The sequence below is a fragment of the Gossypium hirsutum genome, chromosome A05 (assembly GCF_007990345.1).
Source record: "Gossypium hirsutum isolate 1008001.06 chromosome A05, Gossypium_hirsutum_v2.1, whole genome shotgun sequence".
Lineage (NCBI taxonomy): Eukaryota > Viridiplantae > Streptophyta > Magnoliopsida > Malvales > Malvaceae > Gossypium > Gossypium hirsutum.
Window position 1 is genome coordinate 28,959,796 of NC_053428.1, and position 101,984 is coordinate 29,061,779.

The 101,984-nt window shown below is 32.3% G+C and overlaps 7 protein-coding genes and 4 long non-coding RNA genes across 20 annotated transcripts; 7 read left to right on the plus strand and 4 right to left on the minus strand.

Annotated features, from left to right (window-relative positions):
* Positions 1–27,662: 27,662 nt before the first annotated feature.
* LOC107957563 (uncharacterized) lies at positions 27,663–36,281 on the minus strand. 2 transcript variants are annotated; one of them, XR_001700495.2, is made up of 4 exons: positions 36,133–36,281; positions 35,154–35,251; positions 30,743–30,809; positions 27,663–27,955 (listed from the first exon to the last, which is right to left on the minus strand). It is a non-coding gene; the product is annotated as an uncharacterized lncRNA (long non-coding RNA). The 2 variants fall into 2 exon arrangements; XR_001700494.2 differs by lacking the exon at positions 27,663–27,955 and having other exon boundaries at positions 30,577–30,809.
* Positions 33,921–35,184, plus strand: LOC107957564 (uncharacterized). The gene is made up of 2 exons (XR_001700496.2): positions 33,921–34,145; positions 35,036–35,184. It is a non-coding gene; the product is annotated as an uncharacterized lncRNA (long non-coding RNA).
* Positions 36,282–37,560: 1,279 nt separating the features above from the next.
* LOC107957562 (uncharacterized) lies at positions 37,561–38,555 on the plus strand. The gene is made up of 2 exons (XM_016893101.2): positions 37,561–37,671; positions 37,772–38,555. Exon 2 carries the CDS (start codon positions 37,832–37,834, stop codon positions 38,294–38,296), a length of 465 nt encoding a protein of 154 aa, XP_016748590.1. The 5' UTR covers positions 37,561–37,671; positions 37,772–37,831; the 3' UTR covers positions 38,297–38,555.
* Positions 38,556–47,930: 9,375 nt separating this feature from the next.
* Positions 47,931–54,181, plus strand: LOC107957561 (uncharacterized). The gene is made up of 17 exons (XM_016893099.2): positions 47,931–48,482; positions 49,108–49,467; positions 49,604–49,744; positions 49,845–49,977; positions 50,103–50,216; positions 50,306–50,379; positions 50,455–50,529; positions 50,622–50,714; positions 50,812–50,872; positions 51,032–51,364; positions 51,608–51,734; positions 51,841–51,940; positions 52,245–52,314; positions 52,397–52,549; positions 52,683–52,778; positions 53,137–53,459; positions 53,573–54,181. Exons 1-17 carry the CDS (start codon positions 48,429–48,431, stop codon positions 53,828–53,830), a joined length of 2,565 nt encoding a protein of 854 aa, XP_016748588.1. The 5' UTR covers positions 47,931–48,428; the 3' UTR covers positions 53,831–54,181.
* Positions 54,182–55,110: 929 nt separating this feature from the next.
* Positions 55,111–56,088, minus strand: LOC121229020 (uncharacterized). Its single transcript, XR_005926442.1, has 2 exons — positions 55,540–56,088; positions 55,111–55,428 (listed from the first exon to the last, which is right to left on the minus strand). It is a non-coding gene; the product is annotated as an uncharacterized lncRNA (long non-coding RNA).
* A 653-nt stretch (positions 56,089–56,741) lies between these two features.
* On the minus strand, positions 56,742–57,934 carry LOC107957560 (pathogenesis-related thaumatin-like protein 3.5). Its single transcript, XM_016893098.2, has 2 exons — positions 57,774–57,934; positions 56,742–57,624 (listed from the first exon to the last, which is right to left on the minus strand). Exons 1-2 carry the CDS (start codon positions 57,820–57,822, stop codon positions 56,936–56,938), a joined length of 738 nt encoding a protein of 245 aa, XP_016748587.1. The 5' UTR covers positions 57,823–57,934; the 3' UTR covers positions 56,742–56,935.
* Positions 57,935–65,976: 8,042 nt separating this feature from the next.
* LOC121229021 (uncharacterized) lies at positions 65,977–66,864 on the plus strand. Of its 3 annotated transcripts, none has more exons than XR_005926445.1 (3): positions 65,977–66,119; positions 66,339–66,533; positions 66,613–66,864. It is a non-coding gene; the product is annotated as an uncharacterized lncRNA (long non-coding RNA). The 3 variants fall into 3 exon arrangements; XR_005926446.1 differs by having other exon boundaries at positions 66,339–66,525; XR_005926444.1 differs by having other exon boundaries at positions 66,339–66,864.
* A 5,492-nt stretch (positions 66,865–72,356) lies between these two features.
* On the plus strand, positions 72,357–73,907 carry LOC107957558 (probable galacturonosyltransferase-like 1). Its single transcript, XM_016893097.2, has one exon. The coding sequence runs from the start codon at positions 72,444–72,446 to the stop codon at positions 73,521–73,523; it is 1,080 nt and encodes a 359-aa protein (XP_016748586.1). The 5' UTR covers positions 72,357–72,443; the 3' UTR covers positions 73,524–73,907.
* A 2,270-nt stretch (positions 73,908–76,177) lies between these two features.
* Positions 76,178–79,745, plus strand: LOC107957557 (F-box/FBD/LRR-repeat protein At1g13570). Of its 2 annotated transcripts, none has more exons than XM_016893095.2 (5): positions 76,178–76,301; positions 76,645–76,761; positions 77,706–78,551; positions 78,831–78,986; positions 79,167–79,745. In XM_016893095.2, the coding sequence occupies exons 2-5, from the start codon at positions 76,747–76,749 to the stop codon at positions 79,446–79,448; spliced, it is 1,299 nt and encodes a 432-aa protein (XP_016748584.1). In that variant the 5' UTR covers positions 76,178–76,301; positions 76,645–76,746; the 3' UTR covers positions 79,449–79,745. The 2 variants fall into 2 exon arrangements, with proteins under 2 accessions (XP_016748584.1, XP_016748585.1); XM_016893096.2 differs by having other exon boundaries at positions 76,201–76,301; positions 77,709–78,551.
* A 2,212-nt stretch (positions 79,746–81,957) lies between these two features.
* LOC107957555 (exocyst complex component SEC3A) lies at positions 81,958–94,185 on the plus strand. Of its 6 annotated transcripts, none has more exons than XM_016893089.2 (26): positions 81,977–82,268; positions 82,697–82,767; positions 83,481–83,561; positions 83,753–83,820; positions 84,011–84,113; positions 84,412–84,563; positions 85,376–85,493; positions 85,992–86,096; positions 86,424–86,525; positions 86,616–86,753; positions 87,000–87,128; positions 87,220–87,300; positions 87,385–87,459; positions 87,567–87,740; positions 87,802–87,964; positions 88,097–88,146; positions 88,315–88,485; positions 88,571–88,650; positions 89,905–89,986; positions 90,196–90,293; positions 90,388–90,496; positions 90,589–90,657; positions 90,940–91,005; positions 91,086–91,175; positions 91,395–91,508; positions 93,790–94,185. In XM_016893089.2, the coding sequence occupies exons 1-25, from the start codon at positions 82,094–82,096 to the stop codon at positions 91,503–91,505; spliced, it is 2,661 nt and encodes an 886-aa protein (XP_016748578.1). In that variant the 5' UTR covers positions 81,977–82,093; the 3' UTR covers positions 91,506–91,508; positions 93,790–94,185. The 6 variants fall into 6 exon arrangements, with proteins under 6 accessions (XP_016748577.1, XP_016748578.1, XP_016748579.1 ...); XM_016893090.2 differs by lacking the exon at positions 93,790–94,185 and adding an exon at positions 91,624–91,697; XM_016893088.2 differs by lacking the exon at positions 93,790–94,185 and having other exon boundaries at positions 81,958–82,268; positions 91,395–91,697.
* A 1,933-nt stretch (positions 94,186–96,118) lies between these two features.
* Positions 96,119–98,996, minus strand: LOC107957556 (protein WHAT'S THIS FACTOR 9, mitochondrial). The gene is made up of 2 exons (XM_016893094.2): positions 98,567–98,996; positions 96,119–97,600 (listed from the first exon to the last, which is right to left on the minus strand). The coding sequence occupies exons 1-2, from the start codon at positions 98,842–98,844 to the stop codon at positions 96,598–96,600; spliced, it is 1,281 nt and encodes a 426-aa protein (XP_016748583.1). The 5' UTR covers positions 98,845–98,996; the 3' UTR covers positions 96,119–96,597.
* Positions 98,997–101,984: the final 2,988 nt, after the last annotated feature.

Genomic DNA, 101,984 nt, shown 5'->3' on the forward strand with positions numbered 1-101,984 from the left:
TGCTTTATTTACAATTTAGTCATTCCATAAAAAATTCACCATTTTCACCTAGAAATCAAAAGAATTTCCATAGCTACCAAGAGAGTAAAAAGTTAAGTAGACTAAGGGGAGTTAGAATATCAAGTTAGATTCAAGAAATAGAAGCTGGAAGAGAGAGAAAAATTAAGTTAAAGATTGAAATCAATAGGACAAGGTAAGAACTTTAAGACTTCAATATATTTTAAGTAAAGTTTCTCATGTAAGATAATATCAAAAGCATGAAAATGATGTTAAGGTAGAGTTTTCTTATATAAGGTTCTATGTTCTTGATATATTAGTGAAGGGAAATTAGAAAAAATGATGGGAAATATTGTAGAGAATGGAAATAAGGGGGTTATAAACTTAGTAATCAATATGTTGCACTAAAATAGTTTTGGACAACAGCAGTAGTTAAACTTTGAAAAATCACAAAAAATTTTGGAAATAGAATTAGAGGTTGAATAAAATATTAAATTAAATTTTATTGAGTCTAGTTTGTCATAGAAGAAACGGTGTAAGCAATGGAATTGTAAATTGTGAGATATAATAAATTTTATGAGACAAGGTCAAAATATTTTTTGGGTTCCTCTGTTTTGACTTTGTAAAATCATAAAAAAATTGGAGAAAAATAATTAGGGTCTTAAATTTATATTTTTTTAAATCCTTAATGAGTCTATGTTCAAGAGAAACAAACAGAAACATCATCCAAATTCTGTACTAAAATATAATTAATTTTTAGTAAGGAAAGGTCGAAGCTATTAAACAGCAGAATAGGGGTAAGTTTGAAGATTTTACTGTACTTATTGGCTAAATTATAAATTTTGAAAAGTTTTATGGTAGAAATATATTTGAGTCTAGTTTCAGAAACATCAAGCGGTTCTTAATTTAGAATTCTGTAGCTCAAGATATAAATAATTTAGTTACTATGACTCAAGTGGACAACTTGATATGAACATATGAGAAAATAGTGGAATTATATATACATTAAGGATGTGGAATGGAGAGGAGGAGGAGGAAAATATATATGAATATTTAGTTAGCATGGGTTACATTAAAGTGGCTAATTTGCATGTTTTAGGCTCAGGGACTAAATTGAATAAAAGTAAAACTTTAGGGGCAATTTTGTAAAAATATCAAAAATGACCAAATTGAGTGAAATTAATTATTTTATTGTCTAAATTAATAAATTGAATGAAATTATTAATTTAGATTAAGATTGGTTGAAAAATTGAGGAAAATAGAAAATTACCAAAATGCCCCTAAATCTTGGTATTTTTGCAATTTAGCCCGATAAGTTCGTATAACCTAATTATGTGATATAAGGAAATACGAGTTGATGGTACATGAAATATTGATATAATGAATTAACTGATTTATGTTTATGAAGAAACGATAAGAGAATAATATTTATCATGACATGTAAATATGTGATTATCTTTGATACGTTGATACAAGGAAAATAAGTATGTTTAGGGGGCAATATGTTTGATTTTGATTGGTCCCAAATATGAATGCTAAATGAAATAAAATTTCTGTTAAATAAATTTGTAACTCTGGTAATGCTCCGTAACTCTATTCTGGTGACGAATTCGGGTTAGGGGCATTACAGCTTAATTGTTAAGGCTTATTAAATGAAAGGTCCTTAAGTTGATATTAGACTATTGATAGTGTAATTTGACATAAACTGGCATGTATTTGATGTTTATTAATGTTTTAAACCAATGTCAAATTAGTAAATTAGTAATTAATATATGTTTTAATAAAATAAAACATAAAATCATCTTATTGTTGATCTTTTACAACCAAAAATCAGCAAAAGAAATAGGGTTTTTAGCTTTCAACCATCCAGCCATTGTTCATCTTGATTAAGGTATGAAATTTGTTCGGTTTTTGATGATTTCTACGTTTTTGTGATTGTTGCTTTGAGTACTAGCTAACCCATGTTCTAATTTTTGAATTTTTTGGTGATTTTGTAAAATGCCATTGATTGATTTTTTGATTGTTTGATGGTGAAATATGAATAATTTTCGAGAAATTTTAATGTTTTGTAAAGTGATTTTTGACAAAAATGTCAAATTGGGATTAAATTGTGAAAAGTGTAAACTGAGAGGGTCAAAGTGTGAAATAAATGAAAATATGGACTACTAGGGACCTACAGAGAATTCAGCTAAGCATGGGTAATATTAAATTTTGTATAATTTGTGTTTTTGTGAAATATGGGCTAAATTGAATAAATGTATAACTTTAGGGGCTAAAGTGCAAAAATGCCTAAATATGTGTTTTTGGACTAAATTGAATGTGTTGATGAATAAAAGAGTTAATTTTGAATGTATATAGATCAAGAACGAAAGAAATTGGATTTAGATTGGGGGAAAACGAAAGTTATTGAATAGTCGATCCAGTTATGCAAATAAACGTCTGTACATTGAATTATATATGTTTTATTATGATTGAATTGCAATGAATATTGAACGAGCAATTACAAGCGAGAATTGACAGAGTTACGATATCCGAAAGTCTCGTAAGAACTTTAGGAATAGTATAGGATAAAGATGTTATCGAGATGTGATTACACGTAAGACCATGTTTGGGATATTGGCATTGTATTGTGATTACGTGTAAGACCATGTCTGGGACATTGGCGTCGTTAATCGATTTCGTATAAGACCCTGTTTGGGCCAGTGGCATCGATATGTAATAACATGTAAGACCATATCTGGGATATGGCATTGTACGAGCTTATGTGGTTTCCAAGTATCCTTAATGATTCCGAATGGTTCAACAAGCAAAGTCAAGTTGAGAAAGAATAGTGAATGAGCTAAGTGACTCAGGTATGTACAAGATTCATACGAGTATTGAGTGTAACATCCTGATTTTGGGCCTAATCGGAACAATGGTTTCGGGATCACAAATCTGATGAGGAAAATTTCATTTTTATTATATTTTTATGGTCTATGATTTCACAAAATAATTTTGTGAAAATTTCGTTCGAAAATTTCGACGTTTGGGCACTCAATTTGGTCAAAAGGACTAAATTGTAAAAAGTGCAAAAGTTGAGTTCTACATATTAGTAGTATCTAATTGTTATGAGTTTTTAAATTAAAGGTCCTTAAATGGTAATTAGACCATTTTAAAGTTTGTGGACAAAAATGGACATGGTATGATAGGTTTTTAAAAGTTTTTCATTAAGGGCATTTTAGTAAGTTGGTAATTAAACGAATTAAAAATGCCAAAATAAGCCAAATTTGCCCATCTTCTTCCTCATGGCCGAATGTGTCATGAAAAACACCATGGCTAGGATTTTCAAGCTTTCCAAGCTCATTTGTAAGTGACCTCGAGCCCCGTTTTTAATGTTCTTTACATTTTTGAAGTCTCGGTAACATGTTCTAGCTATTTCTACCATTTATTTAAGCTAGGGTTTGTGTTTTAAAATTTACCCATGAATGATATGCATGTACTTTGATGTTTAATAGTAGAATATGAAGCTTGAAATTGTGTTAAACAACTTTTGTTAAGCGATTTTACGTGAAAACGAGTAAAATGACATAATCGGTAAAAATACCTAATATTCATAAGTACATGTTAGAGTGAGAATTTGATGTTGCCATAGAAGGGAAAAATGATCATCATGTCATAAAACATAAGAAAATAGGATGAAGTTTAATTTTCGAGCCTTGGGGCAAAAGTGTAAATATGCAAAATTTAGGAGTCAAAATGCAAATTTGTAAAAATATGATTTTTGAACCCGTATGAATAATGTGACTAATTAGTAGGCTAAATGTGATATTATAGATCAAAGAAATCGAAATTCGAGCTTAAATCGGGAAAATACAAGGTTATGGACTAAAATGGTAAATTACCGTTTCTGGATCGATGTAAGTTCGTGTGTTAATAGTAATGCAATACCATGCATGAATTGTAATTCTCTATTGATATGACATAAATTGTATGATTTAATATGTTTAAGAGAAGTTGATGGGTGGTGTGTATGATATGAAAAAATGTAATGCTTGTTGTGTCATGTGAAATTGAATGGCAAATTATTGTTACATGAATTGAGTGTTAAATTACTATTACCTGGGTTGTATGAATTGCTACACGGTTGTACTTGACCAGATTTCGACAAGTAAGTTTGGATAACTTAAAGTAAACTTCTAACATGCCTAATTGTATGATTTATGAGTGCATGATAAGTGCATTTATTGATGGCATGAAATTACATGAAATGCATCTTTGAAAATTATTTGTCGAAAAATGTCTCGGTTGAGGTTAAAAAGGGAATTCGATTGATAAACCATGATTTACAAGCGAATTGAGATCCTGCATGTGTTGCAGAAAGGATTTAGCCCGGACGGGTAATCCGTTGATCTCAATTATGAAAAGGATCTAGCCCGGACGGGTGTTCCTTTGGATGATCGAACCTCCTGAAGAATATATGTGCATTGGATATAGCCTGGACGAGTAATCTGATTAGGGTCTGAATTTAGCCTGGACTGGCAATTCAAATTCGAACTCAGTAAGGGTGTTTGTCGCAATAAGGGATTTAGCTTGGACTGGTAATCCCGACATCACCTTATGAGTTTACGATATGGGGGATTTAGCCTGGACTGGTAATCCCGCCGTAAGATGTGAGGTTCGCAGGAGTGCATACATGAAATGATCATTCTTATGAATTGACAGTAAATGGATAATCCATCGGAATTTCCTAGAAACTCAATGGGATTAATATGATGTATATCAATGAAATGATAAATGATGAGCTCTTCTAAGACAAATTTACATGGTGCATTGTCATGTGACTAATTTGATGATTGAGTGCATGTGATAGGGAATTATCCTATACTTGGAATGTATGACTAAGTGTGCCCATGAGAAATAATAACTTTTATATTGAGCTCCATTGTGAAAAAAAAATGAGTAAGGGATCCATGAAATGGTAAGTTCATGATAGTTGGAAATGATCTTATGATAGTGATCATTATATTGTACCAAAACAGATTTGGATAGCAGCATTGGTTCGAATTTGAAAATCCACTAAAAATAGTGAAAATTAAGTTAGAAGCTTAATAAAATATGAGATTAAAGCTTAATGAGTCTAGTTTCACATAAAGGAAACTATGAAAGCAAAAGAATTTTGTATCATGAAATATTTGAATTTTTATGAGATAGAGTCGGAGTGATTCCAGACTCCCTTGTCTCAACTTTGGAAAATCACTAGAAATTGTAAAAAAATAATTATGAGTTAAAATTTATATGACTGAAATCCTTAATTAGTCTAATTTCAGGAGAAAGACACGAAACATTATCCGAGTCTCGTACTATGAGATAAATAAATTTTAGTGAAGAAAGGTCGAAGCTGTCAAACAGCAAAATAGGGGAGACTTTGAATAATAAACTATACTTATTAGGTAGACCGAAAATTCTGAAAATTTTATGATAAGAATAGATATGAGTCTAGTTTTTGGGAAAATTAATGGATCTTAATTTGGAGTTCCGTAGCTCCGTATATAAATAATTTAATGACTGTGACTCGGGAAAATAACTTAGCTGGAATTTGAATAAATAAATAAATAATGAAAATAGCATGTTATCGCATTGCTTATTATTTTCATGCGAGCTTACTAAGCGTAAAGCTTACTTCCTCCTTTCCATTTCTTTTAGTTTTGTCAAGTCAGCTCGGGGTTGGAGATCGTCGGAGGCAGCATCATACTATCGAGCCATTATCCGTGGAGTATTGATATGTGTATGTTAAATGTTTTCAAATGAGTGGCATGTATAGGGACTTAGTTTTTCTATGATGACTATTATTGTGATAAGCCAAAGGTATTTGTTGTTTATAGCCATGAGATATGGATTATAAGGATTTTGGCTTGTAAGCCTATGTATCTATGATATGTGTTAATGTCTTGTGATGTGGTTATGTGATTGTGCTTGTTCACTATGTATGAGAAGTATATGCCATATGTACATGATGAATGCCAATGAAATCGTGTATGTGTGTGTATGTAAAGATGACAAAAAGGCTTGGAAATTAGCCTAAGTCTTGACCACACTAGTAGAGACATGACCGTGTGTCTCAGCCGTGTGGAGGACATGGCCTCTGGCCACGGGTGTGTGCCTTGGCCGTGTGCCCTTAAACGGTTGCTGACATCATAAATAGAGAGTTACACGGGCTGAGGACACGGGCGTGTCCCAAGCCACACGGACGTGTGCGACCATACGGCCCAACCCACACGGGCGTGTGACTCTTCAAAGCTAGAAAATTGTTAAATTGCCCAAAGACTTTCGAAAGTTCACGATTTAGTCGCTAACCACCCCGATGTATGTTATAGGCTTCGAAGGCCTATATATGGGACAATATGCATGTGTTTGAAAAGTTTTAATTTTGGGTGAAATTTGGTAGCCCAGTTTTGTATGTTTGTGAATGTTTAAGTCTGGTAACGCCTCAACCCTGTCCCGAAGTTGGATATGGGTGAGGGGTGTTACATTGAGATGTGAAGTAAATGACAAATTTAATTATGATATTGAATATGTGTTCAATGTGAAAAGTTTGTGAACTTGTGTGTGATTAGTTAAGTTTAGCATATTTGAATTGATATGCAAAGATTCATATGATAGCTTATTTGTATATGGCTTACTAAGCTTTTAAAGCTTACTTCGTGTGTTCTTTCCATGTTTATAAATTATCGAAGCTAGCTCAGACTCGAGAATCATCGGGAAACGTCATCACACTATCGGTCATCTTGTTGGTACTTTTGAAGCTTTGTATATATGGTATATGGCATGTATAGACTAGTGTCTTCTTGGTATGTTTTGAATTGTGATTATAGCCATGAGATTTGGCTTGTAAATGTTGGAATATGGTCATTTAAGTTGGCTTGAATTATATGTTTAATAAATGATATATGTGATGTATATAATGCTCTAAGTGTTGGCTTGTTTGGAATGGTTGTATGGATGCTCTTTTGGATAGTTATATGTTGTGGTATTATTGCTTGTAATTTGGTATATTTTAGCATGATTTGAGGATGATGAATTGATATGTTTGAGAAGCATGATCTAGTTGATGGAAAGGTATTAAAAATGCATTTAGAAGTTATTTAAGTTTGATGATTTTGGTACAATGATTTGGTATGTTTTGAATATGAAATTGAGTAATTGAAATGGTTGTGGATAGTTGGCATGATTTGTGTAGGAAATTGCATGTTTTGAATGCTTATATATGTGATGAAATGGTACCAAATTTGGTTACTTTGTGTGCTTGAGAGCAGGGTGGCAAATTGGCTTTACAAATGGCCTATTTTTGTCCACATGGGTAGAGACACGGATGTGTGTCTCAGCCGTGTGCGACACACAGTTATGTTATACGGCCGTGTGTCCCCTGGGGTACCCTTTCGAATTAAGTCAGTATTCCCTACAGTTTTGAAACGACCTAGACACACGGGCATGTCTATTGGCCTTATGTGATACACGGGTTGGCATATGGGCGCATGGCCAAGTTAGTAACCTCTCTAATTTTTCCACGGCCATAACACACAGGCGTGTCCTTGGCCGTGAGGTGTAAGTCAGTTTGTATGCCCTGTTTTCATATGACCTGTGACACGGGCATGTTTGGTAGCCGTGTGAGGCACACGGCCTGTTCACAGGGCATGTGACCCTTAAATGTTTGAAAATTTTCTATGTTTCCCAAAGTTTGCAAATGTTATCGGTTTAGTTTCGAACCTCTTATAAGTATGTTATAGGGTCTTGTAAAGCCTTATAAGGGACAATGTGAATGATTTGACCGAGTTTTATATATGAATGCATAAATGAATACGTTATGCATGTGAATGATGTATATTGATTGGTAATGCCTCGTAATCCTATTTCGGCGACGAATACGGGTTAGGGGTGCTACAAGTAAGTTTAGTTTCCGATTATACGAACTTACTAAGTATGTAATGCTTACTCTGTTTTATTTTTCCCCTATTTTATAGTGCTCAGAAGCTCGCGAAGGTTGGAAGATCATTGGAGCATCGTCACACTATTAACTAGTTATTTTGGGTATACATAATAAAATCATTTTGGTATAATGGCATCTTTGGATAACTTGACCATTAATGGCTTGATAATGATACTTGTAATCTAGCCATTGGAATGGCTAGTAATGGTTGTTTTGATATACTTGTAATGTCATGTTATGGTAGTTAAATATATGTTAAGTAGTTGATCAAATTATGTCTAACATATGGATTGAATCAAGGTAAGATTGTGAACATGTATGCATGTATTGGTATGCCATGAAGAATTATGGAAATTGCTTAACTTGAATGTTTAGAAATGGTTGGAATGTGTTTGGTATGTTTTAGTGCAGGAAAATGGTAAATTTGGGTGACAAATGAAGCTAGGAAATGACATTATTTTGTCCACACGGGCGTGTGTCTAGACCGTGTGTGACATACGACCTTATAACATAGTCGCGTAGTTAGGCCATGTGTCCCCTGCACCTTAATTTTGAGAAATAGAATGCTTAAAATTGAGCACGCGGGCAGAGACACGGGTGTGTCCCCTGCACCTTAATTTTGAGAAATAGAATGCTCAAAATTGAGCACACAGGCAGAGACACGGGTGTGTGTCTCAACCGTGTGTGCTACACGGCCTAGAACACGAGCCTGTGTCTTGGTCGTGTGAAAACTGCACCTAATTTTGAATTGAATTAATTAACCACACAGCCTAGCACACGGTGTGTGGCATGGCCGTGTGCATAAGTTAGAGAGTTACACGGGGTCGAGTATGGCCTTCAACACGAGCGTGTCCTAGGGTCACACGGGCGTGTCCCTTGGACCACACGGACGTGTTAGCTTTGCACCTTGAAAAAATTTTAAAATCTTGCAAAAAATTCTTAGAGCTTCCGATTAAGTCCCGACTCGATTCTAATACTCGTATTGGGCATCGAGGGACCAATCAAGGGACGTTTTGAATGATCTCAGTTAATGAATAATAATTTACATAAATTATTTAAAAATTATTCTAAAAGTTTTAGTAATGCTCCGAAACCCTGTTCCAACGACGGATACGGGTTAGGGGTGTTACATGACTTACGTATGACATAACTTTACTTACAATAGGGAAATTCATAGCCTAATAAAAGGTAAATGGTATCCTATCATTGGCATTGCATAGTTGATGAAAAAGAAATATGGTCACGGGTCATTTGTCTACGACGAATTATTTTATTACTATGTGTTAATAACAAACTTTTTCATTGAGGAATATGCAATGGCTACCATGAGATAGAATATGATTATATTTGATTAACGAATTTAACCCAAAGAGATGAAAGATATGTAACAGTCTGTTTTTCAGTGGTACTAAAAATGGTAGTTTTAGGACCCCATTTTTTGATGATAATATTATTATTTAATATTTAGAGTCAATTACAGTGTTATATTGATTTTGATCTGTTAAAATTGTTGTTTTGAAAGTTGGTTAAAGTAGGAGTGGTTCGACTCTAAAGTTAGTGGTGTTGGAAAATGAAGTCTTGGGACCTCGTTTTCGTAAATCAAACCCGTAAATATTTAATAAAAATGTTTACGTAGTTATTATATAGGTGAATTAAGTTTTGGATAGGTAATTTTGACAAATTAATGACAAATTAAGGTACAATGACTAAATTGTAAAAGTGGTAAAAATTAATTGGTGTAAATTTTTAGTTAATTGAGGGTTCAATTGAGTAATTGGACCTATTGCCTTGATGCCAAACGGCTCTAGATGATAGTTGGCATCCGTTAAATTGGTTAAACGTGATTTAAGTTAAACAAGTATGATTAATTTAACCTAAATTAGATTCATTAATAATAATTATAATATCAAAGCTAAAACATAAGGGAGAAACCATTTGTGATACTTCAAGCTTTCAACCTTTGATTGATCCAAAATTGAATCACATTAGAACAAAATTGGGAAAATAAGAAAATTTGTTGATTAATTTTTAGAGAGTTGTTTGGTTGTTGTTTTGATCAGGTAAGTTCACTTAATATAATTGTATTTAAATTGTTTTACATCTAATTTGTGAATTTGTATTTGTTTGATAGTAGTTTGAATTGTTCATAATGTGATACAACGAGTGAATTATGGACTAAATCATAGAGAAATGATAAACTGATGGATAAAATTTAATATGTTGAATTGAAGTCTCAAATAAAATTGAATTGATAGTTGGTTATAACTTATCGAATCGCATTGGTATGAAATTAATCGATTGTTTACGGTAAGGACTAAATCGAATTGATTGAGATTACTATATATTGATGTAAATACAAAATTAATTTTGTATTGAGAATAATTATGTTGATATATTTATATGTACTAATGATTGGCCATTGAACGGATATTATTGAATTGAGAAATTAGATTATAATGAAAATTGATAATGATTACCCTATTAACTATTCGGGTAGAGTCGGATATAGTTTACATACCATAGGATAGGAAGAGTTTAGGGTTAATGTCGGGGAGTGTTGGGCACACCCATTTGTCGATTGTATCGACCAATGTTGGGCACATCTATTTGTCGGTTATACCGACCAGTGTAGGGTGCAACTTACTATTTCATATTTATCTGATAGGCACTGGGTGTCAAACTAGTGTGATTGGTTGAATTCATGTATTCATTCAAGTTCGAGTCAAGTTAATAGGGATATGAATATGATATTTGATCAATGATACATATAGAATTGGATTGATAATGTGATTTGGTTATATAAAGATGATTGTGTTATATAAATAACTTGGATGTAAAGAGCATCCAAATTGAATTTATGGGTCAAAGGGCAGTTATGAATTTATGATAAATCAAGCGTTATAATTTGGATAATGAGAGGTTGATATGATTGTTACTACGAAATGAATAGAACTATGATATCAATGATACCAAAATACTGATACGGTGTATTCTTTAGATTAATTAATGAGAGCAAGAACTTATTGATTTAGGTGATACCGAAAAATTAAATTATATATTCATTGCAATGTTAAGGAACAAGATAATTAAATTTATTTACTCATAAATTCTAATACCATAAAATTATCATATTTTAATAGAATTAGGATTGGGTTAAAAATAATTTAATTAAGAAAATTAATTAAATTTATTTTGATTAATTGAAAAATCATATTTTGAGAACAAAACATTAGTTTTTTGGTTGGATATTAAAGACTAGATAATGCATATAATTGTACTAAACACATGAAAAACCCGATTAACTCAATGTTTTCTGTTAAAATATTATTATTTTGTTTTTTCTTGCTCAACTAGACCTCTTGTGAATTTACCCTATAACTAAGAACACATAGATTAAGTCAAAGATGAACATCATTGGGTGTGGTTACTTTGTTGGAAAATAGTAAGATTTATTTTTCTCAAATGAATTCTATTTTCACGAGAACTCGAGTTAGGTTTATTGCCCAAAAAGGAATTAACTTTTTGTACTGGACAGTTAAAAGCTTTCATTGTGTAATCGGTTAATAAATTAGAGCTCACTTCCTAAGCAAACTAAGGGTTTGAGAATAGCGGAAAAGATCCTGCTGGTTGAAAATTGAGAATTGAACAAAATCGTTAAGCCAAAAACATATTGTAATGGCCTAAATTCAAGGTTATCGGAATAGTGGTTTCGTAACCACAAATCCGATTTAAAGAGAAATTTATTTCAATATTTTTGCATGAAAATTGGTATGATAGGAAAATCGTATGAAAATATTGATAGAAATTTTTTTTTACCGATTTAGTGGTTAGTTAGAAAAAGAAATTATTGAAAAAATTGGGTAAAAAAAGGGTATCGGGACCTCTATCTCGTAAAACCGAGTCGAAAATAATTTTATAAATATTTATGAAATGTTAGTAATGTGGTATTAAAATTTCGTTAGGAAATTTTAATGTTTGGGTAGTCAATTAAATGAAAAGGACTAAATTGTAATAGGTGTAAAAGTTACTAGAATGATTAAATAGCTTAAGAGTCTAATGAGAAAGGATTTAAAAGGAATTAGACCCAAAATTTATTTGGGCTGGACGGAAAGGGCATGAAATCAGAAGGAAAATTGATAAATTAAGGGAAAAATTAGAATATTGCAAAATTAACTAAATAAAACTAGGACTAAATAGGAAATATCTAGATTTTTCTTCATTTCTCTTCAATTCCAGCAGCTAAAAACGCCATAGGAGGGTTCTCTAAGCTGGTATTTCATAATTTTTGCACCAAGTGAGTTAATCCTTGCCTTTTTCTTGTAATTTTTGTGTTTCTAAGACTTTTACAACTAGGTCCTACTATTAAATTCATTAGTTTATGATTTCATGGATGAAATTGAAAGTCACCATGGTTGAGTGTTGTAATTTTATGATGAAATAGAATGAAATTAAAGCTTTAATTTGTTTATTAGATGATTTTATCAGGTAATTTCAATAGAAATTGATTTTTAGGACCTAATTATGAAAATGCTTGGAATTAAAGTCTATTGCTGAAATTATGATTCCTAAAGGTTGTAAACTAGTTTAAGGTGATAGAATAAAATGTTAATTGAGAAAAATCAGCTTAATTGAGAGCCTAATTGAGTAGGGACGAAATTATCAGTTATTAAAAGCTTAGGGGAAAAATGGTAATAAACAGCTTGTACAAAAACAGTTTGGACAGCAGCAGTAGACTAACTTTGAAAAATCACCATAAATTGTAAAAATCGAATTAGAAGATGAAAAAAATATAGAATTAAAGCTTATTGAGTCTAGTTTCTCATAGAAGAAATAGTGTAAGCAATGGATTTGTAAATTTTGAGATATAATGAATTTTGTGAGACAATGTCAGAATGAATTCGGGTTCCCCTGTTCTGACTTTGAAAAATCATAAAAAAATTGAAGACAAATAATTATGGGCTTTAATTTATATGTTTAGAATTATGAATGAGTCTATTTTTAATAAAAACAAACAAGAACATCATTTGAATCTTGTATGAAGAGATAATTAATTTTTAGTGAAGAAGGGTCAGAACTGTCAGACAGCAGAACAGGGGTGACTTTAAAGAATAAACTGTACTTATTGGCTAAACCAAAAATTCTTAAAATTTTATGGTAAGAATGTATTTGAGTCTAGTTTCATTGAAAATTAACGGATCTTAATTTGGAGTTCTGTAGCTCGAGTTATAAATAATTTAGTGACTATGACTCAAATAGACAGCTTTGAATAAACTATAAATAATAATAGTTGAATTATAGAGAATGCTGCATATGAACATGAAATGTATTAAATTGATAATTAAATTTATTTATTTAGATCCAGAAGATTCAAATACGAAGCTAGATGGAGGAAAGGAAAAAGTTCGGGATTAGTAGATTTTTTTTGTTTACAAACAAGTATCAATGTAAGTTTGTGTAACTTGAATTATATTCTTAAATGCTTGAGATTGTATGTTTTTTATATGAATATGATTTGAATGTTCATTATATGGAACTTTATGAAACATTGATATATTTGATAAAATGGGAAGAAATCCCAGTTGAATGAAAGGAAAATTCGATGGATCTCTGAAAAGGAATTGACGGTAAAAAGGATCTAGCCCGAACGGGTGATCCTATCCTGATATAGCCCTCCCGAAGAATATGTGTAAAATGGATTTAGCCCAGACGGATAATCCAAATTAGGGTCTGAATTTAGCTTGGACTGGTAATTCAGATCCAAGCTCATTAGAGTAATTGTCGTTGCAGGGGATTTAGCCTGGACTGGTAATCCCGACAATACTCTATGAGTTTATATTGCAGGGGATTTAGCCTGGACTAGTAATCCCGCTGCAAGGTTGAGGTTCGCGGGAGTGTGCTCTCTGAAATGGAAATGTGCGCACATGAATATGAATTGACGGACCCGGAATTATACACTAAAAGTGTACCTCTGAAAATCCATCGAAATTCCGATAAATTCAACTGGATAAATATGAAAAAAAATATAAGGAAATGGAAATCATGGTATTAATGAGCTCATCAATCATGGTATATATTATTGGTACATGGAAATTATTGTACTAACTTGAATGTTGAGTTTGTGCATATTAAGGTAATAATGCATTGAATGGATATATGAATGTTTATTGTATTGTATTGAAAATATTAGGTAAGTATAATTCTTGTTACATGAGCTTACTAAGCACAAAGTGCTTACCCCGTTTCCTTTTTCCCTGTTTTGTAGTGTAAAGAGCTCGGAGGTCGGATTTGGTCGGAGACACATCACACTATCAACCTCAGGATTTCGGTATATAAAGAAACTTTATTTTGGAAATCAATGGCATGTATAAGCTAATAAAGTAAATGTTAACGTGAAATGAATATAAAGTTAGCCATTAGTATGGTTAACAAACCTGGTTTTAGGTATGTGATGATGTTATCTTATAAATATGCATGAATTTATCTTGAAAATATGTTGAATTGGTTTGGTTGAAGTGGATTGGTCTCGATTTAATATTGCAGGGAAGGTTAGATATTTATAAAGGGACCATATTGAATATAAAAAAAATCGTAAACTCCGGTAATACCTCGTACCCTATTCCGGTAATGAATATGGGTATGGGGTATTACACATATGCACTAATTTTTGTAAAGCTTAATTGTTATAAATATCACAAGGAGCTCGGGTTTAAGAAAAAAGAAATTAAATTTCCACTATGCAAACAAACCATTTTCTAAACCAATTTTCCAACATGTAAGATTCAAACTTGTTTAACATTTCATGCCAAGATTGATCAAGGATTCAACCATAGTCATGGCTTCGGTAAGATCTTGGACACCTTTTCATTGCAACTCTCGCTTGGCTTAAGGTTTAAATTCATTCATGAAAGAAAAAAAAATCTTTTCACCCAAGTTAGAAATTTGGAGTAGTAGTTCACCAAATACATACTTTCAAATAGTGCCTTGTCTCGTAAGTTAGCAGAGCTTGGCGTGAGCATTGTCTTTGGCATATCCCGAGTAAAATCATTGTTTGAATTATGTTCTAAACTCCTCCTAAGTCCTAATAACCATGTCACAGCGTTTCTCATCTGTTTACCTATGACGCCACCATAAAAGAGCAATGTTTGTAAAATAAATAGAGACAATATTTACCTTAGTAACAAAATCCACCATGCTAACAACATGAAAGCATTGCCCTACTCCTTATAGAAAATTGTTCACATCCCTCGCAACCCAAGAACCCTTGAACTCTTTCACCTTAGGGATATCAATCTTGTGCTTGGGTGTTACAACTAGCACATCATTTATCCATGTCTACTTTGTACAAAGCAAGCTCCTCCTAAGCTTGTCCATCTATTTTTTCTAAGCCTTCACTATGGCTTCAAAAGCATTATTCCTCTGGGTCAACATAGCCACTGTGGTGTTAAGAGGCTTCAACCATCTAGAAGTTTTTCTTCACATCCTCCATGGATTCTTTGAGTTTTGTGAAAAATAAAATAAAATAAAATAAAGAACACACAAATTTTACGTGAAAAACCTTTCGGGAAAAACCACGGGCAGAGGAGAAGAAAATTTACTATGTCAAAAATTTGAATCAATACAAGAGAAATAGACTATGTCTATTTATAGGCTTGTAAAGCCATATTCTAGTAGGATTGAAACACCTTATCCTAATCAATATAAAATAGATGGAGTTTAATAAGGTTTAAAAAACCTTATTCTAAAATAAAATAAAAGAAGTCTAGTTTTATATAGATTTTACTTTTATTTTATTTTCCATCGTATTTTATTTAAATAAGAATTCGGGTCACTTAATTCTAACAATATCCACCTGGACACAAATTCTCAATGAACAAGTTCTTCATCGTGAACTTTTAATGAACAAGTTCTCCACCTCTTCCATAAAACCCTTAAGGGTTTAACTTTAACAATAAACACCAACCAAGTCTAAGCAATGCTCAAACTTGGTTATAGGAAGTGACTTAGTCATCATATCTGCATGATTTTCATGAGTACTAATTTTGCTCACAACAATATCACCACGAGCAATAATATCACGAACAAAATGATACCGAACATCAATATGTTTTGTTCTCTCATGAAACATTTGATCTTTTGTAAAGAAGATGGCACTCTGAATGTCACAAAATACTGTACTGATTTGAAGGTCTTCATTGAGTTTACTAAATAGTCCCTTCAACCAAATAGCTTCTTTACAAGCCTCAGTAATCGCCATGTACTCAGCTTCAGTGGTAGACAAAGCGACTATAGTTTGCAAAGTGGCTTTCCAACTAATTGCACAACCTCCGATTGTAAAGACGTAACCTGTGAGAGATCTTCTTCTATCAAGGTCTCCAGCAAAATCAACATCAACATACCCTATGACTCCATCTTTAGTTCTTCCAAACTGTAAGCAAACATCAGTAGTGTCTCGTAAGTATCTTAAAATCCACTGAACTACTTTCCAATGTTCTTTACTGGGATTTGCCATGTATCTGCTAACTGCACTGACTACATATGATAAATCTGGACGTGAAAAAACCATAGCATACATGAGAGATCCCACTCCATTAGAGTATGGAACATGTGACATGTACTCAATCTCATCATCTGATTGTGGAGATAAGGCCGGTGAAAGTTTGAAATGGGCTGCTAAAGGAGTACTAACAGGCTTAGCACTCTGCATATTGAACCTGGAAAGAACTTTCTCAATGTACCCTTTCTGACTTAGGTACAATTTACTTGCTTTTCTATCTCTGAGAATCTCCATACCAAGTATCTTCTTTGTTGGTCCTAAATCTTTCATCTTAAATTCTTCACTTAGTTAGGCTTTGACCTTTCTTATCTCTCCTTTATCTTTTGATGCTATCAACATGTCATCAACATAAAGAAGTAGATACACAAAAGAACCATCACTATTTTTCTTAAAGTAAACACAATTGTCTAAACTACTTCTTTTGAAATCATGAGAAGTCGTAAAGGAATTAAACCTCTTGTACCACTGTCTTGGTGACTGTTTCAAACCGTAAAGGGACTTTCTCAGCAAGCAAACATAATCCTCTTTTTCTGAGACTATATAACCCTCTGGTTGTTGCATGTAAATATCCTCCTCAAGTTCTCCATGCAGAAATGCAGTTTTTACATCTAACTACTCAAGCTCCAAATCATGCATGGCCACAATACTAAGCAAAGCTCGAATCGAATTATGCTTAACAACTGGAGAGAACACATCTGTGAAGTCCACTCTTGGAATTTGACTGTAACCTTTTGCAACAAGCCTTGCTTTATATCTGGGTTCTTCAACTCCTAGAGTCCCTTCTTTCTTTTTAAACACCCATTTACAACAAACAGCCTTTTTACCTTTAAGAAGTTTCACAAGGTCCCATATTTTGTTTTTGTTGAGTGATTCCATCTCTTCTTGCATAGCAAACATCCATTTTTCTGAGCCTTCACAACTAACCGCCTTAGAATAATTAGATGGCTCTTGATTCGCATCTATATCTTCAGCCACATTTAAAGCATAAGCAACTAGATCAGCCTCGGCATACTTCTTTGGAGGTTTAAATTCTCTTCTAGTTCTGTTTTTGGCGATAGAGTATTGTGGTGAAGAAGCAACTCTATTCTCAATTTTTGTTCTGGCTTGAGGAGTTGACTCTGTATTAATCTGATGCTCCACCTGCTTTTGATTTTCTTTATTGGAAGAGTCTTTAAGAGATAAGTTAGGTAGCATAGCAGTTTCATCAAAAACAACATCTCTGCTAATCATAACTTTTCTATTTTCAGGACACCATAACTTATACCCTTTTACACCAGCTTTATAACCAAGAAAAATGTATTTAATGGATCTCGGTTCCAATTTTCCATTATCAACATGAGCATGCGCAAGACACCTAAAAATTTTTAAATCAGAATAATTAGCAGGATTACCAGACCATACCTCTTGTGAAGTCTTTTTCTCAATGGCAACGGATGGAGATCGGTTTATCAAAAAACATGCAGTAAAGGCTGCTTCTGCCCAAAATAACTTCGGTAATTTGGCATTTGAAAACATACATCGAACCTTCTCCATGATCGTTCTGTTCATTCGTTCTGCAACGCCGTTTTGCTATGGAGTATGACGAACTGTCAAGTGTCTCATGATCCCTTCTAACTTGCACAATCTATTAAACTCATCAGAACAGAACTCTAAGTCATTGTCTGTACGGAGGTATTTTATCTGTTTTCCCGTATGTTTTTCAATCATAATTTTCCAAGACTTAAATGCGGAAAACATATCGCTTTTCTGCTTTAGGAAGAACACCCAAACTTTTCTAGAAAAATTATCAATAAAGGTTAGCATATAATTAGCTCCACCTCTTGAAGGCACTCTGAATGACCCCCACAGATCAGAATGGATATACTACAACGTTCCCTTTGTGTTATGGATTCCTCTAGTGAATCAAACTCTCTTTTGCTTTCCAAAAATACAATGCTCACAGAAATTAAGTTTGTAAATTCCTTACCCATCAAGAAATCCTCTTTTGCTCAATTTTGCCATGCCATTCTCACTCATATGCCCTAAGCGCATATGCCAAAGTTTAGTAATATCATCATCTGACAAGGAAGAGGAAGCGACAGCTGCATCACCAGTAACAGTAGAACCCTGCAAAATATATAACTTGGCAATCTTTCTCTGCCCTTTCATCACAACAAGGGTCCCTTTGGAAATCTTTAAAGCCCCACTTTCAGCTGTGTATCTGTACCCTTTTGAATCAATAGTACTCAACGAAATTAAATTTCTTTTCAATTCTGGAACATGCCGTACGTCACTAAGTGTTCTGACAACTCCATCAAACATCTTAACTTTAATTATTCCAACACCTGCGATTTTACACGAAGCATTATTTCCCATCAAAACTACACATTCAGACACTGTTTCGTAAGTTGTAAACCAAACCCGATTGGGACTCATGTGGAAGGTGCAGCCTGAATCAAGTATCCACCCATCGCTTACTTTAGAATCATTGACAGAAGCGACTAGAAGTTCACCATCGCTGTAGTCTTCTACAACATCAGCTTCACCGAAATTTTCTGGTTGTTTTCCCTTTTGATTCGCAGCCTCCCTTTTAATCTTATTTTGTAGCTTATAGCACTCAGATTTAATATGCCCTTTCTTCTTCCAGAAGTTACAAGTTTTACCTCTGTTTGAAGACTTCAATCTACCCTTAGATTTACCACGAGGATTCCGTTCCTGTGTCCTACCACGATCATCATCAGCATTCCGATCTTGTCTCCCACGAACAATGAGACCCTCTCATTGAGAGTCGGGTTTAACTACAAGATGCTTCATCTTATCATACGAGGTTAAAAAATTATAAACCTCATCAACTATGAGAGACTCGTGGCTATATAAAATCGTGTCTCTAAAGGTTGAATAAGACGGGGGCAACGAACAAAGTAGAATCAACCCTAGATCTTCCTTATCATACTGAACCTCTATGGCCTCTAAGTTTGAGAGAATTTCTTTAAACACTATTAAGTGTTCGTGTATAGACACACCTTCCTTCAAACGATGAGCATAAAGACGCTGCTTCATATGCAACTTGCTTGTTAGAGTTTTCGACATACATATTTGTTCTAGCCTCTTCCGTAATACAACGGCAGTATTCTCTTTCATCATATCCTGTAAAATTTCGTTGGACAAATACAGATGTAATTGTGTTAACGTCTTTCGATCCTTACGCTTCTTCTCTTTATCTGTTAATGTCGAAGGCATCTTATCTATCCCTAGCAGTGCATCCTCCAGATCCATCTGCGCAAGAACTGCTTGCATCTTAATTTGCCACAATGCAAATCTGGTGTTGCGATCCAACAGCGGAATTTCATACTTCAAAGACGCCATTACTGTGATTGAGATGAACAACCCGGAAGCTCAGATACCAATTTGTGAAAAATAAAATAAAATAAAAAACACACAAATTTTACGTGGAAACCCTTTCGAGAAAAACCACGGGCAGAGGAGAAGAAAATCCACTATGTCGAAAATTTGAATCAATACAAGAGAAATAGACTATGTCTATTTATAGGCTTGTAAAGCCATATTCTAGTAAGATTGAAACACTTTATCCTAATCAATATAAAATAGATGGAGTTTAATAAGGTTTAAAAAAGCTTATTCTAAAATAAAATAAAAGAAGTCTAGTTCTATATGGATTTTACTTTTATTTTATTTTCCATCGTATTTTATTTAAATAAAAATTTGGGTCACTTAATTCTAACAAGTTTCAAAAACTCCGCCATCCATTATTAATTACATATTCCTTGAACTACTTTCTTAGCCCTCCCACAAGTCTTTAATTAGTGAGACATTTTGACCATCTACTTGAGTCACCATCTAGACTCAACGTCTTAACTGAATCTTGCTCTGACACTAATTGTCATGGGCCTAAATTTTAACAGATCAAACTGTGTGTCTTTAAATGCTGTCTACATTTGATTACTCAAATACAATTGAAGTGGAAATTACCTATTAGATTATATTAATGATTAATGTTTAAACTTATGGATAAAATAGTCCTAAAAAATTAAATTTTATCCTTAGAATATAAAATTACCTTGATAAAATACAATATCGGAATTTCTAGACCTTTCGTATTTAGCTAAATTTGGTGGGCTAATGCAAGTAAGAACAAACTTAAGTTGTAATAGGCGCCTTAATTACATGCCTTTGTGCCCGGGCTGTAGAAAGGTGGGAAACGTAGAGGGCGGGAAAAAAGGGGGATGGCGCGTGGAAGTTCAAAGTACATTTACGAGGAAGGGGTGGGGCCAAGTCGTCAACAGGGAATGGAGACGAGACCCAGCAGATAAATCATCTGATCTTTACTGTTTCTAACGTCAGATGTTCTTTTGGCAATTTCACTTTCGATCTTTTTCTCTTCACTTTTCTTTTCTCCATTTTAACTGGGGTTAAAATTTTGAATTTAGGTTTTCACAAATTGGAGTAAACTTGATCTAATTTATTATTTAATAATATAAACATTTAGTTTAGTTATAAAAATATAAATATTAGTAGAAAAATAATTTTTGATATTTTATTATTATATTGAACAGTCGTTTAGATTTGATCAGGCTTAGCCCCAAAACGAGCCTGGCTACTGATAGACAGGTCCTGCACAGCCTATTTCGTCATTGTCATTGGACCATGTGCAATGTCGGGTTCAAGTGGGTGACGGCCTGCTCACAAATATTAAATATGAAAATAATGTAATAAAAGAACATGACTAAGGCTTCCTTTGGTTCACCGTTTAAAGCCAGTGAGGTGCAGTTGGACTCCCAACCTCACTGGGAAGCTGTTTGGTTGAGTGTTTCAGTGCAACCAAAATCAATTCTCACCACACTGCTATCCCAAAAATCAACTGGAGCTTTCAGCAGCAGTAAGCTCACTGGTTGAACTTCCATTTATTATTTTACCATTTTATCCTTAAAGTTTCTTTATCAATCTGTTATTTTTTTCAGATTTGGCGGCCAAATTTTGCTATCTATGTTGGAGTTTCAACACACTTTAACCGGGTAAAGTAAGAATTTCAAACAGAGCATCAGCAGCAACGTATTATACTCGGGTAAAATATGAAGGAAAAATGCTTGAAGTTCAAGCTTTTAGCTACTGTCAAGAATGGAGAACAGAACTTAGAATTTTTAGAAGGCAAAGGAAGAATGGAGCATATAAAAGAAAATCTGATGATTTCATTCGTTTTAAACATTGGTTATATAATAAAAAATTAAAAATTAAAAATTATTATCATTTTATCTAATAAATAATTTAAATTGATTATATAATTCATTAAAATATTTATAATAAAATATTAAAAGATACATTTTAATATTTTATTAAATAAATTTATAAATTCACATATTTTAATAATTTTATATAAGTAAAATAATTTAAAAACTTCTATTATATATCAATTCTAATATGATATCCTTAATAGTCATTTTTCATTTTCACCTCACCGCTACAGCTTCGTTTGAATCCAAACACACACTCTATCGCTGTTTCTAATCTCACCGCTACAGTATCCAATCTCACCGCTACAGTAACTAATCTCACCGCCACCGCTGTTTTTAACCTCACCGGAGGTAAACACACCGCCCATCCAAACTAAGCCTAAATTGATATGTTCAGTAAATTTATTAACTTTGCCTTAAAAAATAAATCTATTGATTTTCTAAAGAGGTGCTGTATTCTAATATTGTTTGTTTTGCTGATAATTTCTTACAGGAATGGACAAACTCGAGAGCAGTCTTTGGTGCTGTGTCGTGTAATCGTAGTGCGAGTGATGGAAGGAATGAAAGCTGGGGTAAACCCCAAATGTAATATTGATGCAGCCACTTTTGAGAATGAAACAGTGATCAATAGGGGGCACAAACGACATTGTGGTGAATTGTTGTACTGGGCACAAATTAGGAAGCTTGGCCCTTCATCTAGGAGAAGTTATGGCAGTGGGGGAAGTTCTTTCGTGGATTAGGGAGATGAATTATGATACCTATCACATCGTGCTAAGCTAATCAAGGCAATGAATTTGTGATTGCTTATGCTAAATTCTTAATTTTAATTTTTTTTATTGGATTCGAGAGAGGTTTATGTTAAACATATACTACAGGCGTAGAATGCAGTTGTAAATTTGTTGGCTAAAATTAATGTTAGAGTTGTTGCACTATTATTTGAATTTTTATTTCAATAGCCATTAAACCCACCAACTAAAATTAAGTGTTTTTTTAGTATTATATGTAAATAACAAGATGGCATAATATTACACATGTAATAATATTTTATCATATAAGATTTTGAAATTTACAAAATTTAACTTAATAAATTTAACCACTTACATTTGAATTAATATTGAAATTTTAAATTTTAAAAGGTGCATATTAAAAATGACCAAGTTAAAATACAAAGACTAAATTCATAACTTATATACAATAGCTAATAACGTAATTTAACTTTAATTTTTGGATGCATTTATTTAAGGCTTATATGTCAAAAGACCTTTTTAAAAAATCAATTAAATATAATACTAAATACGCACCCAATTAAGACTCCATTATTAACAAAAAAATTTAATTAAACTCTTTTATTAACTGTTTTTCTATTAAAAATATTTAAATTTTTATAAAATCATATAAAAATTATTAAAAACTAAAAATATTATTCAATTTTCATCTCGAATTTCCCACACGTTTGCTTCATACCGTCATTAATTATTCAAATAAAAAAAGGATACTGTGATTTAACCTGATAATTGGAGTAGATAAATTCTTCAAATCTACTCATAAATTCGATTAATCGCTTAAATTTGAAGAACCACTCGATACTTCAATTTTTTTAAAAAATAAAAATATTAAATCTTCCTAGTTGAATTTTTTAAAACCTCTTATCTAAATTCAACTCAGTAGTTAAATTTGTAATATTGTTATTAAATTTTTTTTATTAAGGTTTAGTTTAGAAGGGTGGTGTGTTTATTTCTAGTGAGATTAAAAATAGTGCTGACGGTGAGATTAGTTACTGTAGTGGTGAGATTGAATACTATAGCGGTGAGATTAGAAACAATGGTGGAATGTGTATTTGAATTCAAACGCAGTTGTAGCAGTGATGTAAGAATAGAAAATGACTATTAAGAACATCATATTAGAATTGATATATAATAGAAGTTTTTTAAATTATTTTACTTTTTAAAATTATTAAAATATGTGAATTTATAAATTCATTTAATAAAATATTAAGATGCATCTTTCAATATTTTATTATAAATATTTTAATGAATTATATAATCAATTTAAATTATTTATTAGATAAAATGATAATTATTTTTAATTTTTTATAGTTAAATATTCTTTTATAACAATAATAAATATTATTTTCACAAATAGTAACATTATACTTAGATCAAATTTTGAAATATCTAAACGGATGATTTTTAATAAAAAAAATATAGTAACATACATAACAAGTTACATTATTATTAGAAATTAGGTTATGATACAAAATGTTTTTACAAATATGAATTCATTAAACTAGTTGCAATGGTTTCTCTTAACATCGCGATTTCAAAATTACTTTCACTGTTAAAAGAACTCGATTCACCTCGATCAAAATGGCCTGAAGAGACGGGCATGTCGGGTATATTCTCAAATTGTCGAAAATCCTCATCATTTGACCAACCATGTCTTCGAATGTAATTATGCAAAACCATTATTGTAATAACTATTAAAACTTGCTTGTTAAATGAATAACTTAGAATATCTCTTAATATTGGCCATTTTTTTTTCACACTCCAAATGTTTGTTCAATCACAGTGCATAATGAAGAATGGGCATGACTAAAGATTTCTTTTTTTTTTCAGATACTCGAAGAAAATCAAGTAAATGATATCATTCCCCCATATATGGACCTAGAAAACTTGCCATTTGTGGATATCTTGAATCCACAAGATAATATTTTCCTACAAAAAAGTAAAACATAATATCAAGTTTAAAATAAATTAAAAATTTTAATATTGTTTTTATGTAAAGATTAATTAAAAAAATTAAAGTTCAACCTGGTGGAGGGTGTGAAAACATTAACTCTTGTTTTCTAAGTGCTTACAAAAAAATTCTACTATCATGTGTTGTTCCTTCCCAACCAGGAAATGCAAAAATAAAGCATATGTTGAAGTCACAAACTACCATAATATTTTGAGTTGGTTCACCTTTCCGTTCAATATAAGATATATGACAAAAATGCGAAATGCATGCTTTTATATGTGTTCCATCTATGGTCCCGATACAATCCTTTAAAATAAATACAAGTAATAAGATAAAAGTTAGAAATAATTTATATTTTAAAAATATAAAGATTGTGTAAAATTTACCTTAAAGTGAGGCTAATATCTTGTATCATGTCGAATATGGTTCGATACTTCCTCAAATTGACCTTCAGTGGGTTTAATCGTGTCTATTCCCATTAGAGCAAATATATGCAACATATCAGTAAAAATTCAACTAATAGTTTCCCCAGATCGTTGAATTCACTCTGTTGCATTTGAATTTGATTCTCTATTTTCAAAAATGTACAATGATAATGCTAACTTCTCCATTGCCGATATTTTCCCATGCTTTAAGTCATAATTTGTTTGCAAATCATGCAACAAGCTGCGAAATATTTTTTTTTGCATCCTAAAACTATTCATGCAACAATCATCATGCCCATTTAATAATTTGTCCACCCACATTTGACTTATATAATTTGAATCCATACAAGGTTGCATAATGAAATAAGTTTCATGGTGTACCAATACACTGCTTAACACATAATCTTCCTCTTCATGATAATTGTTGTGCTCAACTTGTGTAACAATTGTGGCTATTCTTCGTTAAGCTTCTTCATTTAATTCAAGGGTATCATAATTCATATTAAAACTATTATATATATTGTTAAATTAATCCATAACCTAAAAAAGTAATCAAATGAAAATAAATTAATATTTTGTGACATTCTATACAACGCAGAAACTTGAATAAAAGCATAGCATAAAAAAACCAAACATAAAAAATACCATACATTAGTTTTACACATAAAAAAGTAGTATAGTTATATTATAGTAATAATTCTAAGGAGCTTATGGTGGAGGTGGTTGATGGTATGGTTGGAAGGGAAATGAGAATGTTGTTACCAATGATGAAAATGATGCAATTGAATTTTGTTTAGCATACTCACATCGAAGCCACCAAACCCTAACATCTGGATCTAAGTTCAAAAATACTTTTCGTTTCACTGGTATTTGGAACATTTTAATGGCAAAATAGTCATCTTTTTTGGGAATTTCATCTCCCAAAGCACCAAAACATCCATTGCATTTGAAATAGTATATTGAGAGTGAGGAAAAATAATTCCATTCACTGACTTCCTTGGACTAGCCATACTCTCTCACAATTTCTCAATCTGAGTAGTTAATGTATTTCTTAATGATTTTCTACTTGAACTTAATTTTTTTTTCCTTTACAGTGTACAACCCCAAGTGTTTCCTTTCTTCGATTAGGAGTTTCATGAGAAGGGTTTGATGGTGCCTCATTAGGAGGAATACTTTCATTCTCATTACTATGTTCATTTGAATCACCAAATCCCTCATTAGGTATATCATCTCCCATAGGAACCTCGCTTGGAAGAACACCAAACGAAGGTACCCATGCATTCTCTCTAGTGGCTATAATGCCACCAAACATTTGTCATATTAACTCCTTCAATCGTGGTTCAATTCATTTCTTCTTAAATCTTTTAAAATCAAGATTTTCCTACATAACATGTTAAATGTTAAATGTTATACTGAGATTTTTATATTTGTAAATTATTAATTTTAATAAACTTTATGCATTAAAATAATGATAAAGTTAACACTAACATGTATTTTTTCAGGCCACCATTCGTCCGTAGCATTGACCGTCATTTTAGATGGACACCATCCTATACATGTAGATTCTTTAAGCAACTCCCTCCATAACCTCCATTCCTTTTTTAATGTATCCTACTTATTTTTCAATTGAGGTGTTCTATAATTTTTTTTGTGTTTTGGCTTGAAAAAGAGCAATGACATTTTCTCATCATTTTGACTTTAGATAAGTTGTCGATCTATTACCAGCATTGACTTCATTCACGCAAAGTCCACAAAATATCAACGTCAGCTCATCATCCCAAACAGCATCATTTATAGATGACCATTATAACAAATATAAGCAAACATATATCTTAAGATATTGTAACACCCCTAACCCGTAACCGTCCCCGGGATAGGTTAAAAGGCATTATTGGACTTGTCATTTAGTTCAGAACAATTACAATTAAAATATCATCTCATTATAGTAAATGTCATTCATTCACGTTCGTTATGAACATAAAATCGAGCATACAATACTTAAATATGCATTCAGGACCAACTCGGTCTCATATAAAAGTTTCGAAAACTTAGAAAATTTTCAACTTTTAAAAGGTCACACGCTCATGTGAACAGGTCATGTGCCTCACACGGCCTTAGAACGCCCGTGTGTCTAAGTCGTGACAAAACAAGGCATACATACTGACTTATCCACACGGTCACAAGACACACCCGTGTGCTAGGCCGTGTGAAAATTAAGGAGGCTACTGACTTGGCCACACGGCCGACCACACGTCCATGTGCCAGCCCATGTGCTACACACGACCACTAGACACACCCATGTGTCTAGGCCCTATGAAAACTGGATGGTATAATGACTTTAATTCGTAGGGTACCCTAGGGGACACACGGCCGTGTAACATGATCGTGTGTCGCACACGGCTGAGACACACGCTCGTGTCTCTACCCGTGTGGACAAAAATAGGCCATTTGAATAGCCAAAATTGCCACCCTAAAACACAAGCAAATACATTCAAATTTGACCTCATATGAACAACTCAATTTGCAGCCAAATGAACCAATTCAATACACAAATAAAGCTATATCCAAACTTACCATTCACATGTTCATACACCTATATAACATCATATACAATTCATCCATTTAACCTCCTAAATTAAGACTACCTTTGCATAATCTCATATGTAATACCCCCTACCCGTACTCATTGCCGGAATAGGGTACGAGGCATTATCGGAGTTTACGAATTAATTTTTTTTACTCAATATAGCCCCTTTATAGATATCTAACCTGCCTTGCAATATTAAACCGAGACCAATCCACATCAACCAATCCAATTCAACATATTTTCAAGATAGATTCATGCATTTTTATAAGATAACTTCATCACATACCAAAACCAAGATTTGTTAACCATACCAATGGCTGACCTTACATTCATATCACATTAACATTTACTTTATTAGCTTATACATGCCATTGATTTCCAAAATAAAGTTTCTTGATATACCGAAATCTTGAGGTTGATAGTGTGATGTATCTCCGACCGAATTCGACCTCCGAGCTCTTAACACTACAAAACAGGGGAAAAGGAAACATGGTAAGCAGTTTGTGCTTAGTCAGCTCATGTAGCAAGAATTATACTTACCTAATATTTTCAATACAATCCAATAAACATTCAAATATCCATTCAATGCATTATTAACTTAACATGCACAAACTCAACATTTAAGTTAGTCCATTAATTTCCATGTGTCAATAATAATATATATCATGATTGATGAACTCATCAATACCATGATTTCCATTCCCTTATTATTTTTCCATATTTATCCTGTTGAATTTCTCGGAATTTCGATGGATTTTCAGAGGTACACTTTTAGTGTACATTTCTGGGTCCGTCAATTCATATTCATGTGCGCACATTTCTATTTCAGAGAGCACACTCCCTCGAACCTCATCCTTACAGCGGGATTACCAGTCCAGGCTAAATCCCCTGTAATATAAACTCATAGAGTATTGTCGGGATTACCAGTCCAGGCTAAATCCCTTGCAACAACAATTACTCTAATGAGCTTGGATCTGAATTACCAGTCCAGGCTAAATTCAGACCCTAATTCGGATTACCCGTCTGGGCTAAGTCCATTTTATACATATTCTTTTGGAGGGCTATATCAAGATAGGATCACCCGTCTGGGCTAGATCCTTTTTACCGTCAATTCCTTTTCAGAGATCCATCGAATTTTCCTTTCATTCAACCAGGATTTCTTCCCCTTTATCAAATATATCAATGTTTCATCAAATTTCATACAATGAATATTAAAATCGTATTCACATCAATAACATACATTTCAAGCATTTAAGAATATAATTCAAGTTACATGAACTTACTTCGATACTTGTTCGTATACACAAACCTACTGATCCTGAACTTTTTCTTTTCCTTGATCTAGCTTCGTATTTGAATTTTTTGGATCTAAATAAATAAATTTAATTATCAATTTAATACATTTCATGTTCATATGCAACATTCTCTATAATTCAACTATTATTTATAGTTCATTCAAAGTTGTCTACTTGAGTCATAGTCACTAAATTATTTTTATCTTGAGCTACAGAAATCCAAATTAGGATCCGCTAATTTTCCCTGAAACTAGACTCACATATCTTCTTACTATAAAATTTTCAGAATTTTTGGTTTAGCTAATAAGTACAGTTTATTCTTTAAAGTCACCTCTATTCTGCTGTCCAACAGTTCTGACCTCTCTTAACTAAAAATTAATTATTAATTATCTCTTCATACAGTATTTGAATGATGTTCTCGTTTATTTATATTAAAAATAGACTCATTCAGGATTCTAGAAATATAAATTTAAGCCCACAATTATTTTTCTTCAATTTTTATGATTTTTCAAAGTCAGAACAAGGGAACCCGAATTTATTCTGAATTTGTCTCGCAAAATTCATTATATCTCAAGATTTACAAATCTATTTCTTACACTATTTCTTCTACGAGAAACTAGACTCAATAAGCTTTAATTCCATATTTTGTTTATCTTCTAATTATATTTATATAATTTATGGTTATTTTTCAAAGTTAGCCTATTGCTGCTGTCCAAAACTGTTTTAGTGCAAGCTGTTTATTACCATTTTTCCCCTAGGCTTTTAATAAATGATAATTTCGTCCCTACTCAATTAGCCTCTCAATTGAACTGATTTTTCTCAATTAACACTTTATTCTATCACCTTAAACTAGTTTACAACCTTTGAAAATCATAATTTCAGCACTAGACTTTAATTCCAAACATTTTCACAATTAGGTCCTAAAAATCAATTTCTATTGAAATTACCTAATAAAATCATCTCATAAATAAATTAAAGCTTCAATTTTATTCTATTTCATCATAAACTTACAGCACTCAACCATGGTGACTTTCAATTTCATCAATGAAATTAAAAACTAATGAATTTAATAGTAGGACCTAGTTGTAAAAGTCTTAGAAACACAAAAATTAAAAGAAATAGGCAAGGATTAACTCACTTGGTGCAAAAATTATGAAATACCAGCTTAGAGAACCCCTCCTATGACGTTTTGGCTGATGAGAATGAAGAAATATAAAGAGAAATCTAGATATTTCCTATTTAGTCCTATATTTATTTAGTTAATTATGCAATATTTCTATTTTTCCCTTAAATCATCAATTTTCCGGCTGATTTCATGCCCTTTCCATCCAGACCAAATAAATTTTGAGTCTAATTTCCTTTTAAATCCTTTCTCATTAGACACTTAAGCTATTTAATCATTCTAGCAACTTTGACAACTTTTATAATTTAGTCCTTTTCATTTAATTGACTTCCCAAACATTAAAATTTCCTAAAGAAATTTTAATACCGCATCACTAACATTTCATAAATATTTATAAAAATATTTCCAACTCAGTTTTATGAGATCGAGATCTCGATACTTTGTTTTTACCCAATTTCTTTAATAATTTCTTTTTCTAACTAACCACTAAATCGGTAAAATTTTCTATCGATATTTTAATACGATTTTACTATCATATAAATATTCATGTAAAAATATTAAGATAAATTTCTCTTTAAATCGGATTTGTGGTTATGAAACCACTATTCCGATAACCTTGAATTTAGGCCATTACATCATACATACATTATCATACTAAAACCATACCATGATTAAACACACACATATATAACCAAAACATAGTACCAAATAAGCCAAATCACATGGCTTAACTTATATACAATTCTTACTCAAAACATGGTTCCAAAACATAACTTATACTATCAAACTAGCCTATACATGCCATATTTACAAAGGTTCATAAGTTCAAAATACCAAACGGAAATTTGGATAGTGTGACGCGGAACTCCGACTTGTCTGGAACGAGTGAGCTAACGAACCTCTATAAGACATAGAAACTGAAACAGAGTAAGGTTCTAAGCTTAGTAAGTCCGTATAATTCAGAATTAAACTTACCATTTAAAGAAATCAAATGCAATAATAACAGGCCAACAATTCAATATAAATCTATTATCTAATTACACATAATCATCACATGTTAGTCATTCAACTAATACATAAACCATATCTTGTTCATATAACATTATTTAGCCTCGTTGAATCTATTAGAACTTCAAAGGATAATCGAGTGAACAATGTCAATAATCCGTTAATTCATCATCATACATGCTTTTTCGAGGCATGGCCAGTAAGCTCATTATGAGCTGATAACAGTGAACTCGATTGAGTTGGAAACGGGAAGCTCTATTGAGCTGAATGGGAAGCTCATACGAGCTATGGTGAGTCTGCAACAAACGCAAGAGCTCGACCATTTCGGTAAGTACAGTAACATGTCACTCATATCCAATGAATTCTTATAAATTCAACTAAAGCTTGATAACACATTCGATATATCATCAATTAATTCAATTATAAACATTCAATTCAACCATTGCAAGTATATTATAGTTTGATTCTAATTATACGAACTTACCTCGAGTTGCTCGGATATCAACTAATGGCTACTCGCTAATCTTTTCCTTTCCTCGCTCTAAACCCGAACTCGGTTTATCTTGGTCCGAATTAAGCTTTAAGAGTGCCGAACCCTATAAATCTTTTCTAATTCTCTTTTCTTTGTATTTTTGGCAAGAATGAAGCATATTTTCCATGATTTTGTAATTTTTTATTTATTTAATCATTAATAACCAAAATTACCTATTTAACCTTTAATAATTTTAATATTCACATATATACCAAACCACTAACTTCCACTAACTCCATTTAAGGTCTAATTGACATGCAAGGACTCCCATTTTAATAAGCCATAGAAATTAAACACTTTTAACAATAGTACTCAACTTTTACACGTTACGCAATTTAGTCCTTTTTACCGAATTGAACATTTAAACAATAAAATTTCTTTACAAAACTTTCACAAAAATAATCTATCATGCTTTAAACCTTATTAAAATAATAAAATAAATATTTCAACTTCAGATTTGTGGTCCCAAAACCACTGTTGTGATTTGACCTAAAAACGGACTATTACAGATATCATGGTATATATACATCCACACATTTGTAAAGCTCCTTCAATATTTCTCACAAAAACTCTCTAACAACTTGATTTATTGTACTAAACAAAATAATAGAATATAAGCATTTAATTTTCACTTATATGGGACATGTATACATGTATATCGTGTCTCCACACCGATTTTCAAATATGAATGAAAAAAATTAAGGGCGTCCAATATGAATACTTAAAAAAAAAATAAAGAGTCAATGTGACATAGTCTAGCATTAGCACCAAATCATACGACGTTTCATTTCTTATTGGATAGTTGTATAACCATGTTAGATAGATTTTCCACACTACCTAAGTTTCATATGTCTAGATTTTCTAAAGTGTATAACAGTTTAGCTTTTCAAACACAAAGATCTGTAGGGGAATGAGAAAGCTAAAATTCTTTCAAAAGGGGGATATTTCAAAGTTGTGTTTCTCAAGATTTGTTGGTCTCAAAAGCTTACATAATTTGAAAGGAAAACTGAATAAGCATAAGAACGTATATACATATGGAAAGACTACATCTCTAATATCATTAGAGCAAAACTCAATTGCCTATTCAAATGCAATAAATTAGTTTTTAAACAAACCCTTTGTTCTTAGCCTACCAATTTTTTGTTCTTCAATAATTTTTCCCAATTTTATCGTTTGTTTCATCATTTCAATCTTGTATTAAGAAGAAAAACTACAACTGAGCACTACATTGCACTAAAAAATTCTTAAAAAATTCCCAACTACAAGCTAAATTTTTGCATTCATTGTAGAAGTGGAAACTACAACTTGTATTTGCGGATACCCTAACTAATCAATAATCCAATCTAAACTCAGAAAATTTAGAAACGAGACGAAAACGTAACATGAACATGATACCATACTCAACACAAATATATAAAAACTAACCTTTAGACAAAGAAAAAAGTAGCAGCCACAACAAAAAACAAAGCAAAAAAGTAGGGAGAAACCAACAATAATCACTATTTTAGTTCTCAAATTTGAAAACAAGTGACTTTTTTGTTCCCAAATCTGAAAACAAATAAGGTTGGGAAAGAAATTAGTTTAACTTTCAATGATAAAGTGGTAAAATAATAAATAAAAAGTATGAGTACTTTTGTCTGTTAAAAATATCTACTGCTTTATTGGGTTGAACTGGTGCTAAAACCTCAGGTCAAATTTGAGACTATCAATGTGATTGAAATAAATTTGAACGTACTATTGATGCTGATCCAAACAAGCTATCAGTGAGGTTGATAGCAGTTATCTACCCCAACTGCACCACACTGACATTAAATACTAAACCAAAGGAAGCCTAAATCTAATATCCAACTAACCACTTTGTAAATATGCAAATGCAGAAGGTCCAAAAGCAAATTATAAAAAATAGAATTTTTCTATTTATATTTTTCTTGTAATATTTTTAATATGTCATAATAATTCTGAAACATATATTTATAAAAAATTTCACACATTAATTATTAATATCATATATATATAAACTCATTCCATTTTTATAGTTTTTTAAAATCATGCTTAAAATTAGGGCATCTTAAAAAACATGTCACTTGAATTTTGTAAGGAAAGTATAAAATTATATTCGTGAATCAATCAAGTCTTAATTTGATTGATATTGATATTGATATTGCTGTCATTACAGGAGGATGTAAGTTTAAGCTTGTTTATTTTTCTATTTAAGGGTTGAAAGAAATTACGGCTCTAAGTATTATATAAAAAAAAACCTTTTAATAAAGATGCAAAAGTGGTAGTGAAACTTAAATAAATAAATAAAAAGGTTAGATTTAGGCCTCCTTTGGTTTACCAGTGAAAGTCAGTGTGGTGCAGTGAGGGATAGTAAACTCATTGGTATGCTGTTTGGTTCAACAGCACAGTGCAGTGAAAACTTATTTCAGCCACACTGATATGCTGAAAACAGGCTGGAGGATTCAGCTGCAGTGAAGGCCAGTACAATTGTAGGTATTTTTTTGAGACAAACATACCCATACTTTTATTTATTATTTTACCATTTTAGCCTTGAAACTTAAATTAATTTCTTCCCCAACCACAGTTGTTTTCAGATTTGGGAACAAAACAACCATTTTCTTTTTCATATTTGAGAAGTAAAACACTAATTTCTCCCCTCTTTTTTGCTTTGTTCTTGGTTGTGGCTGCTTTTTGAAGGTATTTTCATTAATTTCTTGTTATATCTAGTTCTGGCTTCTTCTACTCTTCTTTGTCACAGTTTTTATTATTATTACTATTATTTTTGAGAACGAAACAACCATTTTCTTTTGCTTTGTTCTTGGTTTAGCAGTGTTTTAACACTGATTTCTCCCCTCTTTTTTGCTTTGTTCTTGGTTGTGGCTGAGGTATTTTCATTAATTTCTTATTATCTCTAGTTCTGGCTTCTTCTACTCTTCTTTGTCGCAGTTGTTAGTCCTTTTGACTATTGATGTTAAAGCAGTAGATTAATGATCTAATGTTTTAGAAGTGCATTTGGTTAATTCTTTGTCTGTTTGCTGAGAAATGTGAGGTTAAAATTAAAAAAAAATTTACTATTTCTGTTTTGTTATTATTGCACTCAAATTTAAAACCCTGAACAGCAAAAAATGAGCTTAGTTGAATTTGGAGAATTGAAAAGAAAATAGACTTTGGCCTTGATGGGGTTGAGTTTTTGGAAGTACATACAAATAATTCTTTGTTTGTTTGCTAATAAATATGAGGAAAAGCACGATGAACTTTTCCCATTTCTGTTTTCTTCATATGAGCCTATTTTGATTTTCTTTGGCACTCAAATTTGAAGTCCTAATCACCAAAACTAAACTTAGTTGAATTTGGTTAATTGAAAAAATATATGGGAACTGAAAAAAAACAAGTCCTTGTTGTGTTGATGGGATTGAGTTTTTAGAAGTGCATTGGGATAAATTCTTTGTTTGTTTGCTATGAAAAGTGAGAAGAAAATGAACCTTACAATTATATAAATTCTTTGTTTGTTTGTTATGAAATGTGAGAAAAAAAAGTGAGCTTAGTTCAACATTCAATATTATGTTCTTATGATTTGTGTCTTGCAGGTTGGAGGCTCTGAGATGCCTACTTCATTTGTTAGTGTAGAAGCAGGCAAGGTATGTATTTGAAATAGTGAAACTTGTTTAAAATCGTGTAACTGCGAGGAAAAATGTAAAATCTTACCTACAAGTTTGATGTCTGTGTTATCAACCAACCATTGTGCCCCATCTTTCTTAAATCCTGTGAAGTCTGAAGTAAACTCTATTTTATGCATCAGCCTCCTGAAAATGAAAACATATCAACAATTTTAAGCCATTTCTGTAGAACAAAACAAAAGTCAATCCTATCAAGTAGTATCACCATTATTAAAGACATCTGATATTGTCATGCTTCAAAAATACTCTTGATAGGAGCCCTCTCAACTATATTCACTTCATGCATATGTAAATGCAGACAAATGAAAGTCATTACTCCGAAACAAAAGTCATTTCACATGCATAGTTCTTGCTTTTCTAAGCTGATCATGCTAACTTTCATAAGCCGAAACACTAGTAAAAGTCATTACTCCAGCACTTTCAATTCACATTTACAATCAGTAATCCAAATATACCACATCTAGAACAATTTATCAATTTAAATTATATTCAACAAGTACTATTAAAATTTTAAATCTGAAACTAAGTAGGAACAAAGATTTTTATTACAGAGAGAAAAAAAAACCAAAAGAAAAAAGAGAAGAGAGTGGAAGGTCAAACTTTATCAATGGCATGGGTTCTTAAAAAATTATTTGATAACAAAGTAGTTTCTTTTTATTGAGAAATTTGGGTATTCTTTCTCAAGTTTGCTGAGAGAGAAAGAAATGACAGTAAGTTTTTTTTTTTTTAACTTTATTGTGTTTTGGTTTAGTTTACAGTACTTTTATGTTTGTTTCCCGAGAAAATTTCAAATAAGCTGAGAATTATGGAATTCATTTTATCAAAAACTCTTGTTCTTATTATTTATATCTAAATTTCTATCATAAAAAACTCAAATTCCATAGCTTTCTAAACCATAGCAGATTATCAATTAGTCACTATAACAAAAATTATCAAGTGGGTTTTGAAGAGAATTAAGCAAGGAGTTCAAAACTACTAAAATGCAACAAAATTAACTAGAAATTCACCTTGAATTTTGATCTCAAATTGCCGAAATTTCAAAGCTTTTCTTCTCCAACATTCGGCTCCCCAAAAGATGAACATGCAAGCACTAACATTTTTGTGTTTTGTTTTGTCAATATTTGAGTTATTACTTATTTACTATATTAGCCTTTCTAATTGATTTAAACCGGCACATATAGCATGGACATATACGGCACTCATCAAATTAAAAGGGTTATTTACCAATTAAGTACTTAAAATCAATCTTCACTAATAATTTCATCTTAACAATCTCCAAATTACCGTCTATGCTTTTGTCTAAGGTTAATTTACAACATAAGCACTCAAACTTATAAAACCAATCCAATTCGGCACTAAAATGAATGCATGCATGGCTTTCTAATTTTTATGTTTTATAATACTTACAATAATAGTTATCTTACCAAAATAACCTTAAATAACATATAAAAAAAATCATGCATAATGCCATTTAAATTATTATTCTACCGTCCATTACAACTAAATGGTTTAATAACCATGCAAACACTTTAATTAATAAAACCACATACAATTCGATCCTATTAAAACTGCCCTTAATATTTTCATAATTTGCAATCATATCCTTTTTAATTAATTAAGCACACAAACCTTTAAATTTAAACACGAGTTACCTGTCAGTGTTAAGTGTTTTAAAAAGCACATGATGTACTCCTCTGGTAATTTCTTAGAATTATTGAGTTCTGACCTCTAAGGGCATTGCAGGTTCTGTCACTATATGATATTTGAAGATGAAATGAAATGTTATGATTTTATTAAAAAATATGAAAATTTAAATCTAATAATATTTGCAATTAATTTTTATCAAATTAACCCTAAAACTTGAATTACATACTAAAAAGTTGGTACTGCTACATTAAAAAAAAGTCAAACTTAGGTACCAAATGATATATTAAGTCTAAAATTTATTTCCAAAACAAGTTATGCAGTACAATTAGTCTTTGTTTAATTTTATGAAGCATATGATAATCAATTATCCTTTCTATATCCTCATAATTGTTTACCATGGATCTTTGAGAATTTTTCTTTACTGTTCATCTTATGGCTTTCATCTTTTTGTGATGTGTTATTCTTAATTTTTTTATGAAACTATATTATTATATCTAATTATATATTTATGGTTTTATGTTGGTTGACATTTAAAATCAAAATAATAATAGATGGTAAAGACACGAAAATTTGTGGAGGGAGATAGTACCTTAGCAACAAAAGCTGTTTGGGATGATGAGCTGACATTGATATTTTGTGAGCTTTGCGTGAATGAAGTCAATGCTGGTAATAGACCAACAACTCATCTAAACTCAAAAGGATGGGAAAATGTCGTTGCTCTTTTTCAAGCAAAAACACAAAAAAATTATGGAAAACCTCAATTGAAAAACAAGTGGGATACATGAAAAAAAGAATGGAGGTTATGGAGGGAGTTGCTTAAGGAATCTACAGGTATTGGATGGTGTCCATGTAAAAAGACGGTCGATGCTACCGAAGAATGGTGGGCTGAAAAAATACAGGATAGTGTTAACTTTATCATTATTTTAATGCATAAAGTTTAGTGAAATTAATAATTTACAAATATAAATATCTGAGTATAACATTTAAACTTTTATGTAGGAAAATCCTGATTTTAAAGGATTTAAGAAGAAAGGAATTGAACCACGATTGAATGATTTAATGTGGCAAATGTTTGGTGGCATTGTAGCCACTGGAGAGAATGCATGGGCACCTTCGTCTGGTGTTCTTCCAAGTGGGGTTCCTATGGGAGATGATACACCTAATGAGGGATTTGGTGATTCAGATGAAAATAGTAATGAGAATGAAAGTATCCTTCCTAATGAGGTACCATCAAACCCTCCTCGTGAAACTCCTAATCTAAGAAAGGAAACACTTGGGGTTGTACACGGTAAAGGAAAAAAATCAAGTTCAAGTAGAAAATCATCAAGAGATTCATTGGCTACTCATATTGAGAAATTGTGTGAGAGTATGGCTAGTCCAAGGAAGTCGGTGAATGAAATTGTTTTTCCTCACTCTGAATATACTATTTCAAATGCAATTGATGCTTTGCGTGATTTGGGAGATGAAATTCCAAAAAAAGATGAACTGTACTATTTTGCCATCAAAATGTTCCAAATCCGGTGAAACGAGAAGTGTTTTTGAACTTAGATCCAGATGTTAGGGTTTGGTGGCTTCGACGTGAGTATGCTGAACAAAATCCAATTGCATCATTTTCATCCTTGGTAGCAACATCCTCCTTTCCCTTCTAACCATACCATCCATCACCTCCACCATAAGCTCCTTAGAATTATTATTGTAATATAACTATGCTACTTTTTTATATGTAAAACTAATGTATGATCTACTTTTTCATATGCAAAACTAATGTATGATCTACTTTTTTATATGTGAACCTAATGTATGATATACTTTTTTATATGCAAAACTAATGTATGATCTACTTTTTATAGGTAAACCTAATGTATGATATTTTTTATGTTTGGTATTTTTAGCTATGCTTTTATTCAATTTTTTATGTTATATAGAATGTCACAAGTTATTAATTTATTTTTATTTGATTACTTTTTCAGGTTATGGATGAATTTAACAATATGTATAATAGTTTTTATATGAATTATGATACCCCTGAATTAAGTGAAGAAGCTCAACGAAGAATAGCCACAATTGTTACACAAGTTGAGCACAACAATTATCATGAAGAGGAAGAACAAGTGTTAAGCGGTGTATTGATACACCATGAAACTTATTTCACTAAGCAACCGTTTATGGATTCAAATTATACAGGTCAAATGTAGGTGGACGAAATATTAAATGGGCATGATGATCATTGCATGAATAGTTTTAGGATGCCAAAAAATATATTTCACAGCTTGTTGCATGATTTGCAAACCAATTATGGCTTAAAGCATGGGAATGTATCTACGATGGAGAAGTTAGCATTATCATTGTATATTCTTAGAAATAGAGAATCAAATTCAAATGCAGCAGAGCGATTTCAACAATATGGGGAAACTGTTAGTCGAATTTTTACTGATATGTTACATATATTTGCTCGAATGAGAATAGACGCGATTAAACCCACTGAAGGTCAATTCGAGGAAGTACCGAACCATATTCGACATGATACAAGATATTGGCCTCACTTTAAGGTAAAATTTACACAATATTTATATTTTTAAAATATAAATTATTTCTAACTTTTATCTCATTACTTGTATTTATTTTAAAGGATTGTATAGGGGCCATAGATGGAACACACATAAAAGCATGCATTTCGCCTTCTTGTCAAATACCTTATATCGGACGGGAAAGGTGAACCAACTCAAAATATTATGGCAGTTTGTGACTTCAACATGTGCTTTATTTTTGCATTTCTTGGTTGGGAAGGAACAGCACATGACAGTAGAATTTTTTTGCAAGCACTTAGAAAACAAGAGTTAAAGTTTCCACACCCTCCACCAGGTTGAACTTTAATTTTTTTAATTAATCTTTACATAAAAAACAATATTAAAATTTTTAATTTTTTTTTAACTTGATATTATGTTTTACTTTTTTGTAGGAAAATATTATCTTGTGGATTCAGGATATCCACAAATGGCAGGTTTTCTAGGTCCATATAGGGGGGAACGATATCATTTACCTGACTTTTATCGAGGTAATCATCGAGCATCTAGAAAAAAAGAAATTTTTAATCATGCCTATTCTTCGTTATGCTCTGTGATTGAACGAACATTTAGAGTGTGGAAAAAAATGGCCAATATTAAGAGATATTCCAAGCTATTCATTCGACAAGCAAGTTTTAATAGTTATTGCAACAATGGTTTTGCATAATTATATTCGAAGACATGCTTGGTCAAATGATGAGGATTTTCGACAATTTGAGAATATACCCAACATGCCAATCTCTTCAGGCCATTTTGATAGAGGTGAATCGAGTTCTTCTAACAGTGAAAGTGACCTTGAAATTGCAATGTTAAGGGAAACCATTGCAAATAGTTTAATGAATCAATATTTGTAAAAATAATTTTGTATCATAACCTAATTTCTAGTAATAATGAAACTTGTTATGTCTTATGTTACTATATACATATATTTATTAAAAATTATTCGTTTAGATACTTCAAAATTTGATCCAAGTATAATGTTAATATTTGTGAAAATAATATTTATCATTGTTATAAAAGAATATTTAACTATAAAAAATTAAAAATTTATTATCATTTTATCTAATAAATAATTTAAATTGATTATATAATTCATTAAAATATTTATAATAAAATATTGGAAGATAAATTTTAATAATTTATTAAATTAATTTATAAATTTACATATTTTAATAATTTTATATAAGTAAAATAATTTAAAATTTTCTATTATATATCAACTCTAATATGATGTCTTTAATAGTCATTTTTTATTTTCACCTCACCGCTACAGCTGCGTTTAAATTTAAACACACACTCCACCGTTGTTTCTAATCTCACCGCTACAGTATCCAATCTCACCGCTACAATAACCAATCTCACCGCTACAGTAACTAATCTCACCGCCACCGCTGTTTTTAACCTCACCGGAGGTAATCATACCGCCCATCCAAACTAAGCCTTAGTTTCTAAAAATATTTTTTAGTTTTAGAAATTAATTTTTTAAACTATTGAAAAATATGTTTAATAAATATAAATAAAATTATTTTTAATAATGAAAACATATTTGGCTTTTATTTTTTATAATAAAAATTTGAGAATTAGAAAAAAAATTACATCTATATGATTTCAACCTGGGTACCAATTTAATATTTAAAAATTTGATTAGAAAAATTTAATTGATTTTTTCCAAGAATTTTTTGTGAAAACTAGAAAATAATTTTTATATATTTTTAGTTTTCAAAAATTATTTTTAAAAATTTCAACCAAATATATTTTATTTAATGTTTTCTATTTTTCAAAAAAAAAAAAGCCAACTAAAACTAAAGTGGCCTCAGTTTCATAAAATCAAACGAAACCTAAATCCCTCTACGGCCTACGGCCTATGCATATATACTAATAGAGAGAAAGCAAAGCAGAAAGTCAAAATGAAAAATGCCCACAAAAGTTATCTGTTAAAAGAAGCAATGTAGAGATGGAAAGATGCTCAACTATTTTAACTTTGAAAAAAATGAATATGTGCCCACCATGTGTTCGAAATTTTAACCCAAAAGAGCAAAGCAATTTGAGTATATTCCTTCTTGTAAAGCTGTAATTTTGAGCTATTTCTTTTCTATATCAGGCTTCAAGATTAAATTTCGTCCTTGGTCGGATTTGGAAGCTGCATTTGAAGTTTCCATTTTTCACATGTTTCTTTGCAAATTGCAATACAATATTATCAAATTTCCATTGTTTTTATAGATATGGGTTTACGTTCATTACCAAAAATATGTTATGCGCCTTGGCGTAAGATCTAGTCACAGGTCTAGACAAGAAAGTATCCTTGCTTCGACCTATGGTTACTCAAAGGCAGATTCGTCTTTGACTGAACCCCCTTCCCAAACTAACGTTTGTGATAAAAAATAAACTCCCCTTTTATTTCATATTGGCAGCCTTTTTATAGGCTGTTAATTACAAAGAAAAATCCTAATCTAATTCCTAGTTTAAAGTCCTAATAGAATTCCTAATTTAAAGTTTATAAGGAAATAAAAAACCTAGTAAAACTAAAACTCCTAAAGAAATTAAATAAATGTAGAATTCTAATTCTTATTCCTCCGTTGATATTGTTTTCCAATGAAAACATCTATATCATTACTCCCCCTCTCGGAGTTGAGCTTGTCCTCAAGCTCAAATTCAGGATAAGCTGCTCGAAAATTATCAATTGGTTCCCAAGTGGCATCTTCTTGAGGACATCCTGCCCATTGCACTAATAGTTCCCGTCGACCCCGATTAAGCCTGGTATTAATAATAGCTTGTGGAGTAGGCAAGGCCTTGCCATCATATACTAAGGGCAAGTCTCCTACCGCATTTGGATGAGGTCCCTTATATTCTTTGAAGAAAGAAACATGAAATACATCATGTATTCTGCTACCTGTAGGTAATTCAAGCTCATAGGCCACTGATCCTATTTTGTTCAAGACTTTAAAAGGACCAAAATATTTTGGCAATAACTTGTGATGCTTCTGTTTAGTTATCGTCAATTGTCGATACTGTTGAAGCCGTAACCAAACCCAATCCCCGACTTTAAAATTCAACTCTCTGTGCCCCAAATCATAAGTGGCTTTCATTCGTTGCTGAGCTTGCAAGAGTCTATCCCGAGCATTGTGTAAAAGTGCATCCCTATCTTGTAGAGCCGTATCCACAGCTTCAATCCTTGTAGAACCAGCTGAATAGGAGAGAAGTCGAGGTGGATCCCTACCGTATACTAATTGGAAGGGAGTGGCCTTTAGGGCAGTGTGATATGAGGTGTTGTAGCAATACTCAGCCCATGGAACCCAATCGACCCACTGTCGTGGATGATCACTAGAGAGGCATCGTAGGTACATTTCTATTGTTCGGTTAACTACCTCTGTCTGACCATCAGATTGGGGATGGTATTATGAGGAAAAAGCGAGCTTAGAACCACTTTGACGAAATAATTCCTTCCAAAACAAGCTGAGGAAAACTTTATCACGGTCTGAAACTATGGATTTCGGCAAGCCATGAAGTCGGAATACCTCTGTAAAGAAGACGGTAGCAACAGATATAGCAGTAAATGGATGGGACAAAGGTAAAAAATGAGCGTACTTCGATAGTCTGTCTACAACCACCATAAGTATCGATTTCCCTTTTACTTTGGGTAGACCCTCCACGAAATTCATAGAAATATCAACCCAAATATGTTGTGGTATTGGAAGAGGTTGAAGTAAACCTGCGGGCTGTAAATTTTGCCATTTGTGGCGTTGGCATACTAAACAATGTTGCACAAATTCTGAGGTTGCAAGCTTCATTCCTTTTCAAAAAAAATCTTGGCGAAGATGATGCAATGTTTTCAATTCCCCTTCATGTGCCATAGCATGTATAGAGGAGATAAGAGTGGGAATAATTGGTGAGGTGGGTAAAAGGTACAACCTCCCTTTGAAGAAAATCAACCCATATTGTGCAACCCAATCGGGCCTCAACTCTCCTTGTAGAATTCTTTGCTGGAGTTGTGATAATTCTGGGGAAGCTTCTATTTCTCGTCTGATGGCTTTAAGAATTTCAACTTGAGGGAATGAAATAGTCATGAGGTGTGGTAAGTCTTTGTCTTTTCTAGATAAAGCATCTGCAGCCCTGTTCAACTTCCCTGCTTTATATTCCACTCGGAAATCAAACCCCATTAGCTTGCTGATCCAATGTTGTTGTAGGGATGTCGTAAGTCGTTGGTCTAACAAATACTTAAGACTGAAGTGATCAGTACGGATGAGGAAATGCCCTCCCCAAAGATAGGGTCGCCAATGAGTCACTGCCTTTGCCAAACCAATTAATTCACGTTCGTAGGCAGCCAACTTAAGGTGTCGATCTGCAATCTTGCAACTGAAAAAGGCAATGGGGTGTCCCTTTTGCTGTAGTACAGCTCCAAACCCGTTGTCCGAAGCATCACATTCAACCACAAATTCCTCCGCAAAGTTGGGTAATTGCAAAACTGGGACTGCTGAAAGAGAAGTTTTTAATTGGGTGAAAGCAACATCAGCTTCCTTAGTCCAGTTGAAAGCATTTTTCTTTAGAAGAGATGTTAAGGATGCAGCCACTTGTCCATAATTATTGATGAATTTTCTGTAATATCCTGCCAACCCAAGAAAGCCTCGTAGAGCCTTGGTAGTTTTAGGAGTTGGCTAATCGGTGACATATTTAATTTTAGTGTGATCAACCTCGACCCCTTCACCATGGATGACATGACCGAGGTAGGTTGCCTGAGACTCTCTAAAGAAACACTTGGATTTCTTTAAGAACAACATATTATCCCGCAAGAGTTCAAAAACTAATTTTACATGATGCATATGTTCAGTCCATGTTTTGCTATAAATTAATATGTCATCAAAGAAGACTAAAACAAACTTACACAAGTAAGGGCGAAAAATGTCATTCATCAAACTCTGAAATGTGGAAGGGGCATTGGTAAGCCCGAATGGTATGACAAGAAACTCAAAGTGTCCATGGTGGGTTCGAAAGGTTGTATTTTCCACATCAGTAGTTGCCATTCTAATTTGAAAATATCCCGATCGTAAATCCAATTTTGTAAAATATTTTGCCCCATGAAGTTCGTCCAACAATTCATCCACGACAGGAATTGGATATTTGTCTTTAACAATGCAAGCATTAAGCTCTCGATAATCGATGCAAAAACGCCATGACCTGTCATGCTTCTTTACTAATAGTACTGGAGAAGAGAATGGTGATCTACTGGGTCGAATGATTCCTTGTTGTAAAATTTGGTCACACTTCTTCTCAATCTCATCCTTTTGAAAATGTGGATATCGATAAGGCCTGACTACAATTGGTCCCGTTCCTGGTTTGAGAGTTATACGATGGTTACATTTACGGTTAGAAGGTAACCTAGACGGTTCTTGGAATAAATGCGCAAATTCTACCAGTAGCTTATCTAATACTATATTAGTTAAATCCTGTCCCTGTATCAAGCTGAGTCGTGGAACTTTCTCTAGGTGCTGCCCTTGCCAGAGTATCTTCTTCTTGTTTACTGCAAATTGCATAATTAAGGAGCTGAAATCCCATAAAATTGGACCAAGGGTACACAACCATTTAACCCCCAAAATCATATCAAACCCTTCTAATGGTATTGTATAAAAATCAGCTTGAAAGTTGTCATTGGCCACAACGAACTGTACTGATTTACAAATGCCAATGCTAGGAACCCGTTCTCCTTTTGCCACACATACTTGCAACCCCCTTTTCTTTTGTATTTTCAGTCCCAATCTTGGCACTAGACCTTCGCGTAGAAAGTTATGTGTACTGCCTGAATCAACGAGAACTAACACTGTTTTTCCTGACACCTTTGCTGGTAGTTGCATAGTAGATGAATTACAAGTTCCTCTAATGGCATGTAAGGAAATTTCAAGATCATCTACCTCATCATCTTGCCCATCTTCAATATCTGGTACTTCTATCCAAAATAGCCTTTTACATTTATGCCCCATGGAGTAAGACTCGTCACAATTATAACACAATCCCTTAGCCCTTCTCTCCGCCATCTCTGCTCGTGTCAATCTTTTGATAAATGGTGCAGAAGAACCTATTTTGTTGTTATTCCCCATTAGTTTCGTTGTTTGTTCTCCTCCATTTTCAAAGCTCTTAGTTGTTGGAATAATGGAATTGCTGCCAGTGTTTTGGGAAGCTGACCAGTTTAGATTGGTTTGAGATAACATCTTGGAAGAGACTTTTTGTTTCCGTTCCAAAGCTCGAGCCATATTCATTGCAACTCTAAGGTTTCCCGGTTGTTGCATCTCGATATCAATTCTAAGTTCCTCTACTAATCCGGCAGTAAAAAAGGTTTACTTGTTGTCGAGGTTTAAGATCAGTAGTCCTAGCCAGTAGTGATTGAAATTGACGTTGATATTCTTCTACCGTCCCAGTTTGTCTCAAGTTTGCAAGTTCCCCCAAGGGGTTATTACTCATAGGTGGCCCAAACCTGACATGACAACACTCTTTAAAGCGCTCCCAATCCAGATTTGCCTCCTCTTCCTCGATTTGATCAAACCACAATTGTGCTTCTCCTAAGAGATGGAATGAAGCTAACCCGACTTTGTCTTCTTCGTTGGTCCGCTGATTGCCAAAAAAATTTTCGCATCTTTTTAACCATCCTAAAGGATCACCAACACCATCATAAGTGGGAAATTCTATCTTGGAGTATCTTGGCACCATGCCCCTACCGTGTTGTGAATCTGAATTTCTTTTCTTGCCTCCACTGCTGCCTTGTTCTTCATTATTTTTTTCTAAATTCTCTTTCGTTGTCTTTTGGACTGAAAGAGATAAAATCGCCATCTGCTCCTCTGATGCTTGTTGCCTTGTAGTCATTTGTTCCATAAATGCCTCCAGCTTGGCTGTCAAAGTTTTTTCGTCACCCATGACAGCTGACTCCGATACCAAGTTGTTATGCGCCTTGGCGTAAGATCTAGTCACAGGTCTAGACGAGAAAGTATCTTTGCTTCGACCTATGGTTACTCAAAGGCAGATTCGTCTTTGACTGAACCCCCTTCCCAAACTAACGTTTGTGATAAAAAATAAACTCCCCTTTTATTTCATATTGGCAGCCTTTTTATAGGCTGTTAATTACAAAGGAAAAACCTAATCTAATTCCTAATTTAAAGTCCTAATAGAATTCCTAATTTAAAGTTTATAAGGAAATAAAAAAACCTAGTAAAACTAAAACTCCTAAAGAAATTAAATAAAAGTAGAATTTTAATTCCTATTCCTCCGTTGATATTGTTTTCCAATGAAAACATCTATATCAAAATACCGCTTAAAAAGCTTGTTACGAGAATGGATTTTTCCTTTTCAACAAAACAGTCCTAATTTCACAATAAAGTAGTTTTTTTATTTATTTAAAACATCTCTCGGATATGCATACTGGAAATTAACGTTTTATTTTTCGATGTACACAAGACACAAACCCTTCAAACATTTGTGACACCTAAATCACAGTACATGGGTACAATCTGACACCCGTAGTTGAATCAGCACTAGATTCTACTATAAAATCTCACCCACTAACATGTTTTAACTATACTAACTCTATAAGGTATTTCACAATGGATTGTTGGATTAATTTTGCTGGAGTATCGGTACGGATGGTTGATTTGGGCTAAAAAATGATTTGATTTAGTAAAATTAATTTTTTCTGTTTTAAAAAATAACTTTTATAAATTTTTAATAATATATTTAATCAAATGGAAGAAACCAGTAGATGACTACAAAGAAACTTCAAAATTACAACCTACCCTTGATGATGGAACTAGTTAAAATCTTGAAAACCTTGGTATTTGGTTATTAATTAGTATTTGTTTTAAAATTTTATAGAAAATTAGGGTGAATTGCATCATTAGTCACTAAATTATGGGTAAGTTTTCGTTTTGGTCACTTAACTAAAAAAATTATAATTTGCTCATTAAACTATTTGAAAATTTTCATTTAAATAACTGAGCTGTTAAGTTTTTTCTTTTAAAAGTTCTACTAGCGAGCTTTAAGTAATGATTCGATAATTTATACTGTGTATTAGTACCTATCGACGAGTAGAATAACATACTCTATATCCAAGTCGATCTGACAGTCTGTGTCAAAAATCAGAGAAACAAATTGTTTGAATTTTAGTTCGTAAATTCGTGACGTTCAAAATTATTTCCTGAAAAAAATTGAACTGTAGAAGAGGAAATGAAAGACAACTTTTGATTGGTGTAGGCAACGCGAATACAAAAAGGCATGTAATATCGATTAACAACCCAATAACCTAAATAAAAACTTTTGAATAGTTTAGCGATCAAATTGTAACTTTTTTAATTAATTGACCAAATCAAAAATTTATCCATAATTTAGTAACTAATAACGTATAATGAGTGTATTTTTATAATTTTATCTTCTATAAATCAAATAATAAAAATTAAATTTTAAACCATGATAAAATAAGTTATTAACATTTAACTTTACATTTGAATTTTATATGAATTTTTAATAATTATATTTCTTACATAACTGAAAAAATTCCTACTGTAGAAAAAAAGAGAGGCAAAAAGAAAAAGCTATAAAAAATTATAAAATAATGGTGAACTCTCCCACCCTTACTAATCTCTTGATTTTTCTTTCTCAGTTTCTTTCTATTAGCTCCTCTCGCTGTTCCTCTCTCACCATTTATTTGTTTCTTACTTCACTGTCACTGTTCCTCATATCTCTGCACACCCAAAAAGAAACCCGGAAACAAAGAAAGGGGGAAGCTTTAGAATATTTAGCGGTGTTAATTCACCTCGAGAGAATATTTTTTATTAGAGGAAAAAAAAAACCAAGTCGAAAGTTATAGTTCCATTATATTTCCCTCCTTTTTTTTAAATTTTTGATTTGCTTGGGCTTTCATCAAATCAAAGAAGCTCTGCAAATTTTGGAGTCATTTTTGGGTTTGCATTTTGTGGGGTTCAAATGTGGAGTAAAGAGCAGTTTTTCTGGATTTTAATGCCGGCTAGAGAGTCGAGGGAATTTTGAATGGAATTACAAGAGTTAATGCTTTGCTTTTTTCGACATTTCTTGGAGAGGATATAATCAGCTTTGGTTCAATGATGGTAACAAGATTTGATTTGAAGCTTCGATTTGCTGTCGTTATATTCGAGGTGAACCTTCGATTTCACTGTAAATTTTCTCCTTTTCTTTTTCTTGAAAAAAATTGAATCCATGGGTTTTCTGGTAGAAATCAAAATGGTGCAGAGCTCTTGCCGTTACTGAGCTAATTAGTGGGAAAAAGATCAGATATTTCCGATTTTTTCTGTCTAATATTTTTCTTAAACAAAATCAAATCATTTTGCTTGGTTTTCTCTTCGTATATAGATGAAATTAATTTGGTTACTTTTTAGTTTTATTTATATTTATTTATTTTACTTCCATTTTTGAAACTTTTCCGGGACCTTTCCTTTTTGGTAACTGTTCACTAGGGTTTACTAATTGAACAAAACTGTGAACTTCTAGTTTAATTCATCATTGGAATTTGAAAATTATCCAGGATTATGTATATAAAGCTTTTAAATTTTATTAATTGTTTGAAGTTGAAATTTTGTCGTTTCAAATTAGCTGGATTTGAATTCATAATTTACAAAAATATCTTTTTTGTGCCGGTATTAGTCACTCTTAGGTTGGTTTCATTATCTTCATTGTTGCGTACATAGTCTCTGTTGGCTTTTGTATTTAATTTGTTTGTCTACTTCCCACTGAAACCCAGGCTTTTTCTGGTGTCTATTGCAGGTTTTATTGATATTGTTATGGTTTGGAGCAGCTACTTCGAAATTTCAGCGGCCTCATCCACAATGGGAAGGCCCAGAGAGAGGACTTGGTGAAAACATTGTCTCACATTCATGTATTCATGACCAGATAATTGAACAGAGGAGACGACCAGGTCGTAAGGTTTATTCAGTTACCCCTCAATTTTATGTCCACTCCAGTACCTCAAATAGTGTTCTTCACAAAGGAAGGTCCTTGCTTGAGATTTCTGAAGTGCTTGAGCATCCAAAGGAGGCTAAGCAACCTATAAGAATATATTTAAATTATGATGCTGTTGGCCTCTCACCGGATAGAGATTGTCGAAAAGTTGGTGACATTGTGAAGGTGAGTGCTTTTTTTTCCGTTGGTAGACTTGGTAACATCGTGGTTAAGGTCATGATTATAAACCTAACGTTCACCCTTGGTGTTTGCTCTCTATGCTTGTTTTGTTTTCATTTTTGTATATATTTTTATTTATCAGCTTGGGGAGCCTCCTGTGAGTTCATCTCCTGGTACACGCTCCTGCAATCCTCATGGTGATCCTCCGATTTATGGTGACTGTTGGTATAATTGCACTTTGAATGATTTATCTGGGCAAGACAAACGTTATCGTCTTCACAAGGTTTTACCCTATACATACTACAGATAAACTACAAAAGAAATTTGTATTCATTTGAATTACAATGAAGCCAATGCTAACTTTTGAAAGAAATATAATGAAGGCTCTAGGGCAGACAGCTGACTGGTTCAAGAGAGCCTTGGCCGTAGAGTCTGTGAAAGGGAATTTGAGGTTGAGTGGATATTCTGCATGCGGACAAGATGGAGGTGTACAGCTTCCTCGTCAATATGTTGAAGGTATCTCATTTCAGTTCTGTCACTGTGGTTTGGTTCCATTAATATCTTGAATGTGGCCTCTAAGAGCACTTTCATTTTAGGTTCATTGTTTTGTAACTGTTATCTTCATCCAACTTTTCTTGCAGAGGGTGTTGCTGATGCAGACTTGGTCCTTCTTGTGACTACACGACCTACCACTGGCAGCACTTTGGCATGGGCAGTAGCATGTGAACGTGACCAGTGGGGCCGTGCAATTGCCGGTAATTTCTAATTGGCACATCTCTAAAGTGTGGAATATGTTGCTGTTGTGTGAAGTAGAAGTCTAAAACCAAAGGCAATGTTTTTGTAGGACATGTGAATGTTGCTCCTCGGCATTTAACTGCAGAAGCAGAGACTTTACTTTCAGCTACTCTTATCCACGAGGTGTGGTGATGTTATTTTATGAGTTTAGAAAAGCATAGAAGGAAATTTAGTCTCCTAAATATTGTTCTTATCCAGGTTATGCATGTTCTTGGCTTTGATCCGCATGCTTTTATGCACTTTAGGGATGAGAGAAAAAGGAGGCGTAGTAAGGTAATTGCATGGTGTTTACTATGAATATGCCCTTGAGGCATCAAAGCAATTTGCATAAATACTGTTCGGTTATCTCTGTGTGCATTCTGCAGGTTACTGAACATATTATAGATGAAAGGCTTGGGAGGATGGTTACACGTGTGGTGCTCCCACGTGTTGTTATGCACTCGCGGCATCATTATGGGGTATTGTTGACATTTTTTGTGTGTCGAGTTTTGTGGTTTTAGATTAATGAAACAATGAGAAAATCAAAAAAATAGTTTATGGCAGTTTAATTGACAGGCATTCTCAGAAAATTTTACTGGCTTAGAGCTAGAAGATGGGGGAGGACGTGGGACATCAGGTATTCAGTTCTGTCTGTTATTTGTCTCTCTCCTCTCTATTGAGATGTTGCTCACATAGAACCTTTCTCAAAACTAGCATACATTGCACAATATGATTCCTAACGGAAGATGCAGCAAGCAGTTTGGTCAATAAAGTTTAAGTGATGACTTGGCTGCAGGATCTCATTGGGAGAAAAGGCTTTTGATGAATGAGATAATGACGGGATCTGTGGATACAAAATCAGTTGTTTCAAAAATGACACTGGCTTTGTTGGAGGATAGTGGATGGTATCAAGCTAACTATAGCATGGCAGATCATCTTGATTGGGGTCACAACCAAGGAACTGATTTTCTGACTTCTCCTTGCAATCTCTGGAAGGGAGCATATCATTGCAACACAACCAATTTGTCCGGTTGTACGTATAACAGGGAAGCAGAAGGTTACTGTCCTATTGTAAGTTATAACACGGACCTACCTCAATGGACTCGGTACTTTCCTCAGGCTAACAAGGGTATGTTCTTGTTTGTGTTCTTTTATCTGTCTGCTTTTTGTTTTTGAGGCCCTCTTTTATGACCTGCTCCCTACAATTATAAACTGAATTCATATTTGCACGTGCAACTCAAGTATTAAAGTGAATGAACAGATTTCAAGATATGGGCATGTGATGCTACCATTTTATGCTTATCAACGTCATTGAACTTTTAGTTTGGTCCTCCTTGTGAGGTCTATGTACTTATGTTTTTTACTTTTCCAGGTGGTCAGTCCTCATTGGCTGATTATTGCACATTCTTTGTGGCTTACTCTGATGGATCTTGTACGGATAGTAATAGTGCAAGGGCCCCGGATAGAATGTTAGGCGAAGTGAGAGGGAGTAACTCCAGGTGAGTTTTGAGTTTCAACCTTAAAAACTTTACTGGGAATTGGTTTAAAATTTTCATATTACCTTAGGAATGGTTGATGAAGTTTTTGTTTTGATGTGATTATTAGGTGCATGGCCTCATCCTTAGTTCGTACAGGTTTTGTCCGTGGTTCTATGACCCAAGGAAATGGTTGTTATCAGCACAGATGTGTAAATAACTCATTAGAGGTATGGATTGGTGTTTGTAAGGTCAAGCTTTGTGCTTTTGTAATTTTTTAGAAAAGCAGCATCAAAGCTTGTGAGTTATGATTGGTGTGGGCTGTAATATTATCTTTTAGAATAAGCTACTTGGCCAATGCTGATTTACTGCAATGTCAGAATTAAACTTGTTGATCATGGCCTGGTTGACTGAAATAATACCTTTTGTTTATATTATAAATGTTGAAACTGACAAAGAATAATTTGCAGGTTGAACTTTAAGCTCATTCTCACATACACTTCTTCATCCTTTTGTTTATAATTGTTTGATTAGGTTGCTGTGGATGGTATCTGGAAAGTGTGTGCCAAAGTTGGTGGACCAGTTCAGTTCCCTGGTTTTAATGGTAATTTCAATCTACTTACTTTTTAGTTAATAAGATATATCTACATGCGTTGACAATTTCTTTCAATGTTTTTTATCTGCAGGTGAGCTGATTTGTCCTGCTTACCATGAACTCTGTAGTGCTGGTCCGGTTCCAGTGTCCGGGCAATGTCCCAATTCTTGTAATTTTAATGGTGATTGTGTCAGCGGAAAATGTCGCTGCTTTCCTGGGTTTCATGGTCATGATTGTAGTAAAAGTGAGCTCCAGGATCCTTCTCTATTCCATTATTTAGCTATGTACAAAATAACTCATGGTATGCTAAATCTGTTCTGAGCTAATCCTTTTCAATAAACTGATGTTATTTTCCTTTGTCCTCTTCTGTTATACAGGATATTGCCCTAGCAATTGTAATGGGCATGGGACGTGTCTGTCAAATGGGGTTTGTGGATGTGAAAATGGTTATACTGGCATTGACTGTTCCACTGGTAATGTGTTTATTTAGCTGTTATTCTGTAAGTTTCTTTTTTTGTGAAGAAAAATTTGAGAGGTTTGATCTTTTTGTCATTTTTGCACAGGCCTTTTTAGAGCACTTTTATCACATAGTTAAGCACACAAATAAAAGATATATTCCTTTCCTTTTCAAAGAAAAAGAATTGAAGAGGGCTGTTTCAATATGCTTATATATATTTATAGACACCTCCTAAGGTTCTCATGTCATTTTTTATACCATTTCATGATGCGAAATATGTAATCCTCCTGCTTATGTCAGGATAAATACAGGCGGTTAATACCATTTCCCCCCGCCCCCACTCTTTACCTTTTTGCTTTGAATTTCATATGCAGCCGTTTGCGATGAACAATGTAGTCTTCATGGTGGTGTCTGTGACAATGGAGTTTGCGAGTTCCGCTGCTCTGACTATGCGGGATACACATGCCAGAACAGCTCCACTCTCCTCTCTAGTCTTTCTGTATGCAAAAATAAGTTGGAGAGAGTATTGTCTGGGCAACACTGTGCACCCAGTGAGGCAAGTGTATTGCAACAGCTTGAAGAAGTTGTCATCATGCCGAATTACCACCGTCTATTCCCAAGTGTTGCTCAGAAGTTGTTTACTAATCTCTTTGGAACCAGCTACTGTGAATCGGCTGCCAAGCGACTGGCCTGCTGGGTAAAACATCCCATCCCTATTGTTTTATTCATCTCCGTAGTTATTTTGCTTTTGGTTCATGGCTCTTATTTTCCTCACGAGCTTGACTCTAAACACCAATCATATATGACCAGATATCGATCCAAAAATGCGATAGTGATGGGGACAACAGACTACGAGTATGCCATTCAGCATGTCAGGCGTATAATTTAGCATGTGGAGCATCACTAGACTGTTCAGACCAAACTCTGTTTAGTAGTGAGGAGGAAGGTGAGGGGCAATGCACCGGCTCTGGCGAGATGAAGGTTTCGTGGTTCAATCGTTTCCGAAATCGTTTATTTTCAAGCAATTCATCCTTGGAAGGAATGTATGTAAAATATAGCCAACTCTAGGCCCCTCCTAATTCTCTTGCTCTTGTTCCTTCTAAATTTGGCTTAGGGTTCCAGTGTAGGAAAGTTGTAGAAAAATAGGAAAATTTGGGTTTTGATTAGGCTTTAAAGTCAAATGTAGAGAAAATTGAAAAAGAATGTAAAAGCAGCAAAAGAAAAAAAATAGAAGAAAACAGAAGGAAGAAGCTCTTGTGAGCGAGTGTCCGGAAGTTTGGCCGAAGGCCTTTGGAAAGGAAATGTCTCAGATTATTGTCTTCTTTATTTTCAGGTAAACTATAAAAGTAATTATATATGTATATGATTTAAGTTACATTTTGATCATTAAATTTTATAATCTTAAAAACATTTTGATTACTGTGCCGTTTCCAATCTCAAAAATGTTATGAATTGTGCCGTTAAGTGATGACATCATCACGTTTCTTATTTTCTCCCTTCTTTTTTTCCCCTGTTCTTTAATCACCATCTTCATCTCACCTATGAACTTTCGCCATTATCATCTTCAACATCCAACTCTCATCTTCAACCCACTAATACCCCACGAACCAGAAACCCCAAGCCACTGAAAACAAAACCCAAACGTCAACAACGAACCCCTAAATCCATGAATTTGGATAGTGGAGAGGACAAGCCTAATGAGGCTTTGGTGCTCCATTCGCAGATCTCAACGGTGAAATTGAAGCTTAAGAGTAGATAAACAACGTACAGAAAACAAAAACTGATCCGACGATTGGGGAGGGAGATCCGAGAAAGGTAGGCTACAACTTTGGTTTTAAATCAAGAAAATCGGTGATTATTTTGAAGAAACGGAAGATAGATTCAAAAAGAGTATGAGATAACGAACTTGGAGATGAAATTTGGGCTCCTCGAGCCATCGGAAATGACGGCTGGCACAGCGACCCGACACCGGAGTTAGCTAGATTCTGGGTTTGGCTTCTAGTTTTAGAGAGTTGATAGAACATTTGAGCTGGAGGGGAAGAAAAGAAACTAAAAAAAAAAAGGGAAAGAAAACGAAAAGTTCAAAAACCAAATGGGCTCCACCACGCTTATAAAAAATAAAAAATTAAAGGTAAAAAGTAATCACTCAATTTTGGTTTCAATAATAAAACAATCATTCAGCTTTTAACTCAGTTACTTAATTAACAAATCAGTTCTTTTCTATTAAAATGTAATGAAAAGTTGACCTGTCATTTAACTGGTCACGATAGCATTTTACTTGTCATTTAATTAGTCCCAATATTAGAACCCTAACTGAGCAGTAGAAGAAGAGATAAATAAGAAGAGAAAAACAAAAGGGAAGAAGAAGAGAAAAATTCTAAATCCCAATCTTTATGACTCGAATTTGGATCAGCAAAATAAATAAAATGATGAAACCGAAACCCCCCAGCACAAAAACACATTTAAGATCCGTCAGAGATATCTTAGCATCGTCAGAGAGGGATGGCAGACGAATGGCAGTGGTGGGCTGGTGCCTTGGTGGACACCGGATGGGTGTGGTCATGTGGCCTCTAGTAGTGATGATGATGCAACGTGAGGAAGGCAGAGTTGTTGGAGGAAGGTTGTGAGAAGAGATTGTTTGGAAGAATCCGAGAACAAAGCCATTGCTGCAAAATTTGAAAATACAAAAAACATGTCGAAAATTTACACATCTATATGACCATTAACGAACTCTGCAAAGGTTAAATGCTTTGCAACTAAGTTTCCCATCTATATACCTTTTCATCTACCGACTTTCACTTTAAGAGAAAGCTCCCTATAATATTAGAAACACAAAGAAAAAATTCAAAATCAAAATACCCCCATCTACCATCTCCACTGTCAGATGGAGATGAAACTTTGACTATCGCTTCTCCTCTGTGAAGCTTTCTTCTCCTCGATAGACGAAATAAAAATTTGAGAAACCCGAATGAGGTTTTGGGTTGATAGATTCTAGGGATCTGAAAGTGGATTTAATGAGCTTTGGAGGTAATGATGATATGCCATTAGTGATGAGTGGAGCTTTGGAGGTTGAGTTTACCTGGGTTTAGAAAGGGCAGTTTTAGTTGTGACGTTTCCTTACAAATTCACCTTTCTCTTGTTGCCAAATGCTATGTTAGAATAGGAAAAGCTAGCAATGACAATGACATTTTGTTAGATTCAGATTCCCCTCTCTCTTGCTTCGGCATATTTCTTCTTTTATTGTTTTGTTTGGTTCTTAAATTGAGTTTCCGTGGTTACTTAACTAGTCAGGTCAGTTAGTTAACAGGTTACATTAAATGTGTGTTAGTGGATGATTGAATTGTTATTTTTCGATAACATTAATAATTGAATCGTTATTTTTTTAAAATTAAATGACTGAATTAAAAATTAAGTAATTATTTTATTATTTAAACTAAAGTTAAAGTAATTTTTAATGTAATTTAACTTAATAAATATTATATGTATATATATTATTTTTTAGTATTAGTGCGTCTCACCAAAAATACCATTATATGTATATATTGTTTGAAAAAGATCTGATGACACAGTATCATTTAATGGCACAATATATAGTTCATCAGAATTTCTTAACATTTTTATTATTAGATAATAATACAGTGATTAAAATATTATAAATTGATAATGTTAATGATATTTTGTAATAAATTAAAATTTAATGATTAAAAAGTAATTTAAATTATATATAAATAACTATTTTTATAGTTTTTGTTTTCTTTTTCATCTTAAAAAATTTCTAGTTATGGGATAATAATCTTTAATTTAGGTAATAATCATAAGTTATTAATTAATTTTTTGTATACATATTTTTTGAATCCCTGCTGCCATTCATCGTTGGTTCATTGAATTTCATTATACTGAAAGAAAATTTTCCTTCTTAAACGCGCATTTTCTTTCTGGCCAAACAAACAAAATCACAATCTTTGAAACAGTCGAAATGTTGTAACTAAAAGACCATACCTTATCATCTATTTTAAGCAAAAATGCTTTGATTTCAACGTTGCATAACAATCCAATCAAAAAATTCCCATAATACCAAGCATCAAATTTACCTAAGAAACTACTAATAAACATTTATTCTAACCACAATCATGATCAAAACCAATCAACATTTATTCTAACCATAATTATGAATCAAGACTCAGTTGGACAAAACGTGATCAAATAATCCGACCCAGAACAAGTCCGAGTACTTGAGGCATCATCATAAGCATAACTATATGCTGTAGGACAAGCATTCTTGAACAGCACCGAGTACTGCGTCGGCGAGCAAGTCTGAGGTGTAGCATGGTCGCCAGTGCAGCAAAACTCAGGCGAGTTAAACGCCGCACAGGCGCTTTTACAAGCTACGACAGAACCTGAGTCAATGACCTGCAACTCGGGCGGGCAATTGGAATTAAGATCCGAGATACAGCCTGCATATTGGCAATCCCCTGAACCACCAGTTGCCCTGACTCCTAAGGCAACGTTGTAACCATCCACCAGACTGACATCGTAAAAGTCCTTATCACCCGAGCCTCCGCCTGCAATCGTGAACTCCACCAGGGAGACAGGTGGCGCGCCGCCGCCAGTACACTTCAGTACTCCACCACAGTCGCCAGTTACGCATTTCCCAGAGCCAGAGTTGTCAAATGTGCAGCCGGTTCGACCCCAGAATCGACCGGACCAGCCAGGTGGAGCCTGATATTGAGCTGATGAACCAGGTGCCAAAACAAATCCACCCTCGCCAATCGCAGCACCGTTACCGGAGAGTGAACCTGGCCATACCATGAAACTGCAATGGTTTTGGAGTGTAAAAAGCGTCGCTGAAGACAGAATCGTCCCTGAAACCGTCATTACAACCAAAGTTGAAACAATGCAACTAGAATCCAAATGTTTAAATCAGCTTTTAACTAAAAATGATTCACAAAAAAAAAAGAAAAAAGAAAAAAAGAAAAAGACAACATGGATACTTTATAAATTACAGATTTACCATAAGAGAAGAGATTTAGAAAAAGAAGATAAAGCCCAGAAATCGCCATTGATGGTATTTGTAAGGAAGGAAAGGTTGAGATAAATGGGAAGGAAGTGGAGAGATTTGATGCAGGGGAAAAATGGGATGGTTAGGTGTTAATATAGAAAGTTGTTGTGTGTACCCCATAAATTTTGCTTGCAAATATAATAAAAGTTTGTCAAACTTTTCGTGAACAATATTAGATTCTCAGTTCTCTTTGGGAGTACTGAGTAAATTATCAAAACAATTTGTAACATTAATTTCCTCTCTTCTGTCTTTTCATGGTCGGTTATGATACTTAGATTATTAATCTCTTGCTTCGGTTCTAGAAACATGGTAATTCGTGTATTTGTATGATATTTTATCCTTTTTTTAATACTAATTATGTTCTAAGATGCTATTTATTAAGTTCATAAATTTTTCGTATCTATACTTATATCACAACACCAATTTAGTTAAATAAATTATTTAATTTTTTAAATAAAAGATTAAATATTAATATAATGATATTTTTCATCTTTTACTAGTTTTATATGTAAAAGGTATTTAAGAAAATGTAAAAAAATCAATAAGCCCCTATATTGATTTTGCATCAAATTAAGTTTTTGTCGTTAATTAAAATAATCAATTAAGCTCATTCGTTAATAGTTTTCGTCATTCATCACGTTAACCGTTAAAATAAATTGGCGCACCAATCAAATGGTGATATGGGGTAGCTTTTTGGTTTAATCTAATATTTTATAAAAATATATATAAATATTAAATATAATAAATTATAAATTTTATAAAATTAATAATTTAAAAAACATTTAAAATAAAAACGTATTAGAATTCTTAAAAAAATTTGTAAATAATTATAAAAATATTAAATTTGATGTAAACTTATTATAAAAAAAATCATAAATGAAACTCCTCAAACCTGATCTAATTGTCAGATCCAAATCACTACATTGTCGAAGCAACTCAGACTATCTCATTATACAATCATAAAATTTAATTTATAATTATCATTCAAACCAATTTAGCCACCAATCATAATCACAATCACACATTCATAATGTCCAAGAATCAAATTCATCATTTTACGGAGTTATACAAGGTCAAATTTAGAGTTAGGAATCGAATCCAAACTCAATTATCAAATTTTAGTGTTATGTCTCAAGATAGACTTTATTTTATTTTTGATTTTTTTTTTGCTTCGAAGTTTACATGTCTTGAGGCACTAGAAGTGATGTATTTAGGAAAGGTTCCTTAAGTCTCGAGACTAGGTCTCGAGACCAACCTCCCCTATTTTCTCAATTAAACTTCGGTGTTTGGATATCTCAAGACAAGGAGTTCTTGTCTCGAGTCTTGAAATAGGACAAAACTTGTTTAGTTTTGATGTTTCCATGTCTTAAGACAAACTCACTTTATCTTGAGACATTCTGTCAATTGTCTCGAGACATGAAAGAATAGTCTCAAAACATTAGCCATTTTAACAACCCAAATAACAATTTCACATTCTTAAAGTCTCGAGACATCTCAAGACATGTACTTTTTGTCTCGACACTAAATGCTATAATGACCCTAAATGCTCAATTTCAAACATTCAAAACATTCCAAATACAACCTTAAACATACGTAAACTTTATATCAATGCCAAACCATCAATTTGTCACATATAAACACAATTGCACACCACCATTTCATAGCAATTCACACATAAATACCCAAACAACCAATTTGCATATTCAAAACTCATATAAAACTAGCTTAATTAACTACTAATCAAATTATGAAATTCAAGTTTATGAAACAAATAAACCAAGTTACCAAAACGCAAACTCAACACTCAACCACAATTAACCTAGGTACATGTCATATAGCCCAAAGTCATACATTCATACATACATACATACGTACATACAAAAGAGTTAATAATACATATCTCGAATTGAGTTGTTGAGTTGGATGCTTGAATGTTGTAAATCTATGTCTACTCATGTCTAAGATTTGTATACGGAAACAAACATAATTATACGCTGAATATTGAATACTCAATGGTACTACTATAGTTAAAATTCAATGTATATAATTCAATTTAAACAAATAAATAAACCTAACATTAGCTATTTTACTCCATCACAAAGTCAATAATCACATCATTTCCCAACTTCCTCATTCATTACATATTTCAACATTTCATACTTTCATATTCTGATGCATTTAATAATTCAAAATACCATTCAATCTCATTTTCAATATTAACTAATTTCGGCTTTTATTAACGAATGATAGTCATTAGCACAGATGCTCGGATCTGTAAAACGAGTAAGTCCACGACCCTTTAAGAATTGGGACTGTTTTATTCTATCATCCGAGTTGCTCGATAATGATGACTTTTAGTATCTGCGCGAACCATTTTATTCAACCATCTTGGGTTGCCTAACAATGATGACTTTAGTATTTGCTCATGACCCTCAGGGAATTTGAGCTAGTAAATCACTATATCAGTGACGCTATGACATGCCAACTATATCCAAATTAAGTATGTATGTATAATTAAGTGTAAAAATATGTTTGATACAGTCGTATATATGTTATATTGAAATCTTGATATCATGTTGAATCATGTTATAATGGTGATAATAATGATTATTCCTTATTAAATGATGTTAGACTTAATTTGACAACATCAAATTCATCATTTTATAATTTGGAATGGTAGTAACTTTTGATTTGCTTTATCGAATTGAAAATTGATTTGACATTTCTTTACTACAAACCTCTAACTTTCAATTTATGATATAAATTTTTAACAACTTTTATTTTATTCAATTGAATCCTAATATGATGAAATTATTCATATAAACTATACTCCAAATTAAGCTTAAACCAACATTACCCATTATGATCTAACATGTTCTGTACTTAATCAAACTTATACAATTATGAAAATCATGATTTCAAGATTTAAATTTTATCAGCATTCAACAATGGAAACTTGAACTTATTTCAACAATTGAAAATTCTAAACATTGAGCAAAACATGCTAAGTTTCAATATTCACAATCCATGAAAATTTCAATTAAAAATCTTACCTACATTAAGAATGTGGATTGACGAATACTAGGAAAAACTACCAAAATTTCTCTTTTCTTTCATGCTTTGATGAACCGAATGTGGAAGAAGAGAATGGCTTTTCTCTTTCATTCCAGTACCTACTTGTCCATATTAAGCTTAATTAATTAAAACAATTTATATAAATCAATGGTCATGATTCTTTGATGGTTGAATTACTGGAAATAAAAGGTTGGGATCAATGCGAACCGGTAATCTTTTATTAATTATGGGTTATTGATTCTTAAGGACTTGTTTAATTATCAAACAAGGACATGCATAAGCTTAATCAATTCTTTTATTTACTCATCATTTTAATTTAGTCCTATACTATTTATAATAATTAAATCAATTTAATTATTTGCTATTCCCACTTCTTAAATTCATAATAGATTCGTAACCTTCTCATTTCAACTTTTCGAACAATTTGATTTATTAGATTTGGTCATGAACTGGCTTTTCCAATATCGATAAAAATTTGATCATTACAATAAAAACTTGAACTAAACTAGTTAGCCCGAAATCGGAAGGGTACCGGTCCGAAAAAAGCTATTAGACCGATTGACCTAGAATTGGACGATTGAATTGATTTTTTTATTTTTTTAATATTTTTTTATCAAATCAAAATTTCATTATCAAACTATTAGCATATGCCGAGAATTTTAGAATGAAAAATCGGTTTAATCATTCAATTCTTAAGTTAACTGGTCTAATGTCCTTCTTTGGATTAATACCTTTGTTTATTTTAGTCTAATCGGTTCAACCGATAGATCCAGTCCAATTCAAGTTTTTATGGTTTTTTTTTTATAATTTTTATAAGTTTATGTAAATTTTTATACCTTTAATACTTTTTTTAACAAGTTTTTTTTTATAGAAATTTAATATGTTTTTATAAAAGTTTAAATAATTTAAATATGTTTTTATTAATTTTATAATTTATTAGAATTTATAAATTTTTAGATTTTTTTATTTTTTATAAATTTTATAACTTGATATCAATTTTTATATTTTTTTAAATATTTTTAAATATTTAATAATTTGTATATTTTTAAATATTTTTATGATTTTTAATATCTTTATAGGAAAAATATAAATTAAACAAAAAACCGTCATGTGTCATCATCTAATTGATTTATTAATTTATTTAACAGTCAGCGTAGTCAATGATGAAAATCATTTATGAAGGGGCTTAATTGATTATTTTAATTAATGACAATAATTTAATTGGATGAGAATTTAATACATGAACTTAATTAATTTTTGTTACATTTTCTTACGGGCTTTTTTTTACATATGAAGCTTTATATAAATATTTAAATAAAAAAAATAAAAATACAATCTCTAACGTTTAAATTCAAAGCATTTACTATTATAATTATAACTCAAATTTTGACTAATTTTTATATAAATATAGTTTAAATATTAATTTTTAAATGTTTATATATTTGTATAATTTGTATTATTTTTATACGGTGTCATATGATTGTATTCTTATTGTAGACTGTGAGATGAACTGGCGTCATTATTTTTTAATTGTATAGTTTTACATTGATTTAGATTCTATAATTAATATATATATTAAGTTTTATTTTATTCCAAATTATGTTTTCTGTAAAATGCTAGTTGATAAGTTTTATTTAAAGGGGTTTACTAGAGAGAAGAGGACTGCACGTGCAAGAGAAGCTTCAAATCACGTGAGTTTCACCTACGACTATTTGGTTCCGAATTCCGATCCTGCAATTTCCCATAAAATTTAAATTTACCTCTCTCCACTCAATTAAACTATTTTTTTAAATAATAATTTACCTTTAAGACCATATTATTCCCATTTACAATCTTTCACAAAAATTTAATCACAATTATGAATGCCTTTATGGTTTGTGGTTTATTTTTTAGAAAATAAAATTTAATCACAAAGATAATTGCTATTTGACGTAAAGAGTTCCGAACCAAACTCATTAGATATTTTTTTCACTTTCCAAAATAAAATATTGCTTTTATGGTTTATTTTTTTAGAAAATAAGATGCCTTTGAAATATATTAGTAAGCGAGGCACAGTAAGTAACTAAAAACTGTTGACATGTGAGGATAAAAATAAACTTAAAAGAAATTAAGAAGGTTTCAAAAGTATGTATCAATGTCATTTTTTTTAAAGGTTCTATTTGTCTCACTTATATTTTGGTGTGTAAAAAATTTACGTGTAAATAAACCTCAAGGATACAATGAAGCATAATGACTATTGACATTTTGCATTGATAGAAATAGTTTTGACAATATTTGACAATATTACAGGTAAATAAACCTCAAAGTTTCTTCTAAATCAAAATTTGACAATATTATTGACCTCAATGCAACTACAGTTTTCAATAGTCATCCTCATAGTACCATGCTTGTAGAGGAATGTGAATACATCGGTGAATAGACATGCCTTTTTTAATTTCCCATCAATTGCAAAATAGAACTTTAAAGTTATTGGTGTGTGGGAATAAAAATAAACTTATGAGAAATGAAGAAGGCTACAAGATGTATATCAATGTCACTTTTTTTAAGATTCTATTCGACCCCACCTATATTTTAGTGTGAAAGAGAGTTACTTGCAAATAAAATTCGAGAATATAATAAAGTCCAATGACTGTCAACATTTTGCAATAATGGAAACAATCAACTGAATATTAAGCGTGGCATAGCAAAAATATTAATTTCTATAAAAAAACCTCTATAATAATTCTTTATAAAATAATTTAGGAATATTAGAAGATGGAGGAAATAGAAAGGAACTTTTGATGTATTTTTTTTGTGTACCAAACAAATGAAATTTGAGTCTTATTTACAAAAGTTCTCACGTCTATTCATAGAAATATAACTATATAAATGGATAGCCACGTCTTTTAGTTATAAATATAATTATTTAATAGATATTTACTTGAATAATTATAACATTTTGTTATTAATAAAACCATATAACTTTTAATAATAAATGACATAACTTATCTCTATAAATAGTGACAACTCTTAATTAACAACCGAGTGACATAACTTTTAACTCACTTGTAACTTTTCAATTATAATTATTACAACATCATAAATATTTTAAAAATATTCCAAAAAAAAATATACTTCCATATAATAAAACATATAGTTTATAACGTACCATATAATTGGATTATAAAAACTCAAATAAAGTTTATTAGTTAAGCAGATTTTAAGTGCAAAAAATGTGAATCAAACATTTGTTCAACTAGTACGTACATGAGATTCCTTTAAAGCCGATGCCTCGGGAAAAAAAAAGCTACAATTATTATTATGTCATTCCTTCCAGACATTAAACTCCTTAAACAGTTGACAAAATGGCTAATTATTTGATAACCTTCACAGCGTGTTTGGTTCGCTGTTTTCCCCCCCTCTGCATGCGTATTCCCCCCCTATGCAGCAGGTCCACCAAGAAACGATTGTTTGGTTCGCTGTTTTCCCATTCCCCGCCGAATCGGTTACTCCCCTATTACATTGATTGCGCGTAATAGGCATTACGGCCCCTCAGCGCCGATTACCCATTCCGCGTCTTTCCCTTTTTTCTCTTCCGTTTTCTGCCCTCGTCCTCAACGCTGTCAAAAGCTTCCCCAAAGTAATCGACGGAGTCCTCGACGTTGTCAAAAGCTTCCCCAAAGTCGATCCTTCCAAGGTCACCCCTTTTTCTCACATCCATTTCACGATTTATTGTTTGATTTTATATTTCGGTGCTTGGGTGCTTAGGAAGAAATGATTTTGAAGTTATTCTTTTCTGGAACTACTTGATATTTCACCCGATGTATAGTGTTTTATGTGCATTTTTGGGTTTCATTCCCAAAATTGAAAGCCAAATCTTTCACCGGTAATCAATCATTTTTATACAATTTCTTTTCATGCTCATGTTTCCTTGTTTGGGTTTCTTTCAAAATTTCTGAATCAAATTGCTGTAGTTATTGGTAGATATTAGAAGAAGATAGTGCTGGTTTTGGCTTTGGGGGATTTGCATATACCCCATTGGGCGGCTGATCTCCCTCCCAAATTCAAGTCCATGCTAGTTCCTGGAATGATCCAACACGTCTTTTGCACTGGTAATCTTTGCATCAAGGTATCCCATCTTTCTTTTCCTTTTTGGATTTTTTTTTGTAGCTGAAATCATAGTTGAATTTGGTTCCACTTCTTTAGCACTTTGGGTTTTATGTTTCTCAGCAAGCAATTGAATATATTAATTTTCTCTTCCTTTTTTGGAACTATGGATTGTTCATTCCTTTGTAGTAGTTATGCTAAATTTATGCCTAATTTAATCTGGATTTCATGTTTTTGCCCAATTATTTTCTCTTTGAGTTGTAATATGCGAAGAGATATTATTTGCTAGTTTGAATTTGGGAAAAGCAGCAGAAGCTACCATACCTGAATTATCAGTATTTTAAATGATCGCCAGCAATTGTTTTATTTGATAATTGTAATTTTGATCCGAATAGCCATTGCTGCTACCTTGCATTTATACATGCAAAGAATGATTCCTGTCATGTTTGATCTGAAATGCGTATAATCACGTGTCAGATACTAGTTTGTGCCCAACTCTGACATGAGTATGTTCAAAATTTCCGAAGCTTTTCCGTATGTTTGAAGGATTTTATCTCAATCCTTTGAATATGTGTAGGGCATATGTGCCACTTTTGAGAAAACGAGAAGAGTCCGTGTAGCATAGCATTAAGTAGGATTGAAGTACATATTTGGTTGAACTTAGAAACATGTAGGAAGTTAGTCACTAAGGGCTAGTTTCTCATTGCTTTTGAAAAGTGCTGCAAAAAAATGCTTATGAAAAATGCTTTTGAAAAGCTTGGTCTAAAATTTAAGAGTTTACTATCTGTTTAGTATTGCTTATGGCTCTAAAAGCACTTTTGAAAAGCTATTTTTCTCTTATTTGCATAGCCAACAACAAATCAAATGAACCTGGTTTGTTAGCTTTAGCTTTATGGAAATTATGCCATAGTATTTCTACCAATTGAACTTTTACGGTTTTTGTTTTTCTTATTAAAATTACCACTGGCCCAGCTAATTCGGACTAAAATTTCAAGAAGTTCAAGATTACTTGAAGACACTTTGTCCTGACTTGCATATTACCAGAGGTGAATATGATGAAGATACAAGATATCCCGAGACCAAAACATTAACTATCAGACAATTCAAGTTGGGATTGTGCCATGCCATGGCCATCAGGTATTATTTTCTTCTTTCCGCTGGTATATAGTATTGGACTCTGCATTTTAAATCAGTAAGTAGCTTGCCATTGATGCAGATTATAAATTTATATTGAAGCATGCATCTCCTGCTGTGAAAAATATGTGATTTCATGCTAATGGTGTTAAATAAATATAAAAATAATCGTTCATGCCTTACATTTCAAGTTAAAATATGTTCTGTTTGGAAAACTTGTAGACAGAGATCTTGCTCTCTTTTTCTGAAGCTGCTAAAGGATGCACGAAGGATCTACAGTTTTATGCATTTGTAACTTGTGATTCTTGCGGTAAGTAGCGCCTAAAATTTGTTGGAATCATGTTGTGTTCAAGAACCATACAAGCACAAATGTAATCCACTAAATGCATAATTCCAAGTGGAGAGAAAGGTAACCTGGTATGTTCATCTAAGTTACTTACATTTTTTGCAAGTTGATTAATCATAGACTTACTGTTGCTTCTTTGTCCTTCTGCAGCAAGACCTGCATTCTACAAATATGTTGCCTTCATGTTCATCTTGAATGCACTAGAACTGTTTGCTTTACCTAGAGCTTCTTTCTAAAGATCAATATACCGATATTGCTGTGGGAACATATCCAAAAATGTAGAATGTGCTTTACCTAGAGCTTCTTCCTAAATATCAGTTAGTCCTTGATTTTTTTTTCAGTATGTACTATGTGTTATCAAGTAGATTTGGAGTTTGAATATCTACATCTAAATTATTTTCATTTCCAAGCAGAGATCTTTTCTGATCAATTTTCTTGTAGCAAAATAAATAGTATCATTGTGTTTGTTATTGTAGAATTACAAGAGTCTTGTACTAATAGAATTTGATGGAGTTTGAATGGCTCACAGGTTTGATGGAGTTTATTTTTTAATTCTTTTTTAATTTTTTAATTATGTTCAATTATAATTAACACTACAAAAATTATCTCAACAAACGAAACAAAAAAAAAAGTAAAATGCTACAAACAAATCATGTTTTCTTTTTTTAAAAAAAAGAAAGATATTTAACACACTATATTATTCAAATGGGTTTTTTTAATAATAATTATTAAGTCATCAATTAATCAAATCCACAAAATCAATTATTTTAGATTATATTTTATAGTATTATATATTATGATTTTAGTAAATTCGTATAAGAATATTTAATACTAAGAATTTTATTAAATTATATATTTATATTAAATTATATTTAATAATAATTATTTTAGATTATATTTTATAGTATTATATATTATGATTTTAGTAAATTCATATAAGAATATTTTAATATTAAGAATTTTATTAAATTATATTTTTTTATTAAATTATATTTAATAATTATTATTTTAAATTATATTTTATACTATTATATATTATAATTTTAGTAAATTCATATAAGAATTTTATTAAATTATAATATATTTAATTATAATTATGTTTAAATATGATTAAATTATTTATTATTGATAATAATAATCTTATTAAAATTTAAATAACAATAACAATAATCATTTACCAAAACAAATTTATGCTAAGGGTATTCTAGTCATTTTAGTTTTTTCCATTATGCTATTACACCTCTATTCCATTCAACCAAACACAAGATTACTATTACGCCTCTATTCCATTACATTCAACCAAACAGTTGATTTGCTATTACACCTCTAATCCATTACACCTCTAATCCATTACACCTCTATTCCATTACGCCTCTAATCCAATACAGCGAACCAAACGTGCTCTCAATATTTTCTCAAAATGGATAACTTAATTTCAACTTAATCATGACTTTAGGTCCAATAAAGGATCGTATCTTCGATTGGATAATTGACATTAAATGTTGTATGACATTGATTGATTAAAGTGATATTTATTAATGAAATAATTTAATATAAATTAATAGTTAATTTAAATTCATTTTTCACACTATATAGTCTGTGCCTACCCGTTCATTATCGATTGACTTCCGATCAACCAACTTTCACATAGTTCTTGGCATTTTCCATGTTTTTCGGCCATGATGTTCAATTGTTCATACTTAAATATCGGTATTTGGTGAGCTCATGATTGCTGAAGGAATAAATATCATACATAAAACGATAAATTTTATATACTAACTTGGATCTGGTATAAATTTATATATATAATTTTAATTTTAACTTAATTTTCAATATTATTTATGAAAATTATTTTTCTTGAAGTAATGAAAATTGTTGATTGATATTTTACTAGAATAAAAAATAAATTGTAATATTTTCACATAAATTTAAATTATTTTTTCATAATGATAAAGTTGTATAATTTAAATTAGGCAGTTTTAGTTGAACAACCCAACATAACTAAAAAAGAAGAACAAATATAAACACTTTTTCAGACATCCCATGTGTGTTTTTGACAAAGGAGACAGCAGTAACTCTCACCTTCACCATTTCACACAAAAAAAAATGTTTAAATTGCAAGGCTTTGTTTAACGGCACCTAAAACGCGTTAATTTCTTTGCTTAGTAAGGCAGTTGGTGGAATCTTTTGTGAGGTCATCAGTCATGTGATTCATGTTTGATGTGGGAAATAGCAAAACCTACCACACACGCACAACAAACCCAGCTTGGTGTTTCATTTTAACCACGCTTGATGATGAGGAAATAATTCATCCTCCTATATCTATTACCTTTATACCGCATTTTTTTCGAGCAAAGATTTCAGGGGATGCCAGAACAAATCATTAGAGAGGTCGAATGAAATTTTAATTTTTTATAATTTATATCTTTATAATTTTCAAAATATTAAATCAAATTTTTATAATTTTAGGGGGCCGAACTATAATTTTATCTTTACTAATTTAAATTTTTAAAAAAAATTTAAGAGCCTAAATAACAGTTTTACATTTTAGGAGGGACGAGGCCATTGCCAGCCCCCCTAAATCCACCTCTAAAATAGTCCCAATTCTCCTTACTACTTATAAAATGTTGAATCTTGGAAAACAGTTGAATTCTAATATTTAATGAATTTTAATATGTGATGAATAATATTATTTAATTAAAATTTGAGTTTTGATAAAAATACAAGAATTTAATCGGAATGAATAAAAAATGAATAAAGTAACTTTAAGCATCTAACCCTCCTACTTGTTATTGCTTTGTGTATAAAGTGACTTTGAAGGAAAGATTGACCGACTACTAATGATTTTTTCTCTTTTAGTTTCTTGAGGAGATCAAATATGGGAATAGCTTGTTAAGTTTGCACTTGCAATTTTCATATCACATATGGGAAAGTGTAGGGTCATGTTTCTTAGCTTATCCCCAGACTGGACAAGTTCATAGATCAAATCAAACGAAGTTGAGCAAGCAATAACGGTTTGACAAAGGCCTGCAATCTAAGTCAGTCCATCCAATCATTTAGTTGTTATATTTTAAGTTTCATTGCATCGTATTATATATAAATCAGATGAATAATATACTATAGATATTTGTGTGTTAGAGCAACAATCCCGAACTGGGCGAGTAATTGGACATTAGATGAGAAGTATCAAATTGAAGGCAATTAGGAAAATTTAAATTTGAAAGTTTTGATTATTGAATTGTAGCTTCATTAGCATGAGCATTGTTGTTAATGTAAGAGGAGGTGAGTTTAAGTGCGTTGAAGTGCATTTATCTTCCTATTTATGAGTTGGTAATGAGTTATAGGTAGTTTTAGATATTGTGTCAAAAAGAACAGATAGGATCAGAACTTATAATGAAATTGTTAAAAATATCGAAAGTTTTAATATCGTGTTAAATTAAATTAAATGATTAATTCTTCAAAAACTTAATTTGATATTATATTGGAGTTCAGAGAATGTACATGAATATAGATGGATTCGAATTCAAAAGATGTAAATTAGCAGACCCAATGGAGGGTGGACCTGGACCATGTGTTTTAAGACCATGAATGTGTGCTTTCCTGTACAAGTCAGCCCAATGGTAAGTTGAGTTGAGCTTAGTTTATAACCAGTAATGTAAGCAAGATATGGAGAAGCTAATCTTTTATAAATTATACAAACTTGACATGCGCACAGCACACCTTGACAAACTTGCGCCTGGCCCTGCCATGGACAAAGAGAAATGAGCCACTTCCCACACACTTATGGGCTAAAGGACAGCTCCAGCTTAATCCTCGAGCATACTATCGTCGGATATAAAATAGTTATGTCACGTTAAAATATGAATCATATCACGTAATTTCGTATTAATAATTAAAATAACGAATGTTTGATTTTTCTGTAAATATAATTGTGTAACATGATTTGAATTAAAGTGATATATATTATAATTCTGCATTTAAATTTTTTTTTAAACATAATTTGTTATTTGACTGACATGAAGTACCCATTATTTGCAAAGAGAAAAAAATTAAAACACAAAAATTTTCTTGGTTCAGTTAATTATCGATCTGAAACTTTTTTCTTTCTTATTTTATACAGCAATGACATCAGGATTGCATTTGCTGGTTGCTTAGCCATACTTGTCTGCGACTGCGATTGTCCAACATATCTAAAGGTTTATTTTACTTACAACCAGGAACCATCAACAACCACTGTTATCTGAATAAAGTTTAAATAAATTCATACCCATATGCTTGAATGGTCACCATTGAGAAAGGCAGAGCAACTCATTTTCATTAATCTACTTTTCAATATAAGTGTCGTCAAAGATGCTCTTTTTTCTTTGACAATTTTTTTACTTAAACTTCAATCCATGTGTGTAATGCCCACTTTGTTTTTATTAATACGAAAGAAGAAGAAAAAAAGCCCCACTGGTTTAGACAAAAAACTGCACCGTATTTTTAATTTGGAATTAATGCTAAAACTTTAAGAAATTAAAGAACAAATAATAATGATTATCATATATTGTTGACCTCAAGATACTGAACAAACAGTGCAGCTAACCTAATAATTAATATATATAATGATGAAGCATTTAGCATTTTTATTTAAGAAAAAAAATGGGATTTTGGAAATTGAAATTTCTCATATTTGACTCCAAATTTTACCATTGGGGAGCAACTCTATTCTTTAAGAAAATGCTAGCCTTTCCTAATGGAGTGAAATGGAGAATAACATTTGAGGCGTTGAGGGAAAACGATGTAGCACCATCCTCTTTTCAAATATTTATATATATGATGTTGTTATTATAAATAATATATTAATTAATCTTGAAGAGAATATTTTAAAGATGGTAGCAAATTATACATATTCTTCAATGTGAAACCATGAACATTTTGCACAACATTTTTCTAACTAACTTTGGATTTAGAAGAATTCATATATGTAATGTATTATCATGAATAAGATAATATTTGTACCTTATAAAAATGATCCATTTGCTATTAAATGAAACATATTAGTCGTATATTTGAGAAATTAATATATTAATCTTTACATGTTAATTTTATCATTAATCGCGGATTAAATCAAATTAAAAAACTTATTACTCTTAAAAACAAATAGAATTACGTGGCTTAATGGTGATTGACATGAATCAAACCGCAGACCATTTAAACACAATAATTATGTACAAAAAATTGAATCGAAAATAATTTAGGGGTAAAAGCAAAATTAACTTCTTATATCTAGTTATTCTTCAAAACTATTGTTTAACTTTTTAATTTAATGCTAATGTTTGATTTAATGCAATTTCAACTACTATTAGCAACAAAGTTGATGTGCAGGGACTAAACTGCCAATTTTTCAAATATACAAGGATTAATATGTTCCTTTTAATAGTATAGGGATTAATAAGAACATTATGATATGACACATAGACTTATGGTAAACTTTTTTTTTTGTTTGAAAATTTACTAGTAAAGTTATTATAGGATTTGAACTAAAAACTACACATAACAACAGCTCTGCGTCAATTCAAACTATAGATTAACTTATTAAATTAAAACCCATACATAACAATAGCTCATAGTAGGACTCGAAGACCCATACATCATAATTGTATATGTTGAGTCTCGAACTTAAATCTTTAAAATTTAAAAACTTCACTTTTACTGATTGACCCAACATGTGAATTACATTTATAATAAACTTTTAATAGAGAATATTGAAATTATATTTATTAATGACCATGCTATTAATGAACTAGATTATGTCACAAAAAAAAAAGTCTAAAGTGGGTATATAATTTAGTATAATTTATCGGTATATTAAGCTCATAATAATTTAAATAATAACAAAATTGAACTTCCTGGTCAAGAATCAAAAGCAGCCGTTGCATAGTTTAAAACCCCAATACCATTTTTACTCCATTAGCTTGACCTTTCGACAATATCTTAAAATGCCTAAATCACCATCACTCTTCGATTTTCACCTTCTCTTACTCTTCACTATCTTTTCCTTAGCCGCCGCCGATGCCATCGCCGCTGCACGGCCAATAACCCAACAATTCAAAGAAGCCCCACAATTCTATAACTCTGAAATTTGCCCTAAGATAGTTGGCGAAGATGATGAATCTGATAATGGAACCTCCATTTTTTTATGCTCGGATCAATCTGTTCACGTGGCAATGACCCTTGATTCAGCTTACATACGGGGTTCAATGGCGGCTGTTCTTTCAATACTTCAACACTCCTCTTGTCCCCAGAATATCGTCTTCCATTTCGTCGCCTCCGCCACCGCCAACGCCTCGTTTTTACGCGCCACCATCTCTTCCTCCTTCCCTTACCTCAACTTCCAAATCTACTCCTTCGACGACTCTTCTGTTTCACGTCTCATTTCAACCTCAATCCGCTCCGCACTAGACTGCCCTTTGAACTACGCTCGAAGCTACTTGGCCGATCTCCTCCCTTCATGCGTCCGCCGAATTGTGTACCTCGACTCCGACCTGGTTCTCGTCGACGACATAGCTAAACTCGCCGCAACTCAACTTGGAGACAACTCGGTCTTGGCTGCTCCAGAACATTGCAATGCAAACTTCACGTCTTACTTCACTCTAACGTTTTGGTCAAGCGCTACTTTATCCTTAACATTTGCGAACCGTAAACCTTGTTATTTTAACACCGGAGTAATGGTGATCGACCTTGATAGATGGAGACGAGGAGATTACACAAAAAAGATTGAAGAATGGATGGAGATTCAAAAAAGAACAAGAATCTACGAGTTAGGTTCTTTGCCGCCATTTTTATTAGTTTTTGCAGGAAACATAGTTGCCGTTGATCATCGATGGAATCAACATGGACTTGGGGGCGATAATTTTAAAGGTTTATGCAGGGATTTGCATCCAGGTCCAGTTAGTCTTTTACATTGGAGTGGAAAAGGAAAGCCATGGGTGAGGCTTGATGCTAACAGGCCTTGCCCTTTGGATGCTTTATGGGCACCTTATGATCTCCTGCAAACGCCGTTTGCATTGGATTCTTGATGGGGAAATTTGGAAATGTTGAAATGCTTGTTAATTCGCAGCTGGATTGCAGCGGTTTATAAATCTACCAGCTTTTCTGGCAAGTGTTTGTTTGCCGAGAAAGTAACAGAATCATCAAGAAATGGGTGGATCGAGCTGTGTATTGTTTCTTCTTTTGCCAAGATTACGCATTAAAGATGAAGAAATTGAAAATCCAGAAGGAAAATAGCAATGGATTTTACAATCTTTGTTCGGGCGTATGATAACTGTAATAAAAAATAAAAGCAAATTAAAGAGGTGGCTATAATTTCCGTGGATCCTTTTTATTTAATAAAAAACAAATTTGCCTTTGTAAATAGTTTCTTTTTTCCCTTTGATTACTATACAATTCTCACTTTTATTTAATATTTTTGAAAGTAAAATAAAATATTTTTTTTGGAAATGTTTATATAAATAAGGCTTAATGCCTCTTTTAGAAATTCCTATTACTTTTCTAAATTTTATGTTGATGATAATAAGATTTTAAAATTCAAAATAATTTTATTTTAATATTAAAATTAATGATTTTTATGGGTAAAAATTATAGGATAGGACTTATTTAACAATAACAATAGTTTAAGGGTTTGTTTAAATAAATAGATATTATTTTTGTTTTTCCGGAAAATAAAAATATTGAAGAAAATTTGTTTAATTAAAATTTTTAAAAATAATTTTTGAAAAAATGAGAATGAAACTGTGTGAAAATTAGAAAACAAAAAAAAATGTTTTCACTAAAATTATTTTGTAAAAGTGAAAAAGATAGAAAACAAGATTCTTAACTATAAATGAATTGACTTTAGTTCAAACCTCGTATAAAAATAAAAATATTTACTTTTTTAAATATTTTTTTCAAAAATTTAGTACTGTGGTTCAAATCCATATAAATATATATTTTTTATTTTATTCATCATGTTTATATTATAAAAAAATAGTTACCAAACATCTTTTTATTATTAAAAACAAAATTTTGTTTCTATTTACTAAACATATTTTTTAATTTAAAAAAATAGAAAATGGAAATTATTTTTGAAAACCAAACATAACCTTGCATCAAGAGAAAGGAAAATAATGAGTTGAATTTCCCTTGATTTTCCTTGAATTACATAATATTTATTTACTCGATTTGTGGGTAAGATTAGAGAAAGGGAAGTAAGGTTTTGTTGCAAAAGTACATTTTTCCTATTAAATTTTACATAAATTATTTTTTTACAAATATAATTGAAAAATCATTATAATCCTTTTACTATTGTTTTTATCCAAACAAAATAAACATACATTATTTTCTTTCTATTTCCTTTACAACCCTTTCTTTTCTTTTATAATTTTTACCCACAGAATTCCTTTTTGATACATCATCAAGGAAGAAAAACAATGAAAGCTTTCAAAGCACATGTTGCCTATTGTATTACTTCTCTCCTTAACTTGTGATTGCCCGTTGGTTTCTATCTAATAGTGACAGATTGAAGGAGATTCCGGATGTCTTTGAGCGTTGATTGAAGTTTCTGTCCTACTTTGGTGTGTCCAAGTATAATGTTGGTCCATTTTTGTCGATATCCATTAGCTTACAAGAAGTAATATTATGATACTTAAGGGTTAAAAGAATAACCCGTAGGGTAAGAATACTAACCTGAAGTTTGCTAGCAAAGTTGAAGCTTTGAATGGACAACAATTGAAATCCATTTGAGTTCTGAACAATAGCAACCCCTTCAATCATGTCATTAGTCGATTTTGAACAATGCTTCATGGAAGAGACCATTGAGAGGAGTGTCCTCTAGAACTGAACGAAATTTGAGTCCTTGATTGACTGACTTGATAAATATTAACAAGATAGGTGTTGAAAATTGAATGGTAGAGATCAGATACTCTTTCAATAGCACCTAAAGGATCAGGATTAGATCTTCTAAATATGAGTTCATTTCTTGATTTCCATATAATGCAAAGGGTACATGCCATAGCAATACAGAAGCTTCTTGAATCTTGAGAGTTGGTGTTGTTTTCTTGGAGCCATTGGAGAATCCAGTTTAAGATGAATTAGTTAGTTAAGGAGTTAGAGCAGAGCGCAAGAAGAGAATCGAATTCAATTACCTTAGAAAAATTACAATTTAAAAAGAGATGTTCGCGGTTTCCCTATTTTCTTTATAGAGAGGACAAATATTACCATTAATAGTGTTTTATTAAGAGGAGGTCTTTTGTGGGAAGACAATTATTACATATCTTCCATAGGAAAATAATGACTTTGAAGGAAGTTTAAGTTGCCAAAGATTAACCCAAGTTTTTTATTGAGATTGATGAGGGGTGGTAGCGGTGCTCATCCAGGAAAAAAGGGAAGAAGCAATTTTAACCAAAAAGACCCTGATGAAATCTCTAAATTAATTTATTATCACCTCCCTCAATGGAAAGGGTTCTACTAAGAAAATTAGAGGCTCTATTAGTATCAAGTAAGTTGAGGGACTTATTTTGATATAGTTAGTTTTTTACCTAAGCTTAGTTGAGTATATACTTAAGGGTAAATTATACCATTAATCATTAAAATATGGGTAAATTTTCATTTTGACCACTTAAGCAAAAAAAATTACAATATGTCACTGAACTATTTGAAAACTTCCATTTAAATCACTAAATTATTCAACATTAATAAAAAAAAGTTAAGTTGTGCGCACATCGCACAGTGCACTGCCACTGGGGTTTCGGCTTTCGAGGCTTTCCCCAAACACCAAATTCCCCTGCCTTCTCCTCTGAACATTATGCGTCCTCCTTACGGTAATTATCTTCCTTTCTTATTCATCCCCTTTTTATTACAATCTCATCATCTCAACATTTGGTTCAGTGTAAGCTCTAATGGAATAAAATTTCCCCATTTCCCTTTTCTTTTTTCATATTCTATTTTAAGGAAAGTACCTTTTTTTTTACTCAAACTACTTAAAACCTTTAAATTCTTCCTTTTTTCTTGATTTCATTGACATTTTATAGTGAAAGGTTATATTTACTTTGGATACACTGGTTCTTCAATTTAAAGTAATTCAAAGTTGAAAGCTTTTATTTTATTATTATGAGTGTCTATTTGAACATATAGCGAACAAATTTTTGTGTTTAAATATCTCAGATTTCGGCTGGTGGATTAGTTGAAAACCAGGCCTTGATGGTTTAATTATCTTTTTGGATAATTTAAGATCATTTCTTGAAATCCCCCAAACAACTAAACGGAATGAGCATTGTAATCGTAAGTTCTTTTTTCTTTCTTTCTATTGTTTCTATATGTGAGCCACTTTTTCATTTCAGTAATGGGGTGAAAAGCCTTAAGTAATGAAGTAGATATCTCTTCCTGTTATGTTTCCATTTGCTGAATTGAGGGTTTGATAGATTTTGCATTTTTTAAGGTGCCATAGTATCTATCTTGAAAAAAGAAATAAAATAGAACACCAACAGTGATGTTGGATTTGTGCTGGAGAAACCATATAGGTCACATTGTCTAGTTTTGTCTGTTTGAAACTCTACGACATTCTTGCTTGTATATCTAAGCATAAAACAATGGAGATTAAGTGAAGATTAGGACTAATTTTACCATGTTTAAAGATTGGTAAGGGCTATCTTTTATAATGTTATGTACTCTTATCTCAGACATTATGGTTTCAAAATGCTTGCTTTTTCATACTTGCCTCCTTTGAAATATCGAGAATCTGTGTTAATTCGTTTCAATAACTAACAAAATAATCTGAAAAGGTGCAATTTGTTGTCATCAATGAGATTCATAGGAGACTAATCTGTTTTATAAGCTTAACCAATGGAGATACAACAGAGTATTAGGACAAAGTTTACCATGTTTTAAGGATTGGCAATGACTATCTTTATAATGTTATGTACTGTTATTTCAGACAACGTGCTTTCAAAATGCTTGCATTTTTGTACTTGCCATCTTTAGAGTATTGAGATTCCATGGTTAAATTTGTTTCAATTACCAACTACATAACTTAAAAAGGTGCAATATATCGTCATAAATGATTTTGATGGGAAACTAATCTGTTTCCTTGGCCACTTCTTTTGCGATTAGTTTGCTTTTCATCGTATAACTTATGTTTGTTTGTTGAACTTCAATACCTTATAGGTGTTAACTATTTATGTATTATTTCATTAACTTGCTTGTTTTGTCTGTTATGAGTATTTAAGAAGCAAAGAGAACCATCAAGATTGCCCAGCAAAACAGATGCAGAGTTTGATAGGATCAGCAATTTACCAGGACATGTTATTGATCAAATCTTGTCACGTTTGCCGATAAGGGATGCGGTAAGGAGCAGTGTTCTGTCAAGGAAGTGGAGATACAAATGGGCTAAGATACCTTGTCTTGTGTTCGATAATCATTGTCTTAATTTCTCTTCCCAAGACCAATCTTTCATAAAAAACAAGCTTGTAAACATCATTGACCATGTACTTTTACTTCACAACGGTCCAATACACAAATTCAAACTTTCACATCGAGATCTTTTAGGTGTCACTGACATTGATCGATGGATACTTTGCATATCAAGGAGCTCTATCAAAGAAGTCGTGCTGGAAATATGGAAGGGCCAGCGCTACAAACCACCTTCTTGTTTATTTAATTGCCAGAATTTAGTTCATTTGGAGCTATTTAATTGTTTGCTAGAACCTCCATTGATGTTCAAAGGTTTCAAGAATTTGAAGAGTCTTGATCTCCAGCATATTACCATCACCCAAGATGTGTTTGAAAAGCTCGTTTCGAGCTGCCCTTCTCTTGAGAGATTAACATTGATGAACTTTACTGGTGTCACACATCTTGTCATTGATGCACCAAATCTGCAATTCTTTGACATTGGTGGTATTTTTGAAGATGTTAGCTTTCTGAATACGGTCCATTTATCTTATGTTTCCATTGGTTTGTATGTAAATATTGACAATGAAGAGAATGATGCTCGAGACAATTCTAGTAAACTGCTCAGATTCTTTGTTAATCTGCCTCATATACGGAGGCTGGAGATTCAGAGTTACTTTTTGAAGGTAATGGCGTAGTGAACATCATTATATAGAACTAGTATCTTCTTGGATATGTTGGTTCCCTGGGACATTTCAATCTGAGTGTCTTTGTGTGCTCATTATCATTTGGACATCTATATGCACTTTTACTGCCTTTTACAGGTGTCTGCATACACAAAATATCCCGAAAAATGGTTATTGAATCCTGATATGCTTGTTCAAGTCCTCTACAATGTGCATATTCCACTTTAACTTATCCATGGCAGATTCTAATATATACTGTTTTTCCTTTTTCCACTCCAGTATTTGGCAATGGGATATGTGCCGAGCAGGTTGCCTAACCTATGTGTTGATCTGAATCATTTATCGATTCGTATAGATTTTGATGATTTGGAGGAAAATACCGCTGCTCTAGGCCTCCTAAGAAGTTGTCCAAATCTCCTAGAGTTGGAAATGTTGGTGAGTTCCATATCTTTTAATCTTTTAGGTTCTTTATGATGATGCAAATAGTAATATCTCCAGCTCTTATATTGCATTAATGTTTTTAGCAACATCGTTAATCTAAAAAGATTATGCATGTAATGGTTCTTGGTTTCGGAGGTCGATTAGCAGATTAGAAATGTATGATGTTTTATGTAGGCTCGGCCCGAGGAACAATCTTCCATGGAAAGATCCACCAACTTCTGGGAAGAGGATCATTGGAGCTCTTTGTTTGCACATCTGAGGCTGGTCAAAGTGTCTGGCATCTCTGGTGTTAAATCGGAAATGGATTTTATCAAGTTCCTGCTATCGAATTCACCTGTGCTTGAGCAGTTGACTGTTAAGCCTGCTTCCCAGGAAGGCGAATGGGAGTTAATGAAGGAATTGCTGCGGTTCCGGCGAGCTTCGATATATGCAGAAGTCATTTATTTGGACCCATGATACTCATGGCTGCCATTGTGGAAAGTTCAGGGTTTTAGGAAAATGGCATCCATGGCAGGTTTGCTTATTCACTTTCTTATCAGGGGGGTGCCCTTTATATTTTTAATGCATAAAACCAGAGTTGTTAAGTGCTTGTTCCCATATGAGGGCTCTATAATACTTGGTTTGTTTTTTTTACTCTATTTTTTGAATAATTAGTCCCAAATCCACAATTGTATAATCCGATTTTATTTTATTGTATTTTATTTATGGTACAAATGTTGGATTTTAGAATTTGAATGCATATCTATTAAATAACATTGTGGTCGCATGAATCAAGTGTCTATTATCTTATTTTATCAAAATGACTAAACTACATTTTCATTTAATTTTTTTTATAAAACATATAAATTTTGTTTTTTTTAATATCTTAATTATGGAAATAAATAAACTAAATCTGCAAAAAAAGAACTACATTTTCATTTAAAGCTAAGCACTAATAATATTTATAAAATATCACAATTTGGATACATAGAAATACATAACTCCACCCATCTAAAGGATACATAGAAATACTTAAGAAAAATTAATTTATTTAATTAATTGTAAATACTTAAGAAAAGTTAATTTATTTAATTAATTGTAAAAAGAATTTTTTAATTTTAGCTTAGCATGAAAGGCTTGAGATCATATAATAATAAAAGTTGGGCTTCATGCGCAATTATTAAAGATGATTTATTTGAGTTGATTTTAATTTAAAAACATAAAATAAAATTTTAAGAATTAAAAGGAGACTAAATTAATTAATTAAGTTCAATATTATAGTAACAAATTGGTTGATACTATTAAGGGATAAAAAATTTTCAATAACTTATTTATTTGATTTTGATGTTTTGAAATTTAAATTTCAATATTGAAAAAAAAATTAGAACTTTCAGCAATGGGGCAAACAAGTACAATTTGACAATTTTTAAAGCACTATTTTAGTTTCTACCGCATTTTCACTTTAATCATTAATGTTTTTTTTAACCCAATTAATATTAAAAAAAAGATATTTTTGGGATGACCTAAATGAAAGCAACTTAGATGTTGGGGATCAAAATAAAAGTGTGGACATGATGTAGCATATACAAGTTAACTGTTGTTAGAGATTTAATAGGTGGGCGACTAAAATGAAACTGTTTTAAAAATTGAGTAACGAAATTGAAAGGATTTCATTTTAAGTGCCCAAAATAAAAGCGCCTTAGAAATTGGGTTTTCCTATATTACATATACTAATAGTATTAGACCTACCTATGAGTCAGGCTGTGGTCTGATTTTAAAAAGTTTTCAAGCTCAAGTTACTTCCGCCTTGGCCCGATTTGCTTAAAAACTCGTTTCACTGTTCAAAAATTAATAAAATATTTTTATTATTTAAATTGAATTTGAGTCGAGTTAAACTAACCTAAGACATAAAAAATTATGTCCAAGCTCACCCCAAGTTGAGTCGAGCTATCGGGCGGCCTACCCAAACCATAAACAAATCTAATTAGCATACATCCTTAATTAATAATATAAAGAAAATTAAAAGCTAAAAATGACATACTAACCTATTTCTTAATTTTATTTACGAAATTAAAAATCTTCACCAATACATCAAATAACAATTTAAATATTCCTTAAAAGATAATAATCTCAACATTATCATGAATTTTTTTCAACAATGTTTTGGTGTATCATTAATAAAATAAAAGAAAATTAGATTATGACACAACCTTGATGTAGATGAAAAAAATAGTGTAAAATCATAGTTATAAAAATTAAATAAAGATTTGATTGAAATAGTAAAATTAAGATATAAAAATCTTAGAGATTTTAATTTTATTTTGAATTTAAATATATTCTTATAGTAATATTTGTTTTTTTATAAAAAAAATTAGCTATTTTTCAATTAAAAATAATCACAGGGGTTTAAATATAATATAGATAAAATGAATTATTACCGCACCATTATTTAGGCAAAATTAACTAGACAAATCTGATTTAAATACTAGTAATTTATTTCAGGCATAATGGTAAATCTAATTTTATTTACTTTTATTTAATTATTTTTGTTATATATTTTTTAGTTTGGCTCTCAACTTTTAAATTTAGTTCAATTTACTTTTTTTAAAGAAAAATTAATTGAATTGTTAAAATTTTACAGTAATCCATATGTACTTTATTGCTAACTTGGACATTCTTTTAAAAAATTTTACTAAGTTTTTAAACTTTTGAAATTATTATTATTTTTATAGATTTTTTTGAAATTTTATGAAGTACACATAGATTGTCACATATGTTCTCATGTCATTGCAAGTAAAATTTTAACAGTTTAGTCAATTTTTTATTCAAAGAAAAGTAATTTGACTAAATTTTGAAGTCTGAGTGCTAAAAAAGAATTAGAGCCAAAGTGACAAAAGAGATGAATATTAGGGACTAAATTTGTGATTATGCTTTATTTTAAATGATTTTCATCTATCCATAAATTAAAAGAAAAAGAAACGCAACCGGTTTTCCTCTTCATTTTGTTGGTTTGTGTCCGTTAACCGTTAATTACTTTTTTTTTTTTTTTAACATTTCCTCTCTTTGAGATTGGGCACCAGGGAAAGCTCGCATAGGAAGGAGAGGGTTGAAACAAAACCGAAATGGCGAAATCGAGCGCCGATGATGAGGAGCTAAGGCGAGCTTGCCAAGCTGCAATCGAAGGTTCGAAGCAGAAGATCATGATATCAATTCGCGTAGCTAAACGCCGCGGGATATGGGGCAAATCTGGCAAATTGGCCAGCTACATGGCTAAACCTAGAGTCCTTGCTCTTTGCTGTACGTCTTTTCGGTAATCTGACAAGTATTTTCTTTCCTTTAATGCAGGATGTAGGATTTTTTTTTTTTACTTTCTTTTTTCATTTGTAATGTCTTTGATTATGCTAGAATTGTGCTAAACACGATGTTGAACTACTGGCGAAAGATAGTAAAATTGTGCACAACCGATAGGACAGCTCGAATTCAAGGAATAAAAACTATACTTCTTAAAGGTTTTGATTTACATAATATGATCACATTTGAAGTAGCATCTGGTTCCTTATTTGTCCCCTTTGGAGTTTTTATTTTGAATAATGTTGGATTCTTGAAGCTTGTTTTTCTTCACAGAAGCCAGATGCAAGTAAATATGAAGTATTTTAACCTTTTCTTTTTCCCTTAGAGAAGGTGCAAGTTTTCATGTTCTCATGCAATAACTATGGTTTGTGCAGTGAAATCAGAAGGTCACAAAAAGCAAGCATTTCTGCGAGTATTGAAGTATTCTAGTGGAGGAGTTATTGAGGTAATTCTCTTATTGCAATCCTTTAGACAATGTGTGTTAGGACAAACAAGAACAAAAGCAGAAAGATTATCTAGTGGGTTTATGGTTCATTATTAAAGCTTTATGGTGTTACTACGTGGTAGCTTGCTAGAGCTTAACAGTGGCCATCGCATGGTTGGTTAGGCTTCCCTGTAAACGGCTTTTGTCTTTTATGTTTATTGGTTCTTTGTTAAGGCTTTGGTGGTGCATTTATGTGCACCTCAGGCTTCTTATGCTGATATAGTTAAGTATTGTTCATTATAGATTAGATTTCAGTGTTACCAAAAAGAATTGTCAGGGTCTAATTAGTTTTCTTTAGAGTGCATTTGTGCTTAATCAAGAGTCTTATCTGAAGATGGCCATGGACCATGGTAAAGTAGGAGCTTGCTTTGTTCATTTTTCATATGGATCATATCTTTTCACTTTCTACTGAAGTTTACTACGGATAAAAAATAAAGAATAAACAAATAGAAACTAAAGTTAGTCATTTGTCAACCTCTTCGTGTGGAACACGGAATCATTTATAGCACCTCTTTTAGCGTTAAAGAAAAGAGAATATTTCTAGTATAAACAGAAAGCGAAATTCAATAACTTCCAATACAAAGGGAGGAGTACTATTTGATTAAGACAAGGTTCTTAAGTAGTAAGGATTTTAGTTATTCTAGATTGACATATAAATCATTTAAATTGTGCAGCCTGCTAAGTTGTACAAGCTGAAGCATCTTTCAAGGGTGGAGGTTATAACTAATGAACCCAGTGGATGTACTTTTACTATGGTAAGCCCTTCTTTTTGTTGTTTGAATTAGTATATGCTTTGAAAGCTGTATGATCTTTGATTTTTGTCAATTCAGTAGGCCAAACAATTCTTAGCGCTTATGTTACCTAATGAAGTAATTCAGCTGAAGTTGAAGCCGTTTCTCTCCCTGCTTGAGATTTTTTCTTCTGCTTCTTACTGGATTTCTTTTAGGGATTCGATAACCTCTCAAGTCAGAGTGTTGCTCCACCTCAATGGACCATGCGCAACATTGATGACAGGTAAATTGAGATATCTCTGAACTGAAGATATCACTTTTTTCATGTCAGGGTAGCTCTTTTTCCCCTTTTATGGTCCTTTCCTTTTGGTTTTGAAAAAACCCAATTCTTATATTCTTTTCTTAGTTTTCTTTTTACAACTGGATGTTATAGTTATTGATTTTTCTATGTTCTTTCTTCAATATTTTTGTAGAAACCGCATTTTATTCTGCATTTTAAACGTCTGTAAAGAAGCATTTGGTCGTCTCCCCGAAGTTGTTGGTATAGATGTTGTGGAGATGGCTCTTTGGGCTAAGGTGAGTCATATTTTTATTCTTTCCGAGTTCTTTACTATTGAATTAGTTCTAAATCATTTTTATGCAAATTCTAGAGTAATTGGAAAAACTCTCTAGTCTAGTGTATAACATAATCTTTTTGTTGCTTCTGCCAAGTGACAAAGTTTAAGGATATTCTCTCTAATGAGTATCATTTCATATTGTTGAGTTCTGATCTGAAGCAGATTTAATTTCCCCTAAGATTCAGTAAATCTTATTTTAATAGTTTTATCTGAATCTGTCTTCTCTTTCTTGTCTTTGACTTTTATATTGTATCTAGGAAAATAAACCCTCAGTTATTACCCAAAAGAATCAGCAAGCTGGCCATGGTCCAGTTTCTACTAGAGTAGCAGAAAGTGACTTGAAGGTGACTGTTGAAAAGTATCTTATCTCCACTGCAGAGGAAGACGACATGGAGGCCCTTTTGGGCAGGTATGTATTCGGTGGCGAAGCCAGGGGGACTGGCAACGGCCCAGGCCCCCCTAAAATGGAAAAACTTCTATTTAAGCCCTTTATAATTTATAAAATTTTAAATTAGTAATTGTAAAATTACACTTTGACCCCCAAAAATGATTAAAAAAATTGATTTAATCCTTTAAAAGTTATAAAGATGGCTATTAAAATGTTGAAATTGCATTTTTACTATTGTAAAAATATACAATTTAAATCTGGCCCCTCAAAAATTTTATGGCTTCGCCCCTTAATGTATTTCCTCTATTCTGTCCTAAGGTTCTTCGGTGAAAGCCAGTTTCATTCTAAAGTACGGAATGGTAACGCCAATTGATAGAGTAGACGTAAGGCATGAAACATACATGCAGCCCAATTCTTTAAATTTGATATGCAAGTATTAATATATTGTTGGTTAGATTCAGAAAGATATCAGATGAGTAAGGTTTCTATACCATTGCATTTTCATTTTTATTTTCATGTATCATTTGCCAAATTTCAAAGATGGCTAAAGTCATATCTATTCCCCTTGAAAAGGCGGCCCGGGGGGGGGGGGGAGGAGGTCCTTATCTTGTCAGTAATATCTTTGATTATTTTAGAAACAGAGCCAAAGGTGTTTGAAGATATGGATTGATTCTTGTAGTGGTCATAGTTCCATGGCAGTCTATGATTCCTGATGTCTTTTTCTTCATCTGTTTCATTCGCCTTACTGAAAAGCAATATACTGTTTTTTATGCTTAGTCGCTAAATGTTGAAGGTCTTAATCCTATCCTAAATTCTCATAACATGGTACACAGTTATGTCATGGGAATTGGTGAAGCTGAGGCATTTTCTGCAAGATTGAAGCGAGAGCTTCTTGCTCTGGAAGCAGCAAATGTGCATGCCATGTTGGAAAGTGAGCCTTTAGTTGAAGAGGTATTTTCGTTCTACTTTTGCTTTTCAATTTTTTTCCTTTACATCATGTATATTCTCAAATCTCTCTAACATCATGTTGGGACCATGAAGAATCAATGGTCTCCGTTGTTCCATGCTGTATAGCTTTTTTAATCCAGTCCCACACCCATATGCTTTAGGTTTCAAACAGGCTTATCAATTGTTCTATGTGGTCTTCTTTACTCCCAGTTCGGATGTACTCAACTTCACTATTTCTTCACTTTGACTTCTAGCCATTTTTCTATGACAGCTTCTTATTGTGTTTGTCTACTCCTAAATAGTTTCAATGAGTATGTTGTTGTGCTTGAGGAACTTCTGTTTATTTTCCCTCTTTCCTTGTGGCTTTTATTATTTTTCATATGTTCAGGACATTATTTGGTTTTTTTGAAAATTCTTTATAAATCTTGGTGTTGCTTTCATCTCTATTAATCATATGCTTCTTACTCACCAAATTAATTTTTCTGTTATTTGGTCTTTCAGGTATTGCAAGGGCTTGAGGCGGCAACTCATTGTGTTGATGACATGGATGAATGGTTAGGCACATTCAATGTTAAATTACGACACATAAGAGAAGATATTGAGTCGGTATGGACCTTTTGTACATAGTCTGTTAAAATGTAGGGTTCTTCTCTGTCTGTCATTGTTCCTGCCATTATGCCAAATCCTTACACGCTGGTTCAACTTAGTTATTTTAAGAAAGGGGCTTTTGACGTTTTTTGTTTTACACTTCCCTCTACCAGGAGCTTGTCTGAAGCAAAGATAGTTCTAACTTCCATTTGTATTATTTATTTGCTTCTAGTCTGCTGCAACTTTTTTCCAAAAGTAGATAATCTGAAGATAGAAACTATATATTCTTGACTTCAACATCTAACCTCTTCTTATGCTGGTTGTAATTCTTTTCACAATATACAGATAGAAACTCGTAACAATAAGTTAGAGATGCATTCTGTAAATAATAAAGCACTCATCCAAGAACTTGATAAGCTTCTTGAACGATTATGTGTCCCTTCTGAGGTATGTTATCCATCTTTATGTTTTTTGTTTAGACTTCAGCTAAGGTATGTCGCTTGTATTCCTCCTAATAACCTCTTTTATTTGATGTAGTATGCAACATGTATGTCAAGAGGAAAGTTTGACGAGGCTCGCATGACTCAAAATATTGAAGCATGTGAGTGGTTAACAGGAGCTTTACGGGGCCTTGAAGTTCCTAACTTGGATTCCACTTATGGAAACATGCGAGCTGTATGGACTCTACTCTCATTTCCCCCAGTTTCTTCAGTTTTATGGTTAAGCAAATTATCCAGTTGGTTATGTGGTACATGTCTAGTTTAACCCAAGCTGATCACTTCGATGTCTGTTTTTAACTTTGGATTTTTTTGGAATTTTTACTCAGTTACTTTGCAATGAACTAGTATTGCTATTTGATCCGATATATGTGGCCACTGAAGAATAAAAGTAGCTCTCTGTTTGTTGTGCCTTTTATTTTAGGTTAAAGAGAAGCGGGCAGAACTCGAAAAATTAAAAGCTACATTTGTCCGGAGAGCTTCTGGTTTCTTGATAAAATACTTTGCCAATTTGGTGGACTCTGTGATGAGTGACAAAAACTACTTCTCTCAGGTATTTCCTTCATGTTATTCATCGTGATGATAAGTGTTATGTCAATTGTGTGGCAAGGATTCCTAATGTGGTTAACCTGCTTTCCAAACAGCGGGGACAGTTGAAGCAACCTGATCATGCTGACTTGCGATATAAATGCAGGATATATGCTCACCTTCTGCAACATTTAAAGGTCAAATTGCTGATCAACCCTAAAATCTGTAAAATATCATCACCCCTTGGTTGTTTCTGATATTTTGTTCCTTCTCCCTCTCAGAGTCTTGATAAAAATTGCTTGCTTCCTTTGAGGAAAGCTTATTGTAGCTCCCTTAACTTACTTCTGCGCCGAGAGGTTTGGAATGCAAAATTAAACATATAGTTATCTAGAAAAGAAATGCATTTCTCATTTGAACTTTATTCTGGTTACAGTGCTTGATAAGGAATTAAAATTCTGTTTAGGCTCGTGAATTTGCCAATGAACTTCGTGCCAGTACAAAAGTATCAATAAGTCCAACTACTTGGCTGGAAGGTTCCCCAGGTGGCAATCAAATTGGGAATAGTACAGACACTTCTGGACTCTCCGATGCTTATATCAAAATGTTGACGATTTTCATTCCATTACTTGTAGATGAGGTAATGTTCCTTTTGCATGTAGTTTAGGTTGAATCTTTTCGCAAGTCTTAATTTATTACAGTTTTTTCCTTCATGGCTTAAACGGCAGAGTTCTTTCTTAGCACACTTCATGTGCTTTGAAGTTCCTGCACTTGTTCCCCCAGGAGTTGGTGCTAATGGTAATAAAAGAGGATCCAATGATGATCTGGGAATTATGAACATGGATAGCAATGACAGCAAGGCCGGTAATCATTTTCTTGTGCCTTTATAATTTGTTGGACGCATTCTCCCTTTCCTCTAATTCAAAATCTCAAAAAAAGAAACTATATGATTTTTCTATGTTAGTTTATATATGATTTTCAATGTAAAATCTGCAGATCTGCAATCATTAAATGAATCACTTCAAGATTTGCTTGATGGAATTCATGTAAGCATATTGGATTTTTTTGCGGATAGATTCTGTTGCTCCTTGTTGTGTTCCTTATTTATTTTTGAGTTTATGGAATTACTATTACATTTTAAATCATGAATGTCTATTGTACTTGTTTTCCTTTGGTTTCTATTAGCACATTTTTTTGATGTTTCTGAATTACAGGAAGATTTTTACGCTGTAGTGGATTGGGCATACAAGATTGATCCTTTACGTTGCATATCGATGCATTTGATAACAGAGCGCTATCTATCTGGCCAGCAAGCTGATGCAGCAGGATTTGTACGTGTCTTGCTTGGTTACCTAGCGTCAAAAATTTCTTTGCAGTTCAACCGGGTATGTTTGTTTGGAAACTGAGAATTTTATGACCTTTTGCATTTAGTATGAAAATAACTTGTTTAGGCTGCAATTGCATTTGCAGTTTGTTGATGAGGCTTGTCATCAAATTGAAAGAAATGAGCATAATGTGCGTCAAATGGGAATCTTACCATACATACCTCGGTAAAGTGAATCTTAGTCTTTGTGAGAATGCAGAGATGGTTAATTTGAGGCCAGTTCTGATAAATATTCAAAGAAAATATGCATGGTAATTGTTTTTCATTAATGGTTAGTTTGTGAAACAAATCAAGAAAAAGAAACGAAATTGAAAAGAAAAGATAGAGTGAATGTGTATCGCATTCTATCTCAAGGTCTAAATTTATGCTAGTTACAACCTAACTAGAATGGAAAGAAAATCAAAATAAATAAGATAATACTTACAAATGTCCTATGATATTTACATCCACTATTCTCTAAAGTTCCCCTGCATAATACTAATCATGCTTAACTTATTATAAACATAATCAATTTGAGCCCATTATTGGTCCCAGTTTTGGCAAAGCTTGTAGATCTAAGTTTTATTAAATCTTTTTACAAACAAAGTGACAATCTATTTCAATGTGCTTGATCCATTTGTGCAACATGAGACTAGAAAAAATATTAAGAACGGCTTGATTGTCACATCACAGTTTTGTTGGCAATGAAGTCTTTAAACCCACCTCACTTAATAGTTTGGTGCACCCTTACAATCTCACTCATGTATTGTGTCATAGCTCTGTATTATGGTTCTACACTCGATTAGGACACTACTTTATGTTTCTTCTTTCTCCATGACGCCAAATTTCCTCCAACAAAAGCACTATCTTGTAGTGGATCTCTTTTCCTTGGATCCAGCCCAATCTAAATCTAAGAAATACTCAATGCTAGTGTCTTCATGATTCTTATATAATAGATCACATAGTGGAGCACTTTTTAAATAACATAGAATCTACTCCGAAGTTGTCTAATGTTTGACTCTTAGTGAATACATGAATTAACTTACAATACTAACATAATATGCAATGTTAGGACGAGTCACACTATAAGGGAATTTCAATTTGCCGACTAGTCTTTTATTCGTCTCAAGATCTTCAGATAGATCACTATCTTCCTTTATAAACTATGAATTGGTATCCATTGGTGTACTACATGGCTTAGGCCCCAATTTTCTAGTTTTTGCTAGTAAGTTTAAAGTATATGGAACAGTTATAATCCCTACAATCAAACAGCCTCTGAACGGTTGCAATTCTTGCAGCCAAACAGTACTAAAGCAATACTTTGGATTGTCTATTTACAAGTTTGAAACGTTCTTATTTGATGCTGGGTTTAATATACTTAACTGATGCTCGGATTATTACTTAAGTTGGTTTTAAACAATTTTTATGTTCTTATGCACAGCTTTGCAACTCTAGCCATCCGCATGGAACAGTACGCCCAGGGACAATCTAGGGACTTGGTTGATCAGGCATACACAAAACTTGTAAGTCGCATTTCACCCTTGTTAAGTGAGCTCGAGATGGAACATTCATTAACCTTAACATAATGATAAGATTTAAGCATGTTGTGTTAAGGTCTAGATTTGCTTACTATCAGCATACCATTGCATGAAATTGAGTCATGGGTCATAAATAAGCTCAACGATAAGGCTTTATTAATGAAAGGATTTTTCAATTCAATATTGTTTGGCAGGTTAGTATTATATTTGTGACTCTCGAAAAAGTTGCACAAACAGATCCCAAAACCTACGATATATTTCTTTTGGAAAACTATGCAGCATTTCTAAATAGGTTTGTTTAATTCTCTCTCTTTTTTTTTTTCCATGGATGTGGATATATATCGTGGAAGGTGATTTTCTTTGTTTCTTTCATGTGCACTTCACAGCTTGTATGACGTAGCCAATTTTGTGCCCACCTTAGCCAAATTTTATCAACAAGCAAGTGGAGCCTATGAGGAAGCATGTATGCGTCATATCAACATGTTAATACATTCTGTAAGTAATCCACTTTGGTGGCTTCTAATTTACTTGTTGAGCAGTGATGTTAAATAATTGTGGTGTACTGAAAAAGCTTTCCATGTTTGCAGCAATTTGAGCGACTTTTCCAGTTTGCTCGGAAGATTAAGGATTTAATGTTTACAGTTTCACCGGAAGAGGTCAGTGTGTTAATAACATTGTTTTGCCATGTTCATAATTTATCCATTGTCTCTTCAGCTAACTCCCCAAGAGTATCAATCCAACTTTTCACTAATTTTACAGAATAATGAATAGGGTGTATCATATTTCCATCCTGTGTTTACATAACCCGGAATCATATTAAAAATTGAATCTCTTTTTCCTTTACAAAAAGGAAATCAGTGAGTTTTGTGTGTTAGACATCGCCGCCATCCATAAGACAAATGAATGATTTGGCTGATTGTGTCCTTGAAAATTTTCAGATACAGTTCCAGCTTGGATTGTCTAAAATGGAATTCCGGAAGATGCTAAAATCCAGTTTATCTGGGGTGAGTTGATCAACAATTTTCCCAACATGTTGTCCTTAGTTCCGAAGAGTGGAATCTATATCTTTACTTGTCTCTTTCAGTTTGACAAGTCTATCGCTGCAATGCATAAGAAGTTGCAGAAGAGCTTAACATCCCAGGAATTGTTACCCTCCTTGTGGGAAATGTGCAAGGTAAGCTAACTTCCTATGTTACTCAAATTCGGATAAGAATGTGGAACAGCAATACATGTCTAGCATGAGTTTGAAAGATCACATCCCCATATTCGTATTCCGAGTATGCATTGGCCATGACTGTTGCATGGCAATCCTTTGCCCCATTTCGGACAACCTCTTTTGTACCGAAAAAGAAACTTATGATTGTTTCATTCATTTTGATTGGGAATTTGACAGAAAGCATTTATGGACAAATACGTTGGCATCACCCAACTTGCAGCCAGAATTTACCCGACGGAAAGCATCCCTTCGGTCAGCGAGATAAGAAATCTTCTTGCTTCCTTGTAAAGGGTAAGTATTCCCCCAGTACAAAATCCATTTTTGTGCTTCTATTTGGAGTCGATAGCTGCTGTATTAGCTTTTGCTTTAGATCTATATACCTATTAAAGGACTTTCTTGATGACAGGTGGCACACACCCACCATTCTTTTTTTATTATTTTCCATTTTTATAAAAATGGTTTAATCCTTTAATATATAAACTTTGTATTCAATTTTTATACTTTAATTTTTAACATAATTTTTTATATTTTTATATTTAACATAATTTTTTATATTTTTATAATATTGTTAAGTGACTATATATTATTTGAAAGTAGATTTTAAATTCAAAACATAGAGAAATTAATTTTTTTAAAATAAAAGAGAAAAAAGACTAAAATCTAAATATACAAAATATATAAAGATTTGGAGTCATGATTTTTAAACCGAAGTGGACTAATTGGATACTAATCCTGAGAGAAGTATTAGATCAATTGACTAACAAATCGATATGGACCAAATGAGTCAATCTAAAAACTACTTGAAACAGTTTTTTATTTTTTATAATTTTTAATGATTTTATTTAATCAAACCATACAGCCAATGATTTGAAACCGATCCAATTATGAACCTTGCTTCGAGTATGTTTTACCCTTTAAATTTTTACTTTATAATATGATACAAACAAATAATCAACTTATTGCAAAGCATGAAAAGACCATATTAGTTCTTAATTCTAATAACCACCTTATAATATGCATAACTTACAGATTTAAACTTTGCACTTCAATTTGATGATTTTTAATCTATATTTTTCAAATTTTAAAATTTCATTCTTGATCCAAATCATTCCAAACATGATTGTTAAATTTGTTAAGTTAAATTATATTATTTTTAAAATATATTATCATATATGTAATGTCATAACAATTTACTATTTTCATATAACATTTACAAACTTAACAAATTCAAGAAGTGTTTTGAATTATTCACTTAATAATTATTATTTATCATGGTCGCCTTCGTCCACCTTCCTAGCCAAATAGTACTGTCGTATTTTATTTGAAACTAGAATATTATGAATCAATTGGACTAAACCCAAAATTAGATCCGATTTCAAATGCTTGCTTGTGCTAAAACCTATGTTAAACCTTTTTTTATCTGCTAGTTATTGGCAATATATACCATATCCCTCTAGGATACAAAGTTTTAAATTTCTATTTTGGAATCCTACTTGACATAACTTATGCTAACCATCCACAAATCAGGCCATTCTCATATCTCTAGTATAGGATTTGTTTATTTCACAAGAAAAAAAAATTGAAAAATATTTTTCCTTATATGTTTGTCATGAAAAATAGTTTTGTGAAAAAAAAAAAAGATTAAATCACTTATTGAGGCCTGAGCTTCGTAATTCCTTTTATATTAGAGTATGAACTTGACAATTATTTTCACATTCAGACTTGAACTTAACTTTTCCCACATTGAGGTTAAACTTTCCTTTGTTCAAGTTAATCCCTAAACTTTGCAGTTGTTCCCACGTTGAGGCCTAAACTTGACAATTATTCCTACATTGGGGCCTAAACTTTATGGTTTTCAAGGACTAGCTTGGATAAAAAAAAACGTTTAGGTCTCACTATAAGAACATTTGCCATGTTCAAGACCTAACTTGGATCAAGAAAAATGTTAAGACCCCAATATGAGAAGAATTGCCAAGTTTATGCCCCTAAAGTGATTTAATCGAAAAAAAATGTTTTACTAATAAAAGGAAATCAACCCATTTTTCAAGGCCGTTTCCAAAGCCAAAGAAGAAAAAATTATCTCACAAAATATCTCCTAAAAGTATAAGCTAAAGCAAAGAAAAAAAAACGATCCAAACTAAAAAGGTAAAACACCCCACGTTGCTCTGACTCTTCATATTCTTTTTTCTGTTCAACATGTGCTTGACTCATTTCTGCATATAAGTATGACGATATGGCCTTCCAGTGATACTCCGAATATATGGGGAAAAAATTAAACAAACTATGAACATACATATGTAGGATACCTGCTCATATACATCCAAGTCCGTGTAACAAATAAAATCCATCTTCAGTAGAGCCCAAAAGGCTAAGAAGAATAAAAACGGAAGGATAGGGAATACAAAAAATCAAAAACAGACACAAAAATCTACATTATGATGGTGTGTCTTTCATCAGCTATACAATTTTTTAGACAGAATACTCAAGTGTAACATTAGAGGCCATCTTGCTAGACTAATAAACATGCTTTCGGTACTCATCATTGAAGAAAAAAGAATGTAAAAATTGGCAGGTAGTAGATGCAACATAGTTTGGCAAAGGATTGGCAACTACCTGTGTAACAGGAAGGAGTAGTGGAGGAAAAGTGAAGTATCTTGAACCAGTTATCAGAGAATTCCTTCAGGGGAGGGGAAATAATCGGGCATTCTACAAGTAACATCGAGTTCTCCTCTCCTTGGAGCTGGATCAAACTGTAGCCAGATGAACTTAATGGTTTTACATACACTAGGAAGAGGCATCCGGGAATTCAATTTCAAAACTTAGCTATTGCTCTTTTACCTTAATTTGTGTGCAATGATAGGAAAAGGAAAAAGAGTGAAATGGGGGAAGAAAGACCTGGATGAATGTGTCTCTTGCAATCATCGAATTCCAAAATCAAAGCCTTGTTCCCACAATGATAGCAATAATTAGGGGCACTAAATACGTTTACCACCTTTCGTTCCTGTTACAAGGAAATAATTGGGAATTCATAAACCCGAGCAAGCATATAAGCAAAAAATAATAAGAGCTTAACTTGTAAGAATCATGAATGATTACATGTGCCCAGTTAAACCCATCCATAACTAGTTAATGAATTCTAGCAATCAATTTTAAGCTGTTTGTGTGATTGAATTATTCAGATATATCCTACAAACAAGAACTTAAACTTTTGATATTAAAATACTGAAACAAAAAAGGCAAGACAACAACAAAAACTTGAAGAATGGTCACTCCAAACATTAGTTACCAACCAAAAGTATAGCCAGCACCACGAGGTGAGATGCCCCAACCACATCGATCATCTGGATCAGACCACAATAAATCACACATGGGGCCTTCGTGAGGAACCTCTTGAACACGGTCAAAGTTTCTTATGTTATCCACGGTTTCAATTGAAAGGACAATCAACCATGCAGACACCTAAGATGAAGAAAAAAAACACTACATCAGTGAACAGAAACAACAATAGCATTTTAACTACCATCATTTCCCTTTTGTTCTAAGAGGTACAAAGTCGAGTTTGAACATTACGAAGGCAATACATCTTTTTAGCCAGGAATAAAACAATAGAACAATACAGTCGTTTATCTTGACTTTACAATAAACGTTAAATACAAGAAAAATCTAATTGCTTCCATAACATTTCAAAAAGATTTGGTGTCATTTCTTAAAGTAAGAGACTTCTAGTTCCTATTTAGAATGATTTCAAAATGAAACAGGATAAAGGTAGCAAGCTATAAATCCCAACTTTTTCTTGCCCAACCAGAAAGACAAAATGAGTTCTCAAAACTTAAAATTCAGATAGAATGAATATGATCAAAGCTAATATAATATAGTAGTCTAGTACCACGATAATAAAAAATATGGAGCACAATAAGAGTATTCAATTGCAAAGCCAAATGAAATACAATTAAAACATAAATGCCAAACATCAAAGGGACTAAGGCCAATATGCATGTCCTTAGTTCTTTCTTTCCTAAAATTTATGTTGCTATTAATTGAAATCAAAACAGTTTGCACCTCATATTAGTTCTACCCACCAAAGCAGTTAATGGAAAATAGTCAAAATGGTCAGTAAAGATCTTCCAAACATTAGCATTTCCATATCTGTAAGCAAAGCATTGTAAAAAGTATTATCACGGATTGGCAAGAGAAAGAAGCAACTACAATCAAAGCAAATACAGTACCAATTTATTTTCTTAACTAGAAATAAGCGTAGTTTAAGAAATATCATGAAGACAAAAATGATAATGAATAGACATTTAGTAGAGCTAGCACATTTAAGGCTATTATTACTACACCCTTTCAAATGAAGCTTAAGCAATAAAAACTCACTTTCGCAGGCATTCAACATAAAAACCATAAACTTGAGTGATCTGGCAAGAGAAAAGAATGACTAAAGATTTCGCTTGACATTTACTACAATAATTGGTTAAAAGCTCATATTAGAGCTTGAATTGAGACTCAGGTATGAAAAATATAACACCAAAAATTTCAAACTTTGTGTGTATGTGTGTGGATGAGGGAAAAAGTAAAAGAAGATGCAGACTTCATACCTGGCAGCTTTCATGATTTCCTCTGAGAATGGTAAAGGACTTCTAAGCCGCCAATAGATGAAATAGTAGAAAAGTGGTTTCATCCAAATGAAATACACAAATAGCTTACTGCTTAAATTTGATATCAATCTCAGTGTTGTTGATTTCAATTTTAAAAGATAATGCTAGCAATGCAGAATCTACTATGAACAAAGTTAACATGTATCTTTGTGAACAGAAAAAAGTAACCGAAAGCAGAGACTCCGATGATTTAAATATCTAGCATCAACCTAGCACAGAGTATAATTCCATTGAAGTGGATATTAATGATAAAAACTGCCAGCAAAACATTTCCCTACATTTACCTCTTACATTACATTGAATTAAAGTGTATCCACCACAAAGATAACAAAAAAAAAAATATACAATAAAATGCAGTCACTCTAGATCCAAAGAAAACCCTATCTAAAGGAAAAAATCTGAAGTAGTTCACCATTACTCTAACCAGTATTATTAGCCCACAAATATCAATCCAAGCAAGTTTTTTTTTTCTTCTTTCCTCTGTAGTGATGATAGGAGGATGTGGCCAAATTTCAGTTACACAACTAGGAGCCAAAACATATGATGCCTCGTTTGGTAGAAGTGTTATAATCCTTATACACCTCTTAATACATCAGTTTAAAATAACCAACTCTTTTGTTGAGAAAAATAAATTTAACATAGCTGTTAAGAAATCATCAATCACATGACTCTTTCAATGTAGCCGCAATATAATCTATCATGTAATCATATTACTCTTTACAAAATTAATCTTCCACATCAGAGGTTTCCTCATCATATTCATCACCTGCTTCAATCTCTTCATATTCTTCGTCTTCATCATCATCATCACCTTCTTCTTCTTTGTCTTCCATTCTATTCTCCATGTCTTTCAGCAAAATGTCTTCTCGAGGTATCAGATTCGCACCTTTACTACGATAAAGAAGCCCCGTCCTCATTACGTGATAGAACTTATGTCTTAGATGAACAAGAGGATGTGGATTCACTAGTTTTCCCCGTCTGTATCCTTCCTTGAGAGCCACAGTCGTCGTTTTGCACTTCAACGAGAGGTAGAAAATCCCAGGATATCTAGTAAACAATCGAGTAAACTTATGCGGGATGTTCAGCTCCTCTCGCAAGCTTCTCAAGTAGTTCCTCTTGGTCTTCTTATGAATTGTCAAGCTCAAAAACTCATGCAATACACCAACAGCCCTTTTCTCCATAAGCTCACTATTAGGATCAATATGCCGAGAATCTTCATACGGAGATATGTACGGAAGCTTCTGAAACTCCTCCATCCAAGCTCTCACCTTCTTTTGTGCTCCATAACCCCTTGGGAAATTCATCGGGAATGCTAATGTGGTTTGGCCCCTCTTAAATTGCCTGTACTCATCTCCCATCTCCTCACCCTCGTTACTTTTTTCCAATGCTGAAACAGCAAATTCCTCGCGCCATTGTTTGAGTCTCAAAGCTGAAACACCAGTTGGTGCCTTAACGAAACTGAAATGATCAGGGTATTTCGGCATCAACACTTTTTCGAAGTTATCTGGCAAACCAAGATCCCATTTCAAGGAATGAAGGGACTGAAGAGGTGCAGTCCTACTTCTCATCATCATAAGCACCTTTGAAAGCCTCTCTATGGTATCATTCTCATGCGCTTGGTGTATGCTTTGCTCCTGAGAATCTAACAAGAGTGCAGTGCCCGTCAATCGAAAGCAAGGCAAATTCGCGTAACGTGCATGTGGGAATTCTTCAAAGAGAGTACGGTACCTAAAACAAATTCAGAAGAACCAATTTGCAATCACCAACTGCTATACTTCGTATTCAACTCATAGTCAATACCAGTTTATTAAACAAGGTCTCTTGTTAGTGCCAAATGGTTTATGTTACTCATGCTCGAGGTTAGTGCAAGATATGGGTATATATGCCTGACATTAGAATGCTCAAAATTTTCAAAGTTTTTATGTGTTTGAACAATTTTACTCTACAGTTTATAGCCATTGTAATGTAAAAGAGTCCAGTAACACGAGATATAACAACACAGCAATGTGGGAATTCGTCAAACAGAGTAGGACACTTAAAACAGAGTCGGAAAAACCAATTTTCAATTTCCAACTACTATTCTACATATTCAACTCAAGTTAATATCACTTTACTAAACAAGGAAAACCACTCTTTTGACAATGTCTACCAAGTTATGTTAATCAGGCTTGAGGTGAGTGCCAAATACAGATATATATATATATATATGTCTTAGACGAGTATGTTCAAATTCTTCTAAGTTTTTCAGTGTATTTTGAAGGAGCTATGATCGGAAATATGGAGTCGAATACAAATATTTTAAGAAAAATGAAGTGTCCGGGTATCACGAGATATAACAACACAGCAAATTACCCACCAAAAAGGATTCACTAATGCCAAAACCTACATATAGGGCATTGCTTTGTGCTTCTGCCATTAAAAAGAAAAATACAAATATATTGGCTAATCAAAACTAAAAGCACAAATTTCTTTGTAACAAAAAGGGTGATTTTGATGTAAATTTAATCAATTTTTCATATAATATAAATAATGATTTTATCATGTATAACAACTGCTACATTACAATGCAAAAAGTAAACAACAGAAATAGCAATTAAAATGAAGCTTTTTAAAAGAGAAAAGAAAAAACTATTCATCGTTGCAAAACCAGCTAAAGGGCATTTAAAAAATGGAGGATATGAGGCCAAAAAATACCTACGCAAGAAGCGAAGAACGGGGACAGTGAGGCCGAGGAGCTTTTGCCAATCGGCAAAAGACTTGGCAGTGAGAAAACCGGTGGGCGAGCGTTTAATAGCATCCTTCAAGAGGCAAGCCGCTTTGAGATCGGTGTCGGTATCAATCACGTGGTCAAGGCTACGATTCTTAACCCATTTCAACCTCACTTTCACTATGCCCCTCCATTGTTGATGCTCAAATTGGGGATGTGAAAGTAGGTTTTTTATGGAGGAAACAAATATTTTGACTTTGAACATTATTTGTAGCAGCTGCAAAAGTATCACCAATTAAAGCGAAAAACGTATAGTCTTTGGTGAATTTTGTTTAGTTTTCTTTTCCCTACTGAGAGAACTGGAGCAGTGCTTTTCAGTCGTTTACGTTTGGTCTAATTTTGATTTTAGTGTATCCACTATATTGAAATTTGATATTTTTAAAATTGTAACTTGATGTTTTATTTTTAAGGTTAACTATTAAAATAGTCGTTTTTATTTTATCTCACGTTACGTTTTAGTTATTTATGTTTGAGATATTACGTTTTAGTCACTTAAGTTAAAATATTGTAACATTTTAGTGTTTGAGCAGTTAATTGTCGTTAACGGTGTAACAACAACCTGATGTGGTATGTTAAATCATCATTTCAATAAAAATTTAAGTTAAATTCTACAACTAATCCTCATATTTTTCATTTTGAGTAATTTAATTTTTTCTTTTATATTCTTTTTTTTTAATTTTCTTTTCCGTCTCTTTTAACTAGTTTTTTTACATTTTCCATCTATTAAAAAATTGTTTCAAGGCTAGTTCTCATGCCCACTTTCATGTAACTACAACTTCAATAATAAAAAAATCGATTACTAACTTAAGCTCGTACAAAGGAAAGTTTCAACATGCCAATTTGTAAGTAATCTTATGCCATCAACAATTAATTCCTAGTAATTGATGCCTGTTTTCTTTTTTTCAAAAAGGGTTTTATTGCTTTTGCTTACCCAAAAATTAAGTCAATACTTTTTTAGAATTTAATTCATCTACTTTTTATTTTAATATAATTACGTAATATTTTAATCGAAAAGTTAATGATTTTAACTATTTGAACTAATCAATAATACTATAAAAAATATAGAGACCAAATTATATTAGAAATGAAAGTATAAAAAGTAAATCTCAAATTTAAGTATAATAGAGAGACTAAAATTGAAGAAATATAACTTATTTTAATTTTGCTCAAAAATAATTATTTTAGTCTAAATTTAGAAACAAATTACATTAATTAATTAATTAGAGGCATGGACCTAATTCAACATTTTAAATGCTTCAAATAGGGATCTAATTGTATAAGCAACAATTTAGAATTATTCATTATTTATTTCTACCAATTGCTTTTAAGGCATTTTCTCCTGTCCTGTCACCATGGCAATAGCATAGACACTCTTTTAATATATAAGTATAGATTATCATTATTTGTTGCAGTGAAAGTGTTTGGATGGAAATTTGTTGTAGTTAAAATAATCAATTATATTTAAAATAATATAGTGAAACGTTAATCATCAATAGTCGAAAAACTCAAATTTTATACAATGAACAAAGTAAGGTAAATGAGCCAGGTGCTTCGCCCCAACCATGTTTAGGTTTTGTATTTTCAATCTCTGGCCGACATAATTTATTATTCAATAATTCAAATTTATAAATATTTTTATAATCAAATTTAAATACAAATTATTTTTATTATACTTTGAGGACCGAAAATCTACTTTTTCGGGTCTGGAAATTTGTTAAATTGAGTCTAGGCCCTATTAGATACATGAATATCTTTAACTGGTGTTTGGTTCCCTGAATACAATATTATATTATGACGTATAATACTATATTAAATTTCAACATTCCGGTCATCTCATAATATAAATTGTAATTCATTATGACCCATTTTTTAAGTAATCTTAAAGTACATGTGTGATCTTTACTTACATTTTGTTTTTATTATTCTATCAATTTAAGCTTCTATGTTAAATAAAGTTTAAGACTAATTAAAAATAAAAATAAAAGTATTTTTCCTTAATAATGAACTAGTTGATATCATACATTATAATTATAATCATTATATTTCATTTATTAATATATTAATTATGGTTGATGTTGTAATAATTTTTCATCAACTATTATAATTATGATTTATAAATTTATTTCAATATAATATATTTATTTATTAATATATAAATTTTGGCAAAGAGTAAGAATTCTAATAATTTATCATAATTTATGGAAATTGAGGCTAAAAAATTATTAAAAGAACTAAATTTATAAAAAAAAATTCTATAACAAGGGCAATTGAATAAAATGTACTTCTAGGTAATATTACATTCCGTCAATTAAACACATGTATCTTATATTTCAACCAAATAAAATAAACAAGTTAATCTCACATTCTTCCTATAATCTTATTACAGAACATTATCTAAGATTTGGCGATCCAAACCCCCCTTAGTGTTTAGTAATTATAATCAAGTATATATATTTACATATGGTCAAAGATAAATATTATTTTTAAGTAGTAAATTATAATATAGAGGGCAACAGATGAATAGATTTCAAGTTGTTAAAATGTATAGAACCAACTCTAAAAATTCAACAACCAAAGGAAATAAAATTTTGGCCGATATTAGATGAATTTTGAAATGATGAGGCCAAATATGAATCGAATTCTTGAATCTGAAAGTGAAAATTAAATAAATTAGGAGCAATTCAAGAATAAGTAGAAAGAGATGAAAGATGAAAGAAAGACATGATGATGGTGTTTGCGTCCATGGGCATAGTCTATCTCAAAATGGGCTAATCAATATTTGTGTCTTCTTTTTTTATTTCCTTCATCATAATATTTGGAGAAGTGTCAACTTTCCGGATCACTTTTGGTAGCGCTTAACTTTTTAATTAACAACTGTTTTAGGTTAACAAATGACGAGCTTGGTGGTGTGAATTTCTAAAACAAACAAGAATATTTCAATCATGGGCGAATGAGAAATTTTTTAGAGGGGAAATTCAATTATAAAATTTTGAGATATTAAAATATTATTTTATTATTTTTGAAGAGACTAAATATACTTATTTTTTATTTTTAAAGGGTCAAAGTATAATTTTATTATATGTTATTTTATAATTTAATCATTTATAGTGATTAAATTAAAAAATTCCTATTTTTTGGAGGCCAAGACTCTACTTCCCCTCTAGATTCACCCTTGATTTCAATTAAGCATTGCAATAACGTTAAAATATACTCCAAGCAACTGTGCTTTCTATACACTTAGAATTTAATCCCTCTACTTATATTTTCAGAAATTTAGTTCTTTTACTTTTTAAATTTAAAAATCCAAGTTTAGTTGTTGGCATCGTCAAAGTCATTACAATATTA

Excerpts from the sequence above, each read along its gene's own strand:
- LOC107957562 (XM_016893101.2), top strand. The coding sequence starts at position 37,832 with ATGTGGCAAATGTTTGGTGGCATTGTAGCCACTGGAGAGAATGCATGG.
- LOC107957557 (XM_016893095.2), top strand. Across the intron at positions 78,552-78,830 it reads TTCAGAGTTACTTTTTGAAG|TATTTGGCAATGGGATATGT; the intron begins GTAATGGCGTAG and ends TTTCCACTCCAG. Across the intron at positions 78,987-79,166 it reads TCCTAGAGTTGGAAATGTTG|GCTCGGCCCGAGGAACAATC; the intron begins GTGAGTTCCATA and ends TGTTTTATGTAG.
- LOC107957561 (XM_016893099.2), top strand. The coding sequence starts at position 48,429 with ATGATGGTAACAAGATTTGATTTGAAGCTTCGATTTGCTGTCGTTATA. Across the intron at positions 52,550-52,682 it reads TGGTCATGATTGTAGTAAAA|GATATTGCCCTAGCAATTGT; the intron begins GTGAGCTCCAGG and ends TCTGTTATACAG. Across the intron at positions 52,779-53,136 it reads TGGCATTGACTGTTCCACTG|CCGTTTGCGATGAACAATGT; the intron begins GTAATGTGTTTA and ends TTTCATATGCAG.
- LOC107957558 (XM_016893097.2), top strand. The coding sequence starts at position 72,444 with ATGCCTAAATCACCATCACTCTTCGATTTTCACCTTCTCTTACTCTTC.
- LOC107957555 (XM_016893088.2), top strand. The coding sequence starts at position 82,094 with ATGGCGAAATCGAGCGCCGATGATGAGGAGCTAAGGCGAGCTTGCCAA. Across the intron at positions 82,269-82,696 it reads TAGAGTCCTTGCTCTTTGCT|TGAAATCAGAAGGTCACAAA; the intron begins GTACGTCTTTTC and ends TGGTTTGTGCAG. Across the intron at positions 91,006-91,085 it reads TAAAATCCAGTTTATCTGGG|TTTGACAAGTCTATCGCTGC; the intron begins GTGAGTTGATCA and ends TGTCTCTTTCAG.
- LOC107957560 (XM_016893098.2), bottom strand. The coding sequence starts at position 57,822 with ATGGCGATTTCTGGGCTTTATCTTCTTTTTCTAAATCTCTTCTCTTAT. Across the intron at positions 57,625-57,773 it reads TCTAAATCTCTTCTCTTATG|GGACGATTCTGTCTTCAGCG; the intron begins GTAAATCTGTAA and ends TGACGGTTTCAG.
- LOC107957556 (XM_016893094.2), bottom strand. The coding sequence starts at position 98,844 with ATGTTCAAAGTCAAAATATTTGTTTCCTCCATAAAAAACCTACTTTCA. Across the intron at positions 97,601-98,566 it reads GTTCTTCGCTTCTTGCGTAG|GTACCGTACTCTCTTTGAAG; the intron begins GTATTTTTTGGC and ends AATTTGTTTTAG.